The 144,179-nt window shown below is 32.7% G+C and overlaps 6 protein-coding genes and 1 long non-coding RNA gene across 9 annotated transcripts; 4 read left to right on the top strand and 3 right to left on the bottom strand.

Moving 5' to 3' along the window:
• Positions 1-3,632: 3,632 nt before the first annotated feature.
• On the top strand, positions 3,633-23,823 carry LOC127738582 (protein kintoun-like). Of its 2 annotated transcripts, XR_008000118.1 has the most exons (4): positions 3,633-5,355; positions 13,797-13,946; positions 18,282-22,228; positions 22,357-23,823. XR_008000118.1 is itself a non-coding variant. In XM_052249894.1 (3 exons), the coding sequence occupies exons 1-3, from the start codon at positions 3,715-3,717 to the stop codon at positions 19,407-19,409; spliced, it is 2,919 nt and encodes a 972-aa protein (XP_052105854.1). In that variant the 5' UTR covers positions 3,633-3,714; the 3' UTR covers positions 19,410-23,823. The 2 variants fall into 2 exon arrangements, 1 of the variants encoding a protein (XP_052105854.1); XM_052249894.1 differs by having other exon boundaries at positions 18,282-23,823.
• A 4,523-nt stretch (positions 23,824-28,346) lies between these two features.
• On the bottom strand, positions 28,347-38,627 carry LOC127738602 (uncharacterized). Its single transcript, XM_052249932.1, has 5 exons — positions 37,782-38,627; positions 32,920-33,277; positions 31,959-32,129; positions 30,545-30,738; positions 28,347-28,643 (listed from the first exon to the last, which is right to left on the bottom strand). Exons 1-5 carry the CDS (start codon positions 38,169-38,171, stop codon positions 28,443-28,445), a joined length of 1,314 nt encoding a protein of 437 aa, XP_052105892.1. The 5' UTR covers positions 38,172-38,627; the 3' UTR covers positions 28,347-28,442.
• A 4,598-nt stretch (positions 38,628-43,225) lies between these two features.
• Positions 43,226-63,536, top strand: LOC127738614 (V-type proton ATPase subunit D-like). The gene is made up of 7 exons (XM_052249946.1): positions 43,226-43,339; positions 46,951-47,068; positions 48,115-48,262; positions 48,986-49,030; positions 52,258-52,428; positions 57,947-58,025; positions 61,151-63,536. Exons 1-7 carry the CDS (start codon positions 43,299-43,301, stop codon positions 61,302-61,304), a joined length of 756 nt encoding a protein of 251 aa, XP_052105906.1. The 5' UTR covers positions 43,226-43,298; the 3' UTR covers positions 61,305-63,536.
• Positions 63,537-80,166: 16,630 nt separating this feature from the next.
• On the top strand, positions 80,167-82,493 carry LOC127738604 (zinc finger protein 664-like). Its single transcript, XM_052249934.1, has one exon. It carries the CDS (start codon positions 80,755-80,757, stop codon positions 82,063-82,065), a length of 1,311 nt encoding a protein of 436 aa, XP_052105894.1. The 5' UTR covers positions 80,167-80,754; the 3' UTR covers positions 82,066-82,493.
• Positions 82,494-125,156: 42,663 nt separating this feature from the next.
• On the bottom strand, positions 125,157-141,344 carry LOC127738616 (arpin-like). Of its 2 annotated transcripts, none has more exons than XM_052249948.1 (6): positions 141,206-141,344; positions 134,642-134,717; positions 130,805-130,934; positions 130,247-130,462; positions 126,889-127,037; positions 125,157-125,439 (listed from the first exon to the last, which is right to left on the bottom strand). In XM_052249948.1, the coding sequence occupies exons 1-6, from the start codon at positions 141,328-141,330 to the stop codon at positions 125,431-125,433; spliced, it is 705 nt and encodes a 234-aa protein (XP_052105908.1). In that variant the 5' UTR covers positions 141,331-141,344; the 3' UTR covers positions 125,157-125,430. The 2 variants fall into 2 exon arrangements, with proteins under 2 accessions (XP_052105908.1, XP_052105910.1); XM_052249950.1 differs by lacking the exon at positions 141,206-141,344 and adding an exon at positions 140,956-140,996.
• On the bottom strand, positions 128,254-129,919 carry LOC127738636 (uncharacterized). Its single transcript, XR_008000130.1, has 2 exons — positions 129,053-129,919; positions 128,254-128,997 (listed from the first exon to the last, which is right to left on the bottom strand). It is a non-coding gene; the product is annotated as an uncharacterized LOC127738636 (long non-coding RNA).
• LOC127738612 (uncharacterized) lies at positions 137,651-139,683 on the top strand. The gene is made up of 4 exons (XM_052249945.1): positions 137,651-137,767; positions 138,043-138,112; positions 138,389-138,739; positions 139,082-139,683. Exons 1-4 carry the CDS (start codon positions 137,735-137,737, stop codon positions 139,396-139,398), a joined length of 771 nt encoding a protein of 256 aa, XP_052105905.1. The 5' UTR covers positions 137,651-137,734; the 3' UTR covers positions 139,399-139,683.
• Positions 141,345-144,179: the final 2,835 nt, after the last annotated feature.

Raw genomic sequence — 144,179 nt, forward strand, 5'->3', positions numbered from 1 at the left:
TGAAACATTGTGAACTTATTTGATACTCATTTGACTTGTTAACTTGATAATGGCCAAGATAAAAAAAATGTTCAGCTTGTCGTTTTGAGTGCACTCGGGGTTCACTGACATTAAACCTTAGAATGATCTTATGCAACTCTGAAGGCATACAAACACATATTCATGGTGAAGATATTTTTAAAGAAAAATTGAAAAACACTACTTTGGTATAAAAGCCAGATGTTGACCTTGAGTTGATTTTTGTCTCACCTGTGACAAAAGTCGCAGTATGCGAGACATAGGTATTACAATTGGCGCAACGTAAACTATTTGTATAAAGCTTTATATTTCAGAAGGTAGAAGACCTGGATGCTTCATATCTTCTATGCAGATACCTTATGTTACGAAGTTTCTGGTTTTCATATGTCCAATGTCCTTGAACTCATTTTCATGGTTCAGCGAATGCTTTAAAAAAAATTAGTTTTTTTGTCATGTGAATTTCTCACTTATTAGGAGTATTAGGATAACTATATTTGGTGTATCGGTTCCTTGCAACGTCTACATGTGGGTCAGACAGGGTTCATCTGACCTTGACCTCAATTCATGGATCAGTGATCAAGGTCAAAGTTACATGATTAGGTCCATTTCTCAAATAATATAAGCATTAGGTCAACTATATGTGGTGTATGGAATGACTGTAATGGGTCCGTGTCAATCTGGCAGTTTTTCATCTGACCTTGACCTCATTTTCATGGTTCATTGGTTAATGTTAAGTTTTTGTGTTGTGGTCTGTTTTTCAAGTACTATAAGCAATAGGTCAACTATACTTGGTGTATGGATTGACTGTAATGGGTTCATGGGTAAATGGCAGTCTGGCAGGTTTCATCTGACCTTGACCTCATTTTCATGGTTCATTGGTCAATGTTAAGTTTTTGTGTTTTGGTCTGTTTTTCAAGTACTATAAGCAATAGGTCAACTATATTTGGTGTATGGAATGGTTGTAAGGTGTATATGTCTGTCTGGCATGTATCATCTGACCTTACCTCATTTTCATTGTTCATTGGTCAATGTTATGTTTTTTTGTTTTGGTCTGTTTTTCAATTATCATTAGCAATAGGTCAACTAGATTTTGTGTATAAAGAAATTGTAAGGTGTATATGGCTGTCTAACTAGATTTATCTGACCTGTAATGCTTCTTGTAAAACCATTATCTTAAATCTTAATTTCAGCGTGGGCACTTTTGTTTTTTTATTGTGTTGTGTTATTGTCTCATAAGGGGACGACCATTTGATATTCTGGGGGGGGCCAGGAGGATTTGTTTTGGATCGGTTATTTATTTTTGTAAACTAAGAGGACAGATTATCTATTTTCTGCACTATTGAAGCAAGACTTTTCATTTTCATTAAAGCAAGGGACTGATTATTTATTTTCACAACTATATTTATAATATTCGAAAACATACAATTTTTAAATTATTTGTTTATTATAAATAATACATGTATTGTCAAGTCATTATGTACCATTTAATCAGAATTAATTATTATCCTCTGCAGAAATGAATCTTCTATATCCCCCAATGCATATACATGTATTGCAAACATACACAGTATTAAAGTTTGGTTGTAACTAAGGCTCTTTTAAAAGTATTGGCAAACATGTTTTGCCGAGCGGAGCGAGGCAAAATTTTTTTGGAAGGGTTTTTGAACCGCTGAAGGCCCAAGAAGCTATAGAACAAATGATGCAAAATCATGCTTTCTGGGTGTTCCCCAGACCCTTTCTTAAACTGAAAATGCAAGTTCTGTTTTAATAATTTTTTGACAATATTTTGGTCTCAAAGGAAAATCACGTTATAGATTCAGTGTAAGACTTAAGTTTCTAGGGACAACATCAAAAGACAAATATGTATGATAAAGCAATAATGTAATTCACATAGTTAAGTCTGTGGCTGCTGTGTTTTTTTAAACTCATGATCAAGTTAATAATAAAATTACTAAATTACAAAATGAATGCAACACTAACAGAATACAGAAGGGCAATCAATGAACAAAAGACAAATAAATAAGAAACATTGATCCCGAAAAATCAGGGGCTACATCTGAGGGAGAACAGAACTTGCTTCTTGCAAGGCACTCACGGTGAACACAATTTGATATGGAGACAAGCGTTTGGTTTTGAAATTTCCTACATGAGGCATTTGTCTCAATGTAGTTACGGCCCTGATTTAATAAAAGTGAGGTAAGTGTTCCTGAGACAATTAACCTCAAGTTAAATGAAACCAATTTTCTGACATTTCAAGTATATTTAAATAATATTTATACTTTTATTATTAAAAGATGTGGGAAGTGTTTCCCGATTTTTTTTTTTGGAAAAAAGATGAATTTATGAAGAATCTGGTGCCATCTCATACTTTCGATTAGACCTGCTGAGTTATTTATTTTCAATACATTGCAAGTCAGGTAATTTATTTTCAAACTACCACAGAACAAACCATTTATTTTTGTGATTATCAAGGCTGAGTTATTTATTTTCAAAATCCTCCTGGCCCCCCCCCCCCAGAAAATCAAATGGTCGTCCCCTAAGTACATATTATAAATGTACATTTCATTTTATTCATATTTACACGTATTTTGATATTGGATAAAAAGCTGATGGATATATAAGAATTTTAATTTATGATTGATTAGTATGACGTCCATTTTCATTGAACTAGTACTAGTACACATTTTTGTTTAGGGACCAGCTGAAGCCAGCCTCAGGTGCTGGATTTTCTCACTGTCTTGGAAGACAAAATGGTGGCCTTCTGCTGTTTTCTGCTCTTTTGTCAGGTTGTTGTCTCTTTGACACATTCCCCATTTACATTCTCAATTTTATTTGGTGAAAATCCAGTGGCAAACATTTCATGCACATTCAGATTATCTATAATACTATAATATAAAAGGAAGAAATTTGCCAGATTTTCAGGAAAACATGTGCCTAAAACTGAAAGAGATCCAGTTTAGATTATGCAGGTTGTCTTGCATATGCATATAAACTCTTCCAAGCATAAACCTTTTTTGTATTTATTTTTTCTTTGCAATTAAATTGAATTGATCTTAAATTACCGCAAGAATAAGAGTTAAAATTATTTTTTTAAAGAAAATAAACACATAAATTCAAAATTTTGTGAAATTATGAAATAGAAACTGTAAGAAAAACTTTTAGAGATCACTGATACTTTTTGTCTTGCTTCCACTATTTAGGTAGGTCTGGTGCTTAGATTTTTTTTTTCATTTTTAATACAAGAAATGTTTCCAACATTTATTTTAGCTGGGATTAGAGTCTAGAGATATATAATACAAAACCTGAGACTACTATTACACACATATGTTATAGTAGTCTCAGACAAAACTTGTCTTATGTCTATAATAATAATTAGTGTCCATAATTGTATTAACGTGTAAGTTAAAATAAAAAATTATGTTTTTTTTTTTTTTGTTTTTTTTTTTTTATATATCCTTTCATTTTTTATGTTCATATTACGTCAGATAATTTATTTGTAGACCCCGATAGTAAAATGGATTTAAAATTCTAGCGAAAATTCGAGAACCTGCAGGTTTTAACACGAAATTGGGTTATCTCCCTTTGCTTGAGTTCTCTAGACTTATCATCTATTCTTATCGATTTAGAAAATTCCGAAAGAGCGTTTCTTGGGAGCAAAAAGCTGACCGAATATTTGTTTTTGTAGCAGTCAAAAGAATGGGGTCCGAAAAGAAAGAAGATTTTAAAATAACAGAAGACGAGGTGAAGAAAATAGGAGAAGCGTTAAAAGATGAACAATTTAGGAAGTTATTTTTGGAATATGCCGAAGAAATCCAAAACCCTGAAAATCGAAAAATTTATGAACAAGAGATAGCACAAATGGAACAAGAACGTGGTATGAACGTAGAGTTTATCCACCCGCAGCCGGGTCATGTCTTGAAAACCAGCGTTGATGGTAACGTGAAAGCGTTCATCAATATCTGTCAGAATGACAAGATGGGTAAACCGGTTGCAAAACGTCAAGTTTCATCAGATGGCAAAAGTGGTGTTAATTGGTCGATACCTCACTCGCATTCACCTCCAAGAGATGATCTTGACAAACATAAACAAAAATGTAGAGTATATGATGTAGTATTTCACCCAGATACCTACAGAATGTCAAAGTCAAACATACGATTCAGAGGTCTTGTTGAAGACACAGCTATTGATGGTATTGAGCGGCAGTTTGGAGTGAAAGTTGACAGAAAGAATATCAAACGGCCTAATTTGCCATACAAAGGTACACCTACTGCCACTGTTATTCGTTCAAAAGCAAACGAACCAGCCAAACCACTGGATGAAGATGATCCAATAAGGAAAATGCCTTATCCATTTGATGAAAAATCAAGCGAAGAAAAGGCAAAAGAAATGGCTGATGCTGTTAAAAGGAAGAAAGAAGCAGAAAGTAAAAAAGCAGGGAAAACTAAAAGAAATGAAGCAGAAAAAATAGTTGAAGATGACGCTACAGTTCCTAAGTATACCATTACGCATAGATCTGACATGGATTTACAAGAGTACAGAAATACTCCTGATTCAAGGCCTAGTACCCGTCCAAAAGCTCTTGTCATTTCAATTGAATTACCTTTACTTTCTAATTCAAAGCCAGTGGAGCTTGATATATTTGAGCAAAAACTTGTACTTCAGTCTAAAGAACCAGCAAAATACAAGTTAGATTTAAAATTGCCATATGCTGTCGATGAAAGTCAGGGCTCAGCAAAGTTTGATAAATCAAATAGATGTTTAATAGTTACATTACCTGTTGTTCCAGAAGAGATGCCAAAACTACCAAATTTCATTGAAGAAACAAAATCTGAGAATGAGCCTAAGACTGATGAAGTGGAGAACAAGTTTGAGGCAGTTGAAAACCCTTTAATAGAAGTTATCAGCACAACAGAAGCTAATGGCAAGCCAGTCTCAAAGGGGGAGGAAACCATGATTGATGATAAGATTGGAAATGAATGCCCTGCATACTTAAATCATACACCAAAGATCTCATATGGATTTCCCACATTTGAATTTTCACAAGATAGTGAAACTGTAACATTCTTATTTAAAGTGAAAAAGATAGTCCATGATTCTGTGTCTAAATTGTTTCCGTTGCCCAATGTATGTCATATCAAATTCATGTCTAAAGGATCTAGTGGCTTCCCACTTCATTACAGCTTTCTTGCAAAGTTTTCGGCCAAAAACTGTTTTGTTCCAGAGCATTGTAGCTTTGATGTTTCTAATGATAATGCTGTGTTGTTACTCCTGAAAGAGAAAGACAGCAGACAAACATGGGAGACATTTCAAGCTGGTACCAGTCTTGAGGAGCTTCAGGTAATATTATTATCCATTCCTGTGCACTACAATGTTGAGAAAAACATGATATCCTCGATTATAACTGCATACCTATACAACAGAACAGTAAAATTTTATTTCTAGCAAAATTTAAGAGTTTTGTCCAAAGTAATTGTGTAAGCAGCTTAACTAGTTATTGGTATCACTTATTTTTAGGTGTCTGTCATACCTTTAAGCTTTTATGAAAAAAAATCTCCTTTGAAATTATTCTGCCAAGTAATGTCAAACATGCATTATCCTGTACTGGTATAACATGTACATGTACATACATTCATGTGATGGAAAATTCTTAACAAAATTTAAATATTTACATTGAAAAGTGTGTACTGAAAACATGAAAAAGGATAAAAGGAATTTTCAAAGATATTAGACAGTACATTATTGACCACCAGACATCATGAACCAACATCACTTGCCACTTCTGAAAAAATAAATAAAACATGGTAACAAAAAGCATGAAAAGTATTACAAACAACAACAAACATAATTCATACATGTGCAGGTACAATGTAGCCTGACTTGGAACAGACATGTAGGCAGTAGCTGACTATACTGGATGGGTTTTCCTCATTGTCGGAGGCCATACTGTGACCTATAATTGCTAACAACCATGTAATTTGGAATCTGTTTGGTACAACATGTACAATCGGCTTCTGTTTTTGCAACATTTAATGTTTAACTGAATATAATTTCAGTTTTACATATCATTGTGCTTATAAATAAGAGTTATCTTTGTTTTAAACCATTGCCATGACGTCAGCCTATTCATTTACCGTGGATTCTTTTTCTAGAATCAACGCTTCCTAAATCTGTCGCTGAAATGGACTCACCAAATCATATTCAATTGTTTCCGTTGTGTGCCTAATTTCATTAAATTCGAATTAGCTAATTTATTGATTTCTGTTCACTAATGGAATTAATTTAAAAACTTACCTTTAACTTTTGTAATTATTATATGCCTTCACTGGGAATCGAACCCCTTCTTGAAATCTGTTATGTGTGACTGACATCAACACATCGATGAAATCTATCGGCTACCAATGGGTTGCAATCTATACACAATGCTTATTACCACAATATACAGATCGAGTTTGAATTTTGGTGTGGTCACTTTTTACTGTTCTAGAGTTATGCCCTTTACAATTTTTTTTTTCTAAATATCAAGTAATTTTCAAAATTGGAGTTATCTTCCTTTGTACATGATTATAGTTGAATCAACTACAATCAATGCTTTATACAGTGCAATGTTTAATTTTGACTTCCACTGATAAATTAAAGCAATTTTACCCTTCATTCCTAGAAATATTTCAAAGTCTTCTTTGAAAATTGGAGTTATCTTTCTTTGTGCATAATGGCAGTTGAATCAACTACAACCAATGCTTTATACAATGCAATATTCAATTTTACTTCCTACTGAAGCAATCTTTACCATTCAGTGCTTATAAGCTGTTTGATTACCACTCTAGGGTATGCCCCTTTACAAATAAAAAAACTGCTGAATTTTTCGTTTCCATTCTCTAACTTTAGTTTGCCTCAACCAAATGTTATGAAACTTATACACAATGCTTATTACTACATAATACAGATTAAGTATGAAATTTGGTGGTGACATTTTTACCATTCTTGAGTTATGTCCCTTTATAAACATATAAATTGCTGAATTTTTTGTTTCCGTTCTCTAACTTTAGTTTGTCTGAACCAAATGTTAGAAAACTTATACACAACCGTTCTAGAATTGTGCGTATTTACAAATAGAAAAAATTGCTGAATTTTTAGTTTCTGTTCTCTACTTAAGTTAGCCTGAACCAAGTGTTATGAGACTTACACACAATGCTTATTAGCACAAAACTCAGATCAAGTTCAAATTTGGGTAGCATCACTTTTACCGTTCTTCAGTTATGTCCCTTTATAACTATATGAAATGCAAGCGGGGGGATCATCTGTGTCCACATTTATTTACATAAATTGTCATCCTGCCTTTTTATTTACTGAAAACTCCTGTCCTGTCTTTTTTTGCAAATTTCATCCTAGCTCTCCCCCCCAAAAATATCAAATGGTAGCTCCCTTATACATATATACAGGTAATCAGTTTTAGTAAGTATAAATTAATTTTTTGAATCCTATTGTCTGTCAATCCTGTTCATATCTAAAAGAATTTAAATCAGTTTGTAGGAGTTATGAGCATCTGTATTGGAATCTTCTGGATTTGCTATATTATCGTTACTTAAAACCATAATATATCTTCATAGAAACAATTTCCACATTTAAACAAAATCTTTTACTAATGATACTGGAAAGATCCTGAACAAATTTTCAGTTTTATGTGGACAAACCCAAGTAAGAAATGACCACCTCAAAGGAACATAAATAAAACCATACAATTATTACATGCATGCAGGTTCTCGGTCATCATCTTGCATACTAAAATCACATCATGCAGAAATGCACCTAATGTGGTCCTCTTATTTTCAGTTTTTGCTGCTATCCAAAATCAAATTTTGGAACTTATTATATCGGAATCATTTGGCAATCCTTCCAATCTTCCACTTCTTTATGTAAATCTCTCCAGCGTTGGAGCACACTCAACTAGCTGTGTTCCCTTATTGGATCATTTTTAAAAATGTTAATGTATTCATATGCATATAGAAGTTATTTCAAAGTTAAAATGTTGAAAGGAAATCCTCCAATGAAACGTTGCACATGCACAATTTTTTTTTACAGGAATGTTAATATTATATACACGAAGCACTCATAGTACGTTGGCCAGTATGTAGATTTGATATTAAATGTCTAGCTAAATAAAATCTATGAAAGGTCGGCACTGATTTAAAGTAGTGTCTCCTCCATGACAGTTGAACATTAAAACTCAATATTAAATAAGACACTGCTATTTTCAGTGTTTGGTACAGGTTGGCTGTCACTGTGCGCAACAGTTCAACATAGAAACCTATGGGGAAAAACCAGAGAACTCTTTTTTGTCAGAAAACACTGTCAAACATCCAAACATACTATCCACATTGATCTGTGTCCACACTTGTTATATATACTTAAAAATAAGTTCGAAAATGTCTTATTTTGTAAATTACGGATAATATTCAGATGCATAATAATTTAAAGACAGACGTGTTATATTATATCTGTATTTCTCTAACCAATTAATTGTGAACTTTAATGCATTACTTAAAACCATAATATATCTTCATAGAAACAATTTCCACATTTAAACAAAATCTTTTACTAATGATACTGGAAAGATCCTGAACAAATTTTCAGTTTTATGTGGACAAACCCAAGTAAGAAATGACCACCTCAAAGGAACATAAATAAAACCATACAATTATTACATGCATGCAGGTTCTCGGTCATCATCTTGCATACTAAAATCACATCATGCAGAAATGCACCTAATGTGGTCCTCTTATTTTCAGTTTTTGCTGCTATCCAAAATCAAATTTTGGAACTTATTATATCGGAATCATTTGGCAATCCTTCCAATCTTCCACTTCTTTATGTAAATCTCTCCAGCGTTGGAGCACACTCAACTAGCTGTGTTCCCTTATTGGATCATTTTTAAAAATGTTAATGTATTCATATGCATATAGAAGTTATTTCAAAGTTAAAATGTTGAAAGGAAATCCTCCAATGAAACGTTGCACATGCACAATTTTTTTTTACAGGAATGTTAATATTATATACACGAAGCACTCATAGTACGTTGGCCAGTATGTAGATTTGATATTAAATGTCTAGCTAAATAAAATCTATGAAAGGTCGGCACTGATTTAAAGTAGTGTCTCCTCCATGACAGTTGAACATTAAAACTCAATATTAAATAAGACACTGCTATTTTCAGTGTTTGGTACAGGTTGGCTGTCACTGTGCGCAACAGTTCAACATAGAAACCTATGGGGAAAAACCAGAGAACTCTTTTTTGTCAGAAAACACTGTCAAACATCCAAACATACTATCCACATTGATCTGTGTCCACACTTGTTATATATACTTAAAAATAAGTTCGAAAATGTCTTATTTTGTAAATTACGGATAATATTCAGATGCATAATAATTTAAAGACAGACGTGTTATATTATATCTGTATTTCTCTAACCAATTAATTGTGAACTTTAATGCATTGTTGAACATGATAACAGGCTTATTTATACTCACTTACAATACCTTCTAATTAAGAAAAGGCTTTAATTTTAAAAAGATATCAACACAATAGTTAAAGTTATAGATACAATAATAAGCGTTGATTCATGAAAAACAAACCATTTGCCCTCCAGGCTCATGGTTCCTTTTTCAAGAATCAACGCGTATTCATTGTATCTATAATACGTAATGCATGAAGCTCTTGTTTGTCATGCTATTATTTAGAAAAGGCATATGCCAGTAATGATAACTTGCAGACCTATTTCACCTATCTTTTAATGGAATTGCAGTCCCTTGACTTGAAAAATTTAAACAGATTGTACAGTTGCCTTTTGAAGTCACAAGGCATGACACACACAGAGGTGCTGTTTCCATAGGTGTAAACAACAGATAAAGGGAAACAACTAATGGGTGATGATATTTGGTATACAGTTGTATTAATTTAGGCACATCCCATTTCCATGGAGATTATTTAGCCCCTTCCCCACAGGCTCTCAGTCATGGTTTATTGACTCTAGGACTTTTGCATAGTTTACTTGTTAAGTACAATGTATTGCCATTTTAATGTCAACATTGTTTTGTAATGCCTGCAGATTTTGAGCTCATTTTTGGTAGTTAAATGTACAAAACTGATGTTATAAAAACAATGGTATTCTTAATATACCAAATTTAAGTCTGAGAGAACATGATTTATTTATTAGTTGTAATTGGCTTTGAACTAGCTTCCAGCAACAACTTGTACTCTCATGTTGATACTTTATGTTATTTTCTATATGTTATAGAAATAAGAAGATTTGGTATGAGTGCCAGTGAGACAACTCTCCATCCAAGTCACAATGTGTAAAAAGTAAACAATTATAGGTCAAAGTTACATAGATATAAGAAGATGTGGTATGAGTGCCAATGAGACAATTCTCCATCCAAGTCAAAATTTATAAAAGTAAACCAATATAGATGTATATTAGTTGATTTTTATTCGTATATTGGTATGATGTTGGGGTCTTCGTCGTCATTGTTGTCCGAAGACACATTGGTTTTCGCACAATAACTTTAGTTTAAGTGAATGGATCTCTATGAAATTTTACCATAAGGTTCAATACTACAAAAGGAAGGTTGGGATTGATTTTGGGGGTTATGGTACCAACAGTTAAGGAAAAAGGGGCCAAAAATAAGCATTTTTCTAGTTTCCAGACGACAATAACTTGTGGAACAGTGTATGGATCTCTCTGAAATTATACCACAAGTGTCCATACCACAAAGGGATGGTTAGGATTTGCTTTGGGGGGTTATGGCTCAAACTGTTTAGGAATTAGGGGCAAAAAAGGGGGAAAAACAAGGGTGTCCTGGTTAATGGACAAATACTTTAGTACAAAACATAATTTAAAGCAGTGTTAGGGAGGTAATTCAAATACATCATTAATACACAACAGCATAGTGTATTGCACAAAAGCCAAAAAAAAAAAGGGGGGGTAAATTTTTTATTTTTTTTTTGTGGGGGGAGGGGGGGTCAATTCTCAACACCAAAGTGTATTGCACAAAAGCAAAAAATTGAATATAAATTCAAATCATATAACCAATTCTAAGTTCTTTGACTACAGTTATTCTGTGTCAGAAACCTTTTATGTGTCAAATATTTAATTACAATCCACATTCAGACCTGTATCAAGCGTGAATATTGCATCCATTTTTGCCCCAACTGTTCAGGGTTGGACCTCTGCGGTCGTATCCAGCTGCGCTCGGCGAAGCAATTTATTGTGTTTGCAAATCTGATGATTCAAGCCATCTCCAACTAAATTATACAGATTGTTTTTATAAGCCAGTTAACAGGACTTTTTATGCCAGTATACCGTGTCTGTCTGTCCCTCCGTCCATCTGTCGTCAACATGTCGTACAATAACTCAAAACACTGCTTCAACCAATTTTTCATGAAACTTTGGTGAATTGTTTATATTGATGTAAGCTCCCTTTTGATTTTTATAAATTTAAAATTTTATGTTTCCAAGTTATGAGATTTTATTTATGAAAAAGGGTTGATTTTCCAGTTTTTAGACAATACCTAAAAAATGGTTTATATATAAAATATTAAGCTCCCTTTAGTTTTTTATAAATTTCTGATAGGACATTGAGGAATTATGGAACTTTATTCGTTGAAAAAGACGATTGGTGTATCATGCGCTCATGGTGCAGCTCTTTATTATGCTTTGCTGCGACACCACTGTCCCAGGTTATGTGTGGAGGTTGGGTTAGTTGGGTTGAACGTTCACAAACATGTTTAACGCTGTGATGTTCTTCAAGTAAGGAGCCTTTAAATTAGAGGTTGTCATGTGTAATTACTGTCTGTCATTTTTGTTTTTCGTTTATTGTTTTGTTATAAATCGAGCCATTGGTTTTCTCTTGTTAAATGTTTAAGGCCTTAGTAGATTGACTTTGCACATTGTTTAAATGTTAAAGGCTTTCGTCCATGTTATTTGGTGGATAGTAGTCTCATTGGAAATCATACCTTCATATTGATGATATCTAACATTTATATACAAAAAATAACTACTGTTTTCTTCTGTTCGTTGTGTCCTGACAGTGATCACCTCTGTAGTCTGTTAATCCACAATTTCTTGAGGTACATTGTACACCTAACCTGTGTATGATGAATACTGGGAAATGTACATTTAACATTTGTGCTTCAGGCAGGTGCACCCTTGTCATACCTACTGTGTACTACACATCTTGTTTTCATTAAAAACATCTTTTGAGGAAAAGCTACCTTCCTGAAAATGAAATGGTGTCCTAGGCCTACACTATTATAATACAGGTGTATCACTATCATTAAAAAAAGTCCTGATTTACCATTATTTATGACCAGACCTTCATTCATCTGTTACCAGTTATGTCTATTTTTTTATTCAAATAAAGTAAGTTTAGATTGTGTTAGGTATGAAAACATATCAACACCCTCTATTTGGGAAAAAAAACCCAATATTTTTTTTTTTGGGGGGGGGGGGGGGAGGGGGGCAACAATCTGCTTTTAAATTGTTCTTTTATTTTCAGTTGATGGGATACATGTACTTAAATTATTTAAGGCAAAAAAAGTACAGTTGCTTTTCCTGTCTCTTCATCCACCTACATGTACCCTTGCACATCTTATTAAGGACAATTTTGGTTTAAGCATTGTCCAGACATTTCAGGTACTGGCTAAGTCCCTTCCCTATATATACATGTATAGTCAAAGTAAAAAAAAAACAAATTCTTACCTACCCTAATTTTTTTTTCATGAGGCAGGAAACAAGTACATATTTTTCTTTTGGCCTAATGGAAGGGGAACATAATGGCATCCCGAAATCTCCTTAATTTTAAGATTAAGGCTCCCCCTCCCCCTAAAAAAAAGAAAAAAATAACCTGGAAACAATTTAGCAAAAACAAATAGTGCAAAATGGTTTGTGCTAATATATTAAACAATCAGTTGTAGAGGGCAATCCTGTATAATTGATGAAAAATTAACATTTTTTTCAGTCCTATCAGCCTAGGACTAAGATAAACTGTATTTACAACTAAATATTTGTTTGACCTAAATAAGAAGCTTTTTCACCTTGACCTTCTATATCCATGTGTTAATAACCCAGGTAAGAGCAAGCATTTGTTGTATTTTGCAAAATATAAAAAATAGAATTATTGCATTTCCATGACAACCTTTTGTGATAGTAAAGACTTATTTATTGCATGCATGTGCACCATTGGTCTTGACTGTCATTTGAGGAAAATTATTGCTAAACTAGATTTTACAAAGGAGGAAGTCGGGCAATGTAAATTTCATCAGCTGAGATATATATATATATATCTATTGATTCGAACGATTTCCCAGAAATTCTCCACATGATTTGCTATTTCTGAGAGTGCACTGCTGGATGTAAGATTTTTTTTGCAGTTATTATTTAAACAAATTAGTTGCACATTATTTAGATTTTAAATGAATATTTTATTGATTTATTTGTTGTCCTCACAGATAATTCTCACATCTACTTAGAAGTGTTAGATGTATGAATCACTTATTTTCACTTTCACACATTAGCTGAAAGTAAGGAACATCATTAGAACAAGCCAGTCAAGCAAACATTCATCAGAAATGGAAAAAAGATAGTTGCATCTGAGAGTATTTTTAATTATAATTGGTGTAGAAAAGTAGTTTGTAGATATGCCAGTACATTTTTGTACATGAATTAGTTTCATAATTTGACATTAGGAAGTATTTGTAAATCTTTACCATTTTGATATTTCAGGAGCTCCAGTTTGAAACAGAGAGGACATTGCTGGAAGAGCTAGAAAGAATAGAAACTGAGTGTGTGACGGGCATTGATAACAGTTTACTGGAAGAGAAATCGATTGAGGTTACAGAGATGACAAGAAAAAAGTTATCAATTAAAATTCAGGTATAGTACATATTCTTTTAGCTTTTGCAAATAGGTTGTCAGTATTTCCAATTAAAATTTAAAAAAAAAATACATTGTTTAATACTCATGGATAATTTGCAAAGTCAGAAGAAAGTATATTTTATTTCAGTGGAGTTTTCAGATCCATGTCATTTCAACAAAATTTATGTACAATGCATAGAAACAGTTGAAGGTTGTTTTTTTTTTACTTCAAAAACTGGTGGTACATTATTAGATTTTTTAGCATTTCATTTTTCACAACACATTTTTCACAACACAATGTAAAACTTTCAGTTACTAAAATTTATACCATATGAAGGTATAATTGTTTTGACCTATCTGTCATCGTCATCATGTATGGTTAGCACCTTCATTTCTTGTTCTCTCTCTCCCAAATTTGAAGTGTTCATTTTGTCAAAGATAGTGAGTGAGATTACATGTATGTATCAGAAAAATCCTATATGATGAACATTTTTGGAAGAGATTTGTAGACCAGCATGAATATCATATAATGTGTAACCTGGATAGTAGTCGGATGTTGTTCTTACTCTCTGGTGGTCTTTTCTTGACTTGCTGTTGAGCCACATCCCCATAAAGTCACAAAAAGATTGTCATATAAATCAAAAAAATTCTTGATAGCGGTTTTATCTTAATTTTTTTGCAGAGGTTACGGTCATATTTGAAAGAAGGATTATATAACAAAAATGACATAACCAATTTTAACCTTTCTTGTCAAAAAATTTTGAAAGCCTCAGATAGGCATTGAAATAAGTTGTACTATGCATTCCAGATACTTCAAAGAAGTAACATGCATGATGAGAAATAAACATTGCACAAATCTAGTGTGAAAAAAGACTGGAAAATTATACAAGATTTTGTTCATTCATTGAATATACATGTATATGTTTAGAATGGCACTATAACCACTTTTGTACTGCTTTATAAATAGGTTAAACCTTTTATCTATACCTTTTCACACAATGGAGTCAATTTGGCATGACTTTAATTGACATTTTTTGAAAGTGACAAAAAATTTTACATAGTAATTTAGTTCCTCTTTGCTTTTACTTTAGTATTGTAGTTGCTTGAAACTAGATATGTCTGGATTTAATTGATTTTATTGAATAAGTATCTCTGATGTGTGAGAAAAATAACCTGTCATTGATTTTGCATTGTAAAGTGATAATCATGTTTACGTATTGTTATCGACTACTTATTTTTATCCTTCAATATATATTCCAGGTAAATATTTTATACCTATGTGATATTGATAATTAATTCTAACGTATAAGAGTCCATAACTGTTGTAAGCAATCCAAATATTGGCGAATTAGTGAACAAAAAGTTAATTTGTCTGTAAAAAGATTGTAGAAACATTTGAACATCTGTGTTGACACAGCATGTTACTTGACACATCACTATATATAAAGTAACCTATTTGTAATATCTTGAGTTTTTCTAAGAAGTCTTATCAGTAATGTTATTCAGATCGATTGTTTGATTGAATCCTTATCAAATGCTTGATGATTTCCCTTGGTATAAACTTCAGAAATATTCAATAATTTTGTTATAGCTATATGCAAATATTCCTTATTATTTCAGAATAAAAACAGTAACTCAAGCATGATTCCATCTTTATTTTTTTGGTTCAACATATATATACCTTTTAGAAAATAGGGTCAAAACCCAAGGTCAGAGGTCAGAGCCGTGTACTTGGCTTTCTCTATTAATAAAAAATGGCCATCACTATATAGCCAAGAGTGCTAAAAGTGGTGTTAAACTCCCATCAATCAATCAATATTAATGAGATTCCAGTAGACTACCATTCTGTATTAAATTTTAAAAACATCTGACTTGTGTGATTTCTAAGAGTTTTGAAATTGAAAAAAAAAAACATGTATAAAATTATTACAAGAAGAGATTGAAAATCAGTAATCTAAAGTGCAATATACAATAAAATATGATACATGTTAGAAGTTAAATAAGAACAACTTTGAATAGAAAGTAAACATATTGAAACAATAACAGGTGTTGCAGATGACTCCTCTTTCATATTTCATTTTTGCCGAGCCTGCGACTTTTGTCGCAGAAAGCTCGACATAGGGATAGTGATCCGGCGGCGGTGGCGTTAGCTAACTTCTTAAAAGCTTTATATTATAGAAGGTGGAAGACCTGGATGCTTCATACTTTGTATATAGATGCCTCATGTTACGAAGTTTCCGTCAGTCACATGTCCAATGTCCTTGACCTCATTTTCATGGTTCAGTGACTACTTGAAAAAAAAGTTCAGATTTTTTGGAATGTTAAATTCTCTCTTATTATGAGTAATAGGATAACTATATTTGGTATGTGCGTACCTTTCAAGGTCCTCATGCCTGTCAGACAGTTTTCACTTGACCTCGACCTCATTTCACGGATCAGTGAACCAGGTTAAGTTTTCGTGGTCAAGTCCATATCTCAGATACTATAAGCAATAGGTCTACTATATTTGGTGTATGCAATGATAGTAAGGTGTACATGTCCAACTGGCAGGTGTCATCTGACCTTGACCTCATTTTCATGGTTCAGTGGTCATAGTTTAGTTTTTGTGTTTTGGTCTGTTTTTCTAATACTGTATGCAATAGGTCAACTGTATTTGGTGTATGGAAATATTTTAAGATGTTCATGTCAGTCTGGCAAGTTTTATTTGACCTTGACCTCATTTTCACAGTTCATTGCTCAATGTTAAGTTTTTGTGTTTTGGTCTGTTTTTCGAATACTGTATGCAGTAGGTCAACTATATTTGGTGTATGGAAATATTTTACGATGTACATGTCAGTCTTGCATGTTGTATTCGACCTTGACCTCATTTTCAAGGTTCATTGCTAAATGTTAAGTTTTTGTGTTTTGGTCTGTTTTCCTAATACTGTATGCAGTGGGTCAACTATATTTGGTGTATGGAAATATTTAATGATGGACATGTCAGTCTGGCAGGTTTTATTCGACCTTGACCTCATTTTCATGGTTCATTGCTTTTGTTAAGTTTTTGTGTTTTGGTCTGTTTTTCTTACACTTTAAGCAATAGGTCAACTATATTTGGTGTATGGAATGATTGTAAGGTGTGTATGTCTGTCTGGCAGGTATTATCTGACCTTCACCTCATTTTCATGGTTGATTGGTCAATGTTCAGTTTTCCTTGTTAACTTTTTTTCTTAGATACCTTAAGCAATAGGTCAACTATATTTGGAATGATTTTAATGTGTACATGTCTGTCTGGCAGGGTTCAAATGACCTTGACTTCATTTTCATGGTTCATTGGTCAATATAGAATTTCCATGGTTTGGTCTGTTTCTTTTATACTATAAGCAATAGGTCATCTATATTCTGTGTATGGAGGGATTGTATTAAAGGTGTACATGTATTTCTGGATTGGTTTATCTAACCTTGACCTCATTTTCTTGGATCATCAATGTTTATGTGATACTTGTAGTAAAACTTTATATGTAGGACTATCAACAATAAATCAATGGTCAGTATAGTAGGCGAGACATTTCAGCGTGTGCACTCTTGTCTTTGAAGCCCCTATTAAGACAAACTTATTGAGTTTTTCCCTGCTTGCTCAAAGATGGTTGGCTTCTGATGGTCGAAGATGAAAAATAAATAAAGGAAGAATGTGTCCATTGGACACTGATGCCCTTGCTTGTAAATATATGGCAAATGCAGCAATTTTTATGCCCGGGATGTAGGCAACGTGGCATTAAGTGTTACCGTTTACCGTCTTTCCATCCATCCCATTTTCGTGTCCGCACTCTAACTTAAGTTATCCTTATCCAAATTTTATGAAACTCATACACAATGCTAAAAACCAAAACTAGCAGACTGAGTTCAAATTTGGGCAGTGAGTCACTTACTGTTCTAGAGTTATACCCTTTTTTAACTTTTTAAAATTGCAAAGCTTGAGTGGGGGCATTCATGTCCTCGGACACATTCTTTTATTTCCATTTATAAAAGAATATAACTCGAGGATGGTTAAAGTGAAGCCACCCTAATTTGAACATAATCTGTGTTTGGTGTTTTAGATAAGCAAAGCATATAAGTTTCATAACATTTAGTTGGGGCAAATTAAATTTCGAGAACAGAAACCAATTTGGAGATGTACAGACAGATGTTCAAATGAATATGTGCACCAGCAGGGTACATTGGAATGCTGTACTTTTATTGCATTTGCTTTCTGTGATGTCCTGAATAATTGACTTAAAGATAACAAAATCTTGTCTTAGAACAACTAATACCATATTATTTATATGAAGAAAAAATTTAATTTCTCTAAAAAAATGTTTTATTGTAATATTGCAGAACAAGAAAAAAGCAGAAGATAGGCCAACAGAGAATACAAAACAGACTGGCGATCGAGAAGCTGATGATGAGTTTGAGGAGGAAGATGAGTGTCCTCTGTCTGCTGATATAGAGGTGGTTCACGAAAAAGTCATTCCTAATTTACATGGCATACTGAAACAAAGAACTATATCAGAATCTAGTGAAGATCCATGTTTGTCTGCTAGTAGCAGTGGTAGCCCAGAAAGTCCTAGAGATGAGTTTTTCAAAAAGTCTGTCAAATTCAATGATAGGGTGGATCAGGCCACGTTTAAATCTAAAGCAGCTGTTTCACAAATGACACAGGCCCTGAAGAGTAAACGTAGGCGGAACAGAAAGAAGGAAAAAAGAAGTCGTAAAAATAGCGGAAGCTCTGACGGAAGTAGTGATGAACATAGATTTTCAGATGATCATAGTGATCATAGCGATAAAAATGTAGAAATTATAGAGGAGTTGACAAATGAAGAGGTTGATGAGGAAAAGAATCATAGTCAGGAAGAGCAAGAATATATAGATTCTGCTGAAACTTGTGTTGGAGAGACTAATGTTGATCAGCTTGAATCAGATATTGGTAATGATTTGGTGCAGTCAGATCAAACAGTTGATCAGACCAACCCAATCAGTGATAATGCTAAACAGGAAAAACTTATCCAGAATATCAAGGAAAAATTGGCAGTTTCTGAAAAGGACGACAAATGTGATAGTGATGATGAACTGGACAATACTCCCAATGATGTTCATATCTCTGGAGACACAAAATTGAAAGAAGAAAATGGCAACGAAAATTTTTATAGTGAAAACGTGGAAGACCAAATAGAAAGAAATGAAGAGGAAAATACTATCAGCATTCCGTCTAGTATGATTAACAAGCCATCTGATTTAACGAACATTATCGGCGAAGGTGATTCTGTCATCAAAATTAAGGCAGCTGAGAAAACAAGTGGTGAAGATTCTGGTGTGGAATGTAGTGAAGGAAGTGGTGATAAGGGAGACAAGTCAGATGTGGAAACAGTACTCAGTTGGAATGATAATCTTGAGTCTCAGGACCATAGGACAGAATGTGCATTTCAGTTCTCTAATGCTATGATTTACGATCTCGATATTGACTAAAATTGTGTTCCAATGTGTAATGGTGTAATCAGGGGTTATTTTTCACTTGTTGATAACTTACTTGTTAATTTGTACAAACGATTTTTTAATTGAAATAATTTATATTTGTATAAAAGTATTAATACTTCAAATTTTGATATGAAACAGAAATTTATGAACATGCATGCTATTTTGAAAGAAAAGGGAAAAGAAAATGTTTGATTTGATTATTTTTGGTAGAAATTTTTAAGCATATATATCCATTATAAGGTAGTCATAATCACAATTAAATTCAAATGCCATCCAAATTTTGAATAAAATGTGAAGTACATGTTCCTCCTTTAGCAGTTGACTGTTGTAAATATGATACTGTAAGGTGTTAAAAGTAATGGGTCTTAAATCTTCAAGCAGGAGATCTAGAGGAACTGTTGTAGAAATTGACAAAATATCTGTAAAACAAAATCAACTTCATTGTTTGACGACAGCTGTGAACATTGCAAAAATGTTTGAATGACATATTCAAGATTATAAGCAAAATAAGAAACCATAAAAAGTAACATTCATTTGGACCTTCTTTTTCTTGTGTCTCACCAAATCTACAAATTGTTTGAAAAGAATAGTTTAAATGGCAACTCTCTAACTTTTATCCTTATCCTGTTTAAAAAAAGAAACGCTGTGTAGATCTCAGATATGTATGTATCTTTTTGTCAATTTGAGTGTTAAGTGGTTTGTGTAAAACTTGTGTTAGATGTAACATAAAATTGTAAAATGGTTGTGCAATGGAAATTCATTTTAAATTATTGAAAGCATTTTCCTTCATTAGTTATAAAAGTTATATAATGCTTGATTATCAGCATTCTTACCATGGTACAAACTTGGGAAAAGAATCTTGAAGACAGCATGTGGGAAAGAGCTTTTTTTTCATTTTTGTTGTAAAGCCTATATTTTCATTAGAGTTGCATTCAAATTGTGTTATTTCATGTATTTTACATTCTTAAAAGAATATAACACTTTTAAGTTAAATCTTAGTTCTTGCTAATTTACATGGACGAGAAACTAATCATAGCTTTTAAATATGCTAAAGACACAGATGTGGAATCTATGTAAACATTTTGTACAGTAAATTATACAAAGCAAATGGTTTATTTCCTTTTACAGACAAAAAGTTTAACAATCCTGTTGGTTGTATGATTGGCCGACTTTCAGATTTTTATACGACCGCAAACAAATTTTGTGGTCGTATATTGGTATGACGTTGGCGTCGTCGTCGTCCGGTGTCGTCGTCCGAAGACACATTGGTTTTCGCACTCTAACTTTAGTTTTAGTGAATGGATCTTTTTGAAATTTGACCATAAGTTTAAATACCACAAAAGGAAGGTTGGGATTGATTTTGGGGGTTATGGTACCAACAGTTAAGGAATTAGGGGCCAAAAATAAGCATTTTCTAGTTTCCAGACAATAACTGTGGAACGGTGTATGGATCTCTCTGAAATTATACTACAAGTTTCCATACCACAAAGGGATGGTTAGGATTTGCTTTGGGGGGTTATGGCTCAAACCGTTTAGGAATTAGGGGCAAAAAAGGGGGAAAAACAAGGTTGTCCTGGTTAATGGACAAATACTTTAGTACAAAACATAATTTAAAGCAGTGTAAGGGAGATAAATCAAATACATCATTGAAATTATCTCCCTTACACTGCTTTTAAATTATGTATAAAGTAATGGTTAATGAACAATAAAGATAATTTAAAACAGTGTAAGGGAGGTAATCCAAATACAACGTTTTGGTTACTTCCCTTACACTGCTTTTAAATTATGTTTAAAAAAATGCATATTTATAAAGGAAGACCAGTAAAAATATCTGCAAATGTTGCATCTTTTTTTTTTACAAAAAAATCCATATGAAAGATTTGACACTATATTTTTAATTCTATTATAAAATAGATTTAAGTTAGCACTATGGTAAATTTAAATGGGTAATTATGGTTGCCAACTCCATTGGAAATTTGAATTGAGATTATGACCATATCTTGAGGGAAAGAATTTTTTGGGGGAAAAAAGGGGGGGGGGGATAAAAAGAAATTGTGGGGGGTCAATTTTTTCTCATTTCAGATTTCAGAAATTAAAAAGAATTATTCTTCAAATATTTTTTTTTTTTCAAATTTCAAATATTGAAAAATTTCAAGAAGAAATCTTTAATTGCACAGTATGGCGCATTAGATTTGTAAAATCTTTGATCACATTTATTTATTTGTTATGCCGAATCTAACAGTGTATTTAGATTTTTAATTTTGGGTCCATTTTTCAAATTGGTCTACATTAAGGTCCAAAGGGTCCAAAATTAAACTTTGTTTGATTTTAGCAAAAATTGAATATATGAGGTTCTTTGATATGCTGAATCTAAACATGTATTTAGATTTTTGATTTTTGGCCCAGTTTTCAAGTTGGTCCAAATTGGGGTCCAAAATTAAACTTTGTTTGATTTCAACTAAAATTGAATATATGGGGTTCTTTGATATGCTGAATCTAACCATGTATTTATATCTTTTATTTGTGGACCCCGTTATCAAATTGGTTCATAATGAGGTCAAAAGGGTCCAAAATTAAACTTTGTTTGATTTCATCTAAAATTGAATTATTGGGGTTCTTTGATATTCCAAATCTAACCGTGTATTTATTTTTAATTTTGGGTCCTGTTTTTTAAATTGGTCTACATTAAGGTCCAAAGGGTCCAAAATTAAACTTAGTTTGATTTTAACAAAAATTGAATTCTTGGGGTTCTTTGATATGCTGAATCTAAACATGTGTTTAGATTTTTTGATTATGGGCCCAGTTTTCAAGTTGGTCCAAGATAGGGTCCAGTATTTAAACTTTGTTTGATTTTAACAAAAATTGAATATATGAGGTTCTTTGATATGCTGAATCTAAACATGTGTTTAGATTTTTGATTATGGGCCCAGTTTTCAAGTTGGTCCAAGTTGGGGTCCAAAATTAAACTTTTTTTGATTTCAACAAAAATTGAATATATGGGGTTCTTTGATATGCTGAATCTAATCATGAATTTAGATTTTTTATTTGTGGACCCCGCTATCAAATTGGTTCATATTGAGGTCAAAAGGGTCCAAAATTAAACTTTGTTTAATTTCATCAAAAATTGAATTATTGGGGTTCTTTGATATTCCAAATCTAACCGTATATTTAGATTTTTAATTTTAAGTCCTGTTTTTTAAATTGGTCTACATTAAGGTCCAAAGGGTCCAAAATTAAACTTAAGTTTGATTTTAGCAAAAATTGAATTCTTGGGGTTCTTTGATATGCTGAATCTAAACATGTGTTTAGATTTTTGATTATGGGCCCAGTTTTCAAGTTTGTCCAAGTTGGGGTCCAAAATTAAACTTTGTTTGATTTTAACAAAAATTGAATATATGGGGTTCTTTGATATGCTGAATCTAACCATGTATTTTGATTTTGGACATTGGACCATAATAGGTAAATTAAAAAAATTCAAGTTCTTAGACCACATTCTTTCTGTGTCAGAAACCTATGATGTGTCAAATATTTAAAAACAATCCAAATTCAGAGCTGTATCAAGCTTGAATGTTGTGTCCATACTTGCCCCAACTGTTCAGGGTTCGACCTCTGCGGTCGTATCAAGCTGCGCCCCAGCGAAGCATTTTATTTATACATGTATATCTAAATTTCAATTAATATAACATGAGCGATGATTTATTGGCGCTTACAGAATAATATGCAAGCATGCTCGTATGGTCTTGTGGATGCACAATGAATGGTTTCATTTATTCAAATTTTCAGGGAAAAAGCAGCAGTTTGGCATACATAGAAGTTTCCTAGCTTATCAGCATATCATCAGGATAAGTTATTTTCTGTGTTGGTTGTTCTACTCAAATGGTAATACCACAGTTCTTTATATTGGCTGATACATTTGAAATATTTTATATTTTTATATTTAGATGTAAGGAGGGGGTCATAAAGTATCAGTTGTGGTTAATAATTAAAATTAGAGATTACAAGTTGAAGTAAAAAGACTGTAAATAATGCAAGAAATGGTTCATTGAGATTCACAAAAAACAATTGGCTTCTTTTTGCTATTCACATTTGAATTAGAAAAGAGAAACATTGATTTATTTTACCATCTACATTTTCTTCACGACAAAAACATGTTTTTTAAGGGTTTTCATCATTAACAAGGTAACAAAGTTAAAGGTTCAAGTGTAGTGCAAAATTGTTCCAGCAGTGTTTACTGATCATGATGTCACAAGAAAAGTTTATACGTAAGTCATCCTATCTGTTGATACTGTTGAAATGGCTATTTACGTTATGAAAACAAATTATTTTTGATGTACAAGTTTGTATCAGGTATTGTTATTGTATAGTTTTTTTTTGTCATTGAAATAAATTTACAAATTGTAATTGATGTTTGCTTTAGTGCTTCATCTTGGCCTAATATTGATTGTATGATCCTTTGGGTAGTCTTCTCTTTGGCAATCAAACCAACCACATCTTATTTGACCCCTGCCTCAAATCGGTGCAGGGGACATAAAAATAATTGACATCTGTGCGTTTGTCCATCCAATCGTGTAATGCTCTCACATGTACAATACTTTCAATATTTTAATTAAATTTATGTATGAAAGATTTAAATCAGCAATGTCTCCAATGAGTTTGAAAAGCAGTGCCAATCAACTATTTATGAAGGAATTGTGTCCCTTAGAAATTGCATTGTATGTGGACTCAAGCCAATTTATATAAGCCATGTCAGAAACAAGTGCAAGTTGGAAAATAAGAATTGATCAATTCACAGGAGTTATCTCCCTTGAAAAATTTAAATTCTATATCAAATTGCATCGTCAGTGTTCTCAAAATAAAAATTATGATCATGATTCCCAATGAGAACTGTCCACTAAATTTTGAGACCAAAAGATATAGAATTTAGCAAATTACCTAGATTTCTTGCAAGGTTTAAAAATAAATTGTATAAACACTTAGTATTAATAATATCTTCGACTATTTTGATCAGTGATCAACTTCTTTTTAGCTTACCTGGCCCAAAAGGCTATTAGAGCGTTTACCATCACTTGGCTTCCTTCATCGTAATCTTTTAAAAAAAAATTTCTCTGAAACTACTGGGCCAAATGTTACCCAAACTTTAGTTAAGGTATTTAGTATTAATTTTTTATCTGCAGATATGATCCATCGATAAACATGGCTGATGTTGCTAAAAATAGAACATAGAGGTAAAATGCAGTTAGAGCAAACTTGACATGGATAAAATTATCAGCAGGTCATGGTCTAATAGACTTTTTTCACATGCTTAATATTTTGAAAAATCTTTCAATCTATTTTGGAGTTCTTTTCTCTGAAATGACAATTTTTAGGAAATTTCAAAGTTGTTGGTTTTTATCTCAAAAACTAAAGTAGTTAGAGAAATCTCAGGTAGAATTGACCAGCAGGTCGAATTGACCCCTTGTAGGATTTATTGCCCTTGAAAAACCAATTTTACTGATTTTTTGCAAAAACTATAATATGTATAGAGAAATTGTAAAAACAAAACTGTTCAGCAAAATAAGATCTACAAAGAAGTCAACTTTACCAAAATTGTCAATTGACTGCTTTTATGAGTTATTCCCCTTGATAGATGTTTAGTATCTATTTTTAACTGGGTTTTCCAAAGGAATTGGTGAAGTACAGCAGGTTGGTTGGTGGCTGCCAACAGATTTCATGTAAAAACTTATGAACCGTTCAACGCTTTTCAAATTTTAATATATTGATAATGATGACAAATGAAGGTTATATGAAATTTATTTCAAATCTTTATATCAGCAAGGTCTTGGAGACAAGTTTGATAATCAGCATTCTGACCCTTGGAAATAGAAATTATATAACACTGCATGATCTTATGCCTACATTTCTGGTAGGAGATTAATGAAAAAGTTTGCGTTCGTATAAAGTTATCATGTAGTCAGTGTCCGAAGACACATTCGGTTTCCTGACAATAACTTTAGTTTAAGTGAATGGATCTCTATGAAATTTTACCAGAAGGTTCAATACCACAAAAGGAGGTTGGGATTGATTTTGGGGGTTATGGTACCAACAGTTTATGAATTAGGGGCCAAAAACAAGCATTTTTGTAGTTACCGGACAATAACTTGTGTGTAAGTGTATTGATCTCTCTGAAATTGTACCACAAGGTTCCATATCACAAAGGGAAGGCTGGGATTGAGTAAAGGGGTATTTGCCCCAAACGTTCAGGAATTGGGGCAATAAAGGGGCCAAAAACAAGCATTTTTCTAGTTTCCAGACAATAACTTGAATTAAAATTTATGGAACTCTTCTGAAATTGTACATTTTTCCTGAAAAGAAAATAATCTTCAAAATTTCAAAAAAAATTAGGGGGGATTTTTTTGAAATTTTTTTTTTTGGGGGGGGGGGTTATACTTTTTTCTTCAAGATTTTTCTAAATTTCAAATTTTGTCAAAAAATATTTTTTGGGGGGATTTTTATTTTTCATAATTTTTTGTTTTTTTTCCCCAAAAAATTTCCATTTTTACATAGATTATTTCTGATTTATATATAAAAGCAACAAATACTGATATGGAAGGGGATACACACCAAACAGGGTGTGTAAATTATTATATAAAGTATTTTGCAATAGCAAGAAATCTTCAATTGAAAATAATACAAATCTTTTAACCAATTTCAATGGGATTAAATTAAGTCTTTAATTTTTGGGGGTTCTAACCTTGTATTACTATTTTGGATATTGGGCCTCATTTTTAAATTAGTCTACATTGAGGTCCAAAGGGTCCAAAATTAAACTTTGTTTGATTTCATCAAAAACTGAATTATTATACCCCACGCAACAAGTTGCGGAGGGTATAATGTTTTTGACCCGTCTGTCTGTCCGTCCGTCCTCCGTTAGTCCGTCAGTCCTGTTTCTTGTCATCGCAACTCCTCTCAAACCACACAACAGAATTTCACAAAACCTTTTTAGATAATAAGGACATACTATGTAGGAAATTACGATTCAATTCTTTTTCTAGGAGTTACGCCCCTTTGAACTTATTTACTTTAATGTACTACTGCAACAGTTTGTCATCGCAACTCCTCTCAAACCACACAACAGAATTTCATGAAACCTTTTCAGATACCGTAATAAGGACATACTACGTAGATGTGCATATCGACAGGAAATTACGATTCAATTTTTTTTCCAGGAGTTACGCCCCATTGCAATCTAATTAAAATTAAATCTCCGCACTTGCTCCTCGTTGTTTATATGTCGCGCGACATATAAACAACGAGGAGCAAGTGCGGAGATTTAATTTTAATTAGATTGAAAAAAAATCTGTCATTATTTAGAGAGAACTAGCAAGAAAGTAAGTCTGTTTCGATCGAAGCTCAGAAATACATTTATATCAACTAAACGTTAATATGGATGATGACTGTTTGTAGAAATTTTTGGAAAAAAAATAAATGAAATTAACATGCCAGTTTTAAAAACATAGATAAAGCAATATCAAGGATAGAATTTGAAGTGATCTTTACATTTCTTCTACATAAATGGACCTAAACAGCTCTGACCCAGAAACAATTGGTTTGTCAACAAATTATACAAAATTTTCCTCGTACGCAGATCAAAGTGTTTTTAGCTTTTATTTCGTGATAAAGTGTCGCATAGAGACATGATAACCTGGTTGTATAGGTGGGAAAGGAAGGGTTCATGTTCCCCAACTTCACAAAGCATATTTTTTTTATAAAAAAGATGCATAATTGAGTAGTACATCAAGGTTTTGTTTTTGTAAAAATAAATTGTATTCATGAGGCGTTCTTGCGTTCTAAATCTCATTTCATACCTGTGTCAATGTCAGAAAATTGGTGTGGGTTGCTAGAGTTAACTTATTTTAAAAGACAAGCGATTAGTTGTGTTTTCAAGAGACAGCAAGGAAAACGAATGAAAATATCAATGTACAGGGGAAAAAAGGTGTGTTGTTTTAGGAAGATGCAATTACAAATCAAATCGTTAATGTACATTCCCATGGCTATTCGTACGTGATCGATATGTTTTTTTGTTTAATGTCCAGTGGCAAATGTTTCATTGCTATTCAATACAAGTTCATTCTGACAGCAAATTTAATCCGTTCTATCGAAGTTTCAACCTCAACAAAGTCTTTATATATAGAACCAATTATCATCGATTGAACAATTTAACTAACAAACTTTTAAACCCACTAATTTTCAATTATGTAATCAATTAACAATTGCACAACTTTCAGTTTTGAAAGGTTTCGGTCTTTACGTTCGTGTACAGTGTAGATGACTAGAAATCATCATGCTTGAAAAATATACTATGGCATGGTATTTCTTAAATACCAAATGGGTAGTATGGTATTATCTATTTTTCGTTTCTTATAGGAAAGAGTAGTTCATACACAACGTCAATAATGATTCTATGAAGATTTTCTATTCCCACAGTAATTTACCTTTGTCGGACTATTGGGGTGTCGGACTAATGGGGTGTCGGACTAGTGGGGTGTCGGAATATCAGGGCGACCCCGTCCAAAATCACAAGGAGGTATTATATGACCAGATACATTTTGGTTTGTAAAATCTAGGTCACTGTTTTGTCAGAAATCTGTAAAAATTTCGGCAGACCTGACTTGCCAGTTAGGTTTCCCGAACACGACAAAGAAGTCACATTTACTTCCAGTCAACATGGGTGGGTTGCTGTTACTTCAAGGCAACAATTGAATGACAAAGTTTTGTCAATGTTCACCCCTCAAGGTCAAATTATATTTTTTTTAAATAGACTGAAATTGATTATTTTTAAGCAGGGATGGGAAATGTAAACCACGAAAGTATAATCACATTCAAGTATTTGTAGTTACACAAATCATATAAGAATTATTACGCATTAAATCCGTGCTTTGTGTTCAGAAATATAATATTCACATTTTATTATCAGTAAAATTAAAGTAGAAAAAATATCATTTATTGCATATGACTAGATGATGTTATTTCTGTTTATAAAGAATGTCAATGTATGCGAGGAGCATGGTTATGCAATAAAGAAACAAAATCTCGTCCTGTTGTAAGAGGAATATCAGGATGAAGGTGTACCACAATAAGTGTCTGTGCTAGCCACGGAGGCATCACTACTCCTATTTTTATTGTGCGATTGTTGATTGTCTTATATACGGGTATGTCAGCTTTCCATGTCGTCATGCAGCAAGGTACCTGAAAGAGATTGATGATTTGTGTTAGTAATTTATTTTGTTACCAGTTGGTTTTTTTAAAGTTGATGATTGAATTTGGGGTAAATTGCTAGAAACTGATAATTTTTAAACGGGAATTTAGGTGCAAGTCAGATATATATTTTAATAAAATTGAGAATGGAAATGGGGTATATGTCAAAGAGACAACAACCCGCCAAAGAGCAGATAACAGCCGAAGGCCACCAATGGGTCTTCAACGCAGCGAGAAAATCCCGCACCCGGAGGTGGTCCTCAGCTGGCCCCTAAATAAAAATGTGTACTAGTTCAGTGAAAATGGACGTCATACTAAACTCTAAAACATATAAATGAACTAAAATTAAAAAACATACAAGACTAACAAAGCCCAGAGGCTCGTGACTTTGGACAGGCGCAAAAATGCGGCGGGTTAAACATGTTTTGTGAGTTCTCAACCCTCCCCCTATACCTCTAGCCAATGTAGAATAAAGAAACACACAGCAATACGCACAGTAAAACTCAGTTTAAAAGAAGTCCGAGTCCGATGACAGAATAGGTAACAAAAGAAACTAAGCAAAATGACAATGATACATAAATTCACAAAGGTCTACTAGCAGTTACTGACAAGCCAGCTCCAGACCTCAATTAAACTGATTGAAAGATTAAGTCTTCATCATATGAAAATCAAGTACAATCCCTCCCGTTAGGGGTTTAGTATCATACCATTATTAAATATATGAGAAGAGCATAACCCGTATATCATGCCAACAACTGGTTTTAGAATAAATGTGTTTATTTCCGATGCAAAGACCCTATGAGTGAATCAACATTAATACCAAAATATGCATTCCATAATGACTTGACAACAGTATCGTAACTTATCCCTTCCGAATAAGTCTGTTTAAAGGTTTGGTTAGCTTTTGAGGTGAATGCCGACATTTTTGTACTTTGTAAAGAATATTACCATAAAAAATTGGATGTGAAATACCTGAACGTATAAGATGTCTGCATGTTAATTTATACTAGTATTTCCAAATGATGTCCTTGTACCGATGATAAAATTTAGTAAATGTTTTGACCAATTTGTGATATCGAAAACCCTGGTGTAATAATTTTTCAGTAATACAAAGATTTCTTTCGTTAAAATCAAATACGTTGTTACATACACGAGCGAACCGAACAAGTTGAGATATGTAAACACCATAAGATGGTGACAAGGGAACGTCACCATCTAAAAATGGATAATTAACAATAGGAAATGAAAAATCATCTCTTCTGTCATAAATTTTGGTATTAAGCTTCCCGTTAAAGATATATATATCAAGATCCAGGAAAGGGCAGTGTTCATTGTTAGTATTAGCTTATTTAAGGTCAGTTCGGAATTTCTATATAGTCTCTGCAGACAAAATCATCGCTGCGTTTACAGTCTGCGGTGTTGCAAGTATACTACATTTAAATTGCTGGACCGGTACTCAGTATATTATTTGTCATTGTAAAAAGGGGGAACCGATTTATATAGCTCGGTAAAAACCTTTGATATGTTTTCCGTGTGCATTTGGTATAATCTTCATCAGATGGCTCTAAACACGTTTTAAAAGCCCCTAAAATATTGTCAAATCTCTATTAAATGCCCGCCCTTGGGGTTAGAGGAAACTTACCAATAGGAGAGGAGGCCTTTGAAATGAAGATCAAAATGTAAACGGTATTACTAGAATGGGACTAGAATAAGGTGGCCTGACAAGACATGTTTTCACTTATTAAATATGACCTTTTAGCAGGTTTGACTGTATTAAAAGTTGGAGAGCACAAGTTATTGTATTGATTAAAATTAGAAGTAAAGGAATAGATACACAATCCACAGCATCGTTATTCTTCAGAATTCGCAGCACGGTTTTATATGACACTTACCGGAAGACAGGAACACCACCCACAACAGCAGCATGGTTTCTGGGAGACAATTCTGCTTTCTTGGCTGTTTCCAACCACTGCTGATAATTCAACTGCAAGAACCCCATTTAATGGTATGTTCTGGAAGTATGTTGTAGTACATTTTGAAATTTCCAATGTGTATTCGGTTTCTTTTGGATTTTTTAAATTGGCATCTGCAAAATAGTAATTTATTTTTAAATGATAATCTTTTGTCTCTTCAGTTTGTTTTAGATTTTAAGATTTACCTGTAAAACGTTATGAGCTGAAGATAAGATATTTCATAATTGTCACATGAAATGAATATCTGCTTTCCCAAGGCTGACATGTACTATCAAATAAGTAAAGGCCCACCTTTATTATATTCAAGTATAGTGTATAATGTCAATTCTATGGCCAGTAGGTACTAACAGCAAAGGTGTCAACTTCAAACAACATCTTATGACTGATATTAAGAGATGTCATATATACAACAAGTCATAGTCTATACTACTAGTAATTATATAGTTGGCCGGGTTGCACCAAGTGCAAAACTAAAACAAGCTTATAGTATCCTTGAAATTATAAAAAAAAATTGTACACATATTCAAATTGTGCACATCCCATTGTGCAGTTGTTTAAAATTTTTCAGGCTGAGCAAATTCTATATTGCTCCTTCCCCATCGTCAACCCATTGAGTAATGTATGGTTGGGCAAATTTCTTTCTACAGTTTGCAGATTATTAGTATTTGTAGTAGAAAAATCTACAATTTTTATGATATTCATTTGTCGTTGGTGTAATGGGGCTCACGTAGTTGTGTATAAATTGACATTAGATAAATATAACACACTTTAGATATGTAACTTTTTCGGGTTTCCTACTGCCTTGTGTACTGCAGATACAAAAGGATATGTGTTCTCGATTGCTATTAAAACTTGTTTTTGCTATCGTGTACAGCAAAATTATGTTTGCGTTTCCGATTGCCATTGAAATGCAATGGATTTTGTAATCGTGTACAGTAAATTTTTGTCTCTGTAACTTATTGCATATGCCGTACAGATAGGGTGTGGTGCGTTATTTAGTATTTTGTATATTAGAAGATTCATTGTTATACTTTTCAAAATTAATTAATATTTTTCTCTTGTCTAAAGTTCAAGGAATCGTTTGAATCATTATAGGTCAAAGGGCACAAAATTTGGCAAATTTGGCAACAAATACAAAAATTTCGACAAAAATAGTCATGCACCAGTCAATTTTCACTTCTGTCTTACGGCAGTTAAAGGACTTAGTTGACACAGAAACCAGAACGATGCCCTAACAGTTTCTAATGAGGAATGGCCTCAGTCTTTGTCTTTTTGGCATGTGCATGTCATTATTTCTATCGCGTTAGTATTCTATTCCTAATTTTTTGCTTACCACTGTCAATATCAGCAGATAAAATAAGTAGTCGCTGATTGGTTAAACACAGTCTTCCTCTACCAATCGATGGCTTTATTGATTCTTTTCCAGTAGGATCTAAGAAATCGATGTTAGAAAACTGTAACCATGAACCTCCTAATAGTAACATTTCACCTTCTATCAACATGCCTAAAATAGAGTCAAATTATTTGGTAGAGAATTTATGTTGAATAATAGTACCCTTCTTTCTTCATTTCTTGTAAAATGGAATAATACTAGTATTCTGTGTACAAATTAACTACAAGAATGGACATTGCAAAATTTAAAACAGTGTTGTTCTGCTCTTTTCGAAGTTATTGTATGAAATCTTTCAAGGAGAGTGAAATATCTTGAGCGTGATTTTAAATCAACGGATAAAGTACTTTGAGCTTGCTTCAGCAACTACAAGCACCTTTTATTTAGGTTTAGACTGGTATTATTCTGTCAAAAAACCACCAGAGTTTGTTACTGTTAGCCAGATTTTCAATAGTCTCTTGTCTAGATTTGGCCGATTTCGAGCTTGGTATCATGGTATGGATACTTACCTATCATTGAAGACCATATGTTGCCTCTTACATGTGTTGGTAGGTTGCTTTATCATTTAAATTACCACTTATCTTTAACTTCTTGCCAATTACTCGTCTCAATAAAGTAATGAAACGATGTTAATTTGCTATACAATATACACATGTGCTATCGTAACCGACTTTAGTTTCTGTTAAATAATTTAAATGAGGAAAAAATATCTAAGGTTTATAACATAACAATGTTTAACAGCAAATAGCTACATTCCTTCTAATGTATTGTAAGTGCGGTTTATTCATTAACAGTGCACTTTTATCCCGTATTTTTTGGCATTTAAAACTTCTCTTAGATTAGTAATCAAATCAACTTGATGAGTTACGTATGCTGAGAAAATCCTACTGGTTTATAGACCTACCTTGTAGGAGTTGTTCGTATGACAACATCTCGCCTGGCTTCCCTTTCACGTCCCAGACGTTTTCCTTCATTCTATTGCCTTCTTCCATCAAATTTTTATGTAAAAAGGTTTTACCCTTCGCTTCATACGTCGTACTAAATACATCTTGCGATCTGGGATTCAAATCTAATTCCGTAAATCTTTTAGCAATTGATCGAGGTTGTTCCACCACTGTCCGTGACAGGCTCGGGGATGGTTGAGGCGTGAACTTCTGTTGCGTAAGGTTAGGCATTGTCGCAGACTTGTTTTGCACTGCATTAGGTGTATTTCCGTGTGTATTGGCAATGAAGACTTCTTTATTTGCATTGACGACGGTATCCTGCAATCAGTAGACGGTTATAATTATGTAAAATGTACAAATTATTTTACTTGACAAGAAACAATCAGATAGTTCAACTTGGTTTATTGTATTGTGCATACCATAGCAATTTCTTGTCAGAAGGAGGAAGTTCAGCTGGTGCCAAATACATTAGTACAACCCTCTGTATCTAAAATACTTAATCATCTATATAGACGACATAGGGCGGGGCATGAACTTTAATGGGGTATCAAAGGGTTATACTTGACGTTCACAGGCACTTGTCTCTGAACCCCCCCCCCCCCCCTTTTTCCTATATACCTTAATATAACTATATAGGTATTTTTTTTCAGAGACTATAGTGCCTGTGGTGAGGTTACACGGCTTGACGGCTTTCCTTAAACAACGAGAAGAATTTTATTAACGCATTACAACCCCTATTTTACAACAATGAAGGGTAATATCAAAAATAATAAGGTTGGCACGAGATGATGTGTATAAAATCTTCAATATCCAGCACATGATATGTTTTGATTAACATCTTGACGACATCAGGCACTAGATTCTGTATTAATCATGGTAAATGCTAAACTGATGCATGTATGAATCTGTATCCTCTGGTACTGACAGATGGTAGATTTCCATCAAGTTTTTAACTCAATATATCAGATGGCATACATGTGTGTGAAAATAATGATAAATTGCCATAATCTCTAAAGCATTCCAATGCATTTATTAATGTGAAATATTCATAGATGCCTTTAAAATCAGCTAATGTACAGCAGTTAAACGACACCGTTGTGACACTGTAAAGTAGTAATTTGTCTATGTTAGATTTAATATTTTATAAATGTATACATAGATGTGGGATGATATTAGGAAAACGGTAATTTTTTCATTGATATATTCATTCATAGATCCAGCCTGTCTGGGGGAAACAAGAGGAATGTTGATAGAAAAATGACATTTTCTCTTTTCGTTTTCTCTTCCGGTCTGTTATTCCAAGTAATCTCATGCATTCTGTATATTTCTATATTACACGAAGATGATACATTGTATATGTTATGAATACTTTATGATGTATATACCATGTTCATTACTGACTGACAAACATATGTTTTGTCCAATACCGAAGGAATATTACGATCCCTTTTGATTAGTCAGACATGTTCAATGTTTGAAGGTGATACACATTATTCTGTACAATTATAAAATGTAATCAAATATATCAGACTTGTAATTTAATATATATATATAGATATATTTGACAACTTCATTCATTCTTTGACACATCTGTCAATTTCAACTATGTATACCTAGTCATCTGTCCATCTATTTACTCATCCATTCTTCCACCCATCCAAACACATCACACATGTATAAAGCCGTGAAGTCCGAGATTGCTCTGACGTCCGACGGTCATTTTTTTGGGGACATATCGGGGCGACAGACGTCAGAGCAATTGCGAAGACATCCATTTTACATATTTTGTTGCATACTAATCATTTTATCTATATGAAAGTCAAAAAATAGGCTAGAAAACTTTAAAAAGAAAAAGAACTAAATTGAGCAACACGAACTTGAAAAATCGTACATGTAGGTGCCCCGGAAGGGCATATATATATAGTTTCTGATCCAACATTAGTTTAACTTAACATCCATTCTGTTGCCCATGAATCTAAATCGTATTCAGTGGTAAATCATGAACGAGCTGTAACAAACAACATGAACAAGTTATGATGATGTCCGTTAATCTTTCAAACAAAATACCCTTTTCTTTAATGATACTCGGTTTTCAGTAGTATACTAGTAAATGATAATCATCTAAATCATGGAAGCGGATTGGAAACAGGCTCTGGAATATGACATCAAATGGCAGGTGGAGAAACTCCTTATGCATTCGTTGTTGTTAGAATGATTCTGCATGACAAAGGAAAGTTCTCAATGGGAAAATCGAAGTCCTCTCTAGCTTTTGGTGTCAAGATTAGTTCTTATTATATACACACGGTCTGTCAATGTGTCTGAAATGTTTCTTATATGTAATTCATATAGTCAATATGTTAATATAAAAATAAGAAGACGTATTATGATTGCCAATGACACAACTACCACCAGAGACCAAATGACGAAGAAACTATAGGTCACCGTAGGCATTCAACAATGAGAAAACCCCATACCGCATAGTAAGCTATAAAAGGCCCCGAAATGACAAATGTAAAACAATCCAAACGACAAAACCAACAAACCATTAGCAGATCCAGATCGTTTATTTTTAAGAGGGACATATATATAAAAAGATCAATTTCCTTTGATATTCAGTGTGGTCGATCATCTGGCTGAATCCTTCTCTGTATCATACGACAAATAAATTTTTGATCGAAAATATAAAGCATGTTCTTTTTTTAATACACATATGTAACACCAACCCATTATACCTTAAGGATAGAAATGCATAAATATATCCAGTAAGTCATGTATAGGTAAGAATTTGACAATAAGTTAATAAAACTGGGTTGGGTGTAAGTTCAAATAACCCATACGGCGAATATTTTATATATGTTACGAGAATTTTTAAATTTACATTCTAAAATTATTCAAGTTTCCCATAATTGCTTCATTTTCTGCTCTGTTTAAGTTGAAATGAAATTTTATATGCCAACAATCGAAAGTACTTAGATAGATTTAATGTCCTGTAAAATAGTTTACATAGTCATCAGCATATTCTTGTAGCGTTATAAAATTTATATAAAAATCCTTTACAAATGTATGGAAACATATGAAAACATTTTGGTAGAGATGTTTGGTTTTTATGCATTTAAGAAAAAAAATGATACTTATTTGCGATCAGTCTTGTATAAAAATTACGAATTAACCCAGAAAAACGTAAATTTGAAATAAATCAAAGGGAATATTATTTTACATGGTTTTGTATATAAAATCAACAGTTTAAGTCATGCTAATGCACTGCACTATCAATTATAATAGGATTAATGTTAATTTTTAGTGGAGAAAATCAGCATGGTGTTAAACTTTATGAGCTCTTTTGGAACCTACGAAACGTGCTTAATTCAATGTTTTGCAGATAAAACCAACAAGTTCTAGACATAATTTGAGTTTTACATTTTGCCAAATTTTCTTGTAAATAATCGTGTTTCTACGCTGCAAATTGCTATAAAATCTTATCGTAATTATCGTTAGATACTTATACTCAGTGCATTATATAATGCAGTATAGAAATATGTGTTTTTGTACAAATTCTTCAGTCTTGAAGGTTTATGGCTCTCAAACATGTGAATGCTAATTATTGGGCATGACCTGAACAAACAATTTTATATGATTTATCAAAAATTCATTTGACCATTAAATTACACATCTTTCCCAAATTTATAGTGGAAATAAAATATGTATGCGGGTGATTAATTGGTTTCCATGTCAACCATTTTTATAGTAGAAAACGTATCTTTATTCGTTGTAGAAAAAAACTTAATAGCAGATGTGGATCTAGGGGGCAGGGGCCCGCCCCCTTAAATGGAGCTACATTTATGGTTAATGCATAGACTTTTTACCGGTTACACTCCTAACATAGCCAAGTTTGTGCCCCCTTTTCAAAATTTGGCATCCACCAAACGAATAGTTGCTTTCCATTCATTTACAAGAAGAGGCAATTATGAGTAGAAAGTAAACTTGTTGTAGTTGGGATGCTGTCTCATTGACAGTTGCTCCACATACTGACTGACTTTACATATTGGTCAATAATTAAAATGATGAAAAACGATGACAATTGAAGTCATAACAAAAAGCAAAGAAGAAGCATGTTCTTTAAACCGTGATTTAAGAGGCTGCGAAAGTTGTCTTGTTCTGTTGGCCTAGTTGCCTTGTCCCAATATTTATTTCTGATAATTCCAATGCAAACAGTTAAATTCGATCGACAAATTTCTTTTTTTTTTGTAGCAAACTAATTCAAAGATATCTGTTGGTTATGCCTTTGTCAACACGTCTCATTGATACATGGGAATCTCAAATTCCTCAGTCTGTTTGAATATAGAAACAAGGTATTTAAGTTTTGATAAAATATAATAATAGTCGTGTAATCAAATGCCAATTTTTGTTTGTTCATTCTTCAATATAAAGTTTATAACGTCCAAGGAAAATATCCATTTGTTTACACCAATAATACAAGAATAAGGACAAAGTAAATAACGAAATAAATCACCAAATACAGGGTGGTCACTATAATTGTGTACTGACCATAAGTGTATGTCATCAAATGTGCCTTAAGAAATCTGTTACATTAGTATTCCCATAATTCTACATCATAAAATTCATTTATGATCGTGTTAAAGTCTTTAACTTTTAAACATGTTAAAAGTTTTTCCATCATTTAACCTTTATTAAGAAACTCTGTCACCTCGACCTGTTACAACTTTATTTGAAAAATGGAGAATAAACGAAAATAAAATTGAAATATAATTCTAAACATGTGTAAAATAAGCCAAAATGAATATATTTAAGAAGAAAAAATTACCTTTTTCTGTATTTGTCCTGTTGACTGCATTCCCACGGGCGACGACTGGAAAATGACGGGAGATGTCGTCTGAAAATCTGAGGATGATGACTGAAATCCAGGTGGGGGATGATGAATCCCGGGGGATGTTGAGGGAAAAGTTTGTACCCCAGGAGATGATGTAATGTTTATCAACTGTCTCTGTTCACCAATCTCGGCTATCTCCTCGTTATAATCATTACCTTCACTTTCTGCTACCGGTGCTAAAGTGGGTGTGACGGTTCCTGTCACCCTATCTCTAGATCCCACATTATATCCATATAACTTTGTAGAAGACTGTGGTCCAGACCAGGTCTGTGATCCTGGTCTAACCGGTGGGAATTCAACGTTATCATATGGTCCTGCATCCATTAATTACACTTTCACAGTCTCAGCTTATGTTTTCACACTCGTCGTAAGAGATATCTATCTCGGGATAGAATCACGTTAGCGGGGGAGCTTTGTACATTTTTCTCTTTCGGTATATTAAGTGAAATAATCCGAAATACAAAATTTGATCACAAACGTATCTTATATTGTAGTTTAACAAAACCAGTTATCTGCTTAATCCATAAAAATCTTATGATAACCTACTCATGAACCATTCATAACACTCTGTTGTAAGCGACACCTAAAAATAGGTTTCTAGAGGGAGAATTTGCTGTTATCGTAGCCAGACTTATGCGTAATAATAATGGAAAATGGTACATTCCTGTTGAATATATATGTTGTGTATGAAATATTGAAGGCGTTGTTACCATCTGTTCTTAATGTGATCGCTCGTCCCAGGTGATATCAAAGGAGAAGATGTTCCGGAGGCAGATCTATTATAACATTCGGGAGATAGGCCGTCGTAATAATTGATTTGGATATTGTTATTAAGTGACATTTTCTTGTAAATACAAAAATCAATTCAAGTTCATTCATGGGATAAGGGTAAAACTGGAAACTTATTAAAATATCAAAAGATTATTGATTATAAAATGCATAATAAATATAAAGCCAATGTGCAAGACGGAAGAGATGCAGCTTGCTTTCTGAATAAGAATTTTATTTATGAAAAATCTTTTCTTTTTCAATTAAGTTGAAATTAAATTGTTAAAATTATTTTAACACAAATACTTAAAGAAAATATCCCGAAAGACTTGCACTGGCAATAAAAATGTTTAATTTTAAAATATAATCTGTATATCTGTGTAATCTGTGTGGGTTTGTGTAGCTGTATAAATATATATGAGAGGTAATGTTCCAATGCTATCACATGCGCTTGGAGCATGCATCCTCTTTTTTCTTTCTGACGTTTAAGATTTTTTATTTGATATTTCTTTTTATATTTCAACTTATTTTCCCTTAATTTATGTGTTCTTTCCATACAATCATACAATAACTGTAGTAAATACGTGCTGCCATGCCTTCTCTTATTTTCTTAAAGTATATAAGATTAAGGGAAAATATACTACTAAGCCATGATCCCACTTTCCTCCCCTAAACATGATGCTGGGGGGGGGGGGGGGGGGAGGATAAGACCAATGTCCCCCTATTATCACGAGACGCTCATGTTCCCCTCTTGTAGTATCGTCGGCGACGTCAGTTGGAAAATAATTACTCCATTTAAAAAGGATAGTAACCTTCTTTTAATTAGTTTAGAGTTACCATATCATCGCATCATTATACATTCAATTTATATATATATATTAAGCATAGCCTGATGTGATAATCACATCCATTCTCCTCCGCAACCTGTGTTACGTGACCGTTACTGTAGTAGGTCGTAAGGCCCATTGGTCAAATACATGTTCTAGTTGAAGCCCACATGAAGAAGGAATTTGGTTGGATGGTAACAGTTGTAGGAATGTTTGCATGAAACATATGCTAGTTTATAACTTCTCTATTGTTTATCAAATTTGATGACATCTTAGAAATATATTAAGGTCTACTTGTTTAAGCGTTTTTGCTTTTGAACAAATCACGACACACATTGTTCATTTTCTATCTTTCAATAATTATAATCTCAGTATTTGCCGGAATAATTCTGTCTGCCTTCAAGCTTCAAGTTCCTAAATGGTATACATTGAAATTCTAAGCACCCTTTGGTGTAATATTCTGTCTCCTATAGATATATAGGTCCATAATTCTGTTTATTCAAGTACATAGTCCTTTCAAAATATTTGCACCAATAAGTAATGCGATTTCGATGTAACATATACTGTAACAATTATGAATAATTCTATGAGCATCGTGTGTTCTTGTGCTATCCCTTTCATTTATATAACGTTCCAGCGATCTGGATCAATTGTTTTGATTTTATTAAACAATATATCAATGGATCAAAATAACTTTATGAATATTAAATAAATTTATTCCTACGGTGAAAGTGTTAATCTCCTATTTTTACACAAGCATTTTATCATCCGCAGTAAATATGAAAAGAAACACATTTTTATGTCAGCCATACGAATAGGTCGGATTTTTGGACAGAAACAATATGAATGGGGATATTTTTTCGGAAGCAAACGGAACCCCTGCAACAAAATATGGACGCCCCATCCACGATTGCTGACCCCCAGACCTTTTAAGTGACACGCATGTCGACAAAACAAACACAATTTGTACCCAACATTTCTTCTATGCAAGAGATCAATCATTTCTTAAGAAAATACGGAAAATATATTCAATAAATGGCTGTGCAATTTTAATGTATATATATGGTGAAATCCATATTTTATAGGGGAAATATGTGCATGGGGGAAAGTGGCTATATGTTTAGTTAAGATAGATCTGAATTTTATAATCAGATTGACTATATGTCTACGTATTGTCAACTTTCCGCGGGGGAAGAATGGAAATGAGATCATGCTAATTTTTCTCGGCACCGGCCAGTCAAAAAAACTGGCATAGGGGGAAAATGGCTATATAACACCCCGACTAATATCTGGTCCTTCTCCTGAACACCGCGTGCAGTATATACCAAGTTTTCAAGTCTTTGGTTTGGCCAAAGAGCATGATGACAGGAGAAATCTTCCTTAGACATGCACATATGTTTGGAGGAATGGATAGTGGTAACGACAAATTACGACGAACATATCCGTGGTCATCTGTTACACAGATATTCCATAAGTAGATAATGGTCTTTCAAAGAACCCTTTATTCAATAGCTTCCTTGAAAGCAGCAGCGCTTCATCATGGATCCGTAGAGGTCAGTAGCGAATCGTATAACGAATTTGTTACTGTATCAGTAGTATCCTTAATTTCTAATCTGATTAAAATTCAGATCCATCTTAACTCTCGTGCTCATAACGAAATCTGAGATCTATATATTTTAGTTGGATTGCTAAATTTCCAGTTCAATGGGATAGATGAAAGATCAACATAATCACCAAACTGTGAAGTATTCGGGCAATGACAGAACATCATCTATAGCGGAACCTTAAATCAAACTACAATGCTAGCTTCTTTTCATTCTTGTTGAGAGCCCCTGTGTGAAATCTACCTCGTATGTAATAAGAAACAAATGAGTGCATGAGAAGAGGGGCACAGTTGGTACAGCTTTTTGCCAAGCAAACATTATTAAACGATGTATGTGGAGTTGTCAAATGAATTTACGGCAGCTAAAAGGCGGAGACAGTCGTGAGAGTCTACAGAAGTAAAAATTATCGTCAAGATTTATGCGTCCTTAGAAATGTCTCACACTCGAATTGCAGATGTAAAACTTATGTAATCAAGTATTTTAATAAACTAGAAGCAGAAACCTAATTTTAACGGTCCGAGAGACAATCATACTGCAATGGTGTGTAAAAATAATATAAGGGAGATTTGGATATTCGAGACACGCTTCTAGACTTTTGTTGGAATGTCATATACACTTTCTGAATTATACTAAACTGTACAAAGCAAGACTTACATCTTCTGACATCAGACTCGGACTTCTCTTGAACTGAATTTTAATGTGCGTATTGTTATACGTTTACTTTTCTACATTGGCTAGAGGTATAGGGGAGGGTTGAGATCTCATAAACATGTTTAACCCCGCCGCATTTTTGCGCCTGTCCCAAGTCAGGAGCCTCTAGCCTTTGTCAGTCTTGTATTATTTTTAATTTTAGTTTCTTGTGTACAATTTGGAGTTTAGTATGGCGTTCATTATCACTGAACTAGTATATATATTTGTTTAGGGGCCAGCTGAAGGACGCCTCCGGGTGCGGGAATTTCTCGCTGCGTTGAAGACCTGTTGGTGACCTTCTGCTGTTGTCTGTTCTATGGTCGGGTTGTTGTCTCTTTGACACATCGATCCCCATTTCAATTCTCCATTTTATTGGACTAAGCAGGCGAGAATAAAGGCCGAGGGACCAATAAAAAACGCCGCATTAGTACTGAATATAGGCATAGACAAAATTATTGAGACATGATGGTCTTTTCTATTTTTAATCTCTTTTTATCGTTCTTTGGTCTGATCCCTTGTGGATAGTTGTTTCATGAGCACATCTACTTTTTTTCATATTGTAATGGTATAGGTCAAAAAAGCTCGTTTTGGGACCTGACAATTAACACTGACTTGCAACTATTCATTTCTCTCAGGATATCAGTGTGGTAATTTAAGCGCGGTTTGTTTCTTGCCAAATACACAGTATAATTTAGTGAAATCTGGGACCAACAGATTCCAGTTAACATTAAATGTTTCATGATTCAAGTTTACATGTATAGGTACATTAAACAATTATTGTTAATTTATTTATGCAAGTTAGTATTTACAGAGACATATTATATGTCTCTGGTATTTACTTATTAGTATTTATTTTCCAATATTTTTTTCTGTTACTTCATATTAAGATTTTAAGAATCCTTGTTTAAATACCCATGCTGACTTTTTTCACCGTAAACTTTCAATCTGCACTTTTTCAGTCAAGATTAATAAACGGAATTCTTGTATTTTTTTCAACAAATTTTTGAGTTTCTCGGATTTCATCTTCTATTTTTTCTATGCAAATACACAGGTGCTTGTGGAATTGACCCCATTTTCTATAAGGAATTTTTGTGTTTTAATGTGTTTTTTTTTAAAATATTCGTTAAAATATTAACATTTTAATGTCTGCAAATCAGATTTTTTTTTTTGCTCTCATTTTTATTTCTGATTTTCCACTGGACACCAGTATGAAGTGTATAACGAATAAATCTAACAAGGATACAGTTTATTGAGTATGCTAAATCATGTGACTAGCCAATGATCCGTATTCCAATCAGAAAATGTTATTCAATCTAATATATCTGAATACATGAAAATAAAGTTTTTTTAGTTCAGAACAAAGAAGTTGAAACAATAATAATTAAGCAGCAGTATTTTCCAATGATTTCTTATACAGCCGTTTCCATTTGGGAAACTAATATTCGACAAATATTTTTTCCTGAAACGACTCGTATCTGTTCCGGCATAATTTTTGTGGAGATTTCTTGACATTCATTGATTTCGTCTGAAATTTATTTTCTCGTCGAAATTAACAGATCAAGATGTCAGGAAAAGACAGGCTTAACGTTTTCCCCTCAAGAATGTAAGTTGAGTCTCGTGCAATTTATAGATCTTCTTATCTTACCATCTTACGACAGCAAAACGTATATATATTCAGTCTTATCATATAATTTTCATAAATTTTTATGCCATCTGCTCCAAAGCTAAACAAGTTTCTTAAAAGGAATGTTAACATCTCTAACAATTCTTTCAAGAAAAAAGCATACATGTCCCTTGTCAGACCTTCAGTGATATATGCCAGCTCAGCATGGGACCCATACCAACTATGTACATGATGTATAAATGACATCCACAAATTGCAGATGGTTCAAAATTTGAAATACGGATTAATGTAGTAAGACTATATATATATCATTGGTTCAAAGAAGGACAGTAAGGTATGTTACTTACAAACATCACAACGCTTCATCAGTAACATGCTGGAACATCTGGAATGGACTTTCCCTACAGGAAAGAAAGGATACCAAGCTGTTTTAAATAATGATTCACAAGGAAGATTTTAAACCAAGAGTTCCAAGTGATGAAGTTGAAATCATCCCTTTGTAAATTTTACTGATGCCATCATGAGTTGGTTGACATGATTGACCGTTATGGAATATCTGTTTCACAGATGACAATGGATATATGTTCAAATTGTCGTAACTACAATCCCATCCCTTTTTCCTCGAATGTGACCTTCCAAATTAGACTTATCACCAGGTTAACATCTCCAACAAGTCTTTCAAGGAAAAAGCGTACATGTCCCTTGTCAGACCTTCAGTGGAATATGCCAGCTCAGCATGGGACCCATACCATAATAACAAATGAATGCCCTTCCAGAAATAGTAACGAAAAACAACTGTACAGAAGGAGTAGTTATATCCTAGAACAATCAAAGTGTGGAACGCTGTGCCTACCTGTACTGTCTCTGCCAAGCATCCTGAATCTTTCAAGGCTCTGATCAGTCATTTGACATGTTTTTACTTGCACCAAGTTTTTGTTTATTGAATTTCAAAAATTATTCATGTTCACACTTTGAAAATGTGGCAGGATAGTCAGGCAGTTGAAGATGTCTGCTTACTGGAAGAACTTTAGAAGAAGAATGGCAACTGAACAGTTAAAATACCCAAACATCAGGAGCATTGCATTGTTTAAATATAATAAAATCTTTTCTTTTCTTTTTATTTCATGACTCATTTTTCATTGCATTGCATCCTCTTAAAAGGAATCATCAAGATTGATTAATGTTTGATACATGATATAAATTAAACTAAAATTAAAAGTGTTTACAACATGCACTGTGACAGTATAAAAAGCATCAAGTTAGCCCTTGCATTTAAAAAAAAAATGTAAGCATTGACCCCTAATTTGATTTTTTGTACACTTGCCTACATACATACTTATCATGCAAAATGTTTTTAATATGAAAATGTACCAGGTTAAGAGTTTCTGTTGTCTCTTATTACGAAAAAAAAAAAAAAAGAGGCAAAAGATACCAAAAGGGGAATAAAAACTCAATAGTTGGTGTGTGAATAAAAAAGCCATCTAGCAAGAAACTAAAAAAATCAACAGTGTACTAAACATTGCATAAAAGAATAAAGACTTACCCCACCATATACCAATGTTAAAATCAGAGCCTCTAGAGGAGTAAGCATATATGTTCTGCTGGACATGAAGCACCTGTGGTGTTGATCATAGTAAGTACAATTTCAGTATTACGTCTCATTTGGTGATGTCACAAGCTAATTTGGTGATGGCACAAGGAAAAGAAAAGGACTTGAAAATTATTAAAACAATTAGAACATATTGGCGGTCATCTGTGACACAAATATTCCATATAGATCATTCAAACTCATGATTACAGTCAACCAGCAGTAAAGCTTCAGAATCAGAAGGGATGACTTCAACTTTACCATTTGGAATTCTTGGTTCATTAGCTTCCTTATAAGAGTAACCTTCTATCAAGGAATTATTGATAGGAAACACCAGCTCTCAAATATCTAATCAACTGTTAGATAAAGAAGATCCATATCCTGGTATTTTTCTGCCTAGAAATGGAAAGTTCCCAATTAGAAAGCAGAAATTATCTGTTTTGTCATTAAGTTTTGTTCTCAACCAACCCTCAGTGTCAACCTCGTTCAGTGTCAATTTCTATATGTTGTAACACTGTGTTGGCAAGAAACATACCACTAAAATAGAATATGGAAATTATGAATTTGTAATAAAAACTCTCAAATAGTGAGTTCCTAGATAAATAATGCTTGAAAAGATTTTAGAGGTATTTTCAAACTGACTGATAAAACTTCACAAATGATAATTTTCCCTTATTTAACAAATGGAATTTGTCTTTGACGACTGCTTAATAAATAATGGCAACAGTAGAATATAGCTGTTCAATAGTCATAAATCGATTAAGCAAAACAAATCCGGGTCACAAACCAAAACCAAGGGAAACACATCAACTATAAGAGGAAAACAACTGAACAACAGAAACACTGAACTGCAACCAAAACAAATGTCAACATACATAGAAACAGACTATTTGATAACAACTGCCATATTCCTGACTTGGTACAGGACATTTCTTAAAATGGTGGGTTGAACCTGGTTTTATGGCTAGCCAAACTTCTCTCTTATATGGCAATTTTAAAAATACCGCAAAAATAACAACATTACATGACAGGAATACAGTACAAATAAACGCAAGAACACTCAGGACAGAGAAACACATAAATAAATAATGTAATATTACATTACAACATGTAAACCACAGAATAGCAACGAACACCTCCCATGAATCCACGACAGCACACCAGGACACCACAAACCAATTATAAACTATGTGTCACATGAATGTATCAACGCCACAAAAAGTGACGTAATAAGAATGGCAATAATATACATTTTGTACATGTTAGAGTTGTTTGAAATAGATGCTTTGGTACTTTAATTCAGATAATAATTTTAGAATTAATGACAAATGGAATATAAAAAACATACATTTCAATTCCTAAGTTTTAATTGGTGTTGACTTTCTTCTATAAATTTACTGCCTAGGTAGCTACATGTAAGCTTACTTTAAAATGTTAACACAGTTATCAACTTATGACTCCTTGAATTAGAATATATACTGCATTTATACTTGTAAGTATTTATTGATATGCTGATTTCATTTTGGGTCACATGAAAAACAACTGCTTTTATCATTCTTAAGTTGCTGCTTAGTTTTTGTCTTGCCTTGACAGAGTAAAAAAGTGAGACATAGGTATGCTGTTTTCGGCATCGGCGTTGGTGGCGTCAGCATCGTCAACAATGTATTAGTTTGTGATTAGGTCAGTTTAAGGGGAACCACTAGTGGTAGATCAATGATATTTGGTATGCAGTTGTATTAACATTGGCACATCTCATTTCCATGGAGATTATTTGGCCTGTCCCCTCAGTCATGGTCGATTGACCTTGAATATTTTACATAACTTACATGTTAAAATATTGCTATTTTAATTTCAACATTTGCATTTTACTATCAAAATAACAAAAAGGCGAGACATATCTCTGTGTTAACAGTTTATTATTGAAATATTTTTATGTTTAGATAAAATCAATATTTATAGTCATATTCTGGTAGTGATTATATTTTACAATGTTTTATTTCAGGGCCATGGCCATGATGAAAGTTAGATTGAAGGGTGCACAAAAAGGTCATAGCTTATTAAAGAAAAAGGCTGATGCATTAACACTCAGATTTAGAATGATTTTAAAGAAAATTATAGAGGTATGAATACAAACATGGCCATTGATTTGATAGAGGATAAAGTAAATAAACTATATTTACAGGTTTAGCATAATAAATTATTGAGTGTCAGTTTACTTAACAAGGATTTTAAATTCATTTTTGAATCAGAATATAATTTATGGCATTTCCTGGAAAGCTTTCATGGAAATTAAGCAGCTTTCAGTTTGACTGATATACCACAAATTACATTTTGAATGATGAAATATCTGTAAAATTGATGAATTGAAATGGCCAGTATGAGCTCAAATGTTTGCACGGTGAATTGTAATACATGTAGTTCACTTTTTTATGTGTTAACCATATCCATCCTTTTGTAATTCCTGCCAGCATTCTGAAATCCAACAGTTGTCCAAACTTTTTTTGTTAAGCATATAGATACTGATCTAATTTTTGGTTTATAAGTGTTCAATGGTGAGTTATTGTTTAAAATAAGTTAAAGGACATATGGGGTTTAGTCAGTAAGACAGCAATCCAATGACAAATAAGCCATAAGACATCTACAGGTCAACATATAGTCTTCAACAGGTATCTGACATATCACATTTTAAGCTCTAATTTACCTTGAGTCTATAATACATTGTAGATGTGAAATAGTTAATCATAGACTTAAATTATAAAAATCTGTCTTTTGTACCAAATTCCTGAAATAACAAAAGACAACCACATACTGACTGTCAAGGTTCCTGAATTTGGTAAGGCACATGAATATGATATATGGCAGGGTTAAACAAGTTTTTTTTAGATCTCAAAACAGTACATAGTAGAGTGTACAATAAAATTCCACACAGGTTTAAAATTTTATCATTATGGTGTTATAGATATTAACAAAGGTACAAGCAAAACAATAATAATCATAGAACAAGGGAAAATAATCTAGTTGGATGTAAAATATCATTTATAACTCCAAGAGATTATTCATTTGCATACCTCTTTCTGTAATTCCTGACACACAATTAAAATTGTTATCTGATTAAACATGAATCAACCACATTCCTTGGATTTTCATTGACTTTTTTTATTTTCAGACAAAAGTTTTAATGGGAGATGTGATGAAAGAAGCCTCCTTTTCTCTGGCGGAAGCTAAATTCACTACTGGTGATTTCAACCATAATGTATTACAGAATGTCAATAAAGCTCAGATGAAAGTTAGAACAAAAAAGGATAATGTAGCAGGTACTTTGATATGACTGTTATTTCACTCACTGTATGCTTTAAAAAATGAAGATACATTAGAGAGGCCCCTCATGGGGGTGTCCAAGTAATCACATAATCACAAATTTTTTGCCAATATAATCACATAATCATTAATTATTGTTTTAAACAAGATAATCAAATAATCAAAAATACAGTCGTAGATTATCAAATAATCAAATAATATGAAATATTTGGTCTGGTAATCAAATAATCACTATAAAAACGGCCAAGTAATCACATAATCAAAAACCCCACGAGGAGGCTCATTAGACTTAGTATTTATTTTTGATGAACAGGGTTTTGGGGGTTGAGGTATTTATGTGATCTCCTTAGATCACCTTACTTTAGTTTTGATAGGCTTATTATATCTTCCTATTAGTTTCTAATCCAGAATGTCCGTTACAATGTATTATGATGAGCAGTAACTTAATCTTATATATACTGCCAGTAGAGGCACACATCAACAATTGAGAAGAGACATTCTTTGATAAAATTATGTACATATTCAATATAAAAAATGAAGCACACTCAATTATATACTTCAGACGAGTATGCACTTTAAACACATGCTCCACTGGTAACATCCATCACCAGATTCATAAGCTAATGAATCACAGTTTTAAATTGCTAAGATATAAGATCGGCCTCACTGCCCATATTGTATAAGAATACAACTTAATATTAATATTTATCTCATTACAGGTGTTATGTTACCAATATTTGAAAGCTACCAAGATGGCTCAGATAGTAAGTATTTAAGGAGTAATACCACCATTGATTTTCCCCTATTAGTCTTTGTTAAATTGGCATTTTTCAAAAAATTGTGCAGAATTTATCTTTGTTTCAAATAAAGAAATACATGTCCAGTACTACAGTGAAAATTCCACATAACATTTCATTGCATATAAGATAATAACCATCACTGGAAGTAAACTAATCAAATGTTCCCCCTTTTTTTTCCCTGTTAACAAGCTTTAGTAACCATGTCACCTGAAGATTCCAAAATATTTTATAGAAACAGCAAATAAAAAAAGAATGATACTTTGAAACACCCAAGATACATGTTGATGACTCAGAAATTTTTTTCTGCAATGAAATGCAGGGTTTATTTCCTACAACTGTCAAATTCAAGGGAATATTTTTTTCTACCCTTTTTTGTATGAAGCCAGATGTGACGTACTATGATTTAGTGGTATTACACCTTTAAAAAACTTCAATATATATATTTAATTTTGTGGTATTTCCAAAAACATTCTTAAATTCTTTGACATACAATATGTAAATATATTGTGGTATTTCCAAAAACATCCTTAAATTCTCTGAAATACAATATGAAATAGACCAGTATTACTGCTTACAAAATAACAAAGATAACTGAATCATCAAAAAAGTGGTCTCTTAAATAGAGGAATTTTATGATATGGTTGTAAGTTACAAAATAAAGGTGTCATATGTTTGCCTGGCTTGTGTCATTACTTGTTACAATTTTTCGTTTTGGGTTGTTTTCTTGTTTATATTGACAATTTACTGGTGTTGTTTTAATGGCTTCTCAGTTTAATGGAAGTTGTGTCAGATAAACATTCATGTACAGTTATAAATTCTTGTGATGTTAGATCAATTGTTTTACAAGGACATTTTCTCCACTGTATTTAAGAAAATAAACATACCACCACAAAATTAAATACACTGCAAGTAAAGTACATAAACTCTAAACTGACTATGTGCCAAATTGTCTTTGTTCTTACTTCTAGGCCACCCTTAACAAATTCCTTGTTTGATGTTGCCTACCCATGCCTTGTAGGGTTGGATAGGTAGGTAGGGATTTTATTTTTTTGGGGGCCAACAACATAAGTTACATGTTTAAGACAAGAAAACGACGTAAGAGCATAAAAAAATCGTTGAAAAAAAAAAATTGAAACGATTTTTTCATGTTTTTAGATGGGTAGGTAGGCAACATCAAACATTTGAAATTTTATATTTGGCCTTAAATGCTGCATGTTTAATTAAGAAGCATTATACTTATTGTCCCCTGCGCAATGTGTTGCGGGGGACATAGAAAACATTAATTATATGGAAACATTAATTATATGGAAAATTGCATTGTTAATGTTCTCATGTGTAAAATTCTTGCCAGATTTTTATGAAACTTATATCATAAGTTTAAATCAGCAATGTCTTGGACGAGTTCAAAAATAAGTGCTGATCAATTATTTTTAAAAGAGTTATGCCCCTTGGAAATATTTATTATTTGGAAAATTTATATCCTAGGTTTATATCATCAATGTCTCCAACGAATTTCGAAAATCATTGTCGATCAACTATTTTTATACGCCCGTTTACGGGACGTATTATGGTATACCGTTGTCCGTCTGTCAGTCTGTTGTCAAAATGTCGGACATTAACTCAAAAACGCTTTAAACAATTTGCATAAAACTTTGGTGAATTGTTTATATCTATTGACATGAGCTCCCTTTCGTTTTTTATGAATTTTAGATTTTACGTTTTCGAGTTATGGGGTTTTATTCATTAAAAAAAGGGAGATTTTCCAGTTTTTGGACAATAACTCAAGAATGCTTTCACCAACTTGCAAGAAATTGTGGTGAATTGTTTATATCTATTGACATGAGCTCCCTTTCGATTTTTATATATTTTAGATTTTACGTTTCCGAGTTACAGGGTTTTATTCATAAAAAAAGGGTGAGTTTCCAGTTTTTGGACAAAAAATCAAAAATGCTTTCAGCAGTTCTTATGAAACTTTGGTGAATTGTTTATATCTATTGATGTAAGCTCCGTTTAGAATTTTATAAATTTTACATTTTACATTTCTGAGTTATGGGGTTTTATTCATTTAAAAAGGGGGGATTTTCCAGTTTTCGGACAATAACTCAAAAATGCTGTCAGCAATTCTCATGAAACTTTGGTGAATTGTTTATATCTATTGATGTAAGCTCCCTTTACATTTTCATAAATTTCTAATATGACTTTGAGAATTAATTGAACTTTAATTGTTTATAGTCTGACAACAGATTTACTAAGTATTGCGCAACAGCACAGTGTATTGCACAACAGCAAGAAATCTTTAATTGAATATAAATTCAATTCATATAACCAATTTCAAGTTCTTTGACTACATTTATTCAGAAACCTATAATATGTCAAATATTTGATACAATCCAAATTCAGACCTGTATCAAGCTTGAATATTGTGTCCATTTTTGCCCCAACTGTCCAGGGTTGGACCTCTGCAGGCGTATCCAGCTGCGCTCAGCGTAGCAGTTTATTAAAAGAGTTATGCTACTTGGAAATATTGATTATATGGAAAATTGTATCATTAAGTGTTCTCATGTGTACAATTATTGCCAAAATTTTATGAAACTTTGATCGTAGGTTTATATCAGCAATGTCTCAGACAAGTTTGAAAATCAGTGCTAATCAACTATTTTTAAAAGAGAAATATAAATTATTTGGAAATTTGCACTGTAAGTGCTCTGGCATGTGCAATTTTTGCCTGATTTTTATCAAATTGATATATCAAAGGTAAATAAAAGCAATGTCTTGGACAATTTCAAAAATAATTGCAGATCAAATAATTTTAATGAGTTTCCCTTGGAAATTTTAAAAATATTGGAAATTGCTCTGAAGTCTTCAACTCTCTAGTATTAAAGATAATTTTAAAAAAGTTTTAAGGAACAAAAAAAGGTTTTTTTTAGTTATTGTCCTTGGACAGAACAGGTTAAATATGTGCAACACGGGGGACATTGGAACTCTGTTCTTTTATTTGAATTCTTTGGCTTTACTCCTACTCTAAGGCAAGCACACTACCATTAGACCACCAAGGCATTTCTTTAGTATATTTGAGATTGAATATTGGTTTAAAATTTTCAAAGAAATAGTTGAATATAGGTAACAAGTATAAAATGTGTTGAGGGCTCACAGTTATTGCATGTTTTCAATGTGTCTCTTTTTCTTTGCAGGTTATGAATTAACTGGTTTATCAAGAGGAGGGCAACAAATAGATAAATTAAAAAAGAACTATGCTAAAGCAATACAGTTATTGGTAGAGCTGGCATCTCTGCAGACTTCCTTTGTCACATTAGATGAAGTCATAAAATTAACGAATAGAAGAGTTAATGCTATTGAACATGGTAAGTTTACACATGCAGAGTGCCATTTAGATACTTGTGGTGTAAAAAGCCAATCTTATGTAATGTTTAGTTCTTTGGATTTTCCATCACTTTTTTTATACGACCGCAAAAAAATTTGAGGTCGTATATTGGTATGACGTTGGCGTCGTCGTCATCGTCGTCGTCGTCGTCGTCCGGCGTCGTCGTCCGAATGCACAATGGTTTTCGCACTCTAACTTTAGTTTAAGTGAATGGATCTCTATGAAATTTTACCATAAGGTTCAATACCACAATAGGAAGGTGGGGATTGATTTTGGGGGTTATGGTACCAACAGTTAAGGAATTAGGGGCCAAAAAGGGGCCGAAAATAAGCATTTTTGTAACTTCCAGACATAACTTGTGTGTTAGCATATGGATCTCTTTGACATTGTACCACAAGATTCCATATCACAAAGGGTCAATGCTGGGATTGATTTTGGGGTTAATTGCCTCAAAATTTTAGGAATAAGGGGCCAAAAGGGGGCAAAAAACAAGCATTTTTCTAGTTTCATGACAATAACTTGTGTGTAAGTGTATGGATCTTTCTGAAATTTTACTACAAGGTTCCATTTCACAAAGGGAAAGCTGGAATTGAGTGTTGTGGTAATTGCCCAAAACGTTTAGTAATAAGGGGCCTAAAAAGGGGTTTAAAATAAGCATTTTTTAGTTTCTAGACAATAACTTGTGTTCAAGTGTATGGATCTCTCTAAAATTGTATTACAAGGTACCATACCACAAAGGCAAGGCTGTTATTGAGCTTGGTTTGGGGGGAAAGGGGGGTGGGGGTGATGAATCATAAGGGGGGCGGGGGTCAAAAAAGGGGTAATTTTTTTTTTCCTTTTTTTTTTGTTTAAAATTTACATTTTAAGTTAGTTATTTTTTATCACGAAGAGAAAGTAGGAATTGAGTTTTGGGGTTAATTGCTCAAACATTTATGAATAAGGGGCCAAATATTGGTCGAAAATAAGGATTTTTTTAGTTTGCAACAAAAACTTGTGTTCAAGTGTATGGATCTCTGTGAAATTGTATTGCAATGTACCATACCACAAATTGAAGGTTGTGATTGAGGTGGGGGATGATGAATCAAAAGGGGGTTGAAAAAATGTGTGGGGGGTAGGATTTTTTTTTTTCCTTTTTTTTTCTTTAAAATTTTCCATTTAAAGATGGTTGTTTCAGATTTATATATGAAAGAAAATAATAATGATACGGTTATATATCATGAGGAATTGAAATTTAAAATTATGTATATTGGAAATTTAGGTTACATTGGAAAGTAATAATTGGCTTTGGGGGGGGGGGGGGGGGGGGGTGGTTATGGCTCTAATGTTTAAGGAATAAGGGGAAAAAAGTTTAAAAAACAAGGGTTTCCATTTTAATAGACAAATAATTGAGTAAAGAACATTATTTAAAAGCAGTGTAAGGTTGGTAATTCAAACTCATTTAAATATCTCATCTACACTGCTTTTAAATTATGTAAATTGGAAATTTGCCAATAACTTTATTGTTAATAAATGCATTGGAAATTTGCCAACAATTTTAGTGTAATAAACTTCATTGGAAATTTGCCAATATAAAATTTTGCTGATGAAGGTTTTTTGTTTACCTTTAGCCTTGACTATGAAGTCATTTTCTATTTTTATAGCCTTATGATGTAGTTGAATTATTTAATACTTTTATGATGTGTTTAAATGGGGTTTTATCATGTTTATGGTTGCAAATTTATTGTTTTAGTATAATAAACTCCATTTAAAATTTGCCAATAAAAAAAATTTTTGTTTATTTTTAGCTATGATTATGATGTCATTTTCTATTTTACTTTTATGGTTGCAAAGAAATTTTTATTTTTAGATATTACTGTTAAATGATGCTGATTAAGTTTTTTACTATGTTTAGCCATGACTATGATGTCATTTTCTATTTTAATATCTGTTATGATGTATTTAAATGGGCTTTTATGGTTACAAAGGAATTTTATTTTTAGATATTACTATAAAATGTTGCTGATGCTGATTAAGGATTTTGTTTATTTTTAGCCATGACTATGATGTCATTTTCTATTTTAATACCTTTATGATGTAATTTCCATTTTTAGATATTACTGTTAAATGATGCTGATTAAGGGTTTTTTGCTATGTTTAGCCATGACTATGATGTCATTTTCTATTTTAATATCTTTATGATGTATTTAAATGGGCTTTTATGGTTACAAAGGAATTTTATTTTTAGATATTACTTTAAATGTTGCTGATTAAGGATTTTTGTTTATTTTTAGCCATGACTATGATGTCACTTTCTATTTTAATACCTTTATGATGTATTTAAATGGGCTCCCATGTATTTAGATTTTTGATTATTTATACATGTTACCAAATTGGTCCACATTGAACAAAAACGGTCCAAATTTCAACTTTATTACATTACATCAAACATTGAATTCTACATATTCTTTGATATATTGAAATTAACAAACAATTTAGTTTATGGATATTCCACCATAATAGGTAAATTAAATTTTTTCCAGTTCTTACACCACATTCATCCTGTGTCAGAAACCTATGCTGTGTCAAATATTTAATGACAATCCAAAGTCATAGCTGTATCAAGCTTGAATTTTGTGTCCATACTTGCCCCAACTGTTCAGGGTTCGACCTCTGCGGTCGTATCAAGCTGCGCCCCAGCGAAGCATTTTATTATTTTTTAGATGACGTTTTAATGATAAAAAAGAAGATGCCTAAATCCAACAAAAGAGTTTTACTTCTGAATTTGAAATAAAATACCTATTTTATCCTGAATCATATTTTGATGGAGTTAGTGAGTTATTCTATTTAAAAAAATGCTGGAAATTGGAAAAACATGGTTGATGTTAAAAATTTTAAAAAATCATACACATTGCAAAAGACTGTCTAATCAAAACTTGTATGGTTTCACATATTTCAAGACCTATTTTGAATATTCTTTAAAAAATAGAGAACCAAAATTGTGCATCCTATTTACTGTTTTACTTAGTTGGTACTAGTTTTTCTTATACATTTGAAGCAAAATAGCTGCTGATTGATACTTAAATTTTGTTTTTTCATGCTTTCACATCAACCAAAACACCATTATTTTGAATTTTCGAATTGATGGTTGGTCTATCTGGTGAATTTTTATACGGCCGCAAAAAATTTTTTGGGATCGTATGATGTCTTCGTCTGCATCGTCTACATCGTAATCGTCGTCTGTGTCGTCGTCCGAAGACACATTGGTTTCCGGACAATAACTTAAGTTTAAGTGATTGGATCTCTATGAAATTATTATGTTAGTTTTACCCTTGTCCGTCTGTACGTATGTACGTCGGTCCGTACGTCCCAAAATTGGTTTCCCTTCTCTAACTTGAGTTTGCCTCAACCAAATGTTATGAAACTTATACACAATGCTAATTACCACAAAACACAGATCAAGTTCAAATTTTGGTGGCGTCACTTTAACTGTTCTAGAGTTATGCCCCTTTATAAATGGAAAAATTGCAAAATTTTAGTTTCCGTTCTCTAACTTAAGTTTGCCTCAACCAAATGTTATGAAACTTATACACAATGCGTATTACCACAAAACACTGATCAAGATTGAATTTTGGTGGCTTCACTTTTACCATTCTAGATTTATGCCCCTTTATAAATGGAAAAATTGCAAAATTTTTAGTTTCCGTTCTCTAACTTAAGTTTGCCTCAACCAAATATTATGAAACTTATACACAATGCTTATAACCACAAAACACAGATCAAGTTTGAATTTTAGTGGCGTTACTTAGACCATCCTAGAGTTATGCCCCTTTATTAATGGAAAAATTGCAAAATTTTTATTTTCTTCTAAATATCAAGTAATTTTTAAAATTGGAGTTATCTTCCTTTGTCCATGATTATAGTTGAATCAACTACAATCAATGCCTTATATAATGCAATGTTTAATTTTGACTTCCACTGATAAAACACAGATCAAGTTGAATTTGGGTAGTCTCACTTTAACCATTATTGAGTTATGCCGCTTTATAAATAGAAAGATTGCAAAATTTTTAGTTTTCATTCTGTAACTTAAGTTTGCCCCAACCAAACATTATGAAACCTATACACAATATTCATTACCACAAAACTAAGATCAGATACAAAGTTTTTGTTTCTGTTTTCTAACTTTAGATTGCCTTAACCAAATGTTATGAAACTTATACACAATGCTTATTACTACATAATACAGATTAAGTACAAAATTTGGTGGCGACACTTTTACCATTCTTGAGTTATGTCCCTTTATAAACATAAATATTGCTGAATTTTTCGTTTCTGTTCTCTAACTTTAGTTTGTCCCAACCAAATGTTATAAAACTTATACACAACCGTTCTAGAGTTATGCGTGTTTGTTTCTGTTCTCTACACACAATACTTATTACCACAAAACTCAGATCAAGTTCAAATTTGGGTAGCGTCACTTTTACCGTTCTTCAGTTATGTCCCTTTATAACTATATGATATGCAAGCATTTTACTAGTTTCCAGACAATAACTTGTGTGTAAGTGTATGGATCTCTTTGAAATTGTACTACAAGGTTCCATACTACAAAGGAAAGGCTGGGATTGAGTTTTGGGGTTATTGCTCCAAGGGGGGTTTCAAAAAGTTGGGGGGGGGGGGGGGGATTTTTTTCCCAATTTTTTTAAGGGATTCATATTTTTTTTCAAAATTTTTAAAATTTCGAATTTTTGAAAAGTTTCAAGAAGAAATCTTCAAGTGCTCAGTATTGCGCAATGGATTTATAAAATCCATGACGACATTTATTTTGTGTCAGAAACCTATAATATGTCAAAAATTTGATCACAATCCAAATTCAGACAGTATCAAGCTTGAATATTGTGTCCAAATTTGCCCAAACTGTTCAGGGTTCTACCTCTGCCATCGTATCAGGCTGCGCTCAGCGAAGCATTTTATTTAAAAATTGTAATACAATAAAAAATTATAATATGAATAAAGGGAGGTTATAGGGTACACATATATGTAAATGAGTCAGCAAACTAATGACACTTATAACCAAAAGATAAGTTAAGGTCATGCATGTATAAGGTATTCTTCTAAATTGGAAATGGTAATGATATGGAGTTAACTCCCTTTCAATAAAAAAAAACTGAATAAACAAAAAAAATTTAATTTTTTAAATCACCAGTGTAAACGGAAAATCACTCAATTGAAAAAGTGTCAGATTTATTATTTTGTGACTGATAAACAGAATGACAGCAATTTATAAGGTTCTGATAGAAATCATTTGGAGAATTATAGCCTTTTCTGTTAAACTTGCTGAGATACTTTGGATAATTTCTGTCTTGACCTTCAAACAACATATTCTTCATTTATATTGTTTAATAGATTTTTGTTTATCTTCAGCTAGCTAATAATGTAAAGCATGTTCAGAAATATTAGCCATTTATATCTAATATGTATAGGTGAGTTTGATAATGATTATTTTGCTTCTCTTTCTTCAGTTATTATACCAAGAATAGAAAATACCTTATCTTATATAATAAGTGAATTAGATGAGAGAGAAAGAGAAGAGTTCTTTAGGTAAGTAAATTACAAAGAAACAAATCAGGTAATCCTGCAATGAATTAATTATCTTTTTTAAAATTGGCCATTTGATTCTGTTATAACACAGTTTTAAAACAATTTACTTCCCTTTGCCAACTGGTTCTAAACCGGACAAGATGGGTTGTTAAAATATTTGAAAAATTTAAAGATTACACAATTTACTCACAGATAAATCCGGAAAAACACAGAAATATACAATTAAATAAATTGATTATCAGATTTTCATCGTATTGATATTGTAAAATATCAGCTCTTCATCACAAAACATGCAATATGAAACCTTTTAAACAGTTTTTGCTCATTCAACAAAAAAGCTTCATAATGTGACCATTAGCTGATATTTTAAAATATAAATACCCGGTATGCAGAAACCCTATAATTGGTACAAATCCCATCTTTACTTAAAAAAAAACGAACTGTTAAAAAAGGAGCAGTAAGATCTTTTACAACTAATTTAAGTAGTTAATGCCTTACAGCAATATCAAGAACGTTCCTAGCATCAACTTATGTGTGGCTTAAACATAGTCAATAGGACCTGCGACCTTTAGGGGTTATGCTTGCGACCTGAGGTCTCATTTAAAAGGACCTCAGACCTTTTAAAATGAACAAAAGTATTTTATTAAAATGTTTTATTTGCTAAAAATTGAACAAAAGTGTTTTATTAAAATGTTTTATTTACTTAAAATTGAACAAAAGTGTTTTATTAAAATGTTTTATTTGCTTAAAAGTTACCTGGTGACCTGGGGCATTTTTAAATTTGGGATTATTTGGCGGTTTTCACCAAAATAGCAGTGGTTTAGTTTTGGTGGGTCAAATTTTGTCACTTGGATCAATCTCATATTTCAATTTAGAAATATTGAAATTTATTTTTCGATGAGTTTAAATTTTAATTTAGTCTATTAAATAAATATTGTTTTGATTCCTAAAATGGAAAAATGGAACAAAATACAAAAGCATCAGAGACAAGCACCATTATGATAATAATTTGAAAGAATTAATCTAAAAATCAGAGCATTTTAAATTTAATTGCAATAATTTGAAATTGGAACTTAGGGTAGATCAATCGGAGTTACATTTTATTAATTAAAGTTTTGTTACAATAATCTGTTTATTCTGTTAATCAAGTAAAATAACAAAAATACCAAACTCCAAGGAAAATTCAAAATGGAAAGTCCCTTATCAAATGGCAAAATCAAAAGCTCAAACACATCAAAACGAAAGGAAAACAACAGTCATATTCCTGACTTGGTACAGGCGTTTCCTTATGTAGTAATGGTGGATTAAACCTGGTTTTAATAGGAAGAGTCAAACTGTTACAAAATTTTGTGTGTCCATCACCCTACTAATTATATAAAAATAAATCAGTTGTTTTCTCATTCTATTAAGTTAAATGTAGAAGGTCCAGTAACAACAACACTTTAAGGTTGAAATGGTACAGAATTGCTAGTAAAATGTAGTCTATATTTGGAAATAAAGACGTTAATTGAACACAAAGTTTACACAGAACACAACTGACAATAACTTATTGTATAATTCGTTCCACTGTGCAAGAGTGCTAACACATGATGGCAGAATAATTTTAACAAACATTTTAACAACAAAAACATTGTATTTTTATTTTATTTTATTTTATTTTAATAGTTTACTTCCATATATACTTACTTTCACTTTCTCTTTCAATTGCTATTTAAAATGTTACTCACCATAGCAACATTGTGACGTTTTAATTTTCTCAACCCGATTTTGTACCTCAGCATGATTTTATGTATTGTTTTCTATCCTGATGATGGTGGCCTAGCCACCGAAACATGTCGATCTCAATAAATTACTGAAGCATTCCTTAAAGTGTTGTTGTTACTGGACCTTCTACATTTTGTGTTTTTATCGTAACGACCCTGCATACCCGAGGTATCCACTTTACGGAATCTACTGACAGAAGATTTACCAGGCGTTGGTTCACTTGTTTAAAATTATTAAGTTAAATGTATACAGTTTAGGGATGATTTCATTGTTTGATCATTATCTTTGCTCTTGATGTTCTATTCATCAATATCTAAATCTTGCAATGATCGTTCTGATAAATGTTTTATTTTAGTTTGTTAGTTTGAGCACTTTCTTCTAAGGCGCCAAAATGAACCAAAAATAAGTCAACAGCTAAAATATCTCAATTAACAGTATTACCTGTGAAATATATTCACAAATATTTTAGGGTGAATTACCTATAATCAACATATCTTTTAAGGAATATATGTTGGAGGATTTAAAAAATACCAAAATTGTGTCAGTCTTTTGCAAAATTTGGTGGTCAAAACCTTTGGATCACCACTTTTTCGAGAACTCTGTATTTAAGTAAATTTTTGCATCACACTTTGTATAGAATAAAATATAACCATGTACCAATCACTCCTTAAAGGAAACAAATAACTCAACATGGGGGACATATTTTACACATATTTTAAACTTATTCTATTCCAACAGTTTAATTATAGAAATATGCGTGCTTTTCAGTCCCCTACCGAAGGGGACTTTAGGTTTGCACTCTGTCTGTCTGTCTGTCTGTCTGTGTCTGTCCATCCGTCAGTCCAGCAAATCATTTAACCGCTTTTTTTTTCGTCATGCTTGAAGATATTGATTTAATAATTGGTATATAGTTTTATCATAACAAGTTACAGACTAAGTTCAAATTTTGTTCCGGTCTGATGATTTTGCACAGAGTTATGGTCCTTGGACTTAGAAAATTCACTCAAATAATTAGTTTTCCACACTTTTTTTCGTCATGCTTGAAGATATTGATTTGATAATTGGTTTATAGTTTCATCATGACAAGTTACAGATCAAGTTCAAATTTTGTTCCGGTCTAATGATTTTGTGCAGAGTTATGATGTTTGGACTTAGAAAATTCACTCAAATAATCAGTTTTCCTCACTTTTTTTCGTCACTTGAAGATATGGATTTGATAATTGGTATATAGTTTTATCATGACAAGTTACAGATCAAGTATATTGTTCCAGTACAATGAATTTTTAACCGGTAGGGGACTATGTATTGCCATGCAATACTCTCAGAATGCTTGTTATGTTTCTTTTTTTTGAATTGTGCAGATTAAAGAAAATTCAAGAAAAGAAAAAGAAAAATAAGAAGATTGCTGAAGATGCAAAGGCAAAACTAAAAGCTGCTGGATTAGAGCCTGAGACTGAAGAAGCACCAAATATCTTAAATGAAGGGATGGACCAAGACTTGCTGTTTACAGATTGATGAAAGCTTGTTGTTGAATAGATTTATAAATGTCAGTCATCAGCTGAAAGTAGGCCAAATCAGTTTAATTTTTAGTTCTATGGATTTTCCCCTCATTGATTTGATTAGAGTGTGTTTTTATTGAAAAATAAATAGATGCACACACAGAGTCACAAGTTTCTGAATCCCTCTAAATATTTTTTTTCAAAGTTTGAATAGATGATTTATTTACTTTGTAATTCATAAATTTTTTTTCTACTTTGTAATTCATTAATTTGTCATATCATACTTTAGAACTGCAACTTTTAGAAGAGTCTGAATTCCAAACTGATCTATTTTTCCAAAATCCAAAGAACTTTAAATTGAAAATCTGTGGCCTTACTATAAAATGACAATGAAATTAAGTGAGGAAAACAAAATTTTCAGATGGTGAAAAAGGTTTATTAGTATTCACAAGTTTAAGTTGATATTTTATGTCATCTTTTTGTAATGGCATCACTCATAGCATTTTTTGTTGTTAAATCTTTAGTTTTATTTCATTTCCATCCTGTGTTGTTTTCAGATTTTTAAAGTTTAAAAAATAAAATAGCTAAATGCAGGAATATGCAGTAATAATCAGAACATTCCAAAAATATTTAAATATCTTTTTTTTTTGTAAAGAAAAATGATTCAATACATTTATGTTTGAAAACCTTTGTATTAGGTTTTGTTATAATGTTTCATAGGCTAGTTGACAGTATTATTAAACAAGAATTAAAGAGGTTTTATTTGTATGTTATTATTGAGAAATATACCAGACAGTAATTTCAGCATTTTGCTATTGAAGTTATAGAAAAATCCTGAAATTTAGAAATTCATGTATTTATTTTCATTTGTATTTATTTGAAATACAGGATAGGATAAAAACTGCAATTATAGGAGAGTTCCAGGATAGTTGTTGTTTCAACTTGGAGGTTGAAAAAGTCACATCATGTGACATTTTCTATGCAGTTGAAATATTCTAACACACATTTCTGTTTTGCCCCCACACCCTTATGAAAACCAACCTTGTGGTGACATCACCCATAAGATGATGTTTTCATGCAAATGACGTTGTATTTATCACAAAATTAGATATCTGACCTTACCAAGTGGCTTTTGGGTGTAAAATGAAATGAGACACAGGAAAAAAGATTACCTAAACTGAAATATTGAAAATATGGCATTTTGAATTGTGCTTTTAATATTTAAATAAGGAATGTTGAAAAATTACATGAATTGATCTTGCATTCAATTTAGTTGTCAAATATATATATGGTGTACTAATTTTTGCACCTCATGTTTGCGGTATACCATCTTTTCCGCAATTTTATTGTTTTCTGTTTGGTATTAAATAAATAATTAAGATCCATTTTGCTACATCTGGTGATCTGTTTATTTGGCAATAGCCATAGCAGTCAGCAGAGTTTAAGAACATCCGTTGTTCAATCTGCTAGTCAAATGTGTTTTGTTAAAATATACTTTTTCTTTTTTTGGTCTTTTGGAAAATGTTGTTTGTGCTGTACCAAGAAATTTGTTTTGCATGCATTTACATATAAAAATGGCAGTTTTTATCCAATGCAATCATAGGGTTTGAAGTTGTTTTCAATTTAGACTTGTATATGTACAAATACGTATCCATTGAAGTAGATTTACAACATTTAAATGTCATATGGTGATGTTTATGTGGTCTTTTGTATGTATGTATGGTATGATTATTTTTCTTAAATCTCAATGCTTATACAAAAGGCTTTTCTCGATAACAATTGCTGGATTTTTTGGATTTTCTTCAAACTGTTAAACTTTCATTGCAAAACACATGAATTGTACAAGCGACAAACTAAAAAACATTTAGTTTTGATACGATAGGATACAGAGTCACAGACCTGCCAAAGTAAATAATTACATTTCAATCACATGGATTTTAAATGTAATTAATTACACTACAATTACATCGATTTTTCAATGTTCATTTGTAATTGATTTTACTACAGTTAGGATATTTATTTTCTTAAATATTTATAGTCAAAGTATTTCTATGTTTGAAAAGGACTTGGAAAAATATTCTCACACAAAAACAAGTGTGTCCGTGGACTATTATTTTACCTCACGTATGGTGTTAAAATTTAATCTATATATTCAAGTTTCAAGATTGTAAAGTAGTTATTATTGAATAAAAATGTTGTATATATAATATAATATAATATAAAAATATAATAAAATGAAACACCCGGATCGGTTATTTAGTAATTTAATGATTTTTATGCCTCCGCAGTAGCGGAGAGGGCATTAAGTTTTACCCTTGTCCGTCCGTACATCTGTCCGTCTGTCTGCTGAATTTTTCGTTTCCGTTCTCTTACTTAAGTTTGCCTCAACCAAATGTTATGAAACTTATACACAATACTTATTATCACAAAAGTCAGATCAGGTACAAATTTGGGTAGTGTCACTTTTACTGTTCTTCAGTTATATCCCTTTATAACTTTATATGATATGCAAGCGGGGGCATCACCTGTGTCCCATGGACACATTCCCCATTTATATTTATTGCTTTGCCACTCAGTGGACAGGAAATATAGTATTACCCATGTCAGTCCTTCTATCCTCCTGTCCTTCCAAAATCCAGCAGTTTTTCTTTTTTTTCCCTATCATTCCTGTACATATGAGATTTGAGTGTATAATAATGAGCTATATATTGAGTATGAGTTCAGTAACAGATGACCTTTTTTTCATGGAATTATGGAAACCTTCTTGTCATTTAGAAAGTCCTTTAAAATCTTGTTTTGTTTTGTATTTTGCATATATATATATTCCCATATATTTATTGTCAAACAAGAAAATTATTCTCTGCAATGTTATTTTAGTCAAGTTTCAAATGACAGATAGCACATTGGACTGAACATAACATGCAAATTAGGTACATCATGAACAGTAACCATCAATGACACATTTTAAAACTAAAATGAAACCAACCAAAACTTCAATGATTATCAATATTGCCTGCCGCTTGGTGATCTCATGACATGGTGCTTGAGTAATAGATGTCATGGCTTCAATCCCAGTCAAGGTCAAACCAAAGACTTGAAATTGGTATGCTGCTTCTCAACTAAGCATGTAACATTGAAGAACAGGAGCAGACTGGTCCCCTTGGAATTGTAATAATATGTTCAGGTAGGGTTGCACGTCTTTCTGCAGCCTGCTTCCTTGTGCAGATTAAATATCCGGTTCAATGTGTTGGTCTAGTACAAAGCATATATTTACATTTCCAGTCCTGAATATGAATTTAATTTGCCACTGGACGTTAAACAGTCGTCCTTTGTCTTCATCACCAATATTTCTAAACAGGTTGTGAACTCAAGAGATGCTATAAAGGGCTCCCTATCAATGATCTGTTTTAAACAGAAAACTGGCAAGAATCAAGACGTCATATTCTTTACAAGATGGATGGGTATTATCCAACACATTTCTGAAAGATAAAATCCAAATTATGAAATATTGATGTGACGTTTTTCCACACCTTGATGAAAGTTACCTTTTTCCCTTTTTAGCTCACCTGGCCCCGAGGACCAAGAAAGCTTTTCTCATCACTTGGTTTTTGTCGTCGGTTAACTTTTACAAAAGTCTTCTCTTAAACTAAGGGGCCTAATGCCTAGACACTTTATGCAACAACAAACATGTTCAAAATCTTTAGTCGATTCATTATTGGAGTTCTTGCTCTTTATTGACGATTTTTACCAATTTTTGGCATTTTTGCCTTTTATCTTTAAAACTATAAAAGATAGATAGAAACTTTAAATAACAAAAATGATCAACAAGACAATATTTAGTAGACTCTTTTTGGAGTTTTTGCCCTTAAAGGATTATTTGTTTTACCCTCTTTTGGATTTTTTGGCAAAAACCAAAGAAGAAAGAGAGAAATTGTTAACAAAAAAATTATCAGCAATTCAAGATCAACAGAAAGAGATTTTTGTCATGAAATTTGTTCTAGTCTACTGATGAAGATGCACATAGACCTAGGTGAGCGACAGAGGCTCTCTAGAGCCTCTAGTTTGGATTTGGACCAGGTATTTGTGAGCTCTCATCCCTTCACTTTATTATTTTTCAGCAGAAAAACAAAATGCTCAAAGAAGCTAAGACACTTCATGTTTCCTTGCTTTTTTTGGAATCAAACTTATTTAGATGGAAGATATAATGCTCGGGGAGAAACCTGGTGATTTTGATATTAAGATGTCAAAGGTCACTTGTACTAAAAGTTGGTTTCCTGATCATGATGACAAAAAGTGATAAAGATTGAAAATTGGCTGTTATAAAATTTCGAGAAATTATTTTAAATCAAGTAGTGTATCTCCCTCATGCATGGCTCACATTCCTTGTCCTGATTAAGCTTTATTTTTTGGTTCTTTTTTGGTTTCACCAGCTCTTCATGCAACGTGTGTGTTAGGTTTTGGTCTCGAGCATCGCTGAAGAGACATTGCATCTGGAGCAGCAAAATTGGTACCGTTTATGTTATTACTACACATAGTGTGAAATTTTTCAAAATCTTTGAAACTGTTAAATATGGCTTCATTTTTCTGGAATATTTTTATTCGACATATGTCTCCAGACCTGATGGCTTCTTTTTGGTTTCACCAGCTTTTCAACGTTTGTATAAGGTTTTGGTCTCGAGCATCGCTAAAGAGACATTACATCTGGATTAGTATATTGGTACCGTTCATGTCGACGACGAGGGTTTTTTTTAACGACCTTGACTACCCATGAGGGTCCTGCACGGTCGGCCGTTTATGTTATTACACATAGTGTGAAATTCTTCAAAATGTCTGAAACTCTTAAATACGGCTTCATTTTTCTGGAATATTTTTATTCGACATATGACCTGATGAATAAACCCTATCCAGTGTTTAAGGGTGAATTAAATCTCTTGTTTTCATGCAATATTCATGATAGATTTCCCTTTCCCCCTACAACTATTATTGCACATTCCATGTTTTCCCTCTGCAGTAAAACAGTATCTCCGGAGGATCAAGATCACATTGCTTTCAATCGCAAACATATACTAGAGATAATGAGAAACAACTTAGTCATCACTTCATGAAATCATTGAGATATTTTTTTGTATTTTCACTATTAGGATTTTCAACAAATCAATTAATCAAAAAGATCAACATTTAAAATAAAAAAGGAATGCGAGATATTATTTTCTCTACCGTTATAAAGCCGCCCCAAAAGGTGAAATGGGAGAGCGTGTAAAACTAGGAAAACAATATTTTTTTTTAGTTATAATTTTCACAAAATTAAAGGGGCACTAGCTGTCAAATTCGTGTTCACCGATTTGACTCAATTTCTCATATTTGATTTATAACCATGTAAAACATTTATCCAAATTATAAAAAGTCTAATGTAAACAATTTACAGGGCATGGGCTCGATAATACGTAGCTTCGTTTCGTGTGTATTTTAGTCTTGTCGCCATCTAATTAACTATCGATTTGACCTCCGAAGACCTCCGATGGTCATATAAACAACTTATAAACATAAATATAGATATAAATAGAAAGCGAAACTCGTGCATTTGGATTTTTCTAGATCTGTTTAATTTCATATTATAGATTAAGAATATATGTTAATCATCGTTTTTACCTGTATAAGAATGTTTTTTTGTGGATCGAATCAGTCAATCAAATGATTTACCTTTGTTTCATTTTCAATGTTGACGTTCTTTTCCTTTAAATAACCGAACACGCACAATGCATGCGTTATCCATCTCTAGCTAAGGAGTTAAATTGAAGTTCACATGAATACGGATTCATTGAGGTAGAATTATTCACTTCATCAATGTTTCTTAGCTTAATTTGGCAAAATTGAACCATACTGGCTGCTAAAAGCGGATTATTATTTCACTATTTCACTTTCATTAATGATTGAACAAAAAAAATCATACTTTAGATTTTTTATGTATCTCGTAGCTAGTGCCCCTTTAAGTGTCTTCCAAAATCTTGACACATATATAGATATTATTGTCAATACATAAATTTATACCTTTTAATCTTTAGTCGTCTCTTTCTTTAAATTAAAAGAATCCCTGTAATGGATGAAATAGGATACATTAGCTTTTTAAATTTGATTGATTGATTGGTGATTGCTTTACGCCCCATCACCACACAAAGGCTCTATTGCGGCGATTTTATATTTGATCCGTTTTATATATAGCATTAAGAATCACTTATTGACTTCTTGACAATATTAGTGTCAAATAATCATTGTTTTTATTTTTATCCGTTTTCATATCTTATTAAACTGATTGATCGTGTGATTTTTTAAAGAATATTTCTAATATTTTAAATGAGACTTTTCAATTTGAAATACTTTGGAAGCCGAACTTATTAAAAGGATATTAGCTACGAATTATAAAACAATAATTAATATGTGATTTTTGTTTTTGTTACCTTAAACATTTATAGAAGTGGAATTTTAAAATATTTTCGATATTATCAGTCAGTTTGGTTCATTTTGACAAAATAAGATCAAAAACATCGCTGGTATATTATTGGGATTGCAAGTCAATAATTCAACCTCGTTTGAATCCGTATTCATGGGACGTTCAATTTGACCCTAAGCTGGGTATTCATGTTCAGGTACTAAAAAGTCATCATTATACGATTGCACGTGCTTGTCTATTTATTTATATATATGTGTATATCGGGCCATAGACCATCCGCGGCATTCTACAGAGGTCATCTCGATGGTTAACTAGATTGCGTCTAGTCTATAGATACATTACAACGAGTGCATGCATTGATTATTGCTTTTTTTAGTGGACTTTTTGTAATTTGGATATACGTTTTAGTATGTTATAAATCAAATATGAGAATTTCAGTAAAATCAGTGAATATGAATTTGACAGCTATTTTAAAATGCCTCTTGAAGTATTTTATATATGTTTAGCAGCATCTCGGGAGATACCGTATTACAGACAATAACATTAAATATCTCAATATTATATAATCGTATGTGGAACAGTTAAATATCAATTGACAATACTTTACTTTGACGATGATTAAACAACTTAGTATTTCACAAATAGTCCAAATTTTGACATTTTACCCCAACATTCGAAACATCATCTTTCCGCTAAACATTCAAAATGATCATTTCGTCTGAAGATTAAAAAAATCATCATTACTTCTAAACATGCCAAAATATCATCAATTTCCTCCATAAATGTTCCAAAATATCATCATTTCCTCTAAACATTCAAAATATCATCAATTCTTCTAAACATGCCAAAATATCATCAATTTACTCTATAAATGTTCCAAAATATCATGAATTTCCTCTAAAAATGTTCCAAAAGATCATCATTTCGTCTTGAGATTAAAAAAAAATCATCATTTCTTCTAAACATGCCAAAATATCATCAATTTCCTCTATAAACGTTCCAAATATCATCTTGTCTAAATATTCCAAATATTATCATGTCCTACATACGTGTATCATCGTTTCTTCTAAACATGCAGTCCAAAATATCATCCTTTCCTCTAAACATCACAAAATATCATCATTTCCTCTCAACATTTCAAATATAATCCTGTCCTCTAAACATTCCATATACATGTATCATCCTTTCCCTCTATAATTTCCATGTATCATCATTTCTTCGAACTAAAGACTTTAAAATTGGTATTTTCTGCATCTCCGCTTAGCATGCGACCTACGGGAGTTAGAGCAATGTCTGGTCTGCTAGGATTCAGAATAATGTGTTCGGGCAGGACGGCAACATGTCCTTCTTCGAGTGGATACCTTGTGAACTAGCACGTTAAAAATCCGACTCGGCGTGTCAGTATAGTAAAAAGTACGGTTCACATTCATATCACATTAACATGTTCTCGTCCTGAATATGCATTTGATTTGTCACTGGACGTTAAACAGCAATCCATACATCGATCCATCTTAATATTCCAAGTATCATCATATTTATTCTAAACATTTCATGTATTATCATTTCCTCAGAAACATTCCAAATATCAAAAATATACTAACTTTTTGATACCTATAGTTAAAAGACAGACCAGTTACATTAGAGACAGTGTCTTATTATTCTTTTAAGTCTCGGACAACACGGTTGATATAGTAGTTTAAATCAACTTCAACATAACATAACAAAAAAAAATGCCAATAAAAAATCAAACATCATGCTAGTTTCACATTTCCAACATTTTCGTCGAATTAAGAGGTGTTTTTTTTTTTAAAAGAATGATTTGTCAGTTCCTTAAGCAAGGCATTTAATTGTTTCTACTATGGCCACTTGAAAAAAGAATGGACTTATAAGTCTTCTTACTTTGTCTGTAAGTTAATAATAATGAGGAATACGTGTGTAAAAGGAAGAAAAGTCAATTTTTACTCCACACAGTAGCTATGTAATGCATGTACATTTTATCTCAACTTGTCCTGCTTTATTTCTTTATTTTTTCTTTGGCAAAATTAAGCAAGTCACTTGTCTCGCTGCTAGTGCCTAAATGATATTGCAGAAAGTATAGTTGATTCTAAAAGAGATATCCATTATATATTATCAAATTATTATTACGAATTCGACCCTGTTGACGAGTTGTCCAACCTCCTGGTTTCAAATGTAAATATCAATTATAAATTGATTTTCATGGTAAACCCTATTAAAAAGTTATCTTTTTATTTGACACGGTCTGAGATGTAAACCTCCATGCTGCGAAACTTATTGATTTTGGTCGTTGTGTAATAAAGTAACAATCTAGTATGTGATTTTTAAGAATTAAAGCTTTTCCAAATATGCTCGAGTATTTTCTTTTTTATTTTCATATTCGTTTTAATTAATCATTTTATAATTATGTTTATTTCTAAAGGAATATCGGATCTCAACTATAACAAAATATTAATTAAACACGGGGTATTGTCCAAAATAGCCGACTTAGCCAAATCAAAAAGTCGTCAAAGATAAAACTCTGAAAGTGTTCGACTTGAAATGATAAGAAACGAGTGAACAACGTTAATAATATATGCATGCATGCATGCATCACTCCATGTAGAGGACAATCTTAGCTACTTGAATATTGGTATCTCGGGGTGTATAGGTTAATGCGGTACATGTAGTTGTTATAAAGTTAATTTGTAAATATTTTTGTTAAAAACATATTTAAATTATTACAATGTATAGTATTGGGAAGTTTGTGTGTTGTTTTTTTTTCGAGGAAGATATTACTGTTAGTTAGCTTACGGCTATGGGAAAATTATGAAATCTTAATAATAATAAAAAAATCTTTATTATACATACAAAAAATGTCATTCTATAGCGTGTGTTGTGTCATAATTTTTGTAGAAATCGGTTGACAAATTTATTTGGGATATAATCAAGGATTCGTGCACTATACAAATCCTTGGTGTGAATTATGAATATAATAAGTTTCGTTAATTCACCGTTTTATAAGTTAATGTTTTCACGTAATACTTTCATGAGAGATATATGCAAGTCTCTATTATGACCATACATGGACAGTCTATACTATACTATAGACTGTCCCTGGACCAGACAAAATAAAAAAATGCAAGTTTGGTTATATGCATGCATGTGTATGGAAAGCCTCAGCTGTCATATATTAGAGATTTACAAAACGTTTTGCTGAAGCTTAAAATGTAAAGTTAAGACAACGTGATGTTGAATTGAGTCACCAAAATGCTAACTCTAAATTACAATATGCTTAGTTGAATTTGCGCAATGTTGACTTGCAATGACAAGTGCTTTAGTCGTGATAGTATAATGATAAGTCACGTTGTTGTGATGATATGCCAAACACACGTAACGTTTGGTTTAAAGTACATGATGTAAAGTTGACGTTGCATGATGTTAGCTTGCAGATTGATACTGCTCAGTCATCCACATCGACAGCTATGATAACAAATAGAATGAATAGCTAAAATGTATGGTGCTGACTTGTTATTAATAAATGTTGAGCTGAGATAGTATGATGTTATATCATTGTGATATTACGATTGGTCTATCATGCAATCTGTTGATTTAAAACACCATGATGCACAGTTGAAAGCACATGATGTTAAGTTAAGATAACACGATGCTACACCACTATATTGAAACGAAAGGTTTACCATACAATTTGTTGACGTAAAACAACACGATGCAACGTGTTAAGCTAAGATGCTCACTTGAAACTACAGGACGTACAGTTGAAATTTTGTAATGCTAAGCTACGATAGCACGATGTTATATCATTATAATGTCACAATAGGCTTATTATACAATTTGCTCATCTAAAATTACACCACGTACAGTTGAAAGTACGTGATGTTAAGCTAAGATAGCACGTTGTTATATCATTAGAATGTCACGATAGGCTTACCACACAATATGCTCGTTTAAAACTACACGACGTACAGTTGAAAGTACGTGATGTTGAGCTAGATAGCAATATCTTATATCATAATAATATCACTATAGGCTTGCCATTCAATATGCTCATTTAAAACTACATGACGTACAGTTGAAAGTACGCGTTGTTCAGCTAAGATAGCACGATGTTATATCATTATAATGTCACGATAGGCTTATTATACAATTTGCTCATCTAAAATTACACCACGTACAGCTGAAAGTACGTGGTGTTAAGCTAAGATAGCACGTTGTTATATCATTAGAATGTCACGATAGGCTTACCACACGACATGTTCATTTAAAACTACATGAATTTCAGTTGAAACTAGGTGATGTTAAGCTAAGATAGCATGTTGTTATATCATTTGAATGTCGCGATAGGCTTACCATACAATATGCTCATTTAAAACTACACAACGTACAGTTGAAAGTATGTGATGTTGAGCTATGATAGCACGATGTTATATCATAATAATATCACGATAGGCTTGCCATACAATATGCTCATTTAAAACTACACAATGTACTGTTGAAAGTATGTGATGTTGAGCTATGATAGCACGATGTTATATCGTAAACATATCACGATAGGCTTGCCATACAATATGCGCATTCAAAACTACAAGACGTACAGTTGAAAGTACGTGTTGTTGAGCTAAGATAGCACGATGTTATATCATTATGACGTCACGAGAGGCTTATCATACAATGTGTTGACTTGAAACTACACGATGTAAATTTGAAGTAGTTTGGTCTTGACTTGAAATAGTAAAATGTTAAGTTATAAAAACAGAACGTAAAGTCAAAATAAAACAATGATAGGATGACATATACTTGTGAAGAATTGAAGATTTTTGGTGTTGACTTCGAATATAGTACAAATATTAGATCGTTTTATGTTAAATTGAAAGACAATAATGATGCGTAAAACATTACAGAATTATGTGAATTGAAACTGCAATTCTATGGAAAAGACTGAGGGATAAATCCTCAGGATTTTTTCTTCTTCATTTGCAAGTTCGGAGGCAAAATGATATACAAAGAAAGTTTTCCATAAATTCATAAGCAAAAAGAATTACCCATCGGTATATATGAGGGGCCTGATGGGGGGGGGGGGGGGGGGGGGGGGGGTCTCATCACGATTCACGAGTTGATTTTTTGGTCAATCACGATTCACAGAAAATAAATTTCCATGATCACGGATCACGAAAATATATAAAAAAAAAAAATCTGTAAAAAAACGGATCACGATAGCGAAAATGCGCCGATCACGAGGAACGAAAATAACCCATCAGGTCCCTCATATATTTTCCGTCACTTATTTTCTTGTCCATGGTGATTTTCTTGGTTCTTTGCAGCTTCTCTCTATCTATATGTGTTTTCAAAGAAAAAGAAAAAAATCAAAAATCTGTAAAAATTGTTAAAGTCCATGAATTATTTTGGTATTGCTTTGATTAATTTGTAGATATGTTTTTTATGTCAACAGTTTCTCTCTCTCTCTCTCTCTCTCTCTCTCTCTCTCTCTCTCTCTCATAGTTTTCATGAGTGTGATCTAAATTAAAATCGATAGATTTTTTTTAATTATTTGCCAAAATGTAGTTTATTCTTTTTTGAAAAACATGATAAAAAGTTTGGGCCACAGAGCATTTTGCAAGCTACAGGTTATGCAGTATTGTCAGATTTTGTATAAACTATACATGGAAAACTCAATGTTAGAAAATAAAAATAAAAATTGGGACCACGAGACTCGTTTTCTGTCAACAAAACAAAATAGATAAAGTCCCTACACATTCCATCATTAGAGACGCAATATGACAAAAGGATTTCAAACTCATAAGTCGAAAACAGACTGACAATTCCATGGCAAAAAATAAAAAAAATAGAAAACGACAAAAAAATAATGTTATCCGAATTATCTCCCCTATATGGAAAAGTTGAAAAACATATGCCAAAAAACGTTCTGTATTCAAAAACAAATAGTCGTTTTAATCAGATAAATCTCATAATTTTCTTCATCAAGATGAAAAGTACTACATATGATTAACATTCCTCTCTCAAAATGTGTATATTGTTTTAGATCTAGACCTATTGTGTTGAGCTATATGTATTTTTTTAGTTGCTTTTTTATTTTCACTCTATTTGGTCCTGCATTTTTTTTTATTAGTTTATTCTGACTTTTTTTACATAAATTGTCATCCTGCCTTTTTTTTTTTGCCAATTTGTTCATCCGGCCTTTTTTTTTACTCAAAACTCCTGTCCTGCCTTTTTCTCAACTTTCATTCTAGCCCCCAATAAAAATCAAATGGTAGCTCCCTAAGATGGCGGAAGACACCCGATCTACCCTAAGGGCAATATATCTAATGAGGAAGAAATTTACAATTTCGGTCACGTCGAGTTACTTGTAGATCTCCTTTTGTTGAAACGGGTTTCTGTTTTCATTTATCTATCTATTATACTGTTCAGGGGGAGGAGAGAGTCGAAAAAAAAATACACAAAAATGGATAAAAGAAGGCGAAAGATACAAAAGGGATAGTAAAAATCTTAACCAAACTGACAATGTCATGACAAAAACTCATCAGCCGAAATAAACGAGAGAAAAAAAATCAAAAGCCAAACAACAGTATATTAAGCGCAACATATAGAAAACCAAAAACTGAGCAACACGAAACCCTAAAAAAAGGGGTGATCTCAGGTGCTCCAGAAGGGTAAGCAGATCCTGTTTCATATGTGGCACCCGTCACTTGGCGATTTTGAAGATGGAATGTGTTATAATTTTCGAGGAACTCCCAAAAAACATGAACTACAGGGTGTCAAATCGATGAACGTGCTTAAAATAGGCTCCTTTTCATAAAAAAGAGTTGATGAAAATGTATTTGTATTTAGTGTACAGTGGCAAATATTACATGCATATAAGGACGAGAATATGTAAGTGTGACATGTATATGAATAAATCTTGGCTTTGTACAAGACATATTTTTCTTGCTTAGCCGAATTTTTAACAAACTAGTTGACAAACCGTCTCTGACAATCTATGGAAATCCAAATAGCATCGGTTTTGATTAAGTACAGTTTTTTTGGTTTTAATTTCTGGGAAAAGGGGTGCGTTTTACGTACAGTGGCAAATATTACATGCATATCAGGACGAGAACATGTAAGTGTGATATGAATATGAATAAACCCTGCTTTGTTACAAGACATACTTTACTTGCCTAGCCAAATTTTCAACGAACTGTCTCTGACATTCTATGGAAATCGTAATCGCATCGCTTTTAATTAAGTCCAGCTTCTTTTGTTTTATTTCGTGGAAAAAAAAATTCAAATTTTCAGATACCTCTAACAAGACCGGGGGCCACATTCTGATATAGCTCTGACCCTCTCAGTCCTATGATTCTTATGTTCTATTTCGTGGAAAACGGGAGTGGTAAATTCAAATTCTCCGCTAACTCTTACATAGATGTGATTTTATATGAGTAAAATTTGACCCTCACAGTCGTAAGTCTTATAAGCACAATATTATGTTGTATATACTAACACACAACATAGATAAATATTTTATTAAATATTGTTCATAAATAAAGTCTGATTTTTAATCATAAAAAAAAATCCAAACAAAACATGTAAAATATACGGCAAAATTGTATTCAAGTGTAATATATAGCGATGGGTAATTCTTTTGCTTTATGAATTTATGGAAAACTTTCTTTGTATATCATTTTGCCTCCGCAGTTCAATCTCATTAATATTCCGATGATCAACTTGCAAATGAAGAAGAAAAAATCCTGGGGATTTGTCCCTCATTCTTTTCCATAGAATTGCAGTTTCAATTCACGTAATTCTGTAATGTTTTACGCATCATTATTGTCTTTCAATTTAACATAAAACGATTTGATATTTGTACTATATTCGAAGTCAACACCAAAAATCTTCAATTCTGCACAAGTATATGTCATCCTATCATTGTTTTATTTTGACTTTACGTTCTGTTTTTATAACTTAACATTTTACTGTTTCAAGTCAAGACCAAACTACTTCAAATTTACATCGTGTAGTTGATAAGCCTCTCGTGACGTCATAATGATATAACATCGTGCTATCTTAGCTCAACAACACGTACTTTCAACTGTACGTCTTGTAGTTTTGAATGCGCATATTGTATGGCAAGCCTATCGTGATATGTTTACGATATAACATCGTGCTATCATAGCTCAACATCACATACTTTCAACTGTACATTGTGTAGTTTTAAATGAGCATATTGTATGGTAAGCCTATCGTGACATTCAAATGATATAACAACATGCTATCTTAGATTAACATCACCTAGTTTCAACTGAAAGTCATGTAGATTTAAATGAGCATATCGTGTGGTAAGCCTATCGTGACATTCTAATGATGTAACAACGTGCTATCTTAGCTTAACATCACGTACTTTCAGCTGTACGTGGTGTAATTTTAGATGAGCAAATTGTATAATAAGCCTATTGTGACATTATAATGATATAACATCGTGCTATTGTAGCTGAACATTACAAAATTTCAACTGTACGTCGTGTAGTTTCAAGTGAGCATCTTAGCTTAATACGTTGCATCGTGTTGTTTTTAGTCAACAAATTGTATGGTAAGCCTTTCGTTTCAATATAGTGGTGTAGCATCGTGTTATCTTAACTTAACATCATGTACTTTCAACTGTGCATCATGGTGTTTTAAATCAACAGATTGCATGATAGACCTATCGTTATATCACATTGATATAACATCGTACTATCTCAGCTCAACATTTATTAACAACAAGTTAGCACCATACATTTTAGCTAATCATTTTATTTGTTATCATAGCTATCGAAGTGGATGACTGAGCAGTATCCATCTGCAAGCTAACATCATGCAACGTCAACTTCACATCATGTACTTTAAACCCAACGTTACGTGTGTTTAGCATATCATCACAACATCGTGACTTATCATTATACTATCACGACTAAAGCACTTGTCATTGCAAGTCAACATTGCGCAAATTCAACTTAGCATATTGTAATTTAGAGTTAGCATTTTGATGACTTAATTCAACATCACTCTGTCTTAACTTTACATTTCAAGCTTCAGCATAACGTTTTGTAAATCTCTAATATATGACAGCTGAGGCTTTCCATACATGTACATGTATTCACATATATTTTATTTCTCCTAATTCTAAAGGATAAAACTATACTATCATATAAGAATAAATATGTTTCCTACGTCTTCGTATGATCTCGTATTCCACTATGTGAAATGTGAAATTCTATATTTCGTGGTGAATTTTACAATTTTTCAATTTTCAACCATAAAAAGACCGATGAAGATGTATATGTCTCTGGTTAAATACATCATTTTATTTTGACATCTGTTGAGTTTCTTAAACTTTCGACGCTTAAATAAGAAAATTGCAAATTTTTTTTTTATTTTAGTATAAACATGTCAGAGTATTTGCGAGAAATGCCTTTCTATTTATATTGAACGGGCAATTTTTCTATTTATGGTAGTAAATTTCGAATCGAAAGTGACTGGTGTTTTAACAAGAGGCTTTCAAGAGCCTGAATCGCTCACCTGTAATTTTTTGCTTAAATCTTTCATCAATGATTAATTTAACTTTTCAATATATATTAATTAATGGCTTAAAACTTCCATTGAAATGTTCTTTGTATCTGTCATATTTTCTTCAAAATCAAAGAAATGCATTTTACCCCTATGTTTCATTTTAGCCATAGTGGCTATGTTTCTTGACGTACAAGAAAATAAAATACAACATTTATACTAGATACTCTGAAACTCATTCAGCCCAAGTTTGGCTGAAATTGATTCAACAGTTTCAAAGGAGAAGATTTTTTTAAAGTAAGCAAACTAAATGAACAAATTGTGAAAAATTGATTTTAAAGGGCAATAACTCCTTAAGGGGACAATTGACAATTTTTGTCATACGAACTTACTTGTAGATCTTACTTTGCTGAACATTTTTGCTGTTTACAGTTTATCTTTATCATTAATAATATTCAAGATAATAACCAAAATCTGCAAAATTTCCTGAAAATTACCAATTAAGTGGCAGCAATTCAACAATGGGTTGTTAGATTCATCCTGAAATTTCAGGGCTGACAGAGCTTGGTCTAATAAACATGTTTACCTCTCATCAGATTAGCTCTAAATGCTTTGGTTTTTGAGATATAAGCCAAAAATTGCATTTTACCCCTACGTTCTATTTTTAGCCATGGCGGCCATGTTTTTTTACGAAACAGAAAATAAAACACAAACTTTATTTTAGATACCCTTAGAATCATACAGCTTAAGTTTGGTTGGAATTGGTTCAGTAGTTTCAGAGAAGAAGATGTTTTAAAGTTAGAAAACATGATCAACAAATTGTGTAAAATTGTCCTTAAAGGGCAATAACTCCTTAAGGGGTCAATTGACAATTTTGATAATATGAACTTATTTGTAGACCTTACCTTGCTGAACATTTTTGCTGTTCACAGTTTATCTTTATCATTAATAATATTCAAGATAACCGGTTGAACCCAACAATAGGTTATCAGATTCAACTGAAAATTTCAGGGCTGATAGAACTTCACCTAATGAACACTTTAATCATGTCAGATTTGCTCTAAATGCTTTGGTTTGTGAGATATAAACTGCATTTTACCCCTATGTTCTATTTTAGCCATTGCGGCCATGTTATTTGACGAAACAGTAAATAAAACACAAACTTTATTCTAGATACCCTAAGCATCATTCAACTTAAGTTTGGTTGGAATTGGTTCTGTAGTTTCAGAGAAGATGTTTGAAATAGTTTACACCAGACGGACGACGACAGACGACGACGGACGCCAAGTGATGGCAAAAGCTCCCCGTTCCTTCTGAACGGTGAGCTAAAAATCATATTTTCATAAAATATACACCAATATAATGTTTAAACATTTAATAAACTTTATTTTATCACGCAGAAGAAAAAAATCATAAGGGTTAAGAGATGAAATTATATTGATAAAGCAAGGATTTGTATATTTGTCTTACTAAACAAATCCTTGAATAAAGTAATAAAAAATTATCCTATATAAATCTATAGTAAAACTAATCGCTGTTTATTGACAAATATTAGCACATGCGCATTAGAGAACGAACTAATTCTTGTACATGCTTTGAAGTAACTTCCAACCTTATTTTTAGCTCACCGGGGCCCGAAGGGCCCCATGTGAGCTTATGCCATCACTTGGCGTCCGTCGTCGTCCGTCGTCTGTCGTCGTCGTCTGTTGTCGTCTGTCGTCGTAAACTATTTCAAAAATCTTCTCCTCTGAAACTACTAGGCCAAATACCTTCAAACTTTAACTTAATGTTCTTTAGGGTATCTAGTTTATAAATTATATTCGAAATTTTGATCCATTGACAAACATGGCCGCCATGGCTAAAAATAGAACATAGGGGTCAAATGCAGTTTTTGGCTTATATCTCAAAAACTAAAGCTTTTAGAGCAAATCTGACATGGTTTAAAATTGTTCAATTGGTCAAGATCTATCAGCTCTGAAATTTTCAGACGAATCAAACAACCTATTGTTGGGTTGCTGCCACCGAATTGGTAGTTTTAACAAAATTTTGCAGTTTTTTGTTATTATTTTGAATATTATTATAGATATATATAAACTGTAAGCAGCAATGATGTTCAGCAAAGTAAGATCTACAAAAAAGTTAATATGACCAAAATTGTCAATTGACCCCTTAAGGAGTAATTGCCCTTTAAAGACAATTTTACACAATTTGTTCATCAAGTTTGCTAACATTTAAAAATCTTCTCCTCTGAAATACAGGTGAGCGATTCAGGCTCTTGAGAGCCTCTTGTTGGATATCATACAGGAACAAGAATTCTTGTTTTCTTTACCCAATTAATTTTGTTTCATTTCCACGTTAACTGTGTGTTTAGAGGATAGAGAATAATTTGCAAACAGTGCAGAATAAAGGACAATTTTTTTTTAAATAGAGAATATATTAAAGTAGGGAATAATTGGATGCTTAAATATAATTAATCTGAGATAATAATTGGCCAAATAAGTATATATAAAAAAAAAAAAATAATGGGCAAAAATAAATAAAGAATAGCGGAAATGGTCTTAAAATGTATATAAAGAAATGAGGGAGCCCCACCAAGACCCTTAATTTTCAAAGGAAAATTTTAAAAAATCAACTTATCTCAGTTCTGCAGCTTTACAAATTTTGTTTTTTCAGAGAGAATTGCATATTTGAGCACAATCTATTTGACAACATCCTAGACAATAAAATATGCTTGAAATAATTCTAAAACATTTCAAATTTGTTTGTCACACAGTCTACAGAGGGAGCTAGATTTGCATGGTCCGTTGTGGTCTCTCTTAGGGTTGGGTCTTTAAATTATTGATAGAATGTCGTTAGTTTCTTTCCCATTGCATACTAGTCCCCTTGATCCTGAAAATGTGTTTTAGTCTCCAACCTCGTCTTTGACCACACAGATACTTTGCTTTTGCCAAGTTTTTCTGCATCATTGAAAAATTTCCTATGTAACCCAGAATGCGAATTGTTCGAGAAGTTGAATTCGGAAACAAGAGTAAGAATTTCTCAGAAAAATACGGACAATGTCAATGGAGTTGATTATGTATTTTCAGGACGGTTTGTAGATATTATTCGAGCAAACGAAATAATACACACTTTCACCCAACAACTAAGTGTAAATGTAGATGATTCTTTAAGTGATTCTTCAACATTGGTATCAGATTTGAATGAAAATAAAAAGTCATTACTCGTTCATCAGGAAAATGATGAAAGTGATCTTGGTAATTCAAATTGTCAGATAAAAGAAAAACCACAAAGACGTATCGATTCAAATATACTAGGAATTGAAATCCTCAAGTGCTGTACAAAAGACCAGAGAGTAACCAAAGACAGAAGCACAGAAAAAACTTATAACAAAGACCACACCATTGCATCAAAAGATACTGAAACAACTATACTTTCAGATTTTGTTTCTTCCACAGAAATTGTAAGAATGGTGAACAAAGAAGCAAATGATTCTACCCCAGTGTTATTTAATCATAATGTACAGCAAAACCACATTCTCTACAATTTTCAAAATGCAAAAGTCAAAAATGACTTGGAACCCACAGACATGACAGATGAAAAAGATTTTGATGAAAAACTCCTGAATAATTCTTCAGACTTGCAATCAGATCATGATAATGAGAGTAATATAGAGAGCAGTGGAAAGGAAATTGTATTAGGTCCTGATAAATACAATGACTATGAGGATGAAAACAACTACCCATTTACTGAAAACATTCAAGATGAAAAAAGTTTATCAAACCCAGGTAAAAATAAGAAAAGAAAAAGAAAGAATCCAAAAACATGTAAAGTTGACGTTCATCATCCTGATGTGGATTTACATGTCCTCCCAGAAGAAATTGAAAATTTCAAGTATGAAGAAACAGTGTTTACATTGCAGAAAAATGCTGGCAAACTTATAAGGGATAAAGAAAATCCAGATATGGCAAAGTCTGAATGTGGATTTTGCTCTTATGTGAATTTTTTACCATATGCTCGTTCAAAAAAACAACTTACACAGCATTTTGCAAGGAATCATGCTAAAACAGAACCTGTACATAAATGTGAACTATGTAGTAGAAGTTTTTGTACTACACAACATTTATATAATCACAAAAGGCAAAAACACATTTTTAAAAAATGTGAAACATGTGAAATAGTAGTTCTTAGGTCATACTATCCTATGCATATAAGGCTTCATCAAGATGGGAATGATGCCCGTAAATTTGAATGTGATATATGCAAAAAGAAATTGTCATCTAAACATACTTTGCAACAGCATCTGAAAAGAGTTCACTTGTCGGTGGAAGAGAGAGAATTGTTTAGTTGTGAAATTTGTAAAAAATCTTGGCTTGAAAAGAGGACACTTGATAGGCACATGAAAGTTAAACATGGAAACAGTGCCGTTAATACTAAGGAACATTTATGTGACATTTGTGGTAAAGGTTGTGAAACTGCTTATGATGTCAAAAAGCATAAACAAGTTCATGATAAAGTACCACAGCATGTTTGTGACGTGTGTTCTAAAGCATTTAAGTTTAGAGCAGGACTATACATGCATATGAAGACTCACACTAGTACAAGAGAATATTTGTGTAAGGATTGTGGGAAAACATTTACACAGTCAAGTGCTCTAAAACGACATCAACGTATACACACTGGTGAACGCCCATTTGTATGTAGTCTCTGTGAAGACACATTCAATGATCAGTCAATACTTCGACGTCATATGATTCTGAAACACAAGAAAGAAAAATAATGCCTGATTGTATAATCTTTTTATTCAGCGGTAGAAATCAAATATGCCCAACTGGTCATGCAGGCAAGCTCCTTAAATTGGCTAGACCTAATTGAAATTTACATTTTTACGGGTCCTTTAAACAAGTTTAATTTTAAATAGTGTGCAGTGGTGTAAATGGATGAAATTGAATTGCTAAGCATGCAGTTTAAGTATGGTTTTATAGCTTGCTCTCTTTCAAGTCTGCTTGTCATGCATGGATGAGCTTAAAGGGAAAGGCCTTTTAGTATGTATATATATATATATATATGTATTTCTATCCATGTTTATTATGTTCATGTTATGCATGTAAAGACACTTATAATATTGAACTTGTTGAACAAAAAGTTTTTAAACAATGGAAAGTCATAAACAATTGTAAACATGGTAAATAAAATGATTAAAAAATATTTTCTTGTGTACAATTTCCAAAAGGGAATATACAATGTATAATATGAATAAAAGGCATTTCTGGTATAAGTCAACAAGACAGCAATCTGACAAAAAAAGTAACCATAAGACATCTAGGGGACAAAATGCATTCTTCAACAATACATGTATATATATACATTATTGTTTATTGTTGTAATTATCAATTATGTCAATAATTGTAACTGATTTTATGCCCTTTATCATGTTTATGGGCCCTGTAATTTGGGAAATAAAAACATTCTATTCTATTCTATACAGGTGTCAACATTGATACAATATGTTGAGAAGGCATAAATTGCTAAGCATGTAATGTAACACATAAGTAAAATGAAACCAACCAAAACAAGCCATCCAGAGTCAACATTATGTCTTTAACGATAGACAACCATCTAGACCAATTTTGCTTACCACTTGGTGGTCTCATAATAGGGTGCTTGAGTCTCAGATGTTCTCGGTCAATCCCTTAACGGGTCAAACCAATGACTTGAAAATTTATATGCTGATTCTCCCCTAAGCATGCAGCATTAAAGAGCAGGAGCAAAGACTGGTCCACTTGGAATTGTGATAATGTGTCCACTGTCCAGCTAGTGTGACATGTATTCTTGCAGACTTTGTTGATTTAAATTAAAACTTATATAGGCAAAAGAAATATCAAAGGAGAAGAATTTTATCGATTTCCAGGTTTAAAGGTCATATACATGCTAAAGATGGCCATAATTTATGGAAAAAATATGCAGTTTATTTCTTTGGGTCTATTTTGTGGAACACTTGCTAGGTTTCGATGAAACTTATACAAGTGGTCGAATGGAGGAAACCTATCGATTTTAAGTTCAGTAGTTCAAAGTCACAGTTGCTAGAAATAATATATCCCAACCCAGAATCTAGAAATTTGGTACTGGCATGAAAAACTGACATAGATATTACAATCTGACAGACGGTGAGACCTGGAGGATTCATATTTTGTATACAGATGCAGTATGCTACAAAGTTTCCGTCTGTCATATGTCCGTTGTCCTTGGCCTCACTTTCATGGTTCAGCGACTGCTTTAAAAACGTGAAGTTTTTTGGTTAGGTGAATTTCATACCTATTATGAGTAATAGGATATATATTTGGTATATGGGTTCTTTGCAAGGTCTACTTGTCCGTCAGACAGGGTTCACTGACCTCAAATCTCATTTCATAAATCAGTGATCAAGGTTAAAGTTGCGAGATTAACTTTTAAAATCACTAAGTGACTTATAAAATATATATAAATATAAAAATTATAAATATAAAATATATAAAGTGATCAAGGTTAAAGTTGCGAGATTAACTTTTAAAATCACTACTGTAAATTCAGAAATTATTGCAAGGTTTTTATTATTGCGAATAATGCAAATGGTTGAGTATCGCAATAATAAGAACTCGCATTCTGATATCTGATACTTATAGCTATGTAAAGATTTTCCTGAAATCGCAATAACTAATCTCGCATTTTTGTCTTTTCTTGAAAAATCGCAATAATAAATGCACGCAATAATTTCTGAATTTACAGTATTAAGTCTGTTTCTCAGATACTGTAAGCAATAGGTCTATGGAATCATTGTAAGGTGTACATGTCAGTCTGGCAGGTTTCATATGACCTTGATCTCTTTTTAACGGTTTATTGGTCAAATTTACGTGATTAGGTTAAGTTTTTGTGTTTTGGTCTGTTTCTTGAATATACTATGACATACGCTATAGGTCAACTATAGTTGGTGTATAAAGTGATTATAAGGTGTACATGTTTGCCAATTGCCTTGCTTATTGGCTTGTCTGAACTTTACCTCATATTCATGGATCATTGATAATGTTTAGTTTATGTAAAGCAGGCGAGACATTTCAGCGTGTGCACTTTTGTTGATGTTTGATATTAGACTTGAAATTTGAAAAATGATTTTAAATCGAGGAGTGTATCTTCCTCATGCATAGGTCTGTTGCCTTGTCCTGTTGTTGGTCCTGTTTCGTGTCATCAACTCTTCAACGTTTTTATTATGTTTTTGGCAGAGGCATATAATATTGTACTATGTTTTTTTGGCAGAGACATATAATATTGTATTATGTTTTTTGGCAGAGACATATAATATTGTATTATGTTTTTGGCAGAGACATATAATATTGTATTATGTTTTTGGCAGAGACATATAGTATTGTATTATGTTTTTGGCAGAGACATATAATATTGTATTATATGTCTCTGGTTTTGGAATTTCAAATATATTGGTCTTAAGCACCACTGACGAGATGTTAATTGTAGACATGTGCATCAGGAGCAGTAACATTAATGCCGTTCCAGAGGTGGATTTAGGGGGGCAGGGTGCCAGGGCCTCCCTTTTGTGGGAAAAATTTTGTTGATAATATAGAGAATCACTGAGGCATGACTGGAGCGGGCCCCCTAGTCTTAGGCAGTTAAAGGGACCCCTTTTATGAAAATTTCTGGATCCGCCACTGCGTTTAACACACATAGAATGAAATCAAATAAATATGACTGACTTTTTATGGAATATTTTTACTAAGTTCGACACGTACTTCCATACTTGGTTGGAAAACCCCTGTCCAATTGTTAAGGGCGAATAACATCTATTAAAAAGTAGCAATATCACTTGGAATATGCCCTAATCTGTCGGGTTAGTCAGGACTAGTTGTTGGAACGAAAATTGAAAATATATTTTTGCACATTTCAATTTTTTTTATAACATTTTTCCCCGTCAGAATGAAAACAGTATCTCAGCTAGATGATGTTGATCTCATTGCTTTGAATCCGGCTAAAATATATGTCTCATATCTCATAAAAAGAAGTCAATTGACGAAGAACAAGAGATGATGAGCACTTAGCCTTCACTTTGCGAAATCCCGCCAAAATATTATTCGTATTTATATAGAATTTGATGGAGAAAAAGGGGGGGGGGGGTTAAATTCATGAAAAAACTTTTTTTTCGAGTAACTTTTCACAAAATTAAGCGTCTTCCCAAAACTTGAAACGTAAAGGTAAATTATTGTCAACAATGTTGACCTTTTAATCATTAGTCCTGTCTATAAATTAAAACGATTTTGAAATTAATCAAATAGGATATATATCCGTTTGATATGAAGCATTAAGAAATTAAGAATCTCTATTCACTTCTTGCCAATATAAGTTTCATTTCCTCTAAACATTCAAACAACATCATTTCCTCTAAACATTCCTCCTCTAGAAATTCCAAACAACATCATTTCCTCTCACCATTTCATGTAACACCATGTTTTCTCAACATTTCATAATCATCATTTCCGCTTTCCGCGCATTTTAATACGTTAAATTTTACTTCCATGTTCGGTATTCCTAATTTGGTCTCTAACTTAAGTATTTCAATTTGACAAATAACGTTTCAATCTTCTGAATTGCAATTTCGGTCTCTTACTTCAGTATTCCAAATAACGTGTCAATCTTCTGTATTCCAGATATTAACCCTCTTTTTAAATACCCTTCAATATTCTAAGCGTTAAATTTAATGCATTTGGGTTTCAAATGTCTGGTACATTTGTCATTTAGTATACATTTCTTTTTAATGCTAAAATGTTAATTGTATATGTTCTAACTGTCTACATCCAAATGTAAAAAAAATCTGCACTTTCAGTATTTCAAATGTTGTTTGCTTAACGCACGGTGGGAAATATCACAGGCATGTTTATAGCGAATCATCTTAAATAATTAATCATTTCGGTAGGACAAGAAAGGATAGCGAATGTTTCTAGTCTTTCTCATACTGCAGTCTAACTGAACCAATAATGTGTAATAGAACAAAAAACGTTTATAACCAACTGGACATTTGCATATTAGCAATTGTAATCTTAACTATTTGGTATCTATAACAAATAAACTTTCACTCCGAAGTTCATTTGAACCAGTTTTCAACGCAAATAATTATGTCTCAACCGAGGGTTTCTTATCGTCGAGTTGCAAGTTGCGAGTTGAAAAGGCCGAGTTACGAAGGTCGAGTTGCGAGTTACTAAAGTCGAGTTGCGAGTTGCAAAGTCGAGTTTCGAGTTACGAAGGTCGAGTTGCAAGTTACAAAAATGTTATGTTTCTCTAATTTCTTAAGAATTATATATATATAAACGGTCGTGTCGTCTGATTTTTGAAACAGAATCTTCAGGTTTACTTCGCATTTAATAAACAAAACATACATTTACCCGAACTAAGTTATACACTGCATGAGGAAGGGTCCCGGTTTTTATCTCGCCTTGACAAAGTCAATCAAAGTACTGAAGTACTGAACATCGGATGACCACAAGTTCTTGATGATGGTCAAAAGCACTTGTCTCAGAAAAAAAACAACATATCTCTTTACCTGAAACTGAGGTTAATGTACAGAGATATATTTTTTTCTAGACAAGTGCGTGCGAGTATGATGAATAAATGACAGGAAATTCAACTTCACCGTAATAACTATTATATTGTAGTGATACAAATCAGTATACACTGATTTGTTGTTATATATTATATTAAAATAACAGTTACATATATATATGATTTGCATCCGTTTGTATATCATTCTTTTCTACTGTTCTAATAATAGTGCAATGCAAGTGCATGGTGGACACTTTTCTGTAAAAATTCGATTTTTCTAAGATTGGATACGAGTAGGCATTCATATTTTCCCGCAAAAACAATTACAGAGTTACCGGTCCTGTCGCAAAACGTTCTTTGAGATATTCTTCCGCATGCTTTAACACAATTTTCCGGTACGTGTGCATTGATATTATCAATGATTTTTCACTTATATATATATATATCTAACTACAAAACATTTTCACATTATTAATTTATGTTGTAAACAAAAATATTTTTATCAGTATTCATTGAAGAGATGTATTTATATCAAATGACAAGGAATGTTATTTTGCACTCGTTTATGTGCGCATATTTATCGTGTTTATAGATCGGTTACAAACCCAAAACTAATTTACATAATGGAAATCTAGGCGATAGCAATACATCGGAATGACCTCAAGTTCATCGCGATGTAAAAAGCGAGACATAGGTATGCTGTTTCAGACGGCTCAATGTATTAGTTTGCGATTAGGTCTAGTTCATGGTGAACCACTAGTGGTAGGTCAATGATATTTGGTATGCAGTTGTATTAGCATTGGCACATCTCATTACCATGGAGATTATTTGGCCCCGCCCCCTCAGTCAAGGTCTATTGACTTTGAAACTTTGCTTAGTTTACATGTATTAGTTTGTCATTAGATCAGTTTATGGGGAACCACTAGTGGTAGGTCAATGATATTTGGTATGCAGTTGTATAAGCATTGGCATATCTCATTTGCATGGAGATTATTCGGCCCTGTCCCCTCATTCATGGTCTATTGACTTTGAAACTTTTGCTTAGTTTTCATGTTTTAGTTTGTGATTAGGTCAGTTTAAGGGTAACTGTTAGTGGAAGGCCAATGATAATTGGTATGCAGTTGTATAAGCATTAGCACATCTCATCTCCATGGAGAATATTTGGTCCTTACCCCTCAGTCATGGTCTATTGACTTCGAAACTTTTGCTTAGTTTACATGTATTTATTTGTGATTAGGTCAGTCCAAGATGAACCACTAATGTTAAGTCAATGATATTCGGTATGCAAATGTATTGGCATTTGCAAGTTTCATTTCCATGGAGATTATATAACCCCACCCCCTAATTATGGTTCATTGACTTTGAAACTTTTACATAGTTTACAAGTTAATGTTTGTGTTTAGGTTTGTTTTAAGGGAACGACTAATGAAAGGTCAATGGTATTTGATTTGCAGTTGTATTAGCATTGGCACATCTCATTTCCATGGAGATTGTTTAGCCCTGTACCTTCAGTCATGGTTCATTGACTTTGAATATTTGCATAACTTACATGTTAAAGTATTGCTATTTTAATTTCAACATTTGCATTATCAAAATAACAAATAGGCGAGACATATCTCTGTGTTAACAGTTTATTTCATTGCAGGATTTGAAAGAGTTATGTGATGCTTGTATATGTCTATATGTTGCAAAGTCATGCACGCTTAAATTTCTTTCATGAGAGCGACATTGTTCATTTTCTAAAATAAAACAGGATATACTGTAAATATAAGACAAAATGTATACCGTACTGAACAAATCAATTAAGCATAAGAAAATAAATCATGTAGACAATTGAAATATACTTGCAAATTATCGACATCTCACAGAGTATGGCACTGTGTTAGGCCTAAAGTAAATACTTATCAAAGGTACCTGGCTTATAATATTTTCTACGCCAGACGCGCGTTTCGTCTATACAAGACTCGTCAATGATGCCTGAATAAAGGATATTCATTAGCATACCGAGTGCTAACTCTTGGTCTTTCGCAAAGGTTTAGGGTAATATACTAGTAGGCACAATTGCACATTTAACTTAGGAAAATATCTCATGAATTAGTCAGAAATGTGATATGCTATGTGCTTTATGTGATAAATTAAATAATTTTGAATTTTGTTAACTTTGTGATTCAACCCAAAGCGGCGAGTGCATATGTATACCAAAATAGTTAATAATCGAGTTGTTCAATGTTTGTATATCTGAATACTACAACGCAAAAATAAGCATGCCATAGATTCTTTCTATGGCATTATGGTGATCTCCTGGCATAGGAGATCATAATATTGATATTTTTTTATTTGGAAAGATGTTATTCTACAATAAGCTATACCGCTGTTACAAAAAATAAAGGAACAGTTTTAATGAATGTTAAGGCGTGTTTTACAAGTTTACTTTATTACCTGCATGCAACCTTGATACAAATGTTGTAGTTTCAGATATCAGCTGGGTATTGTACATTTTTCTAAAAAAAATAGTGCTTCCTTTTCATTTTAATATCATGCATAGCCTGTCACGAGAGCATCTGAAAAAAGTTTTACCCGGGTAAGTATGGCATCAAGTTGTACTTTCAGGCATCTGCCATCCATATTTTGGAGAGGCGTAGGTTTTTTTTTAAAGAATTGTTTGATTCTGAATTCCTTGAGAAAAAATTGTCTAGAATGGAAGTGAATAAATTTCAAGATTATTTCTACTGAAAAATAGGAGAAAAAATATATATATTGACATCAAGTTTCTAATAAGTTGTTCGGATTTTAATGAAAACAAAACACATTTGGTATTTTATTTCTGGAAATATTTGAAAAAAAATGTATCCTTAAAGGACGCATGCACCCCAAAAAATGAATTAGATAGCCATTGTGCATTATATAAAAAAAGAACGTTTATTATATACTGAGTATTGCTATTTTTTTCTTGTTTGGTCTGTTTTTCAGATCCTATAAGAAATAGGTGAACTATATTTAGTTTATGGAATGATTGTAAGATGTATATATGTCTGGCATGTTTCATCTGACCTTGACCATATTTTCATGGTTCATTAGTCAATGTTGAATTTCTCTGAATTGTTCTGTTTTTCAAATACTTTTAAAATAACTAACAAGTCTTTAAAACTGCACTTTTTTCATATTGTTTAAAAAATGTTTTGACGATTTATACAGACAATTCAAACTTTATTTAATCAATTTCCCAACTACTGCACAATGAGTTTCGTGATAAAAAAAAAGTTAAAAGAGTTATATTTGTCAGCATGTTATTCCAAAATTAACTTGATTGATTTGGGTATGATTAATCCGTTTTTTAGAAAGAAGTTACCTATTCAAAAACTGCGGCTTTTGTCTCTTTTACAAAAGTATCTTTGACAGCTACATGTATAGAATAAAGAATGGAAACGGGGAATGTGTCAAAGAGACAACAACCCAACCAAAATATACAAGTCAACCCAAGGCCACCAATGGGTCTTCAACACAGCGAGAAATCCCACACTCAGAGGCAGCCCCGAGCAGGCCCCGAAACACAATGTACACTAGATCAAGAAAATTGACGCCATTCTATGCTCCGAAACATATAGATGAACCAAAATTAAGAAATATACAAGACCAACAAAGGCTAGAGGTTCCGGACTTAGGACAGACGCAAAAAATGCAGCGGGGGTCAAACAGGTTATACGAGCGCTCAACCTTCCCCTTCACCTCTAGCCAATGTAGACATATATAACTTAAACGTCCACAATCTTGAGTGTTACTGCCAAAGAATAAATTTTGGGGTCCCTAACAAATATTGCCTCTGCAGCTGCCCCAAAGAGCCCAATCTTAACGAAATCTGCAGAAGGGGTCTTTTACATATATGTACTATAGTTTAGTTGCTATCTCCCTTTACGTTTAATATGACGGTGCTAGCTATGAAATTTAATAATAATTAAACTACAAGCCATCCGCTGTATTTCAAAAGGCTATCTGTTTCTTCAGAAAATAACCATACTTTGCGTAGTGATTATGTAAGCAATCCATTCATTTTTTTTACACGAGACTCAGATGGAAGTCCAAACAACAAAAAGAATCAACAATACTGTATACAATTCTATAAGCAATCATCATTCAAAAATGTTAAAGAGGTACACCAAAAAATTAAAATAGTTTTCCCCATTTTCACGCAAATCTAATTTTGTAACTCGCAACTCGACTTTCCTAAGCTCACGAGTTAAATAAAAATACACTCTAAAATTCTTACGTTAAGTGAAATAATTCTGTAAACTTACATTATTGACAATATGTTTTATATAAATAACACTTGGATGAAATGTCAAGTCTTTTTTGAAAAATTGTTCTTATTAAGTTTAATTCAATATTTTGGATAGTACAGTTTTTCTCTGAATCTCTGTAATTTTTTATTAAGTTTAGTTTTCTCTTTGGAACATTTTTTTCTGTTGAATAAGTGTATGGTTTTGTGCAAAGAATAAAATGCTAAAAGTATTTTACAATTTACAGTAATCACAATTACAATATATTAAAGGTTTCTTTGTTTTGTTATAGGTATCAGTATAGAAGTCTACAGAGAAGCAGTACGCTCTAGTACCAACATAAGCTATGTATGTGAGAAGTGTACACCAGTGGGTGAAAGTACTAGACTTGCTTCCTCCATTGACAACGGTGAACTTGGTAACCATCACCACCACCATCACCAGCAGGTTCATCTCCATCTTCCGACGACGACGACGACGAACCAAGGGAAATATTTGTTAGGGCAAGATCACTGCTCTCTTCACCAGCCGGTCCATCACGTGACACCAACACCATTAGCAGGTTTATCATCTTTATATTTCAGTGACGACGACTCTGCAGACGATAGTGTGCCAGCAGCTCAATCGTTCGACTTGACGAACAGATCGTTCCAGGAACCGAGTGTAGTCAACGGGAGTACCATCGTGGCCGACAATACCTTTAACGATGTATCTGCAGAAGAGCTAGTTATCACCTACACAGTCATCAACCGTGGTACAGAAAAGGACAAGCTAGTCGACAAAAGGGGTTACTCATTCACTAAGAGGGTAGATCATTAATGTAATATTGTTTATTTCAAATATTTAACGCCGAGCTTATGGTATGATTTTCAATGAGACAACTCTTCACAAGAGACCAAATGACACAGAAATTAACTACTATATGTCACCGTACAGCCTTCAGCAATGAGCAATATATCTGTATATATTACACAATCTTAAAAAAATTAAGAATAAGAGTCAGAGTTTGTTATAATATTTACACATGTTACAGTGCATGATGTTTGAGTCTAATAGTATATAAAAAAAAACATGTACATTATTGCTATGATATAATAAAAAAATATTTTTAAGATACTGGACACGATTTTATTATTTTTTTTTGCATTTTTCAGCGTACTCTCAAGAACAGTGTCGACTGGGTTTGTAGTGTACGTAACTCAAAAGTTACATGTCTTGCAACAGTCAAGGAGAAAGGGGACCACTTTGTTCCTGGCCCACAACCACACAACCACCCTGCCGTTCCTGCATGGTTCTGACGTTGCAACAGAGCGTCAACTCAGCTGCCTTGCATCTGCTAAGACATGGTATATCGACGCAACATTCAAGATCGTACGACCACCTTTCACTCAGCTATTAACCATACATGACCAAAAATGGGTAAAAATTATGAAAAATCGGAAAATAATTTTTTATTTCTAGAAATGTTTGGCTCCTCAGAGGTGGGCATCCTTAAATTCTTCACCATATCGTTCAAATGAGGTCGGTCTAAAATGGACAACAACATTATACTCTAACTGGCGTGCAGTAAGAGTCATTTTATTGTCAGAACAATGCTATAACTAATCTAAGAGGTCTAGTAAATCATAAGGAAATGACAATGAATACAATGAAATACAGTCACAATCAAAAATGAAAATAATAAATAAATAAGCTTTATTTAGAGTCGGCATAGTTTACAAACAATGACATAACATACGCTCTAATGAGCTTTTAACCGACAAAAAAAACCAAAACCAGATTTTTCTCAAAGAGAGGCGAAAGATACCTTTCAAATAGCAGGCATCAATGGTAAGCACTTTGATATGACATTCAGATAGACGATTGAAGAAAAGCACAGAAAAAGACACATTTGTGATATTTTTTTTTTTGGACATATAATCATAGTGTATTTATTCCTCCCTACTTTGGTATAAAAACTTAATTTTCAATGATAACAAACTATATCAAGTTCACTTCTCTTCGGCAACATTACAATAAAGAGAAAAGTTCTAAATATCATAATTTGAGCCCAATCTATGTGTTTAAACAATAACATATGCTTTTAAAACATTTCAAATTGGGCGTTAGTTTTGGTCCATTGTGGTCTCTGTTAGGTTTGGGTAATTTGCTTACGAACTTAATTGATAGAATATCGGTAGTTTCTTTCCCAATGTAACCAGTCCCCGTGATCAACATGTGTTTAGTTTTTGACCAAACAGATACTTTGCTTTTGCCAAGTTTTTCAACAGCATTGAACTCTTTCCTGTGTAACCCAGAATGCGAATTGTTCGAGAAGTTGAAATCGGAAACAAGAGTAAGAATTTCTCAGAAAAATACGGAAAGTGGAGTTAATTATTTATTTTCAGGTCGGTTTGTAGATATTATACGTGCAAACGAAATTATACACACTTTCACCCAGCAACTAAGTGTAAATATTAATGATTCTTTAAGCGAATCTTCAACATTGGTGTTAAATTTGAATGAAAAACAAAAATCATCACTCCTTCATCGTGAAGACGATGAAAGTGATATTGGTAATTCAAATTGCCAGATAAAAGAAAAACCACAAAGTGGTATCGATATCACTGAATCAGGAACGGAAATCCTCAAGTGTTGTAATGAAGACCAGAGAGTTAAAAAAGACAGAAGTACAGAAAACACAGAACAAACTTATAACAAAGACCACGTCATTGCATTAAAAGATGCTGAAACAACTATACTTTCAGATTTTGTTTCTTCCAAGGAAAATGAAAAAATGGTGAACAGAGAAGCAAATGCTTCGAATTCTACTTCAGTGATATTTAATCATGATATACAGCAAAAACGCATTTCCAACAATTTTCAAAATGCGAAAGTAAAAGATGACACGGAACCAACAGATGAAAAAGATTTTGATGAGAAACTACTGAATAATTTACCCAACTTGCAATCAGACATGTCAGATGATGATAATTATAATGAGAGTAAAGAAGAGAGCAGTGATAAAGAAATTGTATTAGGTCCTGATAAATACAATGAGGATGAAAACAACTACCAATTTACTGAAAACATTCAAGAAGAAAAAAGTTTATCAAACCCTGGACCTGGTAAAAAAAAGAAAAGAAAAAGAAAGAATCCCAATACACGTAAAGTTGATGTTCATCATCCTGATGTGGATCTACATGTCCTCCCAGAAGAAAGTGACGATTTCAAGGGTGAAGGATCTGTATTTGTATTTGAAAAAAATGTTGGCAAACTTAAAAGGGATAACGAAAATCCAGCCATGGCAAAGTCTGAATGTGGATTTTGTTCTTATGTGAATTTTTTCCCATATGCCCATTCAAAAAAACTACTCAAATCGCATTTTCGAAGGAATCATGCTAAAACTGAACCTATACATAAATGTGAACTATGTAGTAGAAGTTTTTGTACAAAAGAACATTTATATAATCACAAAAGGTCAAAACATATATTTAAAAAATGTGAAACATGTGGAATAGTAGTCCTTAAAAATTACTATCCTATGCATATAAGACTTCATCAAGATGGGAATGGTGCCCATAAATTTGAATGTGATATATGCAAAAGGAAATTGGCATCTAGACATACTTTGCAACAGCATCTAAAAAATATTCACATGTCTGTTGAAGAAAGAGAATTATTTACTTGTGAAACTTGTAAAAAATCTTGGCTAGAAAAAAGGGGACTAGATAGGCACATGAAAATTAAACATGGAAACGGTGACATTAATACTAAGGAACATTTATGTGACATTTGTGGTAAAGGTTTTGAAACTGCTTATTATGTCAAAATGCATAAACAAGTTCATGATAAAGTACCACAGCATGTTTGTGACGTGTGTTCTAAAGCATTTAAGTTTAGAGCAGGACTATACATGCATATGAAGACTCACACTAGTACAAGAGAATATTTGTGTAAGGAGTGTGGGAAAACATTTACACAGTCAAGTGCTCTAAAACGACATCAACGTATACACACTGGTGAACGCCCATTTGTATGTAGTCTCTGTCATTCTGTAAAGATACATTTAATGATCGGTCAATACTTCGCCGTCATATGATTCTGAAACACAAGAAAGAAAAATAATGCCCGATTGTGCAATCATTTTTTTCAGCAGTAGAAATTAAACCAACTGGTCAAGCAGGCAAGCTCCTTAATTTGGCTTGCCCTCATTCAAATTTACATTTTGACTGGTCCTTTAAACAAGTTAAATTAAAAAGTGTGAATGAAATTAAATTGCTAAGCATGCAGTTGAACATTGAACTTTAGTTTTATAGCTTGCTCTCTTTCAAGTCTGCTTGTCATGCATGGACATAGGAGGAGGCCTATTATTACATGCATTTATATCAATGTTTATTATGTTCATGTCTGACATGCATGTCAAGACACTTTTTACAGTAGCTTGGATGTCTTCCACCATCTTGAATTGTAAAATAGCAGAAAACAAGTGGTTTAGATCTTTAAGGCAATGTGTAAATTTTGAGAGAAGAATGTAATTCATTTGTTGGACTTTTCATCTAAATGAAGAAAGTTATGTGTTTTATCATACTTTTGCTACTGTTTTTTTTTTAAATTCATAATACATTGTAATATTTTTTGTTTGATTCAATTTTTTCAACTTTGCTATATAATGAGAGCTAACTTAGATAATGTAAATTCCATACTGGAATGTGTAATGAATTTACCTTTTTAGCTCACCTGGCTTAAAGGGCCAAGTGAGCTTTTCTCATCACTTGGCGTCTGTCATCCGTTAACTTTTACAAAAATCTTCTCCTCTAAAACTACTGAACCAAATTTAACAAACTTGACCACAATCATCATTGGGGTATCTTGTTTAAAATATGTGTCCAATGACCCTGCCTGCCAACCAAGATGGCAGACATTGCTAAAAATAAAACATAGGGGTAAAATGCAAGTTCTGTATATTATTTTGAAAACAGTTATAAATAGGGAAAATCTTGACAGTGCAAAAATTTCAAAATATTGAGCTCTACCAATTGTTCATTGACGTCAAAACTGTCAGGCTACTTTTTATAGCCCTTAAATGCAAATTTTACCTTTTTTTTATTTTTGCCTTTTATCATGTTTATCTTGAAAACTATAATAGATAGAGAGAAACTTTAAGTTGCAAAAATTATCATCTAGAGAAGATCTACGAATAAGTATGCAGGGTTGAAATTGTCAGTTGACTCCTAATTAGAGTTATTGCCCTTTGATGACTATTTTACCAATTATTTGCGTTTTTGCCTAATATCATAAAAATTATAATAGAAAGAAAGCAACTTAAATAAGCAAAAATGACCAGCAAGACGAAATCTACATTTAAGTTTAATAGAGGAAATTTTACGACTCCTTATTGGAGTTATTGCCCTTTAATGACAAATTTTACCAATGTTTATGCATTTTGCCTTATATGAGAAAAGTTATAATAGATAAATAGAAACTTTAAATAACAAAAATGATCAGCAAGGCAATTTTGCCGATAAAGTTAGTAGGCTGTCATTCTTCATAGGAGTGATTGCCCTTAAATGAGGATTTTTTTACCCTCTATTGTGTTTTGAGCAAAAAATAAAGAAAATAGAGAGAAACTAAACAGACAAAAATGATCAGCACACAGGATCAACAAAAAAGAAATTTTTGTCATCAATTCTATTCTTGTCTTCAATGTTGGAGAGAGTCCATTGTTGAATATGCATTTATTTTGTATTTACATTGTATCATAGATCAAATTTATTTGTTCAGTGTATGTTCACTGGTGTTAATATGTCTTTTGATTGAGTTAAGCCATTTCAATTGATATTTTATAGTGTGTCTTTCTATGTTGTGATGTTACACTATTGTTTCAGATAAGGGTGAAGGTTTGGAACCATTAAAACGTTTAAACCCACTGCAATTGTTTGCACCTGTCCTAAGTCAGGAATCGGATGTTCAGTAGTTGTTGTTTGTTGATGTGGTTCATAAGTGTTTCTCGTTTCTCGTTTTTTATATAGATTAGACCATTGGGTTTCCTGTTTGAATGGTTTTACACTAGTAATTTTTGGGGCCCTTTATAGCTTGCTGTTCGGTGTGAGCCAAGGCTCTGTGTTGAAGACCGTACTTTAACCTATAATGGTTTACGTTTATAAATTTTGACTTGGAAGGAGAGTTGTCTCATTGGCACTCATACCACATCTTCTTATATCTACTTAGACCTAGGTGAGCTACTGAGGCTCTAGTCTCTAGTTTGGTTTGTAGCAAGAAAACTTAGTTCTGTGACCCTATTTTTTCCTTTTTACTTTCTGAAAGCCCATTATTAGCACTATCTTCTCATGTTTTTCTTAAAATTCTATATATTTGTTTAGTTTTCTTTTTATCATCAAGTTTTTATCACACAAAATTGTGTTTTCTATTTTAATGTCTGACAATTTTGCACAACCTGTAGCTTCGAAAAAAGACCTGTGACACATTCTTTTTGTTATATTTTGAAAAAGCCATGATATAATCTACATTTTGGCAAATTTATATTAAAAAATTCTATCGATTTTAATTTAGACATCTACCTTAATATTGAAAACTGTTGAACCAAAATATTTTAAACAAAGGAAAGGTACAACATACATGTAAGTCATAGGCAATTGTAAATAAAATGGTTGAAAAATATTTTCTTGTGTAGAAATTCCAAAAAGGGAACATATATGAATTAAAGACTTTTGGGTATAAGTCAATTAGACAGCAATCTGATGACAAAAGTACCAATACACATCGTGTGGACAAAATACAGTCTTCAACATCTTGTCTTTATATTCAACAATATATACAGGTGTCTACTTAAATACAATACATGTATGTTGAGAATGTCTTAAATCATAGAGAGACCATAAAAAGTTGTGAATGAAATAATTAAAATTTTGAAACAATCAAAGAGCTGCTGTAAACACCCGGCCAATACCAAATAAGCAATAAAAAAAGAAAAATTATTTGACATACAATAACTTTGTCAAGCCTTCATGGAAGCTTTTTTATGAGCAAAATACTGTATCTGACAGGACCTCTGTGTTATATATGTATTTAATCAAATATCAGTGTTTTTTAGATTAAATTTGGAGAAAAAAATCTGGGTTTTTTTTATATACCGGCATATAACTTTACATGCATGTATGTGGGAGGAAAAGCAGTTATCAGAATGGGATAAAAAAGTATGAAAATGAGGTGTGGGGTAAACCGATCCCTTACTGACATGACTCAGATAGCAACTTAATGACACAAAAAAACAAAACAAAACAAGAATACTGACCATTTACCTTTTTGTTGTTGTTGTTGGGGAAAAGGGGGGGGGGGGGGGGGGGGGGGTAGAAAATAAATTGTTTGATTCTAAATTCCTGACAGTACGAAAAGCGATGTGAAATAAATAATTTGTTTCCAATGAAAATTAGGGAATAAAACAAATTAAACATTGAGTTCCAACAAAACTACTTTTTCCTGTATGTAATTAAAAAGCATAGTTTGTCCAAAGAAAAAACACACCCCTCCAAATATTGGGGCAAGTGGTCACCTTTGTATGGATGTATACCACATCTTTGTAGATATTATACGTACTCAATTTTGCAATAAGAACTGTTAACATCGACACGAAGATATTCCTGTCAATCTAGATTAACCTGCATTTATTAATACATGTATACCCTAACTTAAGCACATGAACTATTTTATATTTTTTGCCGAAAAAAGGTGAAAAAAATCAACCAGTCCATCACATTTTCCGAAAAAAAATAGTACCATAATTTCTCTGAAGTTATATATGCATGTCTTATAATTGGTTGAATTGTTCCATTTATATGTTGACTTGTCAGTGTGCATTTTGATTGATTTACCAATATTTCATCGATGTCTTATGGCATTATAAAGTCTTGTTACTAGGTTGTTTGTCAAATTCTAGTATCCAAATATTCGTATGATAAAATAAATCTAAATTGACACAGTATCCCATTAGTATATATTCACTTATATTCCTTAATCAACGTATAATTCGAACCAAGGATTCCCGGCGTGGATAAAAAGGGATGAAGGGTATACGTCAATGAGACAGCAACCCACGACAAAAATAACCATTAAACATATAGGGGCAAAACAAAAGACAATAATAAACAATACCTCCAGCTCTTGAACTTCAGGAAGAGCAGAAGCTATGAACCTCGCTGTCTAGCAACAATCAAGAGGAGAAACCGCAATACAAGCTCTATTCGAGCTTTTCATGAAATTGTCATTATCAAATCATCTTGCATCAACCCTTCTTACGAAATCAGAAAAAAAAATATTGTCCTCACTGGTTTTTGAAATTTTGAAATGTGGTCATAACTTTGAATTCTCATATTCTTTGTTCTTGAATTTTCATTTTCTTTCTCATTTATTTCTGCAACTGATCCATTTCTTTTTATTTTCTTTTCCTCATTTTTCCTCTTTTTTTTCTCTTCCAGTGGGTGATTTTTCTTTTCTTTTATGCGCTTAAGTTCATTTACACTGAAATGCAGTCAAGTTTAGCGATTGATAATTCATTGATAACATTCTGGCGTATCACAAACAAACAACTTGTAACGTCTCACTTCATTGGCCGAAAGATTTAAATACAACAACAATTGTTGTGTGCACGTGAATTGACACAGGTGACCGACAATGGAATGTACTACGTTACTACGAACGTAAAAAACAATGATTTTTGGTCGAAATAATTAAATAAGTATTTTGTGAATTTCAAATAGTGGGGTCGAAATATTATACTAATAATTTGTGTTAAGTAATACTCTTTATGCATGCAGCACTTGTACCGCACTATAAAAAAATATAAGGATAAAATAAAATACATGTGCCAGGGGCGGATCCAGGATTTTGGAAAGGGGGGCGTGATAATAAAGTTCGCCGAGCGGAGCGAGGCGAAACATTTTTTGGACCTTTTTTTGGCTAAAAAACATAGAATAAGTGTAAAATGCATTTTATAGTTAAAGTGTAGGGTTTGGACATTTTTGGTGCCGTATTCTCTCCATTAACTGTCTATTATAAAATGATTGGATGGATCCAAAGCTATATATGTACTAATTAATATATTTGATGTGGGATTTGTCAGTAAAAAATGGACATGGAAAATTCTCGTTTGTTGTATGGTTAGTTAGCATAACCTCACAGATTTCTTGTTGTAAAACAAGATATACGGCTATTCAACGAAATTTACAATACAAAGAAAGACAAACAAGCAATTTTTATCCAAATGTTTGGTTGAAATGTTTCAACCAACAAGGGAAGTGAGGGGTTCCAAATCAACCAAAGGCTACGAATGAGTCGGAAATGACAATGAAGTTGTGAATGACGGTCGACACATGGAGACAATGATATAGGCCACACCCAGCAGGCAGGTTGCAGTCGGGCCTTGAAAAAAGTATTCAGTATATCAGTTCGGCGAAACAGACATTCCGGTCAGATATGGGATTCACATGCAACCCCCCAAAAAAAATTACGCCCGTTTTTGTCGAGCCTTCGACTTTTGTCGAAAAAGCGAGACATAGCGATCCTACATTCCGTCGGCGTCGTCGTCGTCGTCGTCGTCGTCGTCGTTGTCGTCGGCGGCGTCCACAAATATTCACTCTGTGGTTAAAGTTTTTGAAATTTTAATAACTTTCTTAAACTATCCTGGATTTCTACGAAACTTGGACAGAAGTTTGTTTATGATCATAAGATAATATTCAAAAGTAAATTTTGTAAAAAAAAAATTCCATTTTTTCCGTATTTTACTTATAAATGGACTTAGTTTTTCTGCCAAGAAACATTACATTCACTCTGTGGTTAAAGTTTTTGAAATTTTAATAACTTTCTTAAACTATCCTGGATTTCTACCAAACTTGGAAAGAAGCTTGTTTATGATCAAAAGATAGTATCCAGAAGTAAATTTTGTAAAAAAAAAATTCCATTTTTTCCGTATTTTACTTATAAATGGACTTAGTTTTTCTTCCAGTTAACATTACATACAGTCTGCACTTTAAGTTTTTGAAAACATTTATTAGATTCATAAACTGTCCTGGATTTTTACCAAACTTGGACAGAAGCTACTAACAATCAAAAGATAGTATAGAGAGGAATATTTTTATTAATTTTTTTCCTCATTTTTGTTGAGCCTGCGATTAACAGCAAAAGTAGGCGAGACACTGGGTTCCGCGGAACCCTTACGAATTTTTTATTCATCATGTTCATTTAATGCTAAATAATTTTGTTGAAAATATTTTTTTCTGATAGCAAAAAAGTAGACAAGATTATTGTTTTCAATCCAGATACGGCCAGAATTTTTGTTTAAGGCAAAAATCAGGGTCAGAATTTTTTCTCTAAAATATCTGACTGCCCCCTCAAATCAAATGGTCCGTACCTTAGACTTTAAATCTATATCTAGAGCTTACTGATTGGAGATCACTATTCAGCAATGTTATTAATAGGCTGGGGCGTGTGGGGTCAGTAAACATGTTTTCGTAGGTAAATAATATTGCTGTGGAACTTTTTTTTTCATCAGAGTGTAATAGAGTATTACTTTCTGTTCGGTGGAATTGTGAAAAAGAAGTCAATACGTTCTTGCTCAATACTTTGTCGCTTTGAAGGCGTCATGCTTGTCATCCTCAACCAAAGCAATGTGTTACTGTAATTTGAATTTCAAAATGACTGAGTGACGTTTTTTTCGACGTACAGGTCAACTCCACCGTAGCGAATCACATGACTGACATAATCAATAATATATATCAGTAAATACGAGCGACAAATATCTTTATAAGTAAAGAATTGTCGCATAAAATTTAAATACACGGGAAATGGCAAAGTTCGCGAAGTCTAGTCTGATAAATCATTTTACAAAAAAAAAAAAAAAAAAAAAAAAGTGCAAGCAAAGGGGGGGCGTACGCCCTCTACGCCCCCCTCTGGATCCGCCACTGTGTGCCGCTTTTATACGGATGAATGTATGAACCACTTTAATTTCTTTCATATTGACGCTAGGTTATTATCCAGACAATGTCGTAGTTACTTATAATAAGGATCTCATAATACTGATCCATTTCAAATTTATGATGGGTTGCACATTCCTCTTTTATTGTTTTCATGCTATAAAACGAAAATAAAGAAGCTAAGCGTTTGTTCTTCAGAAATGACGTGTCATAAACGAGCAAATTGTCCCCGAAAGATCGTACCATGTGTGCACGTGAATATAGATGTACTATGCAATGTACTATCATGGTCACCACGAAATTCAAATGAATTCAGTGAAGGCATGTTGGTGTAAAAAGGTTTGAAATGTTTCATCGGCGAAGATTTTATTTTTGCATGTGTGGAACTAAAAAATAAATAAATACTTGTGAGAAATGTCGTAGTTTATAAGGAACTATATAAATGTACTGTTTTCGATTTTGATTGGTTGAAAATTTATCCTTTAATTTCATACCGTAAGAATAGAGCTTTGCATAACATTGTTGAACAATCCGCCAAAGTAACGTGTGGCATGCGTGCGTATTAAAATGAAATACAAAATCATACATGTATGATAAACTTATAAACGAAATATTAAGAAATTAAGGATGACTACTGTAAAAGTATGTACAAAAATGGAGTCACCTTTTATCAATACATTTAGTGAATAACCACACTGTGTAAAACTGATTGTTTTCTATGCAACTATTTAAATATTTACAATATATAATTTTCAACCGAGGATAGCAAAACAGTTAATTATAAATTAAGAAAGTATATCGCTGGAGTTTATAAAGTACATTTCCTTCCACTGTGCCATGGTTTGCCATCTCCATTTTTTCTCTAAACAAAGCATGGCTGGTTACATGTTCTGAATTTACTTAGAATTTCGGGATTTTTTTTTCAAAATCAAGTAAACTAAATCAGAAAAAAAAATCACACTATCCTAAAACTTATGAAAGAATATGAATAATGAACATGACAGTTTATAACACAAACCCATTTACTATAAAAATCGAGCAATATCTTTAGTATGTAATTTGGTTATTTTTGTAGTTAAGTACGGTTTCATTTCAAGTACAACGTTAATTCATCAAGTCCATTGAATAAAAGATAAGGCAGGGTGAGCAACTTGACAAAAAAAGGCAGGATGACGATTTATGTAAAAAATCAGGATAAACGAATAAATATAGTCAGGACCTAACAGACTGAAAAATAGAAAGACAGGACAGAGATAACAACTAAAAAAAATGAAGGACAAAATGTTTCATCCAAGTCCTTCACCCCCAATCAAAATAAAATGGTAGCTCCCTTAATCCAGGACCAATTGAGAGGAGACAGTTGAATTAAATATTTCGACGTGACTGTTAAGATTAAAGTTTAAAATTTTAAATGCACATGTATAAAAGCTAGAATTGCCATGCGATAATCAAGAACACAATCATGTTCGGGAATACGACGATGGAAGTTTTAAACGACCTTGACCGGCTACGTGAATACTGATCAGTCCATTCAGCTTTATAGTACGCGTGTTCTATTTTCGCTGGTGTGAGGTCGAAGGTTTGAATTGACCAATGAAAACGATCGTTCCTTAACGAGTTAATCTAATAAAGTTTGTTTGACTGATTATGTTGCACGACCTTTCGCTAAGCTTGACCGCAGTTCAGTGTATAAATTCAATTTCTGTTCGACATATCACGGCGGATACTATTGTCAAAATTGAGATTGTAAATGGGGAATGTGTCAAAGAGACAACAACCCGACCAAAGAGCAGAAAACAGCCCAAGGCTACCAATGGGTCTTCAACACAGCGAGTTGTATTTGTCTCGCCTTCGACGAAAGATTAAAGCTTTATATTTCCAGAGACATATAATACATATGTATCATATGTCTGAAATTTTAAAAGGTAAAAGACCTTGATGCACCATACCTTGTATGCAGATGCCGCGATGATTATCTTAAGAAGTTCCAGTCTGTCAAATATCCATTGCCTTGACCTCATTTTCATGGTTCAGCGACTGCTTGAAAAAAAGTTTAGTTTTTTTAGTCATGTGAAATACTTAACGTATTATGAGTAAAAGGATAACTATTGGTATGTTGGATCAATTCACCTGACTTGACATGTCACGGATCAGCGATCAAGCGGTTAAGTTTTTGTGATCAAGTCCGTATCTCAGATACTTTAAGGAATAGGTCAACTATATGTGGTGTTTAGAATGATTGTAAGGTGTACATGTCCGGCTGGTAGGTTTCATCCGATCTTTACCTCTTTTTTATGGTTCATTGGTCAATGTTAAGTTATTGTGTCTGTTTGGAAGGTTTCATCTGACCATTGACCTAATTGTCATGGTTTATTTTCCAGTGGTATGTTTTCATGGTTTTGTCAATTATTTGAATACTATAATAAGAAATAAAGGTCAACTAAATTTGGTGTATGGTATGATTGTAAGGTGTGCATGTCTGTCTGGCAGGGTACATCTGACCTTGACCTCATTCACCATGTTAAGATTATAAAATACTTGTAATAGAACCTTCATATTGCAGAGTTTCAACATACATAATTTAGTTATGATAAGTAAAGCAGGCGAGACATTTCAGCGTTTTCACTCTTGTGTGTTTCTTTCTCAACTTTTGAAGTTTCAAGAATGTAATGCATATAGCTGCTCTCAGATGTTGATTTACTTGTTTCTGATACTACTGCTGTGGGTGTATAAAATTGATTTCTTGAATGTTGCACTCCATTCAGTTATCAGATGACTTAAAACTTCAGACTCAGTCTGACTCTTCTGTTCCTCTGACGATGTACATGTATTGTTTTAGGGACCATTAGCGTTTGTTTAGCATAAGAACTAAGAGTATATACTGTATTCATTTAGGCTTTTAGCTCTGACGGCACTAAAGATGTTTACAATGTTCCTTTTTTTAATCGAAAGTATTGTTTAAAATTACAAAAAATATCATAGCGTGTTACAAGTCTTCTGGGGTTTGTTTAAGGAAACTGCCACAGTTCTTTTTGTAAGATTTCTTCAATGAACCAAATATGCTTCTACATCTCAAGGTTGTGTCCAGTAAGTGGTATGTAACAGTAAGCACACTCTAATTAAAATATAGATCTCTGATTTCGCTATCCTAACATGAGCATGCGAGTTGCGATAGATCTGAATTTTAATCAGATTGCGGTAAGCAGAATATTTTAATTTCATCAGCTACAGCAATTTTTAACAGATAAATCATTTATTGTCGAGCCTGCGACTTTTGTCGCAAAAGCGAGACATAGCGATCCTACATTCCGTCGTCTGCGTCGTCGTCGGCGGCGTCCACAAATATTCACTCTGTGGATAAAGTTTTTGAAATTTTTAATAACTTTCTTAAGCTATCCTGGATTTCTACCAAACTTGGACAGAAGCTTGTTTATGATCATAAGATAGTATCCAGAAGTAAATTTTGTAAAAAAAAATCCTGTTTATCCGTATTTTACTTATAAATGGACTTAGTTTTTCTGCCAGTTAACATTACATTCACTCTGTGGTTAAAGTTTTTAAAATTTTAATAACTTTCTTAAACTATCCTGGATTTGTACCAATTTGGACAGAAGCTTGTTTATGACCAAAATTAAGCTAGTATCTAGAAGGAAATTTTGTAAAAATTTATTTCCTGTTTTTCCGTATATTACTTAATAAATGGACTTAGTTTTTCTTCCAAATAACATTATATACAGTCTGCGGTTAAGTTTTAAAAACATTTATTAGATTCATAAAAATAGAAGCTTTTTACAATCAAAAGATAGTATCTAGAGGAAAATTTCTAATAATGTTTTCCCCATTTTTGTTGAGCCTGTGACTAACAGCAAAAGTAGGCGAGACACTGGGTTCCGCGGAACCCTTACGAATTTTTGTAAATGGTATTAATATGGATCGAAGCATGGCTATATAAAGTGAGCAATATTTGTCTCTGTTGAGGAAGATTTGGTATGAAAAGTTTTTCAAACCATTTTCCAAAAAGCTCTCCATATATGAATGAGCGTTCACCCAGGCAAATAACGTATTTCTTGGTACATTTCCCATGAGCGCTTGAAGTATTCTTTGACCTCTGCCAGAAAATGATAATTGGTGGCAGAACTCGGGCTTCTGCACTCGTACATCATAAGGCAGTAACATTTTCACCACGTTCACCACTAGGGGGTATAAGGAGTATGAAATGGTATAGTTAAGTGCAATTACTTTAAAGGTACTCTTTTTTTCTCTTGTAGTCGTGGGTGTATTATAGATTACTAGTACAAATTTTTGTTTAAGGGGCCAGTTGAAGCCCGCCTCCGGGCGCGGGATTTTCTCGCTGTGTTGAAGACCCATTGGTGGCCTTGGGCTGTTTTCTGCTCTTTGGTCGGGTTGTTGTCTCCATGACACATCCCCCGTTTCCATACTCAATTTCATTGAATAATTTGTATTTATGAATTATCCCGTATTTGATACTAGTAACATATTCGTTTACGTTGTATACTACATCACATTGCATGTGATTACGTCACGATACTCATGGAGGAAACACAAAACGACCACTGGCAGTTTTGGTGGAAATTGGTAGAAAGTAGATCTCATCATTTTAAATATGTCTGTCCCTGTCTGATTTTCTCTATCTTAAGCGGTTTTCAAGGTAATTAATAAAACTTGCATTTTATCCCCGTATGTTCTTATTTTAGCCATGTCGGCCATGTTGGTTGGCTAGCGGGATCATCTGACATATTTTTAAACAAAAACCCCCAATGATGGTGTGAAAGCACTTAACGCTAGCCTATTTGTCAGGTGAGCTAAAAATGGGTAAACATTATCATTCAAAGGTAATAACTCATATATATATAATATAATATATATAAGAAGTTGACTGACAATTTCAGGCTTGTGGACAAATTTGTAGATTTATCCCTGGTTATCTTTTATGTTATTAAAAGTCATACTCTATCAATTATAGTTTTAAAGAAAAGAAACAAAAACACACCATATTCTAGGGAAAAAATCGGCATTTAAGGGCAATTACTCCGATTTGGAGTCGACTGACAATTTTGTCATGAATTATGTGCAGATTGTTTTGGTGATCATAATATCATTTAATTTCTAAAGTTTCTCTGTATCTATTATCGTTTTAAAGATAATCGACAAAAAAAGGTGCAAAATGGTTATTTATAGGCAATAACTCCCTTTTAGGAGTCCTCTGATAGTTTTTGGTCAAAATAGACATTATGTTGATCTTGGTCATTTTTGCCCTGTCCGTCAGATGACCGTTTTTCCATGACGGTTTTCAAAATAATAGATAAAACTTGCATATTATCCTTTTCTATTTGTAGCCTTGGTAGGCATGTTAGTTGGTCGGATGGATGATCGAGCAAATTTTTAAAACTAAACTACCCAATGGTGAATGTTAAGTTTGGCACGGTATTAACAGAAAAGATTTTTGTAAAAGTAAACGGACGCTGGACGACGTCAACGAACGCCTAGTGGTGACTAAAACTAACACTGACCCTTTGGGCTAGATGCGCTTAAAATACACGAACTGGTTTTATTTCCAAAATAGAACAATAATATTCAATCTCTACTTCACACTTTTTGCGAGTATACCCTAATGATTTTATCCCTAAGTATAAAAAGAATGGCGCATTTATCTAAATCAAAATAAGGCTTTCAGCACAATGCAACACTGAACGCCCCTCACTGCAAGTATAAAATTATCCATAGCAACGGATTTAGTAGAATTCTTTGCTAGAATTCAAAAACCTTACATCTGGCCATTGATGAATAAGGTGCGGATTTAGGCGGCTGTAACTACTGAAATACCAGGAGCTTTCGGAAAGGGGGGGGGGGAGGGGGGTTAATTCCCCTACTAAAACCCTGCTGGGTGGTTAGTCAGATTTCCCGTATGTATTTCCCGACAACACAAAACCCTGAATGCGCCCCTGTAAGCGGATATATATAAGTGAATTTGACAAATCAATGTTTTAATTTATAATGATTACATAACGAAATAAAATCTATTTTGTGTTGTTTTAATAACATCATGTCATAGTTGACTTCATAGGCGTCAATTTAAAATTGAATTTTCCTCTTTAGTCAAATTATATTAATGAACTTAAGTACTTTCTAAAATAGAAATAGGCTTTGAATTCAATTTAGAATCAGTCGAGTCTCCTACGATTGTCAAACAACGATCAACCACAAGTTTGTCTTAAAAATAAGAATCTGGGGAAAAAAAGGAATGATTCTCATGCTTCCGATATTGTAACGATGAATTTTGGCAATCAAATTTTGTATCACCTTGAAACCCCTAATTGTGACTGGGGAATAGGAATATGGTCACTAAGGCCTTCTTCCGACCGGCAGTAAAACACTTGCCAAAGTTTGGCTGTGAGGAGTGTAAAAGTACGCAGCCACGTCCGGTCAGACGTTAAATCCGACGACTCGTGTGAAGAGATTGCAACGCTCTTTAATTGCACGTTAAGAACCCTTGAAACAACTCTTTGAGGGGTCCGTAGGTGCCCTGTTGCAAGGCAAATTTCGTCCCTTTTCAATATATTCTTATTTCCAATCCAAATATGATGTATATTATGATATTATTACGTGAGTATTTCTGTATTGGCCTTGTTATTGGTCCGAGGCTTGCTGTATTGGCCTGAGGCGAAGCCGAAGGCCAATACAGCTGGCCGAGGACCAATAACAAGGCCAATACAGAAATACACGTAATAGTATCTTTATTAATTAACTACAGTGTTACAATATTTTTTTTATTTCATTTCACAAGAGATAAACATTTTTACCTTGAAGTGGAACTATCCAAATCTCAGTTTCTTTTTATAAGATGCTCTATCTAATGATCTGGTGTCGTTTCCAGGTGTCTTCAGCATTTTCTCATCTGATGAATTTTTCTACCCTTTCCAGTCACTATAAAGTGTTACAATTTAAATTTAGACACAACACATAAATAGTAATTGGAAAGGTACTGCCATTGCATGTGTTATGCAGAAACAAACTGAAAAAATAATGTAGGAGTTGAAAATGATACAACTATCCATAAGCCAACTGACCAAAGAACGAAGATTTGCACAATTACAGGTCACCCTTCTAGAATGCATATGCCTGGTTCGGGTTTAAAAATAAATGACAGGTTACAAAACATGAGAAGCGAAAGTAAACAGTAAATCGATTTGTACCATCGTGAAATTATGAGGTCGACAAGAAATGAACTTTGTGATAATCTACTCGTTTCCCAAACCTGAAACAATTCCATCGTCTGCTTTCAAAATGCTTTTTAAATGAATGTGACCGTCTTAAGCCTGAAATATATGCCATACTGAACGTTTCAGCATGTTTATGGTGAGTAAATGAAAACTGCGTCTTCCAAACAACTGTTTACTTTCAGTTTGTGTTTATCGTGACTTTCGATCTAAAAACTAGAGACGTTCCGAAATCCTGTATTGGCCGGATCAGAACTCGGCCAATACAGAAAAAAAATCTATATTGGCCGAGTTATTCTGTATTGGCCGAGTTGACACCTTTATATTGCATAGGCAGTTTTCATCATATTAAGTCCAATAACAGTGTAGTTAATTAATAAGTCATTGTATAGCGAATTTCAATTATAAATCACCGCCTCGGTGGTCTCGTGGTAGCGTGTTCGCCTCGAGTGCGGGAGGTCGTGGGTTCGAACCCTGGCCGGGTCAAACCAAAGATTTTAAAATTAGTAATTGCTGCTTCTCCGCTCAGCACGTGGCATTAAGGGGTAAGAGTAAAGACTGATCGGCTCGGAGTCAGAATAAAGTGTCCGGGTAAGGTGATAGGTCTTCCTGCGGACTGTTATCTTGTGAACTAGCATGCACGTTAAGAATCCGGCTCAGAGTGTCGGTCTAGTACAAAGCAGGGTTAATATTCATATTAAATAACATATTTTCGTCCTGAATATGCATATTAATTTGCCGCTGGACGTTAAGCAGCCATCCATCATCATCATTATCAATTATAAATCAGCTTTTGCATGCTATATTCTCAACAAAGCAAACTTAAAAAAATTAACGTTACTTCAGCAAGTATATCTCTATTTTGTTGGCAACTAATCTTGATTTTTAAATTTTGCCATTCTTGCATGGAGTTTTCCCTTCCTGCAGTAAAATCCTTTTGGCTAAGTGGAATGTATAAATACTACGAATCCAGAACCCACGTCCAGTCGAATGGGGACAACTCTTTGAGGTGATATACGTGACCTGTTGCAAGGCAAATTTTCTGATATAATCCAACATAGGTTGTTCCAGTACTACTAGTGTCAGTCCAGCCTTTTCATTCTGCTCGACCTAACTCGCAGAACCAAGAGTATCTCGTCCTGATTATTTCGATTCTTGATGGGTCAAACTCCCATGTATATGATTATATGGTGACTTTCTAAACACGGGACAACTGCACTCCTTTTTTTTTTATAGATACACAGATTAAGTTGGAAGGTTGGCTGCACCTGTAGAAAACTTATTCCAATCCTGATTTTTACCGAGCCCATTAATTTAATTACGATCTGGGTCAACTTATCAATCCTTTAAATAAACTTATTCTAAAAGGTTACAAATTCAACATCTTTGAATATTGTTTTTATCGGTATAAATATTATGTAATCAATAAATTAAAACCCAACTAAATATTAATGTTATACACATATGTACATTCGCAGTCCTACAATCTGTCGAAACCTATATGTTGGCATTGCACCAGGTCATGTTAATGACGTCTTTATAGTAAAAAATCCATTGGAAGTTGGAAGTGTTCGGGTTGATATTTTAGTCTTAGATGCATGATTTTCTGATTAGTTGTTATGGTTTTGAACTATAGCTTTCTGTAACTGAGAGTACTCTCATATCTGTACTTTTTAACTGTGTTTTTGTTTGTTGTTTTTGTGCTTTGTATCGATCTGATGAGTTAAGTCCCTTTCAACTTAATTTTATAATTTGTTCTAGTGTTGTGCTGTAACATCAGGTTAGGGGAAGGTTGGCGCTCCCGCAAACATGTTTAATCCCGCCACATTCTGTATGTGCCTGTCCCAATTCAGGAGCCTGTAATTTAGAGGTTGTCATTTGTTGCTGTTCATCAAAACTTTTTTTCGTTTATTGTTTTTTTACATAAACCAGGTTTGGATTGTTTAATATTTGTCATTTCGGGGCCTTTCATAGATTGCTATGCGATATGAGTTTCACTCATTGTTTAAGGCTGTTTACGGTGACCTATAGTTGCTAACCTTCTACATCATTTTGTTATTGGTGGAGAGTTGGAATTTTATGCGACTGTCATACTAGTGAAAGGTTTAGCTAGCTATAAAACCAGGTTTAATCCACCATTTTCTACATAAGGAAATGCCTGTACCAAGTAAGGAATATGACAGTTGTTTTCCATTCGTTTGATGTGTTTGAGCTTTTGATTTTGCCATTTGATTAAGGACTTTCCGTTTTGAATTTTCCTTGGAGTTCGGTATTTTTGTTATTTTACTTTGGTCTCATTAGCAATCATACCATATCTTTTTTATTTTTAATATTTAGACATAAAATCAATGAATAAACGAATGCATGTGATCAGTAACCTTAATTTTATGAAGGTTTTCAGATTCTCATAGACACCGGCGCTTGGGTACAGTATTTGGATTTTTTTCATGGATATTCAATTTTCTTTTTTGTATACCAGGTCTTCTTATTTTTATATTTAGACATAGAATCAATCAATGAATAAACGAATGCATGTCAGTATAAACCTTCAGTATAAACCTTATTTTTATTGAGGTTTCAGATTCTCATAGACACCGGTGCTTGGGTACAGGATTTGGATTTTTACATGGATATTCGATTTTCTATTTTTATACCACATATTTTACATCATGTACATCAACTCTGATAAATCACTTATTTTACTATCCATACATTAAAGGGGAATCAGCTACGAGATATACAAAAATATAAAATATGATTTTTTTTTGTTCAATCATTAATGAAAGTGATAAAGTGGAAAAATAATTCACTTTTAGCAGCCAATTTGGTTCAATTTTGTCAAAATAAGCTAAGAAACATCGCTGATACATGTTATCGGGTCTATGCATTGTTAATCGTTTATTTTAGACTTTTTGTGACTTGGATATACGTTTTAGTATGTTATAAATCAAATATGAGAATTTGAGTCAAATCGGTGATCATGAACATGACAGCTAATGCCAGTGGAGGATCCAGAACTTTTTGTAAGGGGGGTCCGCTGACTGACCTAAGGGATGGCCCGCTCCAGTGATTCCCTATATAATCAACAAAATTTTTCAAGTCCCACGAAAGCCCCCCCCCCCCCCCCCCCCCCCCCCCCGCCTGGATCCGCCTATGAATGCCCCTTTTTAAAACATTAATTATATACATACATGTAGTAAAATAATACATTTTAATTATAGATAGTATAAGTATAATATATATATATATATAATTTTTTTATCATTGTAAGGGGGCGACCATTTGATTTTCGGGGAGGGTGTTACACCAACACACTCTTTATGTGAATGTCCCAAGTCAGGCACTTGTAATTCAGTGGTTGTTGTTGGTCTTATCTATTGAATTGTTACACATTTTGTTTTATAGCTTCTTCACAGTATGGTTTTGCTAATTGTTGAAGGTCATACATTGCCCTATACATGTAGTTGTTTTGTTCTCAGTCATACCACATCTCCTTATCTTTATATAATTTTGAAAGAAAACTATCACCATGAAACAACTTAGCAGCAAATAAATGCATCATGAACCCTGTTTTTGAAGCTTTTCAACGATATTTTGCAGGAATTTACAGAATCTTTGCATTAACTTGTCAATTTTTTTATTCATAGACATGATAGAAGTGGCAGCAATTTTTCATTTGGTTGGGTTAGTAAAACATCAACTCTTCAACACACTCAAATTAGCAGCTTGTTTCCACATCAAATTTATCAATTAATTGTATTAATATGTTCATGCTAAATGTGTGCATATTATTTCACCTAAGTTTTAAAACTGAACATGCAGATGCGGAGCCGCAGGATTTTTGAAAGCGGGGGTGTGTGCCAGGGGGCCCCAACTAAACCGGGAACTTCTCAGGGATCATAAACAGTATAAATGCATCATTTACCTAAAAGTTGGGCACATAAATGTGCATGATTATTCATAACTTCTAAATTAGTTGTTTTTTTTATAATAAAGATGGCAAACATGTTTAAAGTTGGTGTTTAGCATGATAAATTAATCAATAATCCCTACAGAAGACTAGTAATCATGGTGATGAGTCATTTCAAAGAGTGAGGTTACAATGTCCCCTCTACATTTTATCCAGATTTCAACTGACATGTCATTTCTATTTTAGCAGAAGTGGCAAACTATGTTTGATGGTAGTTTGGGTATTCAGTCATTAGTTTGTTATTTCATTGAAGTTTGGTTACAGTTGGTTCTTTATATGATTGATTCTATTTTTGAAATTTATTACATCCCAAACTTTGGTATTCAGTGTATTGTTTGCACCTGTCCTACGTCAGGAATCTGATGTTCAGTAGTTGTCGTTTGTTGATGTGGTTCATAAGTGTTTCTCGTTCCTCGTTTTTTATATAGGTTAGACCGTCGGTTTTCCCGTTTGAATGGTTTTACACTAGTAATTTTTGGGGCCCTTTATAGCTTGCTGTTCGGTGTGAGCCAAGGCTCCGTGTTGAAGACCGTACTTCGACCTATAATGGTTTACTTTTATAAATTTTGACTTGGATAGAGAGTTGTCTCATTGGCACTCATACCACATCTTCTTATATCTATTGTTTGATGTTTAAATATATGAATAAAAAAAATGAGGGGCATACATCAATGAAACAGCAACCAAAACAACACAAACCACATTATGCAACATACAGTCATGACTATGAAAAGAAGTGTTTTTTTACAAAGTATCAAAGGTCTTAAAGAGTTGTGATTGAATAAACTTAAACAGAAACAATCAATGATCTGCCATCAACACCAATTTATTAAAATAAATTGCTTCGCTGAGCGCAGCTGGATACGACCGCAGATGTCCAACCCTGAAAAGTTGGGCCAAAATGGACACAATATTCACGCTTGATACAGGTCTGAATTTGGATTGAAACTAAATTTTTGACACATAATAGGTTTCTGACACAGAATAACTGTAGTCAAAGAACTTCAAATTGGTTATATGATTTGAATTTATATTCAATTTATTGCTTTTGTGCAATACACTATGCTGTTGAATATTAACCCCCCCAAAAGAAATATTTGAAGAAATTTTCTTTTAATTTCTGAAATCTGAAATGAGAAAAATTGTCCCCCCCTCCAATTTTTTTCACCTCCCCCCTTTCCCTTATTCCCCCAAAAAATTCTTTCCCTCAAGATATGGTCAGTATCTCAATTCAAATTTCTAATGCAGTTTGCAACCAAAATTACCCATTTAAATACATCATAAAAGTTTTAAAATATAAAATGACATACATAGTCATGGCTAAAATTAATATTAATTAATCAAACATGGGGTCAATTACTTTTGAAAGTAATTAATCACATTCAATTACAATTACAAAATCTTCAATTAAATTACACATTACATTTGACTTTTTTTGACAATGTAATTAATTACTTTGCAATTACTTGGCAAATGTAATTAATTACTTCAATAACTTTTGAAAGGAAAATTTAGAACATGCATTCATTCTATCATATGTACATAATTATCATACATTGCTTTATAGTAATAACAAATGAGATCTACAGTGACTATTTTCAAATTCAGCCAGTATCAAAGAAGAGTAAAAGTTAAATATCTGGTGTGTTACGGGAATAAAGAAAAAAACAAATATAAATCTGAAGTGCACATAATACTTTGTCTATCAGGAACCGTTAGGACTAGATGTCTGGTTTAATTTAATGCGCAAAATGATAAAAAGCCTTAATCAATATTTGGAAAATATTAAATTTTGTTTAATTACCTATTGAAATTTTATGTTTTAATGTATTTCATTGAAAATGATACAAGAAGAGAGCCCTATAGATAAAATATTATTTTTTTAATTTGATCACAACTTATTAAAATTATTTTTCCTAAAGAAATGATTTAGAAAGTCTGACTTTTTTAAAAATATAATGTAGTTTTAATCACAATTAATTAATTTAAAAAAAAAATCATGTACCTAGGGGTATATTTATCTCTCTCTAATTGGCTAAACACCTGTTTAACATGCAAACATAACTGTTGTAAAAACAGTCATAATATAGTTTATGATAAAACAAATAGCCAGAGGTTATATTTATTGATTGACTTATGACCTTTCAAATTGATAATGTTAAATCAATGTATAACAATATCCATCTGAATATACATGTAGGTAACAAGCTAATTAAGGTATAAGACAGTGACTTACTAATGGTTTCTTTTAAACACAAATTATGGCAAGTTTCTACAATATTTTTTTTTCTTTTTTGTTCATTAATTACAAAATAAAGAATCTTCCATGGTTGTGTAATTACAGGAGGTATACTGTGTAGGCTTTGATTTGTCAGCTCACTACATTTGCTAAGGTCATGGCTTTTCATAATTTTTTGAGAAAACACAAGATTCAATCTTTCTGATCCCAAATTTCAAATGTAATTGAGTTGTAATTGAGTTGTAATTGTCAATTACAGACAATTTTGGCTTTGTAATTCATTACTTTCAATTACTTGTAATTGAAAAAATGCTCAATTACACATTACATAAAATTACTTGAGAAATTGTAATTAATTACAGCCAATTACAATTACATATTTCAATTACCCCATGTCTGTAATTAATAGTAACTGCTAAAAATTAATTGACAGCTAATCACCTCAAGACAATCATCATTTCTTAATACATAATTTACAAGCAGTGTAAGGGAGGTAATCAAACAGTGTTCTTTAATTTGAATTGGATTACCTCCCTTACACTGCTTTTAAATTGTCTCAATTGTCCTTTAACCAGAAAAACCCTTGTTTTTCCCCTTTTTTTGCCCCTAATTATTAAATGGTTTGAGCCATAACCCCCAAAAGTCAATCCTAACCATGCCTTTGTTGTATGGAAGTTTGTGGTATAATTTCAGAGAGATTCATACACTTTAACACAAGTTATTGTCTGGAAACTACAAAAATGCTTATTTGGGCCCTTATTCCTAAACAGTTGGGACCATAACCCCCAAAATCAATCCCAACCTTCCTTTAGTGGTTATAAACCTTGTGTTAAAATTTTATTGATTTCTATTTACTTATACTAAAGTTATTATCCGGAAACCATCTGTCTTCGGACGACGCTGACGACAACGTGATACCAATATACGACCAAAATTTTTTTAATTTTTGCGGTCGTATAATAACAAAATATAAACATCAAGAACATGAACAGATGAAGATATGACAAAACCACCTATTCAGGAGGTTCTTGACTCAGGATGGGCAAATGAACATGTAATAGGAATGCATGTCAGACTTTGTTGTCAAATTGAGAGCCATTCAAAATGTTTTCAGTAGTAGGAATCTCAAACTTTTGGGCTTGAGTATACACATGATACATGTACAAAATTTATCTAAAATTATGCTAGAAATATATTTTCTATGCCATAAATTTATATCATTGGCTAGAAATCTGTTTTAGCTTATCATTGCTCATTAAAAATTTCAGTAAAATAACATGATGTACATGATATAGCTGATAAATTTCATAACCATGATAACCAAATATGTATTTCAATGTTTTTTCACACTCTGATATATAAATTATATTTTTGATGCTACAATTGCCTATGACTAACCACTGTTATCCTTTAAATTGATATGTGTCTACTTGCACAATAAACATTTTTTCTTGATCACACCTTGCATTTCTTTCTTGGATTCTCTGAAGCTGTGTGAAGAATCATATGACGACGTAGTGTTGAACGATCATTAAATGCCTCATGACAGAGGCTATAGCTACATACAAATGGACGCTCACCAGTGTGTACAAGTGAATGTCGTTCTATAGAGCTTGCCAGTGTAAATGTCTTTCCACACTCCTTACATTTATGATCTCTTGCACCAGTATGAGTCCTCTTATGTCTCTTTAAACCATATCTCCACATAAAAGTTTTATGACACACATCACAAAAAAAACGGGCAAATCTTATCGTGAATCTTTTTATGGTTATTTACACGTGAAACATTTGGAAAACTTTTACCACAAACTTCACATGGGTATTCCTGACTTATTTTACCTTTACCATGTTTAAATTTAATGTGCAAATCTAATGATGTTTTGTCAAGCCAGAATGTTTTACAAATTTCACAATTAAATGATCCTTTCTCTTCCACAGATATGTGAATGTGTTTTTTTTTGGCTGTTGCAAACTTACATGTAACTTGGGGGTCAATTTATTTTTGCATTTATCATCTTCCAATTTAAGGGAATCACTTCCATCTTCATGAATCTTTGAATGCCTTAGATAGTTTGATTTATGAATTGCTGTTCCACAAGTTTCGCAATTTATGAAAATGTGTTTTGAACTTTTGTGATCATACAACTGTGCTGTGGTACAAAAACTTTCACTGCATTGTTCACATTTATGTACTGGTTCAACATAAGCATGATTCCTACAATAATGCTGTTGCAGTTGTCTCTTTGCCCGAGCATATACAGAAAAATTGACAAAAGGACAAAATCTACATTCTGACTTTGCCATTTCTTGATTGTCTTTATCCCTAGTTAGTCTACCAGCATTTCTATGCATTGTGAAAACAGGTTCTTCATCATCTTCATACTTAAAATCTTTAATCTCATCAGGCAGTATACATGTACCTTGATTAAAATCAGGATGATCAATATCAAAGTCAACTTTACAAGTGTGTTGATCCTTCCTTTTTCTTTGAATCTTTTTTATACCTTGGTTTGATATATTATTTTCTTCTCGGGTATCATCATCAGTAAAAGAATAGTCTTTTACATTTTCATTGTCTATATCAGAACTTTGTACTATTTCCTTTTCACTGCTCCCTTTATTCCTCTCACTATCATTATCGGATTCAAAGCCTGGTATTTTAATTTGTAATTTCTCATCATGATCTTTTTCACCTAAGCCTGGGGACTCTAAGTCAACTTTGACTATTGCATTTTGAGCACTGAAGGAACTGATATTTTCATGTAGAGCATGTTTATATAGTGCTGAAGCAAAAGCATTTTCTTCTTTGTTCACCTTTCTTTGATTCTCTTTGGAAGAAACAAAATCTGAAAGTATATTAGTGTCAGTACATGTATCATGAGTATCTGTCAATGCAATATTTTCTTTGATATTATTCTCTGCATTTTCTTCCTTTCTGTCTACTGTCACAGTTTTGATTTTTGTTCCGTTCTTTGAAATGTTTATTTCTTGTAGACATGTATTAGAATTTTGTCTAGTGTCTTGGCCATTGAAATTACCTTCTTCTTCTGGTAATCTTCTTCCGTCCACGTTGGGACAACCTCAAATGAGTATTATTCTGTCATCTTTGTGTACAGTAATCCGTCACCATAGTAAAATCCATCACCAATTTTTATATACACCATATATACACTATAGTCATCAGGGTGAAATTAGCACTAAAAGTTCACGGCACACTAGCAATATATTTATTTCTCTATTAGATAGATTACATTTATCTTTTCTTAATGTCTAACGTTCTATATCTAGCTACGTGAAGAGCATAAATCAACTGTCTTGAAATATCTTCTATTCTTTGGTATAATTTGTTATCACTTGTATACCGGGAAAGTAACACGGTGCAATCCAAGATAATTTGTATTTAGTCATCAGTTGGTATGTCCCTCATTCTAAAGTTAAAAAAATCAGTAATAATTTCGTCAATTTGGTTGAGATATCTTTCTCTAATGCATTGAAGAATTTTACATTTAAGTAAAAAATGAGAACGATCTTCGGTTTCTATATCACATAATTTACAGATAGGTGTTTCGTTCAGGTTATATCTTGATCTATGGGATTGTAGAATGTACGTATCAGTAATAACCTTCAATTTCACAGATAACCGGACAGCCTCTCTGGTTGGATCACTTGTATTTCCAATGAATAATAAATTATGGCATTTTCCTGGTGAAGTATTCAATGTTCCAAGGTATTTCAAAGATTTATAAGTACAACTCTTTTGTATTAATACATTTTTCCAGTAGCGGTCGATCGCTGAACGGACGGATTTCTTCCAAGAGTATTTTGTTGGTGGATCATTCAGAAGTATGATTGGTGAATGTAAATCATATTTGAATAGTACTCTCTTGATCGCTATGAACCAGCTATTACTTTCTTCATTTTTTGTGATTAATTGCCTTCTTGCTATTTTCTTTTCCAAATTTCCTTCATTTTGATTACAAATGTTGTTAAATAGGTTTAATGATTTTTGATCAATTTGAGCTTCTATGGGTAGAATGCCAGACAGGATGTATATACTAGGATCAGGAGCCGAAATTGGTAAGGATAAAATTTGTTTTAATATTTTCTTCTGAAACTTTTCCAATTTAAGTAGGTTTTGAGAAGTTGGTAGTATGACTTCGAGACCATATGTTAGGATAGGTTGTACGAAGGTTCTAAATAGTTGGATAGCAGTACTAGGGTCAAGTATATTTTCTCCATGCATACCGGCTGACATTAAGCTGTAGGCAGCTCGTCTTGATTTTGTGATATTCTGTTCAATAGTAGCATCTTGTGTTTTTTTGACTGGTTGTTGATCATATAATGCCCAAGTGTGGAGATTTTTCTGTAACTGGCATTGTATTGTTATTTATGGATATGCATACTGGAACGTCCGGTTTTTTCCGGTTTGAGGGTTGTACTTGTAGAACTACGCTTTTTAGAGGTTGTAAGAGGTAGTGATGGTCTTCACTGTATTGTGCAGCAATATTCACAAGGTATTGTAGATCATGTGGATTTTCACTAACGATTGCTACGTCGTCGGCACATGCTACTGCATTAATCAGCGTTTCACCTATCTCACATCCAGATGTAGTATTTTCAAATGTATTAAGAAGATCTTCGATATATACCTTATATAGATCAGCACTCAATAGACCGCCTTGTTTAACACCTTGTAGAACTGGAAATTTTTCAGAGATTTCGGTTGACCATTTTATACGAGATTCAGTGTTCTTATGAATTTCATCAATCAGGAGCCAAGATGATGGATCAGTGCCTGATATATATACTTTTCTTAACAACATTTTTAGAACAACAACATCAAATGTTGATTTTGCATCCAAAAGTACTATATAAAACGGTAATTTTTTGTCCATATATTCCCTATACACTTCTTCTAAAATAATGGCAGCATTCAATGGTGAAGTATTTGCTGTAAAGCCTTTTTGAAGTATAGATTGTAGTTTTAGAGAACCGGATCTTAAGTCTATTCGTAAAATAAAATCGATGATCTTCAGAAGTATGGGAAGAACTGTAATTCCACGATAATATTTGGCATCGTTTTTGTCCCCCTTGTTCTTAAATACTGGTGACAATAAACCAGGATCACTTCCAGCATTTTGCATCACACATGGCACGAGCAAGGACTTTTGTTTTTCATTCAAATCTAAAACCAATGTTGACGTTTCACATAAAGAATCATTAATATGTTTACTTAGTTGCTGGATAAAGGTATTAATTATTTCATTTGCTCGAATGATGTCTACAAAACTACCTGAAAATACATAATTAACTCCAGTCAGAATTTTGCCATTTTTGGTGAGAAATTTTTACTCTTGTTCCAGATTTAAATTTTTCAGACAACTCGCTGTCTGGATAACATAGGAATTTGCTCAATTTCGCCGAAACACTTGGCAAAAGCAACGTTTCTGTTTGACCACAGACTAAACCCATGCCGTGTCGTTATTTAACAGGGAGACCTGTCTTGAAGAGGAAAGAAACTATCGATATTCTCTCAGTAAAAGTCGATGGCAAAAATTACCAAATACAACAACACACCACAATGGACCAAAATTCGTTCCAAAGTGTTATAGATTATAACATATACCAGAGACATATATACACATGTGTATATATGTCTCTGCATATACTATGACTTTTAGAATGTAATATTAATGAGTCGAAATGATGTCGGCAATACGATCACGATATATGCGTTTTTAATGAATTTGATATGACAGTCAGTAATAAGTGAAAACTGGGACTAATCATATATATTATGTCCCAGGTTAAAACAGACACATAGAAACGCCGCATTACAACAAGGCAAATTGGGAACTATATAGAAAAAAGAGGTAAATAACATACTGTAGATCTTACATTACAGACAATGGTAAATACACATAGTGTTGAAGAGCTTTCGATAAAATTTAAAACAAAACTAAATTGATGATATTTTGAAATGTTTAGAGTAAAAGATGATCATGAGTTTGAATCTATACAGGAAAAAAAATGTATTTGGAATGTTTAGAATGAAGATGATATTTGGAATATTGGAGTAAAATGTCGAAATTTGGAATAGTTAATATGTTGGTATTTGACATACTAAGGCGTTGACGTTTTTTTAATCAAGACCAAAGTAAAGTACTGACGAATTGATAACTTGATATTTTACAGCCTTTAATATCTGCCAGGATGCCGTTAAACATATATCCAGTAATTAATAAGTCACAAAGTATTTTGAAATCAAAAATGTTCATTTAAAAATTCACAGGATCAATCACTTTAATAAGATATATGAAAAAGGATAAAAATAAATACAATCATTATTTGACACTAATATTGTCAAGAAGTCAATAAGTGATTCTTATTGATTCATATAAAATAGATCAAATTGAAATAGTTAATGTATCCTGTTTGATTCATTACAGGGTTTTAAAGTTTTAAAGAAAGAGAGGACTAAAGATTAAAAGGTCTGCATTGTTGACAATAAGATCTTTACGTTTCAAGCTTTGAGAAGACACTTAATTTTGTGAAAAGTAACTCGAAAAAGTCATTGCTTTCCTGATTTTACACCCTCCCCCATTTGAACTTTTGGGGCGTCTTAATCGTAACAGAGACATATAATACATGTGACCATATTGCTTACAGTATATGAGATATATAGACTGGACCACGAAAAGTTAACTTTGATCTCTGATCCATGAAATGAGGTCAAAATCAGGTGAACCCTGCCTGACGGATAGGTAGAGTTTTAAAGGAACCCTTATCAAATATAGTTATCTTATTACTCATATTAAGTGAGAAATTCACAAGTTAAAACAACCTTTTTATAAAAAGAAATTATAAACACTCGCTGTACCACGAACATGAGATCAAGGACAATGGACATATGACCGACGGAAACTTTGTAACATAAGGCATCTGCATACAAGGTATGAAACATCCAAGTCATCTACTTTCTGAAATATAAAACTTTAAACAAATTGTTTAAGCCGCCGCCGCTGTCCAATAGTAATCCCTATGTCTCGCATTCTGCGACTTTCGTCGCAGGCGGGAACAAAAACATGGGAGGGATTACAACTTAGCATGGTATAGTCATTCAAAGCAGTTGTCACACCTTACACCCACCGACAGTCATTTAGGAAAAAAGTAGTATTACATTTTCCCGGCTTATAGGTTGGCCTTTCGTGTACCCAAGGCAGGCGAAGGAAGTCAACTTCGGAGCGCTGTGATTGCCAGTGGATGTAAGGGTATGATATATTTTTTTTTATCTATTTATGAATAACTACAGTGTGTATATTTACAATATAAATTTTGAAACACATCGAAATACTTTCTTAAGAATTATTCGAAAAGGCTTCCAAATTTTCATAAATTTGATGTAAAATGACGGTTAGCATGGATACTATAAACAAGCTCCGTTGGAAGATGGTCATGTTACCATTTGACTTCTATTTCAAATACAGAATGATAAAGTACAAATAACTTACATAACTGGCCAGGTTTTAATAATAATAAGTGGTAAATTTAAAAATGTTAATATTGTCGCCTATGGAAGAATGATTACAACCAGTGGGTTACATATATCATAAGTTTTGGCTTCCTTTCCTAGTTTCGGCAGGACAAAAACCGAAGTAAATGTAACTATTTTAACACATTTCCACACAACCGAAATGAAATGTTTTTGTGAAGTCGTCACGAAATTATATGGTGTCATCACTATAAAAATAGAATTAGAATATTTTTATTTGTTCTTATTTTATTTTGACTAGGTCTTTATAAAATATACTAAATGTTTCACTTAAAGCGCGTAAAACGACAAACTAAAAAAAATATATTCAGTGAAAAATAAGCATGTATTATAGTTAAAGGTAAACATGTTATCGAATTTGTAACGCATGTACCAAAGAATATGGTGCGATCAATCTTTTTTATCCTTTTTTGTTGGTGAATTTATAGATTTGTAATTTCTTGTAATCCCTCGAGGATTAGTAGTGCATTTCTTTATTTTTCATATATACATCGGCATCACTGCATGTGATTTATTACTGTGAATAATAGGGGAATCTGGACAATCTCTAGAATTGAAATGATTTATTGTATTACAATTGATTGAAGGCATGCCCATAAAAACTTCATCATTTCTGTACAGAAAATCCATCATCTGTGTAAATGATCCTTTCTTATCAATGTGTCGAGACTTAATTTCAGTTACTTACTGTGGAAATAAAATGTGATTATGACGTAGGAATGGGCAAGCGGGTCAAACTTTATTTTCCTAACACTTTCGGAGGGTATATCATAGTAATAAACAAGTAAAAAGTTGCCAACGCAAAAATGTACTCACAAACCGTGCACATTAACTTAATTAATGGATGATCTATGGTCTTTTACTTTACTTTTACTTTTACTAGTGGTCTAAGTAGTTCATCAGCAGTGATCACTAATATGTCAACACTGAGGTAAGTTGTTGGTTCGATGCTCGTGCATGGCTGGTGCTTCGATTCCGATCTTAATTGACTAAGATTGGCCAGTAATCAATGTTTCAATTGCTTGTTCGATAGCCTTGTTATACAGAAAACTGTTTTGGGTCACTTTGAACAAAATTTGGGCGAGGTTCTCCCGACTCTTGCTATTCCGCCAGGTCTTTGAACCACATGCCCATTATAAATTTACAAGACACTAATGTTTAAAAAAATGTGATCACTTTTGACCCTTTTATCTCATATTCACAATGCTTTCCAACTTTCTACCACTTGTACAAGTTTTATTAACATCAAACGAGTGTACTTCGATGAATCACGCAGAAATAGCAAATTGCACCTCATAATAATGTATTTTCAATCATTTTTAAGCAGCTGTTTACTTGATAACTTGGTCAATAAAGTGCAAGGTTTTTCAGGTTGAGCCTCTTTGACATGACTGTAATGACATGTACTCACTGAAGCACATTTCCATTCAAGATTTTACATGCTGTGACAAATTTTGATCCCTATGACTACGTGAATGGCTTGTAGTATGCTTCTTCATAAATGTGTCTTATATACATTTTATACATGTTATCAATGCTGGATAAAGGAAGGTACCGAGTATACTCCAATAAGATAGCAATCCAGACACTAAAGCCATAACATCTAAACAAATTCAATATATAAAATAGACAATACAACTTTTCAGTCAAAGTTTTTTTTTTTATTGAAAAAGGAAAATGGTTTATTAATTCATAAATCCCTTCGTGGCCTTGACTAAACCCCAAAAGGATCATGCAACGAAACGGCTCCGATACATCTCTATGTCACAGTGGGGGTCAACACGGGCGGAAAACCCGAACCTCACTGCAGTAAATGTAGCACTGACGCATACACTTTTAGTAATTTTTGAAGCTTGTCCAAATTGTTTATAGTGATCACAAAAAAAAAAGCTTGACTGCATACGCCCCCTCCTTACAAAAACTGTTTCAATTGCAATTGTACTGCAAAAATGTACTAGATATATAGCAGTTCTAAGAAGGTTCTACCCGAGAAAAAAACAACAACTATATATTCCTTGTATATGATGTAAAGAAGAAAAACAAAAGACCATATCCGAAAAGCATTTATATAATTATTTTATTGCACAATTTGAACCTGTTAGACAAACGTAGCACCAGAATTGTAACAATTCAATACTAGTTATTATTTACAGTCCTGTTCTATTACATAACAGCGAAACATAATCCTGTTAGATGGCTCATTTGTCGAAATATCTCCATCATCACAGAAATATAAAAATCCATATTATTACTGAAGTCTGTGTAGAATGTATAATTTCATTAGATTCCTATCTTCCTTTGAGATTCATTTCCCGTATGTAAGAACTTAGTCATCCTGAAAAACAAAAATATTAGTAGATTTTTTTAAATGTGAAATACAAACACTTTCCTAGATCGATGATCTTTGTGAATTTTTACAATGAAAGATTATCATTTATATTTCATTATTAAAATTGTCTAACAGTTACTGTGCTACTGTACAGCCCATATCAATACTTGAAAACTATACCGAAATGATTTAAACTTGGTCACGTAAAACAACAAATGAGCCTTAAAATTGTTTATCGGTCATTAGGCAGTATTAATTATAATCATCGTTTCCGAACTTGACTATAATTGTACATGACTTATTGGACCATGTCTGAAAGAACTTTTGTTTAACGCTACGTTAGTTACACAAGTAGAGTTGTGTTTTTCAGATACATTTCATATTAAAAGACTATATAGGGCACAAACTAGTGTATAGCCATGTCCAATGTCTGTTTTATCATTTGTTTCGTGTCAAGTCCAATAATTCAAAGCCTACTAGTTAGTCAGGACGCAAACATACACAAAAGTAAAAACAGACCCATAAAACGATCACCCTCCGAGCCTGAGTTTCTTTGTTCTGTAACATTTTGGCGGGAATGTCAAATCCACAATAAAACTTAGAAATATTTATAAGGAAGACTAACTATCAAAATTTATGTAGAAAAAAATCCAGTGTCTATGCTGGGAATCGAACTCAAGACATTTAGCATATAGACCCACGATTCATACCCCTACACAAGGGCGACTGGATACAAACTCGCAGTTAATATAACATATTTAAACACTGTGTCCGGGGCTCATAAAGGGTATATAGTAATATATCAAGTATATTTTGATGATTGTGAGGCGTTCTATACAAGATTTTATGAAGCGTGAATGGTTTTTTATCTAATCTAGAACAGCTGGGATGTAACATAGTTATCCCATTCGGACTTGGTGTGTCAATGTAAGATCACCCTCTGGCCTCCGGCCATCGGGGTGATCTTACACTGACACACCGCGTCTTCATGGGATAACTATTACTGAGCGAAAGCAAAACAAAGTAGAACACCACTTTAGCCTGCCCTGACCGAAAATCCCAATAAAATTATCGAGGGTATATACTAAAATTAGGGTAAATATGGAAACCATTCTCAAATATATTTTCTCTGGACTTATGGTGTAAGTAGCTTGAAGCTTCAGCAACCTTCGATCACTACAACTTGACACTACAATAACAGACAACAAAACATTTACAGGGATATACTACATTGTATTATATATGTCGCTGTTATAAGCGCCTGAGTCCATCTCTTATCTGGAAAATATTTCCTTCCTTTCATGAAATTGTTTCTTGTTGTTGTGTTTTTTTTTACTAATGGTCTTAAAAATCGAACTTGTCAATGGGTTTTCTTTTTCAATCACGTGGTAGTACTAAGTAGTTAGATATTGCGACATTTTACGAACACTATGTAAGTTCCTGATAAATAAATACCCATTCATCGTCGTTGTTATCGTCAGCTGGAGTCGTTTCTCTTTCATTGGATTTCAAAGACATAATTTTATCCGTCCAATTTGCACCAACCTGTTCTCCTGCAAAATTTGACACAGTTGACGAAGCAATTTCCACTTTCGTTAAGTTTTCTGAAAATAAAATATCCTTTATAATTCTACTTATGTTATACAATGAATGTATATTTTTTTCAATTCTTAGGCTGTCCTTTTTTCTGAACTCAATCATATTTTTGGTGAAATACATATAGCTTAATTGAAATTATAGCTAAATTGCTTATATCCATGTCATTTGATCACTGAACTCTGTTGGTTAGTGTCTTATTGGTAATCATACCACATTTCCTTATTTTTGACATAAAACAGCAACCTTGATGAACAACGTAATTACAACCCTCATATCATAGCGCTAAAAACTGCAGTTAATAAAGCTGCCATTGTCCTAAATTGTTATCAACCAAATATAGAAATTCGAGGTATTTAAAATCGTCTTGTCAAGCTTTAATAATGCACTGTTAATCCATGTCCTGAATCTAAATTAGACTGGTTCCCTGTCCTTTATCTGTTTGGCTCAGATACCCGTATGTTGCATGGGAGAGGACCAGCCTAAATCTAAAATAAGCAATAACTATCTGTGCTGCAACAGCTATTTGTAGACTGGATTGTCCAACTTCTTTTGTTTTCTTTTTTATATAAACCCCGGTCATTTGTATTACGTATTTTGCTTAGGATAAACGTTCGATTAATTTCATATAAAAAGTAAAATAACAAAAATACCGAACTCCAAGGAAAATTCAAATCGGAAAGTTCTTTATAAAAGGGCAAAATCAAAAGCTCAAACACATCAAACGAATGGAAAACAACTAATATTCCTGACTTGGTACAGGCATTTCCTGATGTATAAAATGGTGGATTAAACTTTGTTTTATAGCTAGCTAAACCTCTCACTTGTATGACAGTCGCATAAAATTCCATTATATTGACAACAAAGTGTGAACAAAACAAAAACAGACATAATAGGTAACAAGAGTGGACACACAGAAATGTCTCACCTGTCGTGTATTTCTAATTGAAGTTATGTTGAAAGTAAATGCTATCAGACATACATTATAAATTTTAAGCTGTAAATAATGAGATAATGTCGCTGCTGCTGATGCCTGTAAGAACGCTAAAGCTGCTGCCAGGCCTGCTGAAGACAACTATCATAGTGTCTTCATACTACTAATTGTATAAGTTATTATCCGTTATATGAAGATATGCTGGATAACTGTGGTTAAGAGTGAAATAACTTCGTGATATACCATTGATATTGATTATTGTGATTAAAGATGGCAGTGAAGATTGATAGTATGATTGTTAGAATTTAATACAAGAAGAATATTTATATTTTAATATATTCAGACAATAAATCCTATTAATATGGTTGTGATGCCCTGTATTACAGGACAAATGTTCATGCATGAGTGAGCTTGTTTTAACATTTCCGCACCTTCCAATGTTTCAGTTAATCATTGTTCAGTAATTATCACAGATGGTTTAATTTAAATATATTTTCATTATTGTTATAAAATGATTCTTATATTCAATATTCAAAGTCATTTCTGATTAAAAAAAAATGAAATGAATATAAAAATGAATTACACCTTATAATTATTCAATACATGATATAATTGACTAATCCCTTCTTGTAACTGAGAAATTGGATAAACTTTAAATAATAAACATTGACCAATGATCTATGAAAATAAGGTCAAGGTCAGATGTCACCAGCCAGTCAGATGTATAAATCTTAATTCTTATATTAATTACATAAACCAAATATATTTCACCAATTCCATATAGTATCTTAAAAAAAAATAAAAAAAGAAAAAAAAAACTAACATTAACCTATGAACCATGAAAATAAGGTCAAGGTCATATGAACCCTGCCAGACAGACAGATACGCCTTACACTCATTCCATACACCAAATATAGTTGACCTATTGCTTATATTTTCTAAGAAACAAAGTTCAGCATTAAAACTTAACATTGACCAATGAGCCATGTACAAGGGTTAAGGTCATATGATACCTGGCGGACAGACATAAACACCTTATAAACATTCCATACATCAAATATAGTTGACCTATTGCTTATAGTTGAACACCTTATAAACATTCCATACACCAAATATAGTTGACCTATTGCTTATAGTTGAACAAAAATAGACCAAAACACCAAATTTAAACACTGAGCAATGAACCGTAAAAATCAGGACAAGGTCAGATAAAACCTGCGAGACAAACATGTATATCCTAAAATATTTCCATACACCAAATATAGTTCACCTATTGCATATAGTATAAGAAAAAAAGGACCAAAACTAAAAAACTTAACTTTGACCACTGAACCATGAAAATGAGGTCAAGGTCAGATGACACCTGCCAGTTAGACATGTACACCTTACAATCATTCCATAATCCAAATATAGTTGACCTATTGCTGAAAGTATTAGAAAAATAGACCAAAAACAAAAACTTATCATTGATTGATTGATTGATTGTTGGTTGCTTAACGTCCAGTGGCAAATATTTCATGCATGTTCAGGACGAGAACAAGTTTACAATAAATACAATAGGTAGGTCCTGTAATAGAGGCCGTCGGGGAAATTTGGACTGCCACGGGAAAATGAGGGTATATTGGATAAGGACAGAAATTTAGCCTTGCAACAGGCCACCTACGGACCCATCAAAGAGTTGTTGCAAGGGTTCTGAATGAAAACTGTCTGACGGGCATGAAGACCTTGCAAGGTACGCACATACCAAATATAGTTATCCTATTACTCATAATAAGAGAGAAATTAAGAATACTAAAAATCTTAACTTTTTTCAAGTAGTCACTGAACCATGAAAATGAGGTCAAGGTCGATGGACATATGACAGACGGAAACTTCATAACATAAGGCATCTATATACAAAGTATGAAGGATCCAGGTATTCTACCTTCTGAAATATTAAGCTTTTAAGAAGTTAGCTAACGCCGCCGCCGCCGCCGCCGCCAGATCACTATCCCTATGTCGAAAGTCGAAGGCTCGACAAAAATGTCAAAAATAGGGGTACAGCAGTCAACATTGTGTTATAATCGTAATCACTATAAAAAAAACCAACAAATATGTCAACAAAGAAAAAAACAAAACTGCATATATAGACATAGCACATAAGCAAAAATGAAAGACAAGAATACAAAAATAAAACCTGCTGGATATAAATACATGCTCTTTTGAAAAAAAAACATACCCATGCATTTTGCCTCTTTTTTTGAAAAAAAAGAATGGAACATTTAACCAAAGAATTGTCCTAACCTATAAAAGGACTGTTCTTCTTTGTTGTTATCCGTAATGAATCTCCATCTGAAATCTCTATATCTTCTAGTTGAGATTCTGGTAACCAAAACGATAAACATCCTTCCAAAAAAAGTGAAGAAGATTTCCGATATATCTGATCCATTTCATCATTTTGTAGAAGTTTCTGTACTTCTTGTTTATTTATATTATCAGTTTCACCTTTAGCTTCCACCTCTGGAATGAAAAACACACACATTAAACTGCAAACGTATAAAATGGTAATAAACAATTTCTTTTTACGGGGGAGGGGGGGGGAGTAATGTTGGGACTGATTTATAACAAATATTTTTTTTTTTATGTGTTTATGCTTAAAAAAATGTTGAATAAGAAATATTAAGCTATCAACACACTCTAATTTTACAGCAGTCATTGTCATTATACAATTGGACACATTTTGCCTTTTTCCAGAGTGGATTTCTCATATTTTTAACCTTAACCAGATCTGGCTTAACCCATAAAAAAAATTATTTTTCAAATATTTTTTGTTAAGCATTCTCCAATGATACAAATGCTTACTGTATTTATTAAGATAACCTGTTCCAATCTTCTGTGTCTCACTAAAATTTGGGTTTATTTCCTTCCCAGAACTGTCAAATTTTCTTTTGTGTGCTTTCTGTACATCAACATGAAGTACAAAATATCTTTTCTGAAAAAAGAACGAAATAGTATTGTCATAACACTCTGAAAAGAAACAAAGTTTTAATATCTTACTTTTGATTCGTTTTATTCTATTTATTTCTTGTGTAACGAATTTAACACCATCCAGAGTTTGACACTTTTTAATTATTAATTATCATGTTGATTTAAGTGTTTTCATCAGATTGTCGTTCCTTTTTTCGTATAAGGCGCACTTGAAGAAGGGACCCCTTGATAGGAAAACTGAAAATGCTGTTTATATGAAACTTTATATAAATCAGTAGTGAGTGAAATTGATTGACCTGCAGCTAATTTACTGTACTGTAATTGCTTGTATTGAAAAATCCTCTTGGAGCAAATTGAGAAAAATATCCATTGTACTGGTTACACCCGAATTAATTTTAAAATAGTACTTATAATTATATGGGGAATAGGAGGATTTTGAAAATAAGTTACTTGGTCTGGTAAGAACTGAAAATAAAAGACTTTGCTCAAGACGGAAATAAAAATAAAAATCCTCGTCCACCCACACCCCAAACCCCCAGAATATCAAATGGTAGCCTCCTTACTACTGTTTCAACATTTAATAGTTAAGATCATACACTGATACTTACAATAAAAAAAAACGTAGTCTTTTATGTAATAAAACACAAAAACAACATATTTAAAAAAAAGTGTGTTTATTGTACGAAAAGGTCAGAATAAGACAAAGCACTACGAAAGAGGACAATGAAAATAACGATAAAGGACACAAAGTAACTATGCTAGTATATGCCTTCGACCACGTTTTTAATATGATAATTTACATTTGTCACTATTTGGTGCTTAGTTTGCAATTTGACTTGATGTTCATGTTTTCCAAATGTAAGCACTATGTCCTTTTACATTATAAATGAAAAGTTTTAAGAGATTGATTGATTGTTGGTTGCTTAACGTCCAGTGGCAAATATTTCATGCATGTTCAGGACGATTTTTTAAGAGAAGAACCTTTTTTGTGCATTTAGCAAATCGTATGGAACCAAAGTTGTGTTGTCAACGTTTATTTGTTTCGCCTAACAGAAGGTCTACTGCGTGAAACTTAGTTATAAACAATGTCATAATATCTGTTCCCGTTGGAACAAATATTCTATAACCTTTATTCCGTAATACTGTAATATTTGTTCCAGTGGAAATAATATGACAGAATATTTTTTTCTTCCACTTGGAACTTATATTATGAAGGAACTTCTGTTTCGCGCCAGTGTGTGATTTTTGCATTATCATGGATTACTTCTATTTCGATTTTTTTAAAACTAAATATTTTACAAGATAAAACCTTAAATAAAGAGAGAAATATGATCAGTTGCTTTCTCTTGCTTGATTAAATTTCCCCTACATTATCTGTCTCATTGTTAGCACAGGAAGACAATTAAGCAACTCATTATTTCGAAAGTCAAGCTAGTTTTGTGTAAATGTTCTAACAGACCATCATGAATTCTTTATTGGTAATTAAAACCACTAAAGTGTCTATCCATTTACTAATTTGCCTAACATCTATGTGTCTCTATTCTTTAATGACAATAGATCACAAGATAGCAGCTGAACAGTATTAGCCCACTACTATTACAAATTATACCTTCTGCATTTGCAATATAAGAAGACATTACAGCGGTGACCATAAAGATTCAATACTTATTACCTACTTTGCTGGCCAATGTAAAAAACAGTAATGACAAATTTGTGGTCTATCATTTCCTAAGACAAATCATTTGTATCGAATTATTGGTATGAGGTGAAGCGAAAATGACACGTTTTGGTATATCATTTGGCAAATTTTATTTCCTCTCTGCTTATATCAATCGATGAACAAAGGCAATGAGCGATTGGTTTTCTATAGTCTCTAAGACAGAAGTTATTCAATCGGAAAAGAAGACTTTTGTTGTCACTTAAGTGGAAATAAAAACATATATTAGGATTGAAATTTATTGTGAAAGCCTTTACACAGTGTACTGTAAATCTAGTGGAAAACTCATTCCAGAGTAATAATGAAGACAAATAATGCGTGTACAATGATTTTGAATTTGTATAGATTCATGTAGACATGAAATAAAGAGCTAATACCAGACTTCAGACTATCTGGCAATTGTCTATGACACTACCAAAGAGTGATTAAATATTAGAAACCATTTCCTTATTTAGACATTAATTTGTTTGCTACTTCCCACAGCGAAAAAGTCACAGTAGCGGTAACTCCTCTGACAATGTACACCTAACAATTATTCCATACACCAAATTTAGTGGCCATGTTGCTTATACCAGTGGGATCTGACAAACAAACCAAATAAGAAAAACTTAACATTGACCCATGAATCCCGAAAACGAGGTCAAATGAAAGCTGCCAGTCAAACATGTACACTTTACAATAATTCAATACACTAAATAAAATTGACCTTCTGCTTGTAGTATCTGAGATACAGACTTGACCACAAAAATTTAACATTAATAACTGATCAATGATATGAGGTCGAGGTCAGGTGAAAACCCTGTCTGACGTACATGTAGACCTTGCAAGGAACCCTTATACCAAATATAGTTATCCTATTACTCATAATGAGTACGAAATTCATATGACAAACAAAAACTATATAATTTTTTCAAGCAGTCGCTAAACCTATATCAGACAGAAACTTCGTAACATAAGGCATCTGCATACAAAGTTTGAAGCATCCAGGTCTTGCGGATGTGTTCAACAAGTTCATTTCATTCACAACATGCCAACAGCTTAAAAGGTGAAACTAAGGTTCAACTTGAATTCTGTTTCGACCCGCAAAAAATCATTGTTATACAGGTTACAGGCAAATCGATGATGTACATTTTTTAATATCTATGATATGATATAAAACAGAAAAATAGTCTTTATACTATTGCACGTGATATTCATATTTATCTATTTATAATTATATTATGGTCACATGTGCCTATCAGCAATCAGCAAAGGTCTTAGATAACCGCCGATACTTTTAGCGATTTCGTGCATTTTTTATTGTTTCCCTTGGACCTTTAGTAAATCTGATCTACAAGTAACGTATATAGTATGGTATAAACATACTTAAGAGTATGCGCCAATTCAGTGAAAATGAACTTGGCAGCTACAACAGCTGGTTTTTTTTTTAATTTGCTATATTTGCATGTTTGGACTTTTTCGAAAAAGAGGGATAATACACATTCCTGAAACCACTCGGTATACAAATAATGGTATCTTACACTACGATTGTTCATTTAAGACACTTTAATTTTGGACAAGTAGCATTCCATGAAACAAACAGAACTCTATTCGAAATGTTAGTACTGTCATGAAATTAAGTTTAAAATCGTGTATGTATTGATTCAAGAGAACTGAATAAAATAACATTTTGTGATAATTATCCACTTGCAAGTATAGTTGGTATAATTGGAGCAAAACTATTTTAATATAAATACAACCAGAAGTCCGACTCCTTACTAGTAATAATGGACTTCTGATACAACATATATCTTATGTATATGTCAATGAATAAATCTTCGACACAAACTATTTTTAAGACATCTGGAGGTGACCATACTGTATACAACAAAAGGTTTCTTTAAAATATGTAATGATCTAAATCGCCAAAAGTCAAAAGAAGCTAACCTTAAAATAACTTTCAATTTTCCAATGTCTACACATAAATTAAAATGATATGCAAAACATATACACACCTTGTTACCGTCTTTTGTATTGACTGACACCTTTGATCTTCGCCGTACATTTCCTTCAATTAAGACACCAGTGCCCCTAAAATATTGAGACCTTTTATGTTCCGAAATGATTACCCTGTCTGAATTAAAAAGTCTATTGTGAAAACTTCAGAATGTGAGGATATTATATATATGTGAATATTTAAAGTTATTGAAATTAATATAGAAGACTTAAACTTCGACAACAAAAATCTGCACGGAAAGTACACGAAATTAACTATTATGAACTATTCAGATTCCTTGTCACTAAATATGGTATGCACCATTTGGTTTTATTAATATCAAACATCCATGATCTTCTATTATCTTACCTCCTATACATTTCTAGGAATATGATTGGTTAAAAGCAACCTGATCTTCTAATATGCGGAGAGAAATTGATGTGGATATATAATAACATGATCGGCCTGACAAGTATTTCAGTGTTTGCTTTGAGTAAAGCATATTACACTAAGCTACAGTCAGTGTAAGTGCAATGCAATTAATTATCACACTTGGTTGTGAGTTCTTAGAGTGAATGCTTATTATTGTCGATGTCTCTGATATATTTTTATGTAAATTCTATAATTTAAGCAGGATATATTAAACGCAGGTCATAATTCATGTGCTATCCCCTTCAAACATAAACAGGGGCCTCGATGGCCGAGTGGTCGAAGTAGTCGGACTACTGTATCACTAGCCGGTCAACACTCAGGTGCGCTCGACTCCAATCTTAATTGACTAGGATTGTCAGTTTTCCTACCGAAGGACGGTGGTTCTCTTAGCGCACAATAGTTCCTTCACCAACAAAAACTGACCGCCACGAAATAGCACAATAGTGCTGAAAGTAGCGTTAAACATCAACCATTCTTCATGGTGGTTCACAAGCCAATGTGATACATGTACCTTGTGAGTGCTGTATATCTCAGCTAATGAAATAAAACATGAATGTGTACTCAAATAATATATATAATTATATATATATATATATATATATAGATAAGAACGTCTAAACAAGTGACAACTCTACGACAGATCCATCTATTGGATCACCAGTGAAGGTGATACACGGCTGAAAACATATTATATTCATAATTACTCTAAATATCAGCACAACAATGTTAAATCTGCTCTTCCCTCGCCGCGATTCGAACTCATGATATATATGTATATATATATATATATACATAAGAAAAATAATATAAGATAATGACGGTTTCAATTCATCACTTTTACTAGCGCTTTCACTGCTTTCACAGATCTTCAGGTAATGTGACTTGTAAACATAAATGTTATAAAACAATTGATTGACGTTAACAATAGTATGACGTTAACAAATACAAGGGAGACTACTAATGTCATTTTAAAATTGGAGTAAAGTCTTTAAAATGTTTCGTAAAAATTAAAATATTATTTATCATTTAATCCCGGGTTGAGAATGTTTATGAATAATTCTTCTTTCTTCTTCCGGAGAAAATCATTTTGACGATTGACCATATACAACGGAAATATTTTAAATCGTCCATTAGAACAACGATGGAAATGGTCGTTAGCCCTGATGATTGTTAAATCTTCATGGTTGGTTTGCTGTCTATGTACAGTCATTCTAATCCGCAGTTCTGTTTTTGTCTCTCCAATATAGAATTCCTCACAATTTGCACATATGAGAGAATAAATGACGTTTGAACTTTTACAAGACATATTTTGTTTAACTGTGAAATGCTTTCCATTTTTGAAATAAATTGAACTTTCTTCTATTAAATCTGGACATGTCATACATCGTTTATCGGTACATTTTCTAACAATAGGCAAAGTTTCATTAAAGTCGAATTTTGAAGATGTTAAATATCGTTTTAGACTTTTTGACTGTCTTTTACTGTTGATAATCTTCTTTTTTTGTAATACTTTGTCCATTTTTTCACTTTTGTGTAAATTATTTTCAATTTGTCGCATGAAACTAAATATATCATAATCTCGTGGGTTATAGACAAACTTTCTAAATAGTATTGGAAAGCAAGGATTTTTATTACTATAAAGGTATGGCAAGGCGATGCAGGACGTGACGGCCATACTGCCATGACGTCCATAGGATGAAACGGCCATACCCCGAAAAGATGAAACGGCCATATGACAAAAACGGCCATACTTTGTGAAGACGTATCGTCCATGGTTTTTTTTTTTTTTATATAGATGTTATTTATGAATTATGTTGATACTTATAGATGGTTATTATAACTTTTAGATAAACTTTACTGTTTTTATATTATTTATCATGTTTAATTTTGTTATATCATTTGTTTAATCATTATATATATATCGTAAATGAATGTGTTTAATCTAATAAAATATTAAATATCATATTGTTTTCTAAATGGTTTTTTGATATCTTGCGTATTATTTCTTTAAATGTTGTGTGTTCGACAGAATTGTTTTAATTTCTTATCGTTCCTTTATTATTTTGAGAAGAACAATTGTATTCAACCTAAATTTTTCATTTTTTGTGGTTGACTATTATTCCGAATAAGTCCTGTTATGCAAAAGGTCTCAAACCGTTATTTATGATTATGTATGATGACCTATAAAAAAAAGACCGATCATAAATCATATTAATCCAATCATTGGGCGCGTGTCTCTGTTAAATACAAAGTATACACATTTCGGAGGTGTTAATCCTTTAATTAGTTTACGTGATTGCCAATTATCAAACAATGTTACAAATATTAATGTGAATTTATATATTTTGAATTATATTTTGACATATAATATTATATTATATTTGACGTTTTTTTTTATACTTTTTTTGTGCAAAAATACACAATTATATTTTGTTTCACGACTTTTATACATATGTTTTTCGTTTAGGCAGTATTAGAAGCACCACCATCACCAGCACCAGCATCACACCATGTCATGTTTTCCTCACCTACACAGCAACAGATCCTACAGAAAGCTAGACGGTGGTACCTGGACGGCACCTTCAAGGTTGTACGCACACCTTTCACACAGCTCTTCACTGTACACGCCTTTTTGCAGAAAGAAGATTCCATCAAGCAGGTTCCTCTAGTGTTTGTGCTGATGTCACGCAAAAGGAAGAGAGACTACAAGGCAGTAAGTTGATTATGAAATCATTATTTTTATAACTAAGATGTGGTATGGTTGCCAATGAGCCGACGGTGTCCAAAAATCTTACAAGTAAAAGTTTATTATATCTCTAAGACAATATTTAGGAACAATGCAATAAACTGTTCACGTGAAATAATGTTACAAGATTTATAAATATAAACTCATTATAGTGATAAACATTTATATTTACTTTTAACATTTAAATAATAATTCATTTATATATATAACACGAACTTATATTTACTATTCTTAATTTTTAGGTTTTTGAAAGACTGAAGCAGGTAGTACCAGACCTGCGTGTGCAAGCCTTCTGTCTGGACTTTGAGTCAGGTATGTTTAATATAAAACATAGCATACTACAATACAACAAAATGTGAGATAATTGCCAATGAATATAAATATAGATATATATAGGAAGATGTGGTATGAGTGCCAATGAGACAACTCTCCATCCATATATTACAGTTATTTAAAAAAAAAAAATTCAACAAAATGGTATGAAAAAACAAAAAGTGGTATATTAGTGTAAAATTTCATTTATTATAAAATCTCTTCATCATATAATTTTAAAATGTATAAACTAATATGTGTCATTTAAATTTACAGCAGCCTGGTCAGCCATCAAGACCGTCTTTCCTACAGCCGAGATAAAGGGATGTTCATTCCACTGGTGCCAAGCAGTCATGCGGAAGGTTGCCAAGTTGGGGTTGAAGACCGCCTATGACTCCAAGAAGAGCGTCCACCTCTTCATCAGGAAGTTACTTGCTCTGCCATACCTGCCATCTGACCACATCAGACCAGCTTTTACAGAGATGCTTCAAACCACTGCAACAGCCTCACCACAGATCAAGCAGCTGATGACCTACCTTCAACGTACCTGGTTCAACAACACAGTCTGGACTGTTCAACAGTGGTCTGTCCATCGGCTCTCAGTGAGGACAAACAATGATGTAGAAGGTATTTTTAATTATTAGTAATATTTTTTATAGTTAATAATAAAATAAAAATAAGAAGATGAGACAACAATTCCCGAAACTTCCAACCAGCAGCAATGAGAACCCATATGAATACCGCTTCATCATTTTTTTGTTGCATTTTATAAAGTTATACTATGATCATATTTCAATCTTAAAATAAAATAACTTTACACATTAAAAATTTTTTAGTATCTATTGTGTTTAATTAGTTTAGGATGGTAAAGTTAAAGTTATACTATCATCATAATAGTTTTTATAAATATTAACATTAAAATTGTTTCGTTTTTATTCAAATTTTTAGTAATTATTGTGTTTATTTTAGGGTGGCATAGGCGTTTCAATGGCAAGGCTGCCCACAACCACCTCCATTTCTATAAGATTGTGCCAGCCTTCCTACAAGAAGCAAAGACCGTGTCCATCACACAGCAGCTTGTGAGTGAACAGCAACTCAGCCGATATCAACGAGACACATACAAGCAGCTTCAAGGCCGTCTAACTTCACTGTGGGACCAGTACGAGGAAGACAGTATCAGAACATCAGACTTTCTCCGTTCCGTGGGCCATCTGTATGCACCCCCTGTTCCACAGCCAGAGACCCTCCCAGAGTCCGACTCTGAAGATTCCGACATCGAGTTATAAGTGTTAATTGTAGTGACTTGAGAACTTATTGGTTGTGCTTATTCTGTGTATAGTGCTTTGTTAAAATAGTAACTTTAATGAGTTCATGAAGTAAATGATCATAATATAGTATATTTTGGTATGTTTAGTGCTTTTGTTTCAGTTGTGACTTTTATAACTGCATGTTTATGTTGTGACTTTTATAACTGCACGTTTATGTATTTTAGTGCTTTATGATATAGGTTATATGTGTGAATGTGAATATAAATGTTTGAATATTGGGTGAAATGTGTATGCAGTGGAATAAATGAAAAAGTGTGAGATTGCTAATTTAAAAAATGTATATAAGATGAATGTTCAATGGCATGTGTATATATGTATGTTCTTACATTTCGATGTGTTTGATTTTCTACATGCCTGAACGAAAAGAATAATATATATGAGTGTTTTGTGTATGTATGATGTATGATTTATATGTTTGTTGTATATTTGTTTATCTGTATGACTGAATGAATAAATAAAATATATTAAACAAAAATATTATCTTTTTGTTTCTTATACTAGAGTATATTGGTTTGATTGTCCATAATACAATTCTCCATCAACAAAGGCACAAAAATGGGAACATTTAAATTGTCAACAAATAGTATTCAACACAATGAACAAAGTTCTACAGTAGTCTCCGTCTTGGAAAGATGTTCAGCAAATGGAATGACTCTAAACTATAAGAAAGAAAAAAAATACAGAATTATTAAAACTATGTACTGTCTGATGAACATGACAAATATAACTCGAACTTGATGAACTGCCTTCCTTAGAGTTAACCTTAACACTGAGTCCTGTTTTAAATTTCACCAAGACTGAGATTGAGAAGATTTTTATTGTTTAGAATAATATATTTTTTACAGATATAATAAAAAGATCTGTGACATGTGCTTGTATTTATATATCGTCATCGACAGCGACAGTCAACATTCCTACAGTTTAAACTTCATATAAAATAAAATGCCTTTATATCACATTACAATAAAAATGATTCTTCAGAAATTGTTTATAACTGATAATGAAGAAATAGTCAATATACTTACATAATATGGCCCCAACAAGTTGTAAACACGAGTGATGATGATCAAGCAAAGATAACTCTTACAAGAATAAATAAGATCTCTTGTACAGAAAAAAATACTACAAAATCATATTAATGTTATTATTATGAATAAATACTTATTTTATTATTATATTTTGTGCTATAACCTCAATAAAAAATTTTTTTTAAAGTGTGGACGATACGTCTCACAATGTGTGGCCGATATGTCCCATGGACGATGTGACGGTATGGCCGAAACATCCCATGGCCGTCATGGAAGTATGGCCGTCGCGTCTCGAAAGCTGGCAAGGCAAATAAGAATATATATAGTTTATGGGTGGGAATACTTAATGTTTTCATATCACAAACGTTTCAGATCTCCGCCCCTAATAAGTATGTTTTCTGAATTGCCACGACAAGACTTTAAAATGCAACAATATATATTTGGAATTTTCTTTAAAATGCATCATACATTTCTTGAAAATACTTACTTTATGATATGTAGGGAACAGAGCATGAATCCCAGCACCCACCTACCATAAAGTTGGATGAACATTACCCATACCCAGGTCAAACCCTAAGATGCACTTAAAGTTCTTTCCATGCCAGAAAAGATAAGTTTAAAAGTTTCCTGTTGTATGGTGTTCGGCAATGGGTGACCCGGAAATAACGGTGGGATTACAAAATATCAATATTTTTTTTGCGATTTCCAAACATATCTGGTGTATTTAATTTACTTACCCTGATTTTTCTTCAAAGTTCCATTCTGGATGTTCTATAGTGATTAGCGGTAAGTTTGATAAAGGTTTATCATTATAAATTCTACTCATGTTTGTCAATGTAATATTGATAATGTTTACAAACATCAAACTCGGAAACAGCTGTGACGTATTAAAACATAAAACCTATGCCGGACAATTATAATTGTTTCCGCGTTTACAAGAAAGTTCTTCTTGATTTCAACTAAATTCTTAAGTAATGTGAATTCAATCAATATTATAATTTTACAAATTTAATTTCTCTCAGCGAATACAAAACGTTCTCCCAAGCAATGGTTACATAATAGATTTGAAACATGATTTTGAGATTTGATTATGATGCATGCTATCTTACATATAAGTTTCAATTAACTTTTGCATTTTTAAAATAAAACTAATACAGTCATTATTAAGTATATTAGCAGAGACATGTATCCTTTGTCTCTGATATTAGTTTACACGAACCATTTATATTCTATAATTAATTATTGGTTTGTAAATGTGACCTCTGGTGAAGATTGTTATTTTTTTTTAGTATTGGATTTTAATATTTCAAAATCTTCTTTGGGAAAGTGTCCGCAAAATGTAAATGTTCGAAATGAAGTTAATTGATATGACGTTTTCGGACCTTTTGCATAACAGTTTATGGTACGAAAGGTTCGGATGTTTATACCCTAGGAACCCTGAGTTTTGAACAACATGATATCACGCCAACATTGATGTTCGCAGCACGTCCACATTCTAATTTCGAAAATCCTCCGATTTTAATTTGTTTATGCAAAAGATTAAGAGATTTTTCATGTATTTGCTATTATGTGTATTTTAAGCAGGTATCAATGCTTATTATTATACGTCATGTCAAAATGCCAGATTTTGATTGGTTAATACGAGGGAGACAATTTACCAGTTTCAATCCACCATTTTCTACATAAGAAAATGCCTGTACCAAGTCAGGAATATGACAGTTGTTATCCATTCGTTTGATGTGTTTGTTTTTTTGATTTTGCCATTTGATTGGGGACTTTCCTTTTTGAATTTTCCTCGGAGTTCAGTATTTTTGTGACTTTACTTTTTACTCTATTCTATGGTAAATACTCTATTACCCTTCATGGAGACGCTTGATCAAGTGTGCGCTTTATTAAATACGACTCTATCCTATGGCAAATACTCTATTACTATTACCCTTCACGGAGACGCTTGATCAAGTGTGCGCTTTATTAAATACGGATGATTGTTATGTACAAGATGTCATAGTTGATTACTTTGAATTTGAAATTTAATCGACAGTAATAACAGAACATTCAGTATAATAAATTAAATAACACATATCTGAGAGGGTGATAGAGCAGATTGTTACCCCTCGAAAAGACATTGTCAACCTTGGCTATCCTCAGTTGACAATGTATTCTCGGGGTAACAATCTGCCGCCTATCACCCTCTCAGCTATGTGTTATTTATATAATGTTTTTCTGTGTTCAACGGATGTCTTGTTGCAATTATTGCAATTATTGAAGTCTGCTATACTTTTTAAGGGGGAAAGGAGATTATACCTGTTAGTTGCTTCGGCTGATCCAACCGTACTCCGAGATTAATTAAGTATGGCTTATTTCATTCTGAAGATTTTTTTGTGTGGTCTTGGGTGTTGTAGGCTAATGCATATAGAATAAGGAGATGTGGTATTGCCAATGAGAGTCTAAATGAAACAGATTTTAGCAACTTTTAGGAAAAGGAGGAAAAGAGAAAAGAGTTTGTCTTTTCTGGCTGCTACGCGACAAGTATAACTGTCCAATATTTTTGGCAATTCCCGTAATCATTTTTTTTATTTATCTTATAGATAATGGTATAAAAATTAGAAGATGTGGTACGAGTGCCAATGAGACAACTATCCATCCAAGTCACAATGTGTAAAAAGGAAACAATTATAGGTCAAAGTACGGCCTTCAACACGAGGCCTTGACTCACACCGAACAGCAAGCTATAAAGGGCCCCAAAAAGACTAGTGTAAAACAATTCAAACAGGAAAACCAACGGTCTAATATATATAAAAAATGAGCAACAATTATGAACCACACCAACAAACGACAACCACTGAACAACAAGGCTCCTGACTTAGGAACGGTGCATAAAATGCAGCGGGTTTAAACGTTTTAACAGGCGCCAACTTTCACTCTAAGCTGAAACAGTGGTATAACATTACAATATAAAAAGACACACAATAAAATATCAATTGAAATGGTTTAACTCAAACAAAAAGACAATACACAAAAACAAGTAAATATACACTGAACGAATAAGTTTGATCTATGACACAATATTAATAAAAAAGATGTTTCAATGTTAAAAAGACAACTTTAACCTAGGCAAAAATGGCGTTAAATAAAGTAACGTACTTTGGCGTATTTTAAATATAATAATTTAGTTGTTAGGAGTACAGAAACATTTTTTACAACATAAATTTGTTATTCATAGTACGAGAACAGAAGTGAAAATTTTTTCGTCATACTAAATACTTATCAAAGGTGGTACATATTAAAAATAGTAAGACAAGATATAACTCAAAATAAGTAAATATTGAATAACAGAAATGCATTACAAATTGTGTCAATAGGTCAAATTAACACGAAAGTACGATTTGAGAGTACTCGCAGTTATTGAAAGCTAGTTAAAAGCCAAAAACAATTAATAATAAAAAATCATGCATCAGAGACTAAAATCAATTAAAACACATCCCAGGCAGGGATTTAGTGTTTTAACGCCGTGGACAGTCAAAGAAGACATGACTTGTGCATTTGCCAAAATAAAAGTAACGTCAGGCAGTGGGATAGTTAGGATTTAACCTTATAATAAATATGTATGAAGTTATGTATACAGATAAAACAATTTCTAAATAGAAAATAAACGTGGATGTGTAAATATACATCCCAAAAAAACATTCGAAAAGAATACAAATTTAGTTA

The sequence above is a fragment of the Mytilus californianus genome, unplaced genomic scaffold, assembly GCF_021869535.1.
Source record: "Mytilus californianus isolate M0D057914Y unplaced genomic scaffold, xbMytCali1.0.p SCAF_4, whole genome shotgun sequence".
Taxonomy (NCBI): Eukaryota; Metazoa; Mollusca; class Bivalvia; order Mytilida; family Mytilidae; genus Mytilus; species Mytilus californianus.

What these genes read in the sequence shown, in the direction of transcription:
- LOC127738604 (XM_052249934.1), top strand. Translation starts at nt 80,755, where the DNA reads ATGGTGAACAAAGAAGCAAATGATTCTACCCCAGTGTTATTTAATCAT.
- LOC127738582 (XM_052249894.1), top strand. Translation starts at nt 3,715, where the DNA reads ATGGGGTCCGAAAAGAAAGAAGATTTTAAAATAACAGAAGACGAGGTG. An exon ending in CCAGTCTTGAGGAGCTTCAG is followed by an intron (nt 5,356 to 13,796) that starts GTAATATTATTA and finishes TTGATATTTCAG; the next exon opens with GAGCTCCAGTTTGAAACAGA. An exon ending in AGTTATCAATTAAAATTCAG is followed by an intron (nt 13,947 to 18,281) that starts GTATAGTACATA and finishes GTAATATTGCAG; the next exon opens with AACAAGAAAAAAGCAGAAGA.
- LOC127738602 (XM_052249932.1), bottom strand. Translation starts at nt 38,171, where the DNA reads ATGGATGCAGGACCATATGATAACGTTGAATTCCCACCGGTTAGACCA. An exon ending in CAGGACAAATACAGAAAAAG is followed by an intron (nt 33,278 to 37,781) that starts GTAATTTTTTCT and finishes TACTGATTGCAG; the next exon opens with GATACCGTCGTCAATGCAAA. An exon ending in ATCTGCTGATATTGACAGTG is followed by an intron (nt 30,739 to 31,958) that starts GTAAGCAAAAAA and finishes ACTATTTTGCAG; the next exon opens with ATGCCAATTTAAAAAATCCA.
- LOC127738616 (XM_052249948.1), bottom strand. Translation starts at nt 141,330, where the DNA reads ATGTTTGTAAACATTATCAATATTACATTGACAAACATGAGTAGAATT. An exon ending in ATACAAAAGACGGTAACAAG is followed by an intron (nt 130,935 to 134,641) that starts GTGTGTATATGT and finishes TTCTTTTTTCAG; the next exon opens with AAAAGATATTTTGTACTTCA. An exon ending in GAAGAACAGTCCTTTTATAG is followed by an intron (nt 127,038 to 130,246) that starts GTTAGGACAATT and finishes TTTTATTTTCAG; the next exon opens with AAAACTTAACGAAAGTGGAA.
- LOC127738612 (XM_052249945.1), top strand. Translation starts at nt 137,735, where the DNA reads ATGTCACGCAAAAGGAAGAGAGACTACAAGGCA. An exon ending in GGAAGAGAGACTACAAGGCA is followed by an intron (nt 137,768 to 138,042) that starts GTAAGTTGATTA and finishes CTTAATTTTTAG; the next exon opens with GTTTTTGAAAGACTGAAGCA. An exon ending in GACAAACAATGATGTAGAAG is followed by an intron (nt 138,740 to 139,081) that starts GTATTTTTAATT and finishes TGTTTATTTTAG; the next exon opens with GGTGGCATAGGCGTTTCAAT.
- LOC127738614 (XM_052249946.1), top strand. Translation starts at nt 43,299, where the DNA reads ATGTCAGGAAAAGACAGGCTTAACGTTTTCCCCTCAAGAAT. An exon ending in AGTTAATGCTATTGAACATG is followed by an intron (nt 52,429 to 57,946) that starts GTAAGTTTACAC and finishes CTCTTTCTTCAG; the next exon opens with TTATTATACCAAGAATAGAA. An exon ending in GAAAGAGAAGAGTTCTTTAG is followed by an intron (nt 58,026 to 61,150) that starts GTAAGTAAATTA and finishes TGAATTGTGCAG; the next exon opens with ATTAAAGAAAATTCAAGAAA.